The 144179-nt window shown below is 38.6% G+C and overlaps 1 protein-coding gene across 1 annotated transcript; it reads left to right on the top strand.

Annotated features, from left to right (window-relative positions):
- The first annotated feature begins 80111 nt into the window (after positions 1-80111).
- On the top strand, positions 80112-132923 carry lonrf2 (LON peptidase N-terminal domain and ring finger 2). The gene is made up of 12 exons (XM_079813012.1): positions 80112-81489; positions 93488-93606; positions 105376-105498; positions 107783-107944; positions 108299-108470; positions 108626-108728; positions 108801-108915; positions 119867-119988; positions 120213-120371; positions 129674-129836; positions 129972-130121; positions 131718-132923. The coding sequence occupies exons 1-12, from the start codon at positions 80754-80756 to the stop codon at positions 131874-131876; spliced, it is 2283 nt and encodes a 760-aa protein (XP_079669138.1). The 5' UTR covers positions 80112-80753; the 3' UTR covers positions 131877-132923.
- The last annotated feature ends 11256 nt before the right edge of the window (positions 132924-144179 follow it).

Genomic DNA, 144179 nt, shown 5'->3' with positions numbered 1-144179 from the left:
AATCTGTATTGAAGAGAAAATAATCACTTCATCTGATGTTTAAAGTGAATAAAATAGCCTTGACAGCTTACTGGTGTTTCACAACTGCTTTCTGACGAGCTTTGTTCTCTCCCCAAACTTGTGTGGTAGTTTTTTACGGTCTATTGAGAATGAGGAGATGTCGTCACGACACAGCGCCCCGCCCCCAAATATCACGGCATCCTCCCCCTTCCACCATTTTGGGGGTATGCCCGCCAGGTAATGGATTCGGACAGAAACTGGAGAAGAGATATGCTGATGATTATTGTGTACATAGTTTTCGAAACTCAACTGAACATGAAGTTTTAATCCATCCAAGCCAATCTGAGAAAGCAGCGGCTGGTAAACGTACGCCATTATTTTTTGGTCTTATTTAGTTTTGGTCTAAACTAATGATCGCGATGCTGAAGTTTGAGACACCTAATGAATACTAACCTTTATTTATTTGTATTAAACATGTTGATCACTATCCTGTCATTTTTCATTGTCAGTCATTTTACTGTATGTTATAAACATGTTTATGCCCAAAACGCTTAATTAATATTCAAGGTAGGCCTAGTTGACTGTCATTTTCCTCTACTATGTGCATCACTGTTTAAGATTAATTCAATATTTTACATTGTTAACATTACATTCATTTAATGCACGTACCGAGCATTCATTCTACTTAAGATTATTATTCACGTCGGCACTAATGATGTTCGACTTCGCCAGTCGGAGATCACCAAAATTAACATTAAAGAGGTGTGTGAACTCACTAGTACGATGTCTGAGGCTGTTTTTTGTTCTGGACCGCTCCCGGCAAAAAGGAGTGATGAGATAGTTAGCAGACTATCATCACTCAATGGCTGGTTGTCTAAGTGGTGTCTGCAAAATAACATAGGGTTCATAGACAATTGGAAAAGTTTTTGGGGCAGACCTGACCTGTTGAAGAAGGATGGCATCCATCCCTCTTGGGGTGGTGCCGCTCTTCTCTCTAGTAATCTGGCACATAGTCTTAGAGCTAAACCTTGACTCACTAGGGCCCAGGTCAGGAAGCAGACAAACTGGCTAAACCGACCGTCTGCTAGCTGTCTCACGTTACCGGAGTCAGATAAATCCCAGCACATAGAGACTCTTTCACCTAGATATTATCATATAGAGACTGTGTCTGTTCCCCGAATTAGTAAATACAAAAAAACATCAAAACCATTCAACAGTAAAAATTTAATTGACGTCCAACAAATAAACAAAAGATATAATACAGATGAACAATTGATAAAGATTGGGTTGCTGAATATTAGATCCCTTTCCCCAAAAGTGCTTATTGTTAATGATATTATTACAGATAATAATCTAGATGTGCTGTGTTTGACAGAAACCTGGCTAAAACCTGACGACTACATTACCTTAAATGAGTCCACCCCCCAAGATTATTGTTATAAACATGAGCCGCGTCTGAAAGGTAAAGGGGGAGGGGTTGCTGTAATTTATAATAATATCTTCAGTATTACTCAGAAGTCTAGTTTCAAATATAATTCCTTCGAAGTTTTGGTGCTTTATGTAACGCTATGTAGTGTACATGACAAAACCTGTTTAACATTTGTGTTAGCTACTGTATACAGGCCACCTGGGCATAATACAGACTTTATCAAAGAATTTGCTGATTTTCTATCAGAGTTAGTACTGGCCGTAGATAAAGTACTAATTGTTGGTGATTTTAATATCCATGTAGACAATGGAAACGACGTATTGGGATTAGCATTTAAAGACACACTAAACTCTATTGGAGTTAGGCAACACGTGTCAGGAGCCACTCATCGCCATAATCATACTTTAGGCCTAATATTGTCACATGGAATAAATGTTGATACCGTTGAAATTCTGCAGCAGAGCGATGACATCTCAGATCATTACTTAGTATCATGTATACTTAATTTAGCTAAGGTTGCAAAGCCGCCCCCTCGCTTTAAAAATGGCAGGACAATCACTGCCGCTACTAAAGATTGCTTTTTAAATAATCTCCCTCATCAGTATCATCTGCTCAGCATCCCAGATAGTATAGAAGAACTCGATGTTGCAACAGAAACTATTGACTCTCTCTTTTCCAGTACTTTAGACACAGTTGCTCCTCTGCGCTTAAAGAAGATTAAAGAAAATAGTCCAACGCCGTGGTACAACGAGCACACCCGGGCCCTTAAAACAGCAGCCAGAAAAATGGAGCGCAGCTGAAAGAAAACAAAATTAGAGGTATTTCGTAATTCGTGGAAAGAGCACATGATCACATACAGAAAGGCTGTAAAAACTGCTAGATCTGCTTATTTCTCAACTCTCTTGGAAGAAAACAAACACAACCCAAGGTATTTATTCGATACAGTGGCTAAATTAACCAAAAATAAAGCTTCAACTTCTGATGATTGTAAACAGCACAGCAGTAATGACTTTATGAACTTCTTCACATGTAAGATTGATAATATTAGGAAAAAAAATTTAACCATGCAGCCGTCTAATACAGCATCACATCAGACAGAGCATTGTAGTGTCACTGAGGAAAAATTACACTCATTCACTGCTATAGGAGAAGAAGAATTGGCTAAACTCGTTAAATCATCAAAATCGACAACATGTATGCTCGACCCTATACCAACTAGGCTATTAAAAGAGATGCTACCAGAGGTCATAGATCCTCTTCTTAATATCATTAATTCATCTTTGTCATTAGGATATGTACCGAAAACTTTTAAGTTGGCTATTATTAAACCACTTATTAAAAAAACCGCAACTTGATCCTACAGATTTAGTCAATTATAGATCAATCTCAAATCTACCCTTTCTGTCAAAAATACTTGAAAAGGCAGTGTCTTCACAATTATGTTCCTTTTTAGAAAGCAGTGCCGATCCTGACCTCCCTGGGGCCCTAAGCAAAATTCTGCTAAGGGGCCCTCTAACTGACCCGTGACGCCGTGAGCTATGTAAACCATTTGCCATTGCCACACAGTCACACCTGACACTTCAGTGATCCCAATACAATCCTCCCTCCTTTAAACAAAACAGTCGCAATACAGAATGAGGTTCAAACAAACAATATTTATTGAATAGAGTATTTCCTATAGAATATTAAGACAACAAGTGAATATTATTAAGTAAGTGAATATTAACGTAAACATAAATAAGAAGAAAATAATAAATTATAACTCTGAGCTTTGGCTTTTGGGATTAACTTAGGTTCTCTCTACAGCCTGGGCATTTTCGGCATCAGTATGGGCAACACCAGTCTATTTTATTTAATATTATTAGTATTAGCTATTATTGACTAACTATTAGTAAAAATAATCAAGAATTCACATTGCAAATAGTAAAAAAATGTAATGCTTGATATCAAAAATGCATAAACTGTGAATGAATAAAAGCTAAAATGGCTTGCCATAGCATGTTAAAGTTTTTTTTTTTTTTTTGTAATACATATGGTGAAGCAATTCTTGATTTATGGTTATTATTAACTGAGGGATGTGCATCCACACATTGACCAGTAGGCTATGTCCAGCTAATCAACATTTTAAATTCAATATAGCCTATAAATCAAGTCAATCACTGTCAAATTATCAATACATTGCTTTCCATCTTGCATAATTAGTGCAGTGCAGTTGTATAGAGTTTTTAACTACACACCCAGCAAACACAAAACGTTTTTACAACGTTGCTGTGTTTGCTGGGCATTGACTGAGACTAGATAATCAGTGTCTTGTTTTAAAAGTATGTATGTATAATGTGCACTTTTGATGAGGAGTGCCATCATTCACGCCCATATATTGTACAGTCTGTCTGGTCTCCACATATATTTCTGCTTGAAAAATGTGCATTTCATTTCGTGCATATGAATGAACGCATGATAACACACGTGACGCGGTTATCTTTTCCGAGCTGCAGTAAACAAACACCGTTGCACTTTGTCGTTTATCAAAAACAAACGTAATAAATAATTGTATTTTACTCTCACTTTTGTCAGGCACAAAGTGATGCAAGAGATGCACTGCCTGCCTGTTCAGCTAGGTTAGCAAGACCGAAAAAACACAACAGAAATGCACATAAACTTTACTTTGCTGACATCAAACTTAGAGAGAAGACAAGTTTACCTGATTGTTGTTCCCGCAGTTCACTTTCATGGGTTTTTTTTTTTTTTTCTCTTTTCATGACCAGAAGGATAGTTTCGCTTCATTTTGTCATGGATGTTGTAAACATTAATTGACGGTGACGTGACGCGCAATGACACGGGAGGAGGCGGGGCCTTGAGTAATTTGCGGGGCCCTACGCAGCTTGCGTAGTGAACGTATAGGGCTGATCGGCTCTGTTAGAAAGAAATGGTATCTGTGAGGATTTCCAGTCAGGATTTAGACCGTATCATAGCACTGAGACTGCTCTCGTCAGAGTTACAAATGATTTGCTCTTATCATCCGATCGTGGCTGTATCTCTCTATTAGTGTTACTCCATCTTAGCGCTGCATTTGATACTATCGACCACAACATTCTTTTGAAAAGACTCGAAAATTATGTAGGTATTAGTGGAATTGCATTATCATGGTTTAAATCATACCTATGCGACCGTTATCAGTTTGTAGTAGTAAATGAAGATATGTCACACCGATCGCAAGTTCAGTATGGAGTACCACAAGGCTCAGTGCTAGGACCGCTACTCTTCACCCTGTACATGCTACCACTGGGAGATATCATTAGGAAGCATGGCGTTAGTTTTCATTGTTATGCTGACGATACTCAGCTCTATATTTCTTCACGCCCTGAAGAAACTTACCAATTCACAAGATTAACGGAATGCATAGCTGATATAAAACATTGGATGACTGGTAATTTCCTGCAACTCAATTCAGAAAAAACTGAATTTTTAATTATTGGACAAAAAAGCTCCACAAGTAGTAACCTAGAATACTGTCTAACACTTGATGGCTGTTCTGTCAAGTCCTCGTCGTCAGTGAGGAACCTGGGTGTGCTCTTTGATACCAATCTTTCGTTTGAAAGCCACGTTTCTAGAACCAGGAAGTATGACCATATTAGCCCAGTTCTGTCAACACTGCACTGGCTGCCTATTAAACATCGCATAAATTTTAAAATCTTACTTATTACTTACAAAGCACTAAATGGTTTAGCTCCCCAATACTTGAGCGAGCTCTTAACATATTATACTCCATCACGTCTACTGCGGTCTCAAAATTCTGGCCAGTTGATCATACCGAGAATATCCACATCAACTGCAGGCGGTCGATCGTTTTCCTATTTAGCACCTAAACTCTGGAACAGTCTTCCTAACATTGTTCGGGAAGCAGACACACTCTGTCAGTTTAAATCTAGACTAAAAACACATCTCTTTACTGTGGCATACACATAAAACACTTTTTCAATGAAATGATTGTTAGGCTGCATTAACTAGGTCAGCCGGAATCGGGAACACTTCCCATAACACCTGATGTACTCGTTACATCATCAGAAGAATGGCATCTACGCTAATGATAGTCTCTCTGTTTTATCCCGAGGTTTACTGCAGTCAGCCGGATCCGGGCCGTATCCAGTTCAGATGGTGGACCTGCGCCCAGAGAAGACCAACACAGGACCCCGAAGTGTCTGGGAGACCGTGATTAGACTCCCCCTGCAACTGCCTCATCGACACGGCATCTCAATAAACCCGTCTCCGGCGTGTTGACTCAGATTGTTCGAATATTACAATTAAATAATACTTAAATCGATATGTCATCCTCAATAAACCCGTCTCCAGCGTGTTGCCTCCGATCATTCGAATATTGCACTTTAATAATTATTTAATCAACATCATCCTCAATAAACCCGTCTCCAGCATGTTGCCCCCGGTCCCTCGAATATTCTGATCTATTATGACCTCCGAGCTGTAAAACTGCCAGAATAATAATAATAATAATAATACGCTGTTTGTTAATTGGCCAGAGGAGAACTGGCACCCCGACTGAGCCTGGTTTCTCCCAAGGTTTATTTTTCTCCATTAGGTCACCTAATGGGGTTTTGGTTTCCTTGCCACTGTTGCCTCTGGCTTGGCGTGCTCAGTTGGGGACACTAAATTTTTCAACTAAACATCGAAATACATCTACATAATAAACTAAATTAACCATTTAAACTAAATTACTGATCAAATTATTGATCTAAAGCCCACACTGTCACTGTACGATACTTGAAATTTTTCCAGAATGGCTATACAGCTGAATAAAATTATGCTGCATTATTTTCCTGTTTAACACTGTAAAGCTGCTTTGAAACAATCTACATTGTTAAAAGCGCTATATAAATAAAGTTGACTTGACTTGACTTAAGAAGGCTGGAATAAAAGCACCAGCGCACACAAACGATCATTTTAATTTTTTGTCAAATTCATTTAAAAATGTAAACTCAACAGGTATAAAATATGATCACTAAGAGAAAAAAACTGCTAATGAGGACGAGCACTGGACTGCTGCAGGATAGTGGGGAGATATATTTATTTATTATTCAAATTGCACAGGAAATATATTTATAGAAACATTTCAGTGCAAGGTGGTAAAGAGTTCGGAGTTCCGCCGTGGCAGCTCGTAGGTCAAAGTTTTTGATATCAGCCAGCTTCTCTAAATACCTCAGCTTGGCGCTGGTAGTAAGTTTCTCCCTGTAAGAGACCTCTTCTTCTCCATTTCTTCAAAGTTTTCTCGTAATTTATCCGCTTAAACGCTGCGATGATAATTCCTCGAGCCGTCTTTCCTGCTCTGAACTCTGTATCGCTCTTACAATGTTGCCCCTGGCAACCGATAGCGTGGGATCCCAAAATGGTGGACGGGCTCAGACTCCGCCCAATTTGTCACGTGACAGCAAGCGACCATGACGTATCTCCTCATTCTAAATAGGTAACATTAGTTGAGGTGCGCGGTGGATCAAACCACTGTGGGGCAAGGGGTGGACTCAAAATGTTTCTAAACTTAAAACGCATTTTTTGTCCCTTTTGCGTTTGTATTGTTTTACTACTTACACTTTTATTTTAAGCATATATCATTATATAATTTACAATACTCAGCATGGTTTTTAGGGGGGACAGCCCTCAGATTGATAAACTGATTGATTGATACTCAATAAACCCGTCTCCGGCCTGATGGGTCCAATCTTTCGAATATTGCTATTTAATAATTGTTTAATAAATACGTCATCCTCAATAAACCCGTCTCTGGCATGATGACTCAGATCTTTCAAATATTGCAATTTAATAATTGTTTAATCAATACATCATCCTCAATAAACCTGTCTCCGGCGTGTTGCCTCTGGTCTTTTGAATATTCCGATCTAATATGACCCCTGACCTGTAAAGATGCCAGAATAATAATCATATGCTGTTTGTTAATTGGCCAGAGGAGAAATGGCAACCCGACTGAGCCTGGTTTCTCCCAAAGTTTATTTTTCTCCATTAGGCCACCTGATGGAGTTTTGGTTTCCTTGTCACTGTCGCCTTTGGCTTGGCTTGGCTTGCTCAGTTGGGGACACAAAATTTTCAACTAAATATACAAATAAATTGAATTAGTAAACTAAATTAACCATATAAACTATAAATTACTTATCTAATGCCCACATTGTCACTGTATGATAATTGAAATGAGTTAGATGACATCACCGTTTTTTCCGGCTGCCGAATAAAATTCTGTTGCATTATTTTCCTGTTTAACACTGTGAAGCTGCTTTGAAACAATCTGCATTGTAAAAAGCGCTATTTAAATAAAGTTGACTTGACTAAAACCAGTCTGTTTTGGATAACTGCGTCTCTGATTCGCTTAATTTCCTCATTTACCATTGTTAAAGCATACTCCGTGCTATTAGCTATAGCTAGTACAGTCCATGCTAACCCATTAATTTTGTTTATCGTCACTGCTGTTCCCACCACCAGGAAAATAGACCGACCCACATTTGCCACTGCATGAAAAGTTTTTTCAGCTGAGAGACCGGGCGGAGGTGTGATGCCTCTAATTAGCATATGAATAGCAGCGAAACCAGAGAGTCAACGGCCTGACTTGAATTTACTCACTCAGTATTGGCTGAGGCCACTACTTTTAAACAAGAAAAATCCCTCGTGATTGGTTGGCAGATCACTGCAAACCAATCATTATTGGTCCCCCTGGCTCATTATAAATGTAAACCCCAATAATAATAATAATAAATATATAATAAATATATAATTTATGTTGTAATAATTTATGTTTTATATTAATGTTATTGTGCTATGAAGTATTCATACCATCAAGGAATATATATATAATATTATTGTTAAACACACAACTATGCAGCATTACTGTGCAGCAGTAATGTCTCCTAATGTAATGTAAAGTTCGGCGAGCTCCAGGCTGCGAGAGGGCGGTGGCCGCACAATCCATCCAGACACCCGTCAACAATGCCGTCTTCCTCGTCAGACATGAGTTCAATGGTCACGGACTTCCAAATGTCCATCTCATCCTCAGCCAGCACACTCTCGCTTCCAGCAACTGTAATACAATCCATAAAGACAATAAGCAACCTGAAAAATACTCACATTGACAAAAAACGGATCTAATATAATAAATCTTACCCTTTTTCTTCTCCCTTTTTCTTCTTTGATCGACTCCGAGCTAAACTTCGCAGTTTCCGCCTGCGATGTAAGTTCAGGTTGTTTGTATCTGAAGCTCCGGCGTGTCGATTCATAATACGTCTTACAGGCAGCTGGAAAACAATTACATGAGTCTGGTATTAATAAAAACAGTCACGGTAAAATTAAACAAGGAATGAGAAAAACATTAGACGTTATACTTACACACAATGTCGTCGTGATCAGCGGTTAAATCTGGACTCGCGGTAATAGCTCTAAGCAGATAAGAGGTCACGGCTTCGTTATGAGGCGAGGATAGTCTGTGTAAACAAAATGTGCAGTTTTAAGCTCGGATCTATTAACGCATCCATTTCCTTATACAGTTAAATAAAAGCATATTCTTTAAATCGTAAGGTTACATTACCCATGCTGTGGTTCATAGCGCCTGCAGTTTGCCTCAGAGTTGTGAAGACGAAGACAGCCTCCTGAAAATGAGTCCAAAAAGTTGGTCGCGTCCATGCAGAGGAGTTGAAGACGGCGTCCTGTCATTGTTGATCACGAAAAAGGAAAGCAGCAAAAACATAGGAAATGTAAAAAAAAAAAAAAATTTAAAGCTCGGCCATGACCTCGCACGTGATTGGACTACTATGGAACGCGCCCGGGGCCAAATCTCTTTATACGAAACGCGTGACTTTTGACCGTGTCAACACGCACTGTTTGTCCGCGTCAACGCAGCAATTTTTTACGTGTTTCTTTTGTATGTGTAGACACGCACATTCTGGTCGTGTAACAGGCATACACTCACAGTCGACGCACAGTTTTAACATGTTAAGAAGACACATTTGAACGTGTTTCTTAAAGCAGCACTAGGTAGTTTTTGCTCTCGGGGTCCCCCTACAGTTGGGAAACAGTATTGTCCTCTACTACTGTCGTAAACTGTCATTCTACATCAGTGGATGCATTGCACGTGCATTTGTTGACATGACAACCATGATAGCCCTGAACACTGCAGGAGGAGTTCACCTGTCTATGGAGTTCACATGCAGGTGTTCTGCTTGAGCCGCGTGTGAAATGTCTTCATCCCAGGTACAGTGGCATATGTTCAGCATGTCATACGATTATAATTTCATGGGTTTTATTTTTTTCAAACGCCAAATGATCGCGATGCTCACGTTTACAAGCCAGCGTCATTATAGTAGCCTAGTCTATTGTTTCCCGTTTTACAGAATCTATATGATACTTCAATTCAATGTTTGAGTGGTAGGTAATCACCATATATCGTCAATATTATAATATCAAGCTACCATAGATGAATCTGCAAATGTGAAAAATCGATTTGCATTATAGCTTGAGGCAAGACAAATAAACCAATATCACAGACATGTTAGGTATCCTAAAATATGATTTTGTACGTCTTATCATATGTATTTACTTGCAAGAATGTAGCCCCTCCTCCTCCAGCTCACGCCCGCGAGCAAACGCCGGCCCAATGTTGATCCTCGTCCTGCCTTTAATCCGATCACTTTCTCGTTTCCTCTTTTTGCTTTCCTCCGACAAAACCTTTGCTTTCTTATTTTTCTGTGCTGCTTCGGCCATGACTATAACATTCGGCAAACAAATAATAGTTTGGCTCGCACGTCCGAATTTAAGGAAGTGGGGGTGGTGGTGGAAGTGATGTATATGCCTTCTTTTTTTCTCTGGTTACTACCCGAAACCCGAAGTTTAAAAGTACGATTAAAAATGATACAGACCCCGTCAGGCTATGGCAGACGTGTCATTCAACCTATTGTAAGTCGATGTATCATCACAAGAGGTTTCAAAATATATTATAAAGGTTGAAAAGTTACCTAGTGCTGCTTTAATGCGCACATTCTGTACATGTCGAAGTGTAATATTTTTTTTTTTAAAGCAGACTTACCTTTAGATGTAGCCTAGGCTACATACATATTAATATAAGATATTAATTAATTGCTTAACTGACCACTGTGCTAGAGTAAAGTAGCCTAATGTTACAATGTATATTAAGTAAATGCTTAATATTATACAATTATTATAATTTATCTATATGGGTTATTGTTTGTTTTTTAAAGTTAGGCTATATATAATTTCTAAAAGTATATATAGGCTAATTTTTTATAGGCTAATAGTTTGTTGTATAGTTTGTTTATACTGTTCTGTCTCTGTTTTGTTTCCAGGAACATCTGATGAGTGCTATAATAAAATGACTTCATTATTTTTAAAATATGTTTTGATATTCATTTTATTTATATTATTAATATTTTATTTACCCATAAACGTGTCTTTAGGAAGCCATAAGTTATAGAGACAAGAATAACTTTTGCCATTTAAATGCCACATTAATTTACTGAGGACCTATACAGCCAATGATCATGTGTGAAAACACTTATACATAAATTGATCACTTAGAAATCAAAACTCAGGTTTGAGAAAGAAAGAATATGCATACAACAAAATATTTTCAGATTTTCATAGCAGCTTCAGTAACAAGTTCAAAACAAATTCTGCTGTAAACCGGCTCAAGCCAATATAGTGTCAATATTCAGCTCAAGTGACTTCAGTGTTGATTCCGTTCAGTTGATTTCAGTTCAACTGTAAAATTCCTCAGTTGTGCATATTTGTGTGTAGTTAGATATATGCAAAAACAACATTTTTGGAAGAGTTAAAATAGTTTTGCACAAAGTGTTGCTTTTGCAAGCGATGTCTGATGTTTTGCATGTTGTGTGTTTTGTGTGTAGAGTTACAAGAAATGGAGCCATATTTTCAGAAATTGTGTGTAAGCAATTAGATAAAACTGTAAATGAATCCAGTTTATTTTAGTTCAGGACTCATAGTCCAGGTGTTAGTAATCTGTGCTTAATCTTTGTTCCAGGCAACAATTTTTTAACTCACGATTAACTAGATTAAGGCCTACTCTTTGCATAATTTAAACCCTGTCCAGGAAATCACCTCTTGAAAATCTGCATTGATAATTCATAAAATGTGGTGTGAGCTCAATTTAAATGACAATTACAGAAAAACACAATCTGACTTAACTATTAACACACAAACTTGTACTTTTCACATTTATGATTAATTGCCATTTAGAAATCATTCACAGTGCAGGGTGGAAAAATTAATTTTGGTATGTAAACTGTATGCTTTACTTGATTTATTTGTGTGCTTTGGTTCATTGCATCACATAACCTCTCTAAAGGTTGAAGACATGAACTGCTGTCCTGTATTTGTTTTTACATAACATTGGTTATTGCTAATGACATACAGAGTAATTAATCTACACTGTGAGCCCAGACAAGTTGTATCTACTTAAAAAATTGGAGCAAACTGGTTGCCCTAAAAATGTAGTAATGTGAACTAAAACGAGTACATTTAACTTAAAATGTTTTAGTTAAAAAAATTCAGAACCTAGATAAAACTCCCCCTGCTGCTACTCTGATTTGCATTTGTGTAGCTCACAGCATGTTCATTTACATGATAAAGCCTCCCCTAGAATTAAGGGGAGGGGGGGTCATGGGGGGACAACTGCCAAGCAAGGCCCACGTCAATTTCTGACAATTTACGGCAGTTTTCGGTGTTACCTGCAAATTGCCGTGCACAGTCGTAAACCTGAAGTTCCACGGCAATCTACAGTGCCACATACTGACGAAAATCCCACTTTTCATGCAGTGTGCTCCAGGTGCTGTCCATGGATCTGACAAAACATAACGATTATATCTATCTGGTAAAGTCCCCATTACAGAATTAACATCTCTTTTTTTTCTATTCTTTTTCTTACGTTCATCACCCGGTAAATACACAGATTGTCAAATTCAAGTTCTCTGCTGTTTGGTTCTCATCTTTTCAGAGAGACCGTTGCTTGTGATCTCACGATAGGTTCTAACTTAAAGATTGGTTACTTCAGCACCACTCTTGGCAGATGTTCCTGCTCCTGTGTTGATAATGACAGTTGATGTTTGATCTCTGCCAGCACAGACATGTGCTTCCTGCTGAGGAGCAGACAAGAGGTTGTCCTGGCTCCTCCTCCTCGATCACTGATGGAACCTTTCTGCAGTGGCTTGCATGAACGCACACCGCCCTCTCAGCCACTTTTATGGCGGTATGCGTTGTTAGGAGGATTTGGTAAGGCCCCAGCCACCTTTTCGCCTTCCAGCTCTTCCGCCCGTTGTCCCGTATCACCACGAAATCACCTGGTTTGATGTCATGTTAATGAGTCCCAGCTGGTTTCCCTAAATTTTACCTGCACACAGACCTTAGACAACAGAGAAGACATTTCTTTTGCAATTATTTACAATTCTATTGATGTAAGCTATTGTTTACCCCCTTCCATTCCCATGAATCTCAAATGGGCTCAGATTTACTTGAGGCCTTTTCTCGTTTTCATGTATATCAATACGCATCAAGATGCGAAAATTTTCAGCAAATATTGTAACCCCCCTTATAAACTTTCATTTGAGTACCATTTCCCCTTTGGCTGCAGGCTCGCCCACGCAGCCATTTATCATAATCATCGAAAGTTTTGTCGGGGTAAACAATGCTTGCCATCACTACTCGTCCAGATGCCATTTTGCACAGTGCAGTAGCACTGTTCCCATCGCTGCTTTTCTCTGGTCCTGAGTTGTTTATAAAGAAAACAAAACATTTGTGTTTACTTCAGATAATAAAAAACATTCTGGCTGCGCTTCCACGGACTTCACAGCTGCGTCTGTTCACACGGTTTCCAGCTGAAATAAAGTCTTTCTTGTCAGTTACGCTGCGCATTTACAGATAGCAACCTGGCCAGTCAAGAAAATTTTGTCTAGCAGATTAGACACAAAAGAAGCATTCTTAATTGTGCACCCATCAGACTTTAAAATGTTCTTGTGTTTCCACAGCGCCCCAAAATCGTGCTCAACCCCGAACTCATAACTCAAATCTTTTAAATCATTTCACTCTTACCCTCCATCAGCTTGCATTCATCTGTTAAGCTATGAACCCCAGTCTTAACTAGAAGGTTTCCCAAAACATACTAAAAATATCCTATAAAATTAAAGATAAATCCATATTTCATCTCTGGAAGCCAGGCTAAGTGAGTAAGCACTGTTACTGCACTCCTGGCATGTTAGGGGTGTGTGATACCTCTAAAATCCAAAAACACGACACCTTGTTGCTATTAAGTGTTTAGCGACACATCACATCCCTAGGCCAGACCCTGAGTCACTTCTCAGAGAGAGACTAAATACTTTAGAAAACATATATGAAGAAACAAACAATCAGTGGTTCTCTTGATTAATCAAAATCATAGCAGACCTTTTTGGGGTTCAAAACAATAGTGGTCCAACTCAAACTAAACGATAAACCATCCTTCAGTTTACATTTGTGCTTTGCCCACAGTTCAGAGGACACCTCTGCCCATGCAGGGCGTATGTTCAAAGCACAAATGTCTGTCATGCACTGATTCTCTTTTGTGTGTCTGCCAATGGGGTTCACTTTGCTCTCTACCTCAATTTCATGCTTACATTCAGATCTAAATGCCCACAGTTTCTCACTGTGCATCACATTCTTATCAACCTTCCTCCAGTTATTTGTTTCAACACCATTCTTCACAAACCACCCTGTTCTTTTTAAACTTACTATTTCCAACAGACCCATTCTCACTTATCATAGCCCACATCATATTTAACCATTAATGAACATAAATCTAAATTTGTTGATGTTAAATACACTTCATCAAAATGACAGTTATCAATTCGTATTACATTCAATCAGCTCGTTCACTCATCTTTATCTCGTGACATTATACTTAATCATACTCAATACCCAATTTTTTTTATCAAAATCTTTTCAGTTCCTGTTATCAGTAAACCATTCAAAATCAATTCATCAGGGCTTTCTTTTAAAGTACTATTTTCTCCATGCCCTGTCCATTAAAACTCTTTAGACGTACGCTCCAATTGGCCCAAAATCTTTAACCTCTTAATTCATGTCATTTGGCAGTGATACTTATCATCAAATCCTCACCTTGCCACTTACACCAAAATTGTTATAATTTTACCAAGAACTTACAAATTTATATGGCCTTCCATTTCCCTTTAAATTTGTGCTTTTAAGTCATCAGTTTCTTTAAAGCTGCCTTAAAACAATCTGTATTTTGAAAGGCATTCATAGTTCAATATATATATATTTATTAACTAATATAACTAATTTGTCTTCAGGTGTTCATAAATTGTTCATAAAATGTGTCCGACATTTTAATTTAAAAATATTAATCTCTGTGGCTATCTCTTTTTGTTTTAACTTGTAACATTATTCCTCTATCAAATAGGTAGTCTTCAGATTCAACAAAAATATGATTATTATTGTCTCAGTGCCACTTACCTGCTCTGCAGGAAACAAAATATTTCTATTACCCATATCTCAATCCCAGTCACACAGAAAGCCTTCTCTACCTGCTCCTTCTACAGTACATATAAAGGGTACATTTGCCATTCTTAATCAATTTACATTATTTAAACTCCGACCCTCTGTTGAATTTATACAAGGGTGTTAAACCCATGATGGACGGCAATCTTTAACTATTCCACTTTAACATATGCACTAATCCAAAGATTAATTCAAAACAACATCATAAATGACAAAGTAGTCATAATTACCATTAACAGACAGAGCTGGATACCAATCTATTTAAAGCTCCTCCATGTTCTGGATGATCTTTTCACCAGATTCGCACAGAATAATCAGCTTCTTTAGCGTTTGTTGTTTCACTTAACTAACCCATCTGTAATGATAAAAACACTAATTCCAGTGGTTAATGGCACCCTACACTCAATCAGGACACATAAATATGAACTGCTCATTCTCAAAATGTGCTTTTATATGGTCTCTTAACCAGTTTCAAATCGTGTCTGTTCATTAGTAATTTATTTTTAGAAAAGTTAGCTGGGTTGTTTTGTTCTAAATATCATTGTTTTTGTTTTGTCTCAGCTTTAACTCTCTCTCTCTCTCTCTCTCTCTCTATCTCATGTTAAAATCATTAACCCTTAATTCATTAATCCTTCACAAACTGTTTAACTTTAAAATTAAAACATCTCCAATAAGTTATAAGTTATCTTTAGTTTATATACCTTTTTTATCCAGACCTTCTCTTTAAACTTCAAAAGCCGTCCTCATCTTACAGTATTTCTCAATTGCTAAAACACATTTCTTGAAACCTTCACCCATATTCTAAAAACTTTAAACACAAAACACAGTCTTTAAACTACATTCACAAAACCCCTGACTCTTCTGGCAAAATCAAACACTTGCCTCAAAACCATTTGATCGCTGCTCAAAATCAAATAATGCTTTCAAAACATAAACACAGCCAGTCAATATATAAACACTCATCAGCATTCATTAGACACTACATCAAAAAATTGAGAACACAGCGTCCAGGGCATGTAGTTACATAGAAAAAATGTTTATTGCATATAGAAAGTAATTTTGCCATAAATAAAAGTAAATAATTCACAGCAAATATATTCCATGAACAAGAACATGGTCTATCACAGTTGCCCGAATTTGATCTGAAATTAATATTCTTGCTCGTCGTTGTCCTTGTTCTCTTCCTCCTCCTCCTCGTCCACCACCTCTTACATGAACTCTTCCTCCTCTTCCTCCTCTGCCTCTCATATTGTTTCCATCCATTGTGGTATCAACACTCAACGTACCTGGTCCACATGTGTACTCTGAACTGGCTTATATTCTAGACAACTGATTTGATCACATCAATAGAAACAAGTGTGAACTATTTTGAGTTGTTGTGTGTAAACGATGACAGCTGTGTTGTAGTTGTGTTTAACTTTTGCCACATGTATGTACCATTTTGCAACACAGTGCAAAATGTGTTTTAGTGAGTAAGAATGTGTTTAGAGTTTTGCAAAAAGAGTGTATGAGATTTGCAAACAGTGTCTTAACTACCTGAACTTGTTTAAGGTTTTGCCTACAAAGTGACTGATTTGACAAATGGGTCAATGCCACTGAGCATTGGGTTCAGAGAATGGGGTTTAGTGTTTTAGCAATTGTGAAATACTGTAAAGCCATCACCAGGATTAAGACTATGATAGAGACATATTAGTTCAATATCATACAGTTTTACTGATACAAATTAATACATTTTGTTCTGTTCTCCACAAAGTTAATGACAATCACAGCTTGGTCTCGGCTGGCTCTTGAATGCCCCCCACCATCATAACTCTTTCCGTCAGGGTGTTCCCTGGCATTCAATGTATGCGGTTCTTGGTGAGCGGTATAGAGGGGCCATTATTAGGGCAGGCTCTGCTGTGTCCCGTCTGAACTCGGCCCCTATGAAACACAGCTCAGCTTCCCCCCCAAACACCCAGTGATGCTGCTGGCCTCACAGACCAAGGTTATTATAGTTTTTGCATTTTTAAAATAGTTTTTATTTTATTATCGTTTTCAATTTTGCAACAAATTTCAGTTTAGTTTTAGTTAGTTTTATCAATTATTTTGCTAGTTTTAGTTTAGTTTTTATTTTGTAAACACATTTCTATTTAGTTTTTATATATTTCGTTTCAGTTGTAGTTTTAGTAATTATAGTTTAGCAGAGTTACCAGAACAAAGTGTAGAGACCAAATCAAGATTTTTAATTTCAGCAAAGTTTTAATGTTTGCACCGATTAGAGTTTACTCTTATGCAGACATCTTAATAATATAAATAAAATAACGGAATACAGATTGTTTTGTTTAATGCCATGACGGCAGCTAAGGCTATATTCATGGCAAAACGTAATTACAAAAATACAAATATCCTATAAATACAACCAAGCAAACAAACACAACATGTCATATACAAGATTTTTTTAAATCAACTTATGATTAAAAAAAAATCCAAAACCTTTTCATGCATAATCTTACTAAATAAGTCCTTAAAGTGAAATAACTTGATAAAAGAGCATTCTTGTTTTAACCCAGGAAAGTCCAACAAAAAATGTTTAACGGAGAGGGGAATCTTACAAAACATGCATAAAGTTGGGTCTTTACCTTTAAGCAAAAAAGCTTGAGTCAAACTATGACCTATACAACAAAAAATGGTCCGAGATTGAACAAAGAACCAAATAAATGCAACGTAAAAATATGAAAGTAAAACTGATAAATTCCAGACAAACTCATTCATATTAAAGATGAAATATTGTTACATTTACATTTATGCATTTGGCAGACGCTTTTATCCAAAGCGACTTACAGTGCCCTTCGTACAGGGACAATCCCCCTGGAGCAACATGGAGTAAAGTGCCTTGCTCAAGGACACACTGGTGGTGACCGCTGGGATCGAACCAGCAACCTTCTGTGTATCAGTTCCATGGTTTAACCCACTGGACCACCATCATTGTTAAACAATTAAAAGATTATTTATTTAAAGAGCATTTCTTCAGTAGTACAATGTAGGCTAGCAGTGTGACCACAGCTAAAGTCATCTGACTACAGCCAACACAAACTGTTGTGAAGACAAGTGTGATTAAATAATGAAGTGTATATGCTGTGTGTGTGTGTGTGTGTGTGTGTGTGTGTGTGTGTGTGTGTGTGTGTGTGTGTGTGTGTGTGTGTGTGTGTGTGTGTGTGTGTGTGTGTGTGTGTGTGTGTGTGTGTGTGTGTGTGTGTGTGTGTGTGTGTGTGTGTGTGTGTGTGTGTGTGTGTGTGTGTGTGTGTGTGTGTGTGTGTGTGTGTGTGTGTGTGTGTGTGTGTGTGTGTGTGTGTGTGTGTGTGTGTGTGTGTGTGTGTGTGTGTGTGTGTGTGTGTGTGTGTGTGTGTGTGTGTGTGTGTGTGTGTGTGTGTGTGGGCATGTTTTTGTGAAATATCAGGACACAAATGTGTATAATGACATGGGTATGACATAGGTATTACAAAAAGAGGGTGAAATATGAGGACGTTCCCCATGTCCTCACTTTTCAAAATGCTTATAAATCACACAGAACAAGGTTTTTTTCACAGAAAGCGAACTGCACAGTGGACAAACAGGGAAAAACTTACAGGGAAAAACTTACTACCAGCGCCAAGCTGAGGTATTTAGAGAAGCTGATATCAAAAACGTTGACCCATACAAGCTGCCACGGCAGAACTCCGAACTCTTTACCACCTTGCACTGAAATGTTTCTATAAATATATTTCCTGTGCATTCTGAATAATAAATATATCTCCCCACTATCCTGCAGCAGTCCAGTGCTCGTCATCATTAGCAGTGTTTTTCTCTTACTGATCATATTTTATAGCTACCTGTTGAGTTTATATTTTTTAATTAATTTGACAAAAAATTTAAATGATCGTTTGTGTGCGCTGGTGCTTTTATTCCAGCCTTCTTAAGTAGAATGAATGCTCGGTACGTGCCTTAAATGGATGTAATGTTAACAATGTTAAATATTGAATTAATCTTAAACAGTGATGCACACAGTAGAGGAAAATGACAGTCAACTAGGCCTACCTTGAATATTAATTAAGCGTTTTGGCCATAAACATGTTTATAACATACAGTAAAATGACTGACAATGAAAAATGACAGAATAGTGATCAACATGTTTAATACAAATAAATAAAGGTTCGTATTGATCAAGTGTCTCACACTTCAGCATCGCGATCATTAGTTAAGACCATGACTGACACCCTGTGGTGAAATAATGCCGTACGTTTACCAGCCGCTGCTTTCTCAGATCGGCTTGGGTGGATTAAAACTTCATGTTCAGTTGAGTTTGGAAAACTATGTACATAGTAATCATCAGAATATCTCTTCTCCAGTCTCTGTCCGAATCCATTACCTGGCGGGCAGACCCCCAAAATGGCGGAAGGGGGGCGGGGCGCTGTGTCGTGACGACATCTCCTCATTCTCAATTGCTACAGGTATTACAAAAAGAGGGTGAAATATGAGGACGTTACCCATGTCCTCACTTTTCAAAATGCTTATAAATCACACAGAACAAGGTTTTTTCACAGAAAGTGAACTGCACAGTCTCCTGTGATGGGTAGGTTTAGGGGCAGGGGCAGTGTAAGGGGATAGAAAATACGGTTTGTACGGTATAAAAACCATTACGCCTATGGAATGTCCCCACATTTCACAAAAACTCCTGTGTGTGTGTGTGTGTGTGTGTGTGTGTATCAGATGAGTAGGCTTTTGTATAGGGTAAATTTAGTATAGGGTTTGAAATTTAGCTCAATTTAGGTTTAGGTTTAGCTGTATATTTGTATTTTAGCTCAAAAATGGGTTGAATACCTGCGGTTCTGTGTAATTAAATAGCATTTTGTGGACAACTTATCTTATATAGAGAGGAATTAGATATAGTATGCTATTACTTTATCATAAATTTACATGAGCAGACAGATAGCATTTAAGTCATTGCTTATAGTAACTCATCAGGAGCAAAGTCTGGCCTAAGTAAATTCCCCCATACAGCTGTAATGTTAAAAGCTAACATTACAGTAATTTTTCTTTAACAGAGTAGAAATGGAAGAAGAGGATATGTCTGTTATATCTTGGTTTCTTGACTGGTTGTTGACATAAGTGTAGCTCTAGATGTGAGTGCAAAGATTTTGCAAACGCAAGTTACAAATACCCTGGGGGCTAAGCCCCCCCTGTCTTCCAATCCTAGTGACGTCCCTGCTCAGCACAAGCTTATCTTTTAAAACCAAAACATCAGCCTCTAGGGTTTTAAACCTATAGTGCTTGCAACAACCAAATATTCAGTCCAATAAGCATTATCAGAATTTTGCACAAGTGAGAAGAGCAAGAACATATTTATCATATATTTTTCATTTAAAACCCTCTCAATCAGGATTTATATATCTTGCAACATGTTTTATCGTATTTATCTTACATTTTAACATCATTATTTATATTAAAATTATCTCAGGTCCTTCCTTCAAAAATAATCACTAAAGACTTTATTAATCTATTATTATTGTTATCTCATTTTCTTAGACAGAGTGTAGATCTCGTCTCTGTTTCTTTCCCTTTACTGGGTTTCGTTTACAGAATTTAGTCTGGTCGCCAAATTTGCTACACTTTCTACACATTATGGGTGTTCGGACACAGTTACATGCAAAATGGCCCTGCTGACCACAATTGAAACACTCTCTGTTATTCAGTGACCTGCATGTTTCTGTCCAGTTCCCAGCCGGTAAGGCGGTGCCTAAAGCGGCAGTCAGTCTGAAAACAGAGCTTGCTCGGGGTCCAATAAAACAGACCATGGCTTGCAATTCATGGTGCTATCTGCTTTTCCACCAACATCATTTTTAGTTACTCAATTGTATATCTCAGTCACTTCTGGGATTTTCCCTTCGGGTGTAATGGCACCTCACCCATTTTGCAATTTAATGAATAAGCACAAACATCTAGAAAATGTACTTTTCTTGTTCTCTTTTTGTTTGTAGCCAGTCAAGTAGCTGTTCAACTTTCCAATTAAAATAAAAACACTTCTGCCCATTTCCTTCAGCAATCCAGCAAATTTCTTTGAAGTCAGGGCTTCAGAGCGGAGCTGCTTACAGCGTTTGCTCTCGTTCATCTCAAAATCTTTATCCCGACTAATCAAATTACTGATCATATCACTCAAATTGTTAGCCAAAATTTAGTCATACTCACCGGTGATCTTTAAACAGCTGTGACTTCTGCGTGATGACTCTGAGCGCACGTTCTATTGAAATTCAAATACTGATGATCCATGCGTCAATGCCCACACATCAACTCAAATAAACACATCAAGTGAAGCGCCACACTTCAGCTACATCGTTTTGACACACGTTGAGGAATAATTCTCCTCATGGAAAGCTGTTCATGTTCTGTTCAGAGCAATGGATTCAACAGCTGATTGTGGTATGCTAAGTTTATTCTGTCAGCATCTGTGAATATTAAACGCAAAAACTTGCGCGGGGATGCACTGAAGCTTTCTTTGTGTAATTTAGCTCAAAATTACTATCAGATGTAAGTAATTACCTTGACAAACTATACATCATTAAAAAGATATAAGACTCAAGCTTCCATTTTTTACCTCTGTTTTATTCTCAAAGTCTTATAGTGACTGTAATTTGTTAATATGTCAGGACATATATTTTGTCATTATATGTCAATATTGTCTAAATTCTGTAAACGAAACCCAGTAAAGGGAAAGAAACAGAGACGAGATCTACACTCTGTCTAAGAAAATGAGATAACAATAATAATAGATTAATAAAGTCTTTAGTGATTATTTTTGAAGGAAGGACCTGAGATAATTTTAAAATAAATAATGATGTTAAAATGTAAGATAAAGACGATAAAACATGTTGCAAGATATATAAATCCTGATTGAGAGGGTTTTAAATGAAAAATATATGATAAATATGTTCTTGCTCTTCTCACTTGTGCAAAATTCTGTTAATGCTTATTGGACTGAATATTGGGTTGTTGCAAGCACTATAGGTTTAAAACCCTAGAGGCTGATGTTTTGGTTTTAAAAGATAAGCTTGTGCTGAGCAGGGACGTCACTAGGAAGACAGGGGGGAAATATGAAAACCGCGTCGGTACCTTTTGATTGTAATATGAGCATCAGCTTCTCTCGTTCATAAAAAAGTCCTCTATTCTCCTCATGAAGACTCGCGACAAAACAACATCCCTTAGGGCTTTTAGTTCAAAAGTCTGCAGATGAGGAGAAATATTGATAGATTCTCATATGTCTGTGTCAAATTTCTATATAGAGAAGTATTATTTATTCAATCTTTATCCAAAATGCGCAGATGTAATCATTATGTGCGCTGGATACTCTGATGTGTTGTGTTTTCAGTTCATACTGGCAGCCGGAGGTCCATAGTCCATATATGATACAGACGAAGAAGATACAGTGACGAAAATAAGTATTTGAACACCCTGCTATTTTGCAAGTTCTTCCACTTAGAAATCATGGAGGGGGTCTGAAATTGTCATCGTATGTGCATGTCCACTGTGAGAGACATAATCTAAAAAAAAAAATCCAGAAATCACAATGTATGATTTTTTAACTATTTATTTGTATGATACAGCTGCAAATAAGTATTTGAATACCTGTCTATCAGCTAGAATTCTGACCCTCAAAGACCTGTTAGTCTGCCTTTAAAATGTCCACCTCCACTCCATTTATTATCCTAAATTAGATGCACCTGTTTGAGGTCGTTAGCTGCTTAAAGACACCTGTCCACCCCATACAATCAGTAAGAATCCAACTACTAACATGGCCAAGACCAAAGAGCTGTCCAAAGACACTAGAGACAAAATTGTACACCTCCACAAGGCTGGAAAGGGCTACGGGGAAATTGCCAAGCAGCTTGGTGAAAAAAGGTCCACTGTTGGAGCAATCATTAGAAAATGGAAGAAGCTAAACATGACTGTCAATCTCCCTCAGACTGGGGCTCCATGCAAGATCTAAAGGTGAGACATCAGCCCAGAAATACACGGGAGGAGCTAGTCAATGACCTGAAAAGAGCTGGGACCACCGTTTCCAAGGTTACTGTTAGTAATACACTAAGATTTTGGGGAACAACCTCCTTCCCTCAGTTAGAGCATTGAAGATGGGTCGAGGCTGGGTCTTCCAACATGACAATGACCCGAAAGCACACAGCCAGGATAACCAAGGAGTGGCTCTGTAAGAAGCATATCAAGGTTCTGGCGTGGCCTAGCCAGTCTCCAGACCTAAACCCAATAGAGAATCTTTGGAGGGAGCTCAAACTCCGTGTTTCTCAGCGACAGGCCAGAAACCTGACTGATCTAGAGAAGATCTGTGTGGAGGAGTGGGCCAAAATCCCTCCTGCAGTGTGTGCAAACCTGGTGAAAAACTACAGGAAACGTTTGACCTCTGTAATTGCAAACAAAGGCTACTGTACCAAATATTAACATTGATTTTCTCAGGTGTTCAAATACTTATTTGCAGCTGTATCATACAAACACATAGTGAAAAAATCATACATTGTGATTTCTGGATTTAAAAAAAAAAAAATTTAGATTATGTCTCTCACAGTGCACATGCACCTACGATGACAATTTCAGACCCCTCCATGATTTCTAAGTGGGATAACTTGCAAAATAGCATAGTGTACAAATACTTATTTTCCTCACTGTACACCATGTGACATTCCAGGAACTCTGAAATAAACAAAGCTTTCTGAGATCGCTGTAACATACAGATAGACACGTTTGAAGACAATAAACACACAATCGCGACGATGTGTGGTTTATCTGTGTTCTTTATACCATGTTGGGTGTATTCATAATAGATTATATTTATAATGCAATGCTATTCAACATAGCTTTTATCATTATGATTTTTTGATCCGAAGCCAAATGAGATCGCAGAAGGTTATTTAAAACATTTGACTTGTGATATAAAGTGAGTTTGGAATAAAAACATGGTTTTAATCTCAAACATTGTTGTGTTTTAATAAATTGGTTTAATAAATCATAAATTATGGTTTAATAAATCATAAATTGTTGTGGCAGATAATTTAGCTTGTTTTAAGCAAAATTTTTGATTTTTTTCACCCAGCAGACTTGAAGTTATCTAGTAAATGAATCTTGATTTAAGAATTTTAAATATTTGGACTGGAAACAAGAAAAAATATGAAATAAGAAGAGCATTGTTTTGGCGTGTAGTCAAATCTTTTGATCATTTAAAATATAATAGGCCTTTGTTTACTACATTCTAAATAAACTACAAAAATATATATTTCCTTTGTTCTGTTGCTCCCTCTAAATCACATACCTGAAGCTCATTCATTATGCTGCTCATTATGCGTTCTTTTGTTTTCTACGGTGTGATACCCATCATTATTCATGATCTTTCACGCCTCCTCTCATACTGGCTTTTGTTGTGAACTTCTGTTGTTTCTTGAAGTATAGAGACCAGGAGACGTCGGGATCAAAACAGAAGTGATTCTTTTAATGAGAACTCTCTGTGCTGCAGGTCGTCCGAAAACAGTCTGATTTAGCAGTACAAGATAATGCAATTTATCTACATTTCAGGGGGAGTGGTTATAAAGAAGAGGAGGAGACATTCAAACAAAGGAATGCATATGTTGTGTAGGTAAAGGACACACCCTACTATGAAATCCCTACCAGTCCCATTGAATCAGCATAGCTGATGCTGGCCAGGAACTCCAATTCCAAGAGCCATAGAGCCATTAAAGACAAAAGGGGCAACGTCTGGGCTCCGAAAAGGTGGGATCTCAGTGATCTGACTCATTTAAAACACAATAGAGAAAACAGGTCTGGCAGGAAAAGGAGACTCTTGTTAGAGCCTCAGAAATCAGTAAAACAGGTCTGGAAGATTTGCGTAGCAGACTAAGTCATCTGATATCATAATTTTTACCTAAAATGCTAAATGCAATGTACTTTCTAAAATTTGTAACCCCACAATCCCCCCTTTGGGAGTTCAAGTAACTCACAAAATACAAATTTAAACCTTCATCAGTCCATTCTGTAGCTTATGTTTTTTTAGCATAAGCCCCATCGTCTAGTCATGTAACTTGGAAAAAGTTACAGGCACATATCACTTTCTCTGTGTTGATTGTCTGTAGTGACGAATGACATGCTGCCACAGAAACAAACATGCCACTAGGATCCGTGAAGTTCTTTACAGATAATATTCTTTTGTGGTTGGAACAGTCCTTGTGAGTCCTTTGTTGACCTTACAGGTTTCCGAACCATGAAGAATTATCTTCAGTCATCTGATGTAATTTTGCTGAAAGATCAAGAATGTCTTGTTGGATTTTGTTCAAGAGTCCTTGACCACCATGTTTGTGCATAAGTGAGTCCTTGAATGCAGCCATCTTCTGTGTTGGTGGTAGGAGAGCAACCAGGGTGCACCTGCCATTGAATTGGCTGAGCAGGATGTTATATACAGCCGTTCCTCCCATCATGTGCCACCCATGGGATTCCTGCTCCTACTGAAGGCAGGTGTGGCATGCAAATGTTCTTTCCAGCAAACAAGGTGTTTCTTGACATATTCATCAGCTCTAAGAATATGTTGTTTCTGGAGTCTACACTTTGTGCGATATCCATGATGAGTAGAAGCAAGGCAATCTTGATCATGTTGATGGAAGACTGAAGTTCCCGTAGATTATTCTCTGCGTTGTGTATTTTTTTTTCTTTCGTGACAGTTGACTCCGTAGTGAGTCTAGCTGTCCTTCAGAGGTTGTGGCTTCATACGCAGGTGAGGATCGGTGCGTATGAATCTGGGGACAGCCTTCAAGTGGTATCTGCACAGATTAAGAACGAAAAAACAAAAGACAACAGAGCAGTATTTGTTCTAAAAGACAGCAAACATCAGGGTTGTCTCATCTATTCAATCGGAGTCTGCTATTGTTGTTCCTTCTTTCCCTATTTCTTAATTCCTGTGACACCTAAAGAAACAGTGAGGTAAGGATAGACTAGTGGATGGGGATGCCTACAAGGGAATCTTCGCTGCAGGTTTGGCCCCCAAATGCTTATTGCATTCAGTTCTTTCCTGGGCTCCTCACTGGTCCGTGTCCTACCCTATCCCTGTTGGTGGGGGAACAACTTTATAGTGTGACACATGACTCCAGGTTTTCCTTCCCTGACACAACACTGCAGCTGCTGTAATGTTACCTTCAATCACTTGAGCTGAACCATCAACAAACAACTCCAATTCTGCATTCTCAATGGGAGTTTCTGCTATTTCATTCGTAGTTGCGTATGTAAGCGTAACACAATCATGAGTCATTTCATCCTCTAACAAAACTTCAGTCATTGCAGACGTACATGAGGATGGGTTCGTGACTGGTGCACGCTGTAAAACAATGTTCGGGGCTGTGACGCTAAATTTCACTGAATCAACAGATACATCAGATACTGATTGAATGGCTACATCTGTTTCAAAGAAAGCTTGCAAGTCAGGATAAGCGCTATCAGTCTGACTAACTTCATTCACATCAGTTTTCTCTACAGCTTTGTTGAGGTTCAATTTCTTAGTCAAAGAAGCTACTCTAGCACAGAGTGCTTCGTTCTGTTTCTCTAGCTCTGAGATCTGCTGAGACTGTTGTCTAGCTAGCGCTAAACCAAATTCTCTGTGACAACAAATAATGCCTTTCACATTGTTCTTGCAAATACATGCTCCTAAAACTTTTTTACATTCAACAATCGACCAATTCTTGTCTGGATGGATCTCATATTTCTGAGTTAGTTTTTGTCTAACTTTCTCTGTGACAATTAAATTCATCTGCACTCCTAACTGTGATTTGAAATCACTGTCTGTCCACAAAGGAGCTGCGAGACCACCTTTTTCAGTTGTGGGGTCAGTCTAGGATTCTTTCTAAACATTTTTGAATTTCTTTGTTACCACACACTCACAAGCACTGACTTCTCTGATCATTTCTTTGTTACCACACACTCACAAACACTGACTTCTCTGATCCTTTCTTTGTTACCACACACTCACAAACACTGACTTCTCTGATCAACAAACTTGTTAACACAGCTCAACTATTGTTAACTTTCTTTGCCAAAAACAGAGGACAACACAAATATTAACTAAATGTTAATCTTCCCTGCTTGAAACAGAGGATGACTCATCTCTAAAAACAAACTTTTTTAGAGGGTAACACAAATATTAGCTAATCTTCCCTATTTAAAACAGAACAATTATTAGCCTGTGAGGCTAATATCTTCTGCCTGAAACAGAGGCTGAACATTTCTTCCCTGCCCGAAAAAACAGAGGATGACTCATCTCTAAAAACATTTTTTTAGAGGGTAACACAAATATTAGCTAAATGCTAATCTTCCCTATTTAAAAACAGAACAATTATTAGCTTGTGAGGCTAATCTCTTCTGCCTGAAAAACAGAGGATAACTTTCATCTCTAAACAAACTTTTTAGAGGGTAACACAAAACACAAATTTTAGCTAAATGCTAATCTTCCCTATTTCAAACAGAACAATTATTAGCTTGTGAGGCTAATCTCTTCTGCCTGAAAAACAGAGGATAACATTAATCTCTAAACAAACTTTTTAGAGGGTAACACAAAACACAAATATTAGCTAAATGCTAATCTTCCCTATTTCAAACAGAACAATTATTAGCTTGTGAGGCTAATCTCTTCTGCTTGACAACAGAGGATAACTTAGTTAACCAAACCCTACAGCCATCCGTTAACTCTTGCCTGGCAGCCAGAGGATAAACAAATTTGTACTGGTCTTTAAGGTTCTTTTGGATAGAGCAGCACTCACCGCAACCCTTGGTTGAAAGATTCAGTCTGGAAAATCTTTGTTCAGTTGGAAGTTTCGCTCTGGATTCCAGTCTGGAACGTAGGCAGATCTTTATCTTTGAGCTTGAAGTTTCAGGTGAGGAAGCTGGAACTCTATCCGGGTCACGGCACCATCTGTTGTGAACTTCTGTTGATTCTTGAAGTATAGAGACCGGGAGACGTCGGGATCAAAACAGAAGTGATTCTTATAATGCGAACTCTCTGTGCTGCAGGTCTCCCGAAAACAGTCTGATTTAACAGTACAAGATAATGCAATTTATCTACATTTCAGGGGGAGTGGTTATACAGAAGAGGAGGAGACATTCAAACAAAGGAATGCATATGTTGTGTAGGTAAAGGACATACCCTACTATGAAATCCCTACCAGTCCCATTGAATCAGCATAGCTATTCGCATGCTGATGCTGGCCAGGAACTCCAATTCCAAGAGCCATCCCAGAGCCATTAAAGACAAAAGGGGCAACGTCTGGGCTCCGAAAAGGTGGGATCTCAGTGATCTGACTAATTTAAAACACAATAGACAAAACAGGTCTGGCCGGAAAAGGAGACTCTTGTTAGAGCCTCAGAAATCAGTAAAACAGGTCTGGAAGATTTGCGTAGCAGACTAATTCATCTGATATCATCATTTTTACCTAAAATGCTAAATGCAATGTACTTTCTAAAATGTGTAACCCCACACTTTGTAAAGAAAAAGTGTCTTTCAAATTTTAAATCAGTGTATTGTTTTATGTGAATGAGTAGGCTCAATGATTCTCACATCAGTTTGAAGCAAAAACTCTAGGCAACAACACCCATTAGTCAAAAGTCTTGTGGACACATATTGTGTGTTTTGAGGCCTTACATTTTATTTATTTATTTATTTATTTTTATTTTAAACCATGCATAAACATTATTCTCTCAAAAATACAAACATGTGCATACATGTTGCTTAGATATTATGGAAGCCGAGTTTGTGCTGAATACAGTGTAATTACACTTTTGCCATTCATATGTTTATAAGCAACTGAAAAAAAGCACAAATGTCAGAGCATGTCAAAACTTCTAAAGGGCCCCAAAAGAGCTCAGACTCCTAGGGGTTAAAGTTGCTTTTCTGCTGGCTTTAGCGTCCATAAAGAGAGTAGGTGACCTGCATGCACTTTAGAGATTAGAGACTGGGCCTAACAAATCCAGAGTCGTCCTCAAGCCAAGGCACCATCTTTCCACTCCGTTCAAAGCACAAGTCATTACGCTTTCAGCGCTGCCTTCATCAGAAGGTGAAACAGACGCAAACTTGCTCTGCCCGGTCAGGGCACTGAGATTATATATAGAGCGTCCAGAAATGGCTCCAGCCACTGACCAGCGTCCAGAAATGGCTCCAGCCACAGACCAGCGTCCAGACATGGCTCCAGCCACAGACCAGCATCCAGAGGTGCTCCAGCCACTGACCAGAGTCCCGAGAGGACATTGTCTCCTGTCCTGAGTCCGGAGAGGGCTCTGTCTCCTGTCACGAGTCCGGAGAGGACTCCGCCTCCTGTCCCCAGTCCAGAGAGGATAAGTATTCTTTACCAGAAAGCGAATAAAGTTTGCCCTTAGGCGGAGACGTACCTGGCAGTAAATCTATAGCACAGTCATAGGGACAATGTGGAGGTAGAGAAGCAGCCCGGGACTTACTGAACACCTCCTTCAGGTCGAAGTACTCCTTCGGCACGTTTGACAAATTCACCTGCTCATCCTGCAACACAGAACTAGACACAGACGAACAGGCAGACACAAGACAAGAGGCATAACACTGATTGCTCCAAGCAGAAATCGAATTGTAGCCCCAGTCCACCCTGGGATTGTGCTCAGTCAGGGGTGGCCTAGGACAATGGGGACAACCAGTGGAGAGTCTGTGATCATGAATTCCGGTCTTTCCATGTGATTTCCTGAAGTGATGAGAGTGATCCGGTCAGTGGTGAATGAAATATCAGGGAGTTCTTGTCCATTAAGTGCACTGACAGAAATCTTGTGATGAAGTGGTGTGATCGGAATGTGAAGGTGAAGTGCAAAAGTCTTGTCCATAAAATTACCTTCCGCTCCAGAGTCCACCAAGGCCTGACAGCGATGAGACTTGTTTGCCCATTGCAGTCTTACCGGGAGGAGAGTAGTAGACGAGGATTTACCCAGCATGGACCCACCTTACAGTAACCTCCTTCCTACTGTCGGGCTTGATGTTTTGCTGGGCAGGTGTTCAAGAAGTGTCCCACCTCCCCGCAATAGAGGCAGAGTCCTCGCAAATGGCGGCGTTCTCTCTCCTCCCGGGAAAGCCAAGCTCTACCCACCTGACCGTGCTCCCACTGGAAGACTCAGGAAACTCCGAAAACAGTCTGGGACTTGGACACAAATCGCATCGCCAGCTCCATGAGATCATTGAGGCTCTTGGGTAGTTCCAGGGTGTAGATCTCCTTTTGAACACGGTCAGCCAGCCCATGCAGGAAAATGTCCCACTGCGCCTCCTCGTTCCACTTGCACTCAGCCTCTAGTGTCCGAAACTCGATGGTGTAGTCGGAGACGGGTCTGTCTCCTTGATGAAAATCTGCTAACCTGCAAGCCGCCTCGCGGCCCACTATAGCCCGGTCAAAGACCCGTCTCATTTCTTGCGTGAGTGCCAGGAACGAGGAACAGCAAGGATGTTTATTCTCCCACACCGCCGTTCCCCACTGAGCCACGCGTCCCGAGAGCAGTGTTAGCACCAGTGCCACTCTGGACTGTTCCGTGGAGAACGTCAACGGCTGTAACGAGAAGAACATCGAACACTTGGTTAGGAATGATCTGCATAATTCAGGCTCACCCGAATAATGAGTAAGAGAATGAGTAAGTGAATTCATGAACCGTGACAAACTGTCTGTGTTCATAAATTGTAAAAAGTAAATGTTATGTTTAATGCTCTTAAATGTGACTGTATGTATGTGCAGGTATGTATGAGAGTTTAATTGACTTGCTTTTAAGCGATATTATGCTTGCTTTTTCAGAGAACCCAAAAGAAAAGAAGCACAGTCTGACATACAATAAGCCAATTTTTTTAAACTTGAACTGTTGCACCACTTGTAGCAATAATGACTTCACGGTGGTCAAAGAGGCGTAAATTGAAATCAATGATTAAGTCCACAAAGTCAGAAAAACTACAACTTAATGAAACCAGTGCACAAAATTCTGTCACAAGAAAACCATGTTGAAGCGGTAAAAGATTATGTTGAGTACCCTAAAATTGTTATAGAGTCAGCTGATTCAGATTGTAGTGATTCAGTCACAGATGAGTTCCCTGGTGGGGTGTCTGATGAGGTTATGTTGCATCCAACCAATATGCATGATGTTAATAATGACATATACACTTACCTCAACTTACAAGGTGTCGAACAGGTTCATAGGACAACCATATTTTTAACCAGTATTTTGTTTCATCCAGAATTGCCCACAGATGCCAGGACAGTTCTTAAGACCCAAACCCATGTATCTACCATAAAGATGGAAGGTGGGGAGTATTATCATTTTGGCTTGGCAAAGGGGATAGTGTCACGTTTGAAAAGCTTAATCCTGCCTGAACAATTGCAAACAGTTCAATTTAGATGGGCTTCCACTTTTCAAAAGCTGTACACTTCATTTCTGGCCAATTCTTGCCATTGTCAATTGTGACTATACCAAACATCCCTTCCTCATTGGCATTTACTGTGGTATGAAAAAGCCCAAGTGCATATTTCTTAAAATTCAAAATTTTAAGAGTTTTTAAAGCCATTTATTGATGATTTAGATGATGTCCTTCTGCGTGGTATTGTTTACAATGGTCGAAATATATTGTACAAGTATGCTCTTTTGTGTGTGATGCCCCTACCAGAGCCTTTGTTAAAAATACAAAATCTCACAATGGCTACTCAGGCTGTGACAAATGTGTTCAAGTGGGTGAGTGGCAAAATAAAATGGCATAGCCAGAAACTGATGCAGAGTTGAGGACTGATTTTGATTTTAATGATACGATTGATGAAGACCACCACTTGAACCAAAAACTTTCTCCTTTAGCTGGCTTGGTAAAAATGGTTACCATGTTTCCATTAGATTATATGCACTTATGCTGTCTAGGCGTCACTAGGAAACTTTTGAACTTCAGGATCAGAGGTAAAGCACATATCACTAGGTTGTCCACTCAAACTGTAGCTGAAATTTCTGAAAAGTTAAAGCTCCTGAGTCCTTACACGCCTGTTGAGTTTAGCCGGAAACCAAGAGGGTTATCAGAAATGTGCTCATTTATGTTGTACACAGGCCCTGTTGTGCTTCAGAATTGCATTCAAATGCAGATGTATGAGAACTTTGTTGTTTTCTGTTGCTCTGCATTTGCTTTTATCTTCTGGAACCACAGAGGCGAAGATTGATTGTGCTCATGAATTGCTTGTCTCTTTTGTATGCCACTTTGGACAACTATATGGTAGACATGAAATAGTCTATAATATACACCAACTGACTCATCTGGCTGAAGAGTATCGTCTCTTTGGACCTTTGGATAATGTGTCTGCATTTATGAAAATTATTTAGGACAAATAAAACATCTTTTGCGCATCTTTTACCCTTACCGCAAGTTGTGAAAAGGTTATCTGAAATGTCAAATTCAGAGTCACCAAAGCCTCACTAGTGCAACTTAAGTCAACCACATTTTGATGGTCCAGTGCTCCATAGCCTAAGTCTTGGCAAACAGTTCAGAAAAGTGGTCACTGAAAGTACGCTCTGTCTGTAGTGCAAGGAGATAATTGATCGCAAATAGTTGGCCACATTGCTATTTTAAGAAATATTATTAAGGTAGATGGGGTAGAGATTTTTGTCCTATTTCAAAAGTTTAATCATCAAAAACCATTCTTCTCCTTCCCATTTGAGTCAACCAGCATAGGTTGTTATAAAGTGTGGGAGTTGCATGACAATCTTGATGTGGCTAGGCTCCAAGATATTAAGCTGAAATATTTACGCTGTCCTGACAAAAATGCAACCTCTGCTACCATTGCCTGTCTCAGTCCCTCTGCACAATATTGATGAGCTTGAGAGTGCAGAGAACATTTTACAATCCAGTGAAGCAAGGCAAATAATGGTTAGTGCTTCTATGTTGACCATTTTGTTATTCATCCATTTTTGGGACATTTGGCATGTTCTCTCTGCTTTGTGTACACATTTTTTATGGTAGGTGAGACACTTCAGCATAATTGGAGGAACCTCACTGGAAATGAGGGTCCGTTGCATGCTTTCCTGTGCACTGACCAATGAGCTGGCCTCATCAATAAATTGGGCTGGGAAGATGGTTAAAGAGCAGTTAAGGCAAAATAGGGCATTCAAGGATACTTTCTTGAATATGTGTATATTTGGTGAGTTATTACTATCAATGATTTGAATTGTCCTTCTGCCTTTTGTGTTCCCAGGAATCTACCTTACTCCATCCAGTATTTCCTTCTTCCAGTCCCTCCATTAATGTATTCAATTGCATACATTTTGTATCCTGTTGTTTTGTTTTAGATGCTTTGACTTTGCAGATGGGTGTGGGAAAAGTTTCCCAATATGAATATATTCAGGCAGTCCAGAAATGGCTCCAATATGCACCATACCGTGTGGGTGGAACAGCACATTAAACAACTGCAACTGTTCCTTCGGTGCCTCCAGAAACAAATTAATTTGTGTCACTTTATTTAAATTTTTTTGCTTCACTTTTGCGTCTGTATGAATTTTTTTTCATGACATGGAATGACGTGCTTTTTTTATTTTATAATGTTTCCTAAAGGTGTACTTATATTGTTAGTATGATTTTACATCACAAAATGTCATAATTTAGAAATAAAAGGCATTTTTTCTATCTTGATATTAGCCCTCTGGCTTAAATGCTCTGTTTCAAGGCTGCAGTGCAGTGATCAGCATTGAGTAGACAGGCAGTCTGTTGATCGCGTAAAAGCAGTGATCTCATTGTAACAGGTTTTCTCTCACAAAATGCTTTCACCACAACTAACAGCAAACACAACATCGATATGAATACAGTAAGAGCTTTGTTGTGCAGCATATCAGCGTCATTCGTTATAACGGCAGTTTGGACAAGTGTGCAGATATACTCGCGATGTGTGATTGACACCTCCCTTGCGTAAAGAAAGTGTTCTTTGATCGCTCTCTGTAGTTTAATCATTTAAATAACAGATTTGTTTCATGCTACTAAGAGAAACAATGTGAAGTTGATTTGGAACGGCAGTGGCTCGGTGGTCCATGTAGGTTGTCTACAAACCGGAAGGTTGGTGGTTCGATCCCCGGTTCCACCTGACCAAGTGTCGAGGTGTCCATGAGCAAGACACCTAACCCCAGTTGCTCCCGACGAGCTGGATGGCGCCTTGCATGGCTGACACCGCCGTCGGTGTATGAATGAGTGTGTGAATGGGTGAATGTGAGGCAAAATGTAAAGCGCTTTGGATGGCCGTAGGTCTGTTAAAAGCGCTATATAAATGCAGTCCATTTACCATTTGATTGTTTAGTCACTGGCTTGATTCAATGATGCATGAACAGTATTAAACGATTTAGAAAGAAAGTCTGTGTGAACTTAATAATTAGATACACATCAGAAATCACTGATCATAGATCAGGCATTAATGAACACTGTTACTCACTGTTTGTGGTGGTGCTGTCGAATCCATATCGTAAAAGTCTGTTTGTAAAGCCTGTGCTGACATTGCGATTAAAATAAACAATAGCCTAGATTTTCTCCAAATTCTCTGGGCGGGCAAAGCAGAGGAAGGGGAGGTAACCTTTCCCCGTATGATGACATACACGGAAGATTCCAGATCGGCTCGTCTGAGCTTTCATTTTCTCAAAGGCAGAGCAGGACACCCAGAACTCGGTTTACACCTATCGAAATTTCTAGCCACTTGGGGACCATATAAAGGCTAGGGGAACTCATAATGTTAAAAAAAACCTCATAAAATGAAAATTGCATGCCATAGGACCTTTAAAAGACAGCAAAAAAAAATAATAATAATAAGAATGTGATTGAACTAGTGGAAAAGTGTTTTTTCTTATTTATTTTTATTAATATAGTGGACTGTTTTTTGTCTTCAGTATTAATATTGTTCCAAAAATGAGGGTGCTAAAGTGATGCTGAAAAAACATAACTTTGTAATGTAAAATCAATAGTACCATTGAATTCCGAAAGAAATGTCAACGTAGAGTGTGCAAAAATTATGTTGAAAAAATATAGCTTTGTAATGTTGATTTAATAATAGTCATTGATTTATGGTTGAAAAATAAACATTTCAACAGGAAATGAGGGTGCAAAAGTGATGTTGATAAAATATCACTTTGTAATGTTGAATAAATGCTATTACAATTGATTTATAGTTGAAATCAACATTTCAATATTAACTGAGGGTGCAAAAGTGATGTTGAAAAAATATCACTATAATGTTGAATCAATGCTATTACCCTTGATTTGTGGTTGAAATCTCAACATTGTTTCAACAGTTCCAAAGAGGTGTTGAAAAAACCTCACTTTGTAATGTTGAATCAATATTATTACCATTGATTTGTGGTTAAAATTTGTGGTTAAAATCAGTATTGCTTCAACATTAACTGAGGGTGCAGGTGTCGGTTTTTGCCTTGTAATGTTTTATTTTGGCCACTAGAGGTCCCCATAGGACTCATGTCTAAACATGTGCCTTTTGGAATCTGTGCTATTGTTTTCGTTAGGGTCTCATTCTGTGCTGTGTATTTAAGCTGGTCAGTTTCTCTGCATCTTGGCTTGGCTATTCTATCAGAGCCGAGAATCGAACTCGGGTCTCTGGTGTGATAATCTTAGGTTCCACCACTGAGCCACAGGAGGGGTTTGAACTAGGGATGGCAGACGCGAAACAGACGTTTCGGGGCTTTGCCGAGATCCCGAAGCGCAGATGTTTCGAAACACTGCTCCGACCTGTGATTCGAAACACCCATGTCACGTGACTATGGCTAAATGAAGCTTCAAAGTGTTTCATCAGGTGGCGCCTGCCGAAACTGCGTTGATTAAAGGGGGCGGGAACAAGCCACACAGTCACACATCTGTATAAACCTAACTCACCACAGTTTAAAAGTGAAGTAAATCCATCTTCACCTTGTGGGTTTTTGTGAGAGGAGAGTGATTTTGTGATAGCAGTGAGATTTATAGTGCGCTTTGGTTAGTTATATTTAGGCTAGATTTAAGTAAGATATAGGCTATTGTATTGACTGATAGGTATAGACAGTGACATATAGTTAGGATAGATATAGTGACACATTCATATAGGCTAAGTTAGATAGTGACAGATAGATAGCACAGCATAAGTTAGATATATATAATTATATAGATATAGATTCATAGGTGATATATAGATAGATATATTAATAGAATATATAAAAATGGAGGCTGCACGCAAGAGATGCCGTACATCTGTGGTGTGGGAGCATTTCCATTTGGAAGCACCAAATAAAGTGAGATGTGTGTATTGTGATAGGCAGCTAGCCTTCTGCAACAATACATCATCCATGTATTTACATCATCCAAAAATATTTGTGCATGCCAGCAACAAGTGTCCCTTGTGAGAGGATTTTTTCAAAGGCTGGAGAAATTATATGTAAAAAAAGAAGTCAGCTGAGTCCTTCAACAGCAGAGCAATTCATATTTTTGAATAAAAATGTTTTGCGACAAATGTGACACATTGTGGCTTTATTTATTTTATTAATGTTCATTTTGTATAACAAACAAAATATATATAGTTCTTTACAATGACGAGGCTACAGGTTACAAAACCAAGATCATGTAGTTGTCAGACAGATGTTAAAAACAATTTTTTTTACATGGATCATTGTCAAGGTATTTCAGATCAACACATGGAAATGACCACTAGATGGCGCCGTAGAGACGGGTGTCAGATTGATTCGAAGCTTCGAAACAATATGACACATTTGCTTCAACTGCTTCAGTGCTTCACGAAGCCTCGGTCTGCCCATTACTAGTTTGAACCCAATAGTCAGACCCTCGCATACATTGAATTAAAAAAAGAGGTTATTAACAAAAAAGACAAGGGCACAAAAAGTCCTTTCTTCCAGGCAATCAAAAAAAACAGAAGAATATCCAGTCCCAAAAGGACATAAAAATCAAAAAGGAGAGTCAACAATCTCAAAAACAGAAACTCAGGAAAAAGGTTCCAATAACAGCAAAAACAATCAAAAAGGCACAAAAGAAAACTTCTTGGAACAAGCGCAAACTTTCGGCAGTCACAGATTTAGGAACCACAATAGATAAGAAAAAGACCAGCTTAAATACACAGTACAGAACGAGACACAGGTGAAAACAATAGCACAGATTACAAAAGGCACATGTTTAGACATGAGAGTCCTATGGGGACCTCTAGTGGCCAAAATAAAACATTACAAGGCAAAAACTCTGACAGCAAGAGTGATGCTAAAGCAACATCACTTTGTAACGTTAATTCAATGTACTTGGCTTTGACGCATCAACACTGACTCAACATCATGCTATCTGGGCTGCTACCGTCGCCTCTTTTGCCTTTGGCTTTTGGCTTGCTTATTTGGGGACACTAAATATTTAACTATATTACTGATCCGCCTGAATTGACACTATTTGATAATTGACAGGGTTCGTACGGTCATGAAAAACCTGGAAAAGTCATTGAATTTTAAAGTAGCAATTTCCAGGCCTGTAAAAGTTTTGGAAAAATAAATAAACCAGAAAGTTTTGGAAAAGTCATGGAAATTTGTTTCAAAAAATGTATGTAATAGAATATATGTTTAAGTGATAATATTGGTTAAACAAACTTTGAAACTTCGTAAACATACTTCTGCATACAGACCCGTCTGTCAGATTTCCTTTTGAAGCATTGAGCCTTATAACCAATAACACGCATTTCTGTCGAGCGTGATGGCCAATTAGAGGCGTTCAGATTAGTCATCGCTGAAACAGAGTTTTGTTCAGTGCGCGCGCTCTCTGACTGATTTCTTACTGAATCTCGTGAATTCTCCTGTCATAAACAACAAAGTGCTTCCGTGATTTTAACGGGAGTGTTTGTGAGAGTGCTTAAACTCGCGCTTTACCCAAGTTAAGGACAGCTTCACGATCGGTCACATTCTCTGCTCCCTTTCTGTATACCGGTAGTTTTTTTCCGGTTAATATAATGTATTCATCATGCTGGTAAGATCACACAAAGTCTTCATTTTCTAAAGCATAAAAAGCATTAAAATAATTCGTAAATGTTTGTAAGATTGTTGCAGTTTGTACGATTCTGTGTAGGCAGAATATGACGTGAAGTTTCCCCAAACACAAAAACATTTTATGTATATATTAATCGATTAATCATTATTAGCCTACAATATCAAGAGCATATCAATAACTGACAATGATTCTGTAAAGAGTTCCTGTTCATTTTATAATTTTAGTAACATTAAACAGTCTATGTAAATAAACATTTGAGCTATTTCAGACGCAGCTTCTGTTCCACCTTGGCAGTGTAGCCTAAAGATGGCTTTTGTTAATGATACATTTTTATTGGTAACAAATTGATTTAAGTAATTGGTTAAATTTGACAAACGACAACAAAATTATAAATAAATAAAATGCTCTTGGAAATCAATTGCAAGGAGCCCCTTAATGGAAAAGTTAATTTCTGACCCTGGCATGGGGGAACGTCTGGCATTTGCAGTTTGTATAGGTGTAAATTGCATAAATAAAAAAATTTCAAATAGGGACGTTATCTTGTTAATGATTGGTGCTGGTTTTCCAATGAGATGAATGGTAAATGCTAGGAGGCAAAGCTGTTTTAAAATGTTGTATTCCAAAAGTTTGTCTCTGGCACTGCCACCTTGTAAAGTTACTGTCAGTGTCACTGGACACTTTTATTTACTTATTTATCATTTTTGCTTCACATTGATGTGTGTAAATCCATTGCTAGGGTCAGACAGTATTTTATCTAACCCTTTTACTGGTGTGTCAGCATTTATTTTGTAACATATAGATTTTCGTTAATTATTTAAGACCAGCTGTGATCTGACATTTGAACATGGATTTTTCTTATTTTACATGTATACACAGACTTCCATGGAAGGTTAGGTCCTGAATATTTTCGGAAAAGTCATGGAAATTTATTGGTAGAACTGTGTATGAACCCTGAAATGAACGGAGCTGGACGATGACGTTACTGTTTTCTCCAGAGCGTCTATACAGCCGAATCAAATTCTGAAAAAAAAACTATTCTCGCTGCTTCATAAAGTTATTGTAGAACCACTGTAGTGAGATGGACTTTGTAACGATGTCTTTACCTTTTATGGGTCTTGAGAGTGTAAAGTGCATTGTACCAATGGAGGCCTTTCTGAGCCATAGGATTTCAACTAAAATCATTTGTGTTCCGAAGATGAACGGAGGTCTTACAGGTGTCGGACGACATGAGGGTAAGTAATTAATGACAGAATTTAAATGTTGGGGTTAACTAACCCTTTAACACTGTGAAGCTGCTTTGAAACAATCTGCATTGTAAAACGCGCTATATAAATAAAGGTGACTTGACAAAAAAATCTTTTAGAGGCAGCAGAATATCGATAACAACATCATAATAATCAGGTACATGATCTTGGTTTGAGCAAAGGGCAACTGATTTATCTAAAAGATTAATAAGATTCAAGATGTGTGGTCACCTGTAGTGATGGCCAAATGAGGCTTTCTGAACCACTGAGGCTTTCCAGCCCATTGGTTCACCAAAAGGTTCATTTAGCCGAAGCCTCATGAAACAGTGTGCTCCCTAGTGACACCTGCTGTGCAAAGCAATGTATCGCACACAAATCTATTCATCCTGAGCAACCAAATTGTCATAGTGTGGGCACACCCTTTTTCTATTGCCTGTGTATTAAATAAAGTATTTTACTCTGCTTGTATTAACCTATGCACACACAACTCACACAAACACAGAGCTTTGTGTTCAACTATTCAGTAGTTCTTTGGGTTAGTGATGACAGTGAATGGCCCAAATGATTGTAAAGAAATTATTGTGTGTGCAGTGCTGATTGGGAGTGCAATAGTGCATGGAACTGGGAGGCTATACATATAATTATATATATATATATATATTTCTATCTGTATTGTCTTTATTGTTTGATGAAACTTTTATCTTTTGTGTGAACTTTGTAAGGTGTCCTTGAGTGTCATGAAAGGCGCCTATAAATAAAATGAATAATAATAATTATATATATATATATATATATATATATATATATATATATATATATATATATATATATATATATATATATATATATATATATATATATATATATATATATATATATATATATATATATATATATATACGTATTATAGGTATTACAACTAGATATAGGCTAATTTACTCTAATAATCTACTGAACTAATTTACTCTAATAATCTACTAAACTAAGTATAATGTAATATAATATATAATACAAGCAATGATATATAATGATAACTATGCTACTACAAACACGCTACTACTCGCTACTACGTACAACCAACACCTCAACACCAATGCAAACGCCTACTGCAAACCCCACAAGAGGCGCGAGGTTTCGAACCACTTTTATCCGGAAGCGATACTCAGAATGAAGCAATGACGTATTCAACAGAAACCGAGGCCTCGTTTGTCATCGTCACGTGATTTTCACAGAAACGATACAAGCCTCGAATCGGGGCTTCATCTGGAACGCCCCTTTTTGCTCGACACAAGCTCCGGAGCCTCGCTTCAGATGTCCCATCACTAGTCACCTGTGCTGATCAAGTGGTTAATGTCCCAGACAAACCCGATGCCCCATATACAGTTAGACCAGCTGATGGCACTGGTAATGTAACACCGGGGACATAGGACTGAGATGAGGGCAGCTCGGCTTGAAAATCAGCCTTGAACCAATAATACCCCAGCCCTGTCTGCAATCTGGAGTCCAAGAAGGCAAACTTGATAGTGAAGAGGAGGATTGTTTGGCGTGGCCTGTTAAAGAAAAGTCTATTCTGTTTGTGATAGTTTTCCAGAGAGGGCATACCATGTGTAACACCTGGTAGAGGAATAAGTGTCCAGGGGCCCGTTTCAGAAAGGAGGTTAAGTGAAAACTCTGAGTATGTTAACCCTGAATTAAGGGAAACTCTGGCTTTTCTGTTTCAGAATGGGAGGTATGTCAAACCTGAGAAAGCAGGGTAAGTCGAGCCCGTTTCTAAAAGAGAGGTAACTTATACTCAGAGTAATTTACCAGGGTAACTTACTCTGTGAACCTAACCTGGTCTGGAGCAGGTTTTCTTTGGTAAACCCAGAGTTTCTTTCGGTCTCCTCCCCCTTTTTAAAGCACAAGCAGTGTTTAAATACTTTATTCATTCATTCAAACTTTACAAATGCTTTTTTTGTAGTATTTTGACGTATTTCAAGTATAAATATAAAAAAATTATAAATGAAATCTAAATCTAAAGTAAGCAAAGTTTACTTAAAACAAGTTAAATTATCTGCCACTTGACTAAAATACAAAGTAAGAAAGCATTCTTTGCAGTGCAGGTACATTCATTCATTGCTCATATTTCATCATGAGGACACTGTCAGGTGACAAAAATGGCATGTCCTTTTATACAGGGTCCTGATGTTCACTTGATAAACCTCTAGAAGTAACCTAATAATTAGAATTTCCTTTAGGATTTCCAGTGGTTGGACGCATTGATGACACTCATATTCCCATCATCACACTTTCTGAAAAAGGATTACTGTATGGGATGGAAGGATGCTGCCAGATGGTAGTATGAGATATATGCCATCACCACCACCACAGCTGTTAAATACATTTATTTCCTACTTTTTCCTGTTGGATTTTAATATTCTTCCTCCATCTCAGTGGTGCTGGTGTTTTGCTGGCCTGAGTGGAAATAAAATGTCATAACCCTAATTAATAAATGTAACAGGTGGGATCAGAGAACTTAAACCCCTTTCACATTTCCGGGTTTCTCAGCGCAGAAGTTGTCATAGTTGGGTAAACTTTTAAAGCGGTGAATGAGAGTATACATTAAATATATTTTTGTGTCCCATTTTGCTCAAATAGCAAAAGGAAAAACTCCACAATAGTGATTTCACAACTTTCAAAAAGAGGGAAAAAATCGTGAGATTGATAATGGAAATAAGAAAAGAGAAATATATTATTTTTTCAACATCACTCCCTGTACTGGCCTCACTAAACGTATGCGTATTTAGCTATCCAGTGCGTATAAACAGCCAGGTGAGGTGAACAAAGAAAAGAGATGATACTTTATCCCGAAGTCCTTTTTCTCCTCTCCTTTATTTTACACACAGCAGTGCAAAAAAAAGCTGTAAAACTGTAAACACAAATGAGTACCTATTAACTCAAATTGCCTTCTTCAATCATTTCCAAAACCAAATGCAACACATACATCGTTTTCTACTAAGCATGAGCTGCCATTACACGGGACACAGAGGAATCTACACTTTAATTTTCTTACTACACACCTTAAGAAACCGACTAATATAAAACGCCTTATATTACACACAGTGTTACTCACCGGCATTGCCCCCGAGGGGAAACACAACTGAATGTAGTTTGAAGAAACTTGACAACAGAATTTACACAGCACTGAGTACAACTCGCTATGGAAAAGACGTGAAAACTCACTGAACGCTAATCTCGTTCCAAACGAGAATACAACAGGAAATAGAAACTGTACACCAAACCTGTCGTTACCACAAGTGTCCGGTAGAGGGCGTTAACGTACTGCAAATAATTAAAGAAACACAAAATGCATGAATGGATGCTCATTAAGACCAACACACTCCCTGCCTGGTAGCTTAAGGATACCACATCTGTTCCCTTTTAAATGCACACACTTTACTTAAACACAAGTAACGTCCTGTTTAGGGGAGAAAAGTAAGACAAGTTCAGTTACAGGTCTTTTAAACACTTTAGGAGTGCCGTGACGAATCACTCTGATATCTACAGTCCTGACAACAATATCTCTGCTGGGAAAAGTTTTGATGACCACTGCCATTGGCCAGTGGTTCCTTGGCACTGCATTGTCTTTCATCAAGATGACGTCTCCTTCTCGCAAGTTAGGCTTTTTGTCCTGCCACTTGGCACGACTTTGCCAAGTGACAAGTTCATAATTGCACACACCTCTGCCATGAGTGTGACGAGGACCTCGTGTGTCAATGAAGAGAAGCGTTGCTGCAGGAACATGGAGTCTAGGATGCGACGAGCCACTCCGATAAGTCGCTCCCAGGCACCTCCCATATGGGAGGCGTACGGGGGGTTGAAAATCCATGTGCATTGTTGGTCTTGTAGGTAACGTTGCATGTCTGCGTCATCTTCCAGATTCAATTCTTTTGCAGCACCAGTAAAGTTAGTGCCTCTGTCAGACCTAATCTGTGTGGCAGGGCCTCTGATGGAGAAAAATCTCCGTAGAGCATTTATGAAACTAGATGCACTCAGTGTCTCTATCACTTCAATGTGTACAGCACGCACACACAGACAGGTGAACATTACCGCCCACCTTTTGCTGTTTGCTTGTCCTCCTCTCGTCCGACGGCTGATTACCTCCCATGGGCCAAACACGTCCACGCCGACGTACGTGAACGGTGGGGCAACTTGTAGCCTGTCTGCAAGAGCTGATGCTCTTTTTTTCCACGCAGTCTCCTGCAGGTGACACATTGGGACAGATTGCCTCTAATACATCTCTTTCCGCCCACCAACCACAGTCCAGCGTCCCTGATGGCCCCCTCCGTGAAGTGTCTGCCCTGGTGTTTTACTTGCTCGTGATAGTGGCGCACAAGGAGAGTCGTTAGGTGGTGCTGAACTGGGATGATGAGGGGATTGGTGCGGTTTATCTCAAGGCCAGACTGAGAGATGCGTCCTCCCACTCTGAGAAGTCCAAAGCTGTCAACTACTGGGCACAGCTTTGCAATGGTGCTCTGTTTTGAAATGCCTGACTTACTCTGAATATTACTGAATTCACTAGGATATCTTTCCAGCTGCATGTTCTTGATCAGTAGTTTCTTAGCTTTTTCCAGGTTCTCCGGTGTGATTGCTTTCTTACAGGTATGCCACCCTCTGCATGTGTTGTCTTTGTCCGTTTGTCTGAAACACTGGGCTATGTGAATCAGGACCGCAAGTGCTCTTAACACAGTAGTCCACTTTGAGAAGCGCTCGAAGCGTTCAGTTCCAAAGCTGGGCTGTGTGATTTCAGTGACTGGCGAGGTCTGATCTCAGAGTCTAATTCTGGGTCAACTAGATCAAACAGTGACTGATGATCAGCTGGAGGCTTACCAGACACGAAGGCGGGTCCGGTCAGCCAGTTCGTGTCTCTCAATGATGCAGCAGTAACGGATCTGGAGCCATGGTCGGCCGGGTTGAGCTCTGAGGGGACATACTTCCACTGTTGAGGTGACGTTGCTTGTCTGATGCGTTGGACCCTGTTACTTACATAAACATAAAATCTTCTCTGCTCATTATTAATATAACCTAACAACTTTGCTGTCAGAATAGAAAGTGACAGAGTTCATGTGCGAGTCCATGCTACTCACAACAGTCTCAGCTATCTCAACCGCAAGGACTGCAGCACAGAGTTCGAGTCTGGGGATTGTAGTCTCCTTCACTGGTGCCAGCTTTGCTTTGCCAAGCACAAATCCGACTTCGGAGCGTCCATTTTCATCGGTCACCTTCAAGTAGGGAAACGCTGCGATTGCTTTGGTTGAAGCATCCGCAAACACACACAACTCTCTCGTGCTTGCTGCAGAGGTGGAGAGAGATGTGTAGCAGCGGGGAATCTGTATGTCCTGAAGGCATTGAAGGGAGGACTTCCATCTCCCCCACTCCGCTTGGGGGTGTCCAGGTAACCGTTTTCTATGGTCAGCTTTCTCAGCAACGATCTCCCTTGTATAGTGACAGGTGAGAGAAAGCCGAGCGGATCAAAGATGCTGTTTATGGATGAGAGCACGCCTCTGCGTGTGAAAGGTTTGTCGTCTCGCTGTACTTGAAAGGTGAATGTGTCTGTGACTATGTTCCAGCTGATACCAAGGCTCCGCTGCACAGGGACGTTATCCGTGGCAAAGTCCAGGTCTTTAATGTTGTTTGCAAGGTCTTCAGGGGGGAATTCAGCCATGACAGCTGCACTGTTTGATGTAATCTTGTGCAACCGGAGGCTGTTGTGAAAGAGCATCTCTTGTGCCCTCTTCACCAAGTTGATGGCCTCGGTCTCTGTTGCAAATGACTTCAGAGCATCGTCGACATAAAAGTCTCTCTCGATGAACGCTCTGACATCAGAGCCGAATTCAGATTCTGCTTCTTTCGCTGCCCTCCTGAGGCAGTAGATTGCTACAGCAGGAGACGGTGTGTTGCCAAACACATGCACACGCATTCTGTAGTCTACAATTTCACTGTCCCATTTGTTGTCGCGGAACCATAGAAACCTCAGGTAGTCTCTGTGCTCCTCCTTGACTACAAAACAGTAAAACATGTGTTGAATATCTGCAGTCACCGCAATTTTCTCTTTTCTAAACCTGATGAGGACGCCTAACAGGTCATTGTTCTGATCTGGGCCTTTGAGCAAGACACTGTTCAGTGAAATTCCTTCATACTGAGCACTTGAATCGAACACTATTCGAATCTGTTCGGGTTTCTTGGGATGGTAGATGCCGAAGGATGGCAAATACCAACTTTCTTGTCCTTCTTGGAGGACGGGGACAGTCTCTGCATGTTCACTGTCAATCATCTTTTGCATGAACTGCATGTAATGTTCTTTCATGTCAGGTTTCTTCTCTAGTGTGCGGCAGACTGACTTGAGTCTTTTCATGGCATAGTCTCTGTTGTTTGGCAGACGTTCTCTCTGGGTCCGAAAAGGTAGGGGTGCGACCCAGTTTTGAGTGCTATCTTGATATACCTCAGTATCCATGATCCTCAGGAAGTTGAGATCATCGATGGACGGAGCAGGTTGGTGATCTTTGTCGGTGCAGTGGAAGACAGAAGACTTCAGGTGATCCCCGTGCAACAGAGCAGCAGTGTGAACAGCGGTTTGCTGAGAAGGAGGATCATGGAGGACTGAGTGGCTGTGTGGAGGGTCTTTCACACGCAGGTGGCTGGAGCAGGGTGTGAGGTAGCTGGGGCGGCCATCTCCCAAGATACATGTTTTGAGAGAAGTGACTGAGGAGGGGCGGTGTGCTGTGCCGAGGCACACATCGCCGATCACCACCCAGCCTAGGTCTAGCTTTTGAGCGAATGGGGCATTGTCGGGGCCGTTGATCTGTTTTCTGATCTTGTGTATACTCAAAATGTCTCTCCCTAGCAACAGCAGTATCTGGGCACTGGGGTCTAATTGAGGAAACTCACTGGCTAAGCATCTCAGGTGAGGGTGATGTAAAACTTCACTGGGAGTTGGGATTTCAGACCTGTTGTTCGGGAGTTCATTGCATTCAATGGGGAAGAGGGACGCAGGTCTTTTTGTCCAGTGACTCCAGCATGTAGCCACAAGCTCTCCTTCCAGAAGTCTCTATACTGCCCGCACACGTCTTGAGCGTGTACGAAGATGGAGTGCTATTGTCGCTGAATATCTCAAAGAATTCTGTACGTGCAAGAGATTTATTACTTTGCTCATCAATGATAGCATACACTCTAGTTGTTGCTTCTCTCTGGCCTTGTGGATAGACACTAACTAAGCATATTTTGGAGCAACCTCTAGCACTCATACCCTCTCCGCATACCTCAGTGCACTTGGAGGAGACAGTCTCTGGAGGCTGCTGGTTCTCACTGCCCTCCCTGCCGTTCTCTGACGTAGATAGGGGTGGCTTTGCTTTCCATGGTGATGGACCTGGATGGAGGGCTTCGACGTGTTTGATGCTCTGACATTCTGCACATGTTATGGTTTTGTCACAGTTCTTTGCAATATGGGTGGTTGAAGCACAACACCGGTAGCAGATGGAATTGTCTTTGAGATATTGTTTACGGTCAGCTAGCAGTTTGTCTCTAAAGCTCCTACATGCTCCTAATGAATGGGGCTTTTTGTTGATTGGGCACTGCTTGGTGAGATCTAGAGAGCCAGCTTCAGGCTCACCTAGAAAGGTGACTGGACTCGACGACTTGAGTCTTGTGGACCTCAACAGACTGGTTGACTCTACTGTGGATGTTTTTGGTTTTGTCTCTATTTGTGGCAGGCAGAAGTGGCATGGTGACTCTGAGTGATCTGCCAACCAATCATGAGGGATTTTTCTTTTTTAAATGTAGTGGCTTCAGCCAATAGTGAGTGAGTAAATTCAAGTCTGGCCGTTGGCTCTCTGGTTTCGCTGCTATTCATATGCTAATTAGAGGCGTCGCACCTCCGCGCGGTCTCAGCGTGGGGCTCTCCACCTACGTCATCGTTCGTTTACGACAATTTGTGGCACAGACGAACGCGACGTTCGCTGCCTCTAAATTGTCGAAAACTGCCGAAAATTAGGGAGATTTCCGGGAGTATACAGGCGTTTACGGGGTTGAAAATCCCACTTTTCATGCAGTGGCATGAGCTGCCATTACACGGGACACAGAGGAATCTACACTTTAATTTTCTTACTACACACCTTAAGAAAACGACTAATATAAAACGGCTTATATTACACACAGTGTTACTCACCGGCATTGCCCCCGAGGGGAAACACAACTGAATGTAGTTTGAAGAAACTTGACAACAGAATTTACACAGCACTGAGTACAACTCGCTATGGAAAAGACGTGAAAACTCACTGAACGCTAATCTCGTTCCAAACGAGAATACAACAGGAAATAGAAACTGTACACCAAACCTGCCGTTACCACAAGTGTCCGGTAGAGGGCGTTAACGTACTGCAAATAATTAAAGAAACACAAAATGCATGAATGGATGCTCATTAAGACCAACACACTCCCATAGACGCTGTATTAGAAACACCCTAACAGCAGCGGTAACTTGTTTTTTGTAATTTGATGCAAAAGTAATATAATACAAAGTATTACGGTTATAAATGTACATACATTTTTTTCAAAAAAAAATACAAAAAACGTTGCAGGAGTTACGTTAAAACGGTCAAAGTCTGTGAAAAGGGTTTATGTGGGGAAAGCGCCTGGACACTGAATGATATTTAATATGTCAAATGTTTGTAAAGTCATTAAACCTACACCCATGAACCTTTTATGCTTAAAGCGTTACCTGATTGAATTATGTTTTTGTTTTTCATTTTTTAGCTGCTGCCACAATCTTTTTTTGCCTTTAGGATACCATGAAAATTAAACTTAATTAAACTAACTACGAATTAAACTTGCATATTGACCTGGAAGTATGCAAACGTCTTTTTGTTGGGTGCTGTTGCCATGGTGAATCATAATTTCGGAGCTCCATTGATCGTGGCTTTTCATAGTTGGGGTGCATGTGCTTAAAGGCCTGTACACACCGGGACGAATATCACGTGCGCTTATCACCAGCGTTTTTCGTGACGTTTTTCGGCGCGTCTTGAGTGTTCACACCCAAGCGATTTCCACTGGCGTTGCGCAGAGTGAACGTGCACATTCAGTAGATAGCGCTCCCGGTACACAAGGTGGTGCTGCGGCACTTTACGCTTCTGACACTCGCTTGTCACACAGAAGAAGAAGAGAGACAGTATTTACGTGCTTGCCAAAACCATAGATATATTATGTCTATGGCCAAAACCATTCACACACTTTTTGCTAACTGGAAAGCAGCATTAGCAGTTCATCTTCTTCTTTGTCTACTTACTACTTCTTCATCGTATCAATGTGTGCTCGGCAAGATCGTTTTGTGCTTGAGCGCCACCAAGTCGTGTTTTACTGTCACTTCAGCAGCTCCAGGCACGTGAACAAAAGCGCTGATCTCATTGGTCGGCCAGTTTTTAACGCGCCGCGTCAAAATAAAAAAACTAACCCGAGGCGTTTTTTTTAAAAATGACCCTTTAACGCCTGGCATTTTGCACGTCGGTGTGCACACTCACATTGGCGCCCTTTGTTTAGTCACGAGGCGTTAAACATCGGCGATAAACGCGCGCGAAAATCGTCCCGGTGTGAACAGGCCTTAACTCAGAGTCAGTCTACTCAGAGTTGATTGAACTACTTCAATTCAGCTGTTCTGAAACCCAAAACTCTGAGTTTCCCATCTCAGGGTAAGTCAACTCAGAGTTCAAGTTTAAACTCAGAGTTGGTTGAACCTCTTTATTGAAACGGGCCCCAGGAAGCAGACTCTAATACTTTGGGACATGATATCAATCCAGTCAGTGATGGATTGGGGCAGGAGACGTCGCAACCTCATGCCCCTCTAGCCAGTGGTCAGCAGGAGAGGCCACAACCTCAAGGTGAGATGTACCATTCGACGTACTTCAAGGCCAACAGCTGGTCAACATTCAAATCCTCACCAACTGCCACTTTCGATGGACGTTTATGTTTGTTTATGCTGCTGCTTTCACAGGTCTAAACCAAGCTAACCATTTTAGACCCTGGCTATAATTTATTCCTTGTCCTCAGGGCGACAACATCTTTTTTGGGGGGTGAATGTGGGAGGAGACTAATCATACCAAGAAAGTATAAATAGTTGCAGCGACAGATGATGAGATTGTCATGTTTCTGAGATTGTGCTCGACGTGCAGCCTCTGTGCCCTTTCATATAGGTATGTTGAGTTATTAGCTCTGTGGTTTGTTTGCGTTGAATGGTTGCGTCGTGATAGCGCAATTAATCCTCATGTGATCCATTTAATCCATTTAGGCCGATCGGTTATGAGTTTGATGCAATTAATATACGATAGTTTCTTTGTTGATGTGGTTAATATTTGTGCCCTTTGTTTATAGTATCTTCTTTGTATCTATCATGTTTGGGGATTGAGCGCTGAGATTGGGTACTGCAGTTGTACTGTTGCAAAAGTATGTTTTGTTTGTTTTGTTTTTATTGCGTTTTTTATTGACATGTATTAACGTTTATATTTGTTTCATTTTTTTGTTAAAGGGGCCAGCCACTGTTTCTTGTGTATTTAAGTTTTCTTTTGTGGTTTATTTTGATTCAATATTGATGTCTAATTTGATCGCATTAAAGGTGGGGTAAGCTACAGTTTTTTTTAAAAATGCTTTAGAAAAGTGTCTTGGGCCGAGTACCAAAACAAACTTATAGCCAATCAGCAGTAAGGGGTGTGTCTACTAATGATGGGGAGAAGAGATCGCTCAGTGCACGTCATTATTTAAAAGACACGACACACAGGACGAACATTAGCCGAGCGATGAGAGATGGCAGATAAACAACAAAAGTGGAAAATGTCTGTGGATCAGCTTTCCAGCTCTGGAGAGAACTCAAGGAGCGCTAAGGCCTGCAATCGGACGCCGAGTTTGCTTTATTTCTTCTCGATAGGTGAGTAACATTTGTTTTGTTTAGTTTCACAGAACTAATATATGCTGGCTTTTGCTTGAATATGCTCATGTGCAATGTTGCTTGTTTGTCCATTTGCAATCGTATCGTCGTTCACTTCAGCCATGGTAAAGACCCATTCATTTCCACATCCTATAAACCACTGTCTGTTTCAAGAGTCAGCTCACAGTGTGTCCGAAAAGTTTATAAATTATATTATTATTAGATAATTAACTCCTAATATATGTAAAATAGTCAGTTTATGCGGTAGGCCAATGTTCCTTTAAGGGAATATACTGAATATACAAGGGACTATGCTGTTTCTTTCTTCTTCGTTTTACATATAGGCCTATGTGACCAAGTTTATATAATCGACTCTTACTGTTTGCTCCTATTATTCCCCATGGGCAACGCATTTTGTGGAAAAAAATGTTTTTGTTGTCTTTTGTTGGACCGCTAATTTTGTAATATAGCCTACATAACTACGGTTCGCTAATCGCTATACAGTGACACTTTTTCCCCTTTTGATTGCCTATAAATGTTTTGTGACGAGCAAGGCGGTGAAGTGAATTTTCTCGAATTTAACGTTTGTGAATTATCTTTGGTTATATATTGTTCCTATTTCAAAAATAGATTTTGTTAGTGTTTGTTCAGATATAAGAGGTACTAGATCTGTTTTCTGTGTTTAATGGACTTTAAGTTTAATTCCTTTTCTGTTGTATCCTTAAATGTTAGGGGTTTACGTGATGCAGTAAAGAGGAAAGCTGTTTTTTTATTTTGTAAAAGCAGCGAGTCGGATATAATTCTTCTTCAGGAAACACATTCGTGTGAAATGGATGTAAAATTTTGGAAAAATCAATGGTGAAATAAAATTTACTGTAGCCATGGCTCTAATCATTCTGCTGGAGTTTCGATTTTGTTGCACAAGTTTAAAGGGCACATACTAGGAGGGAAGTCTTCCGATGAATGAAGGCAGATGTATTAATTTATCGCTTCAGCAGGACAATTCAGTATTTACTATTTGTAATATTTATGGGTGTAATTCCCAATCTGCCAACAAGTTTCTTTTTTCTCAGATAACCTCTAAATTGAAAGTAGTACTTACTAAGTATCCAGACTCTTTTCTGATTTTAGGCGGGGATTTTAATGAATGCGTGGATGACACCTTTGACAGATTTCCTCCCAGAAGCAATGATAGCTTTCTGTCAAATATTAACATTTTATCATTATGCACAGAGTTTTCTCTTACAGATACATGCCGTTTTTTTCACCCTGATATGCAGGAATTTACTTGGTCTAATAGTAATATGCAACCCAGTCTCATAAAAAAACGTAACCTGACTACATTGGTCCAAAGTGCAAAACGTAGAGGGGTTACAATAATGGCCCTTGAATTGTATGACTGTTACATTTTTTTTTGCCTATTCTTTTCCTCTTGTTTTGCGTCCAAGTCACGTGACTTTCAAGATTCCGGCCGTGAGAACAAAAAACATGGCGGACATTTCTCTCATTTTTAGTGGAAAAAAAAAATCAGTATTTTGAGTTAGTTTCTGCATAAAAATAAGTTTTGATTACATTTCTAGCGAGAAATATATATTTTATTTTCATAATATTCACTCAGTGAATGTACATAATCACTCACTTGCTCGTTGTTGTGAGGATTTTTCAGATCTCTCCAGAAAAATGTGAAACTGTAACGCTTCGGTTACTTACGTAACCTCGGTTCCCTGAGAAGAGGGAACGAGTACTGCGTTTTACTAAACGCTGTGTTTTGCTAAACGTTATGGGGGAAATTTCTTTTCCTCGAGATTTTGAAGCAAATTTTTATCCTAAAAATACCATTTAAAACGCAGTGCAGCTGCACAGCTCTCAACAGGAAGCAGCTGCGTGCTGATTGGCTGTGCCGCTGCAACTGCAGGAACCTATGGCGAGACCGCTGGGCGGGACGGACCAATCAGGTCCCTCTAATATTCCCGCAAAAAACATCACACAATACAAACAATAATAATTCAAATCAATGACAAGTTTTACGTGTAAACCGATTCTGTATTTATTCATACACTCATGGTGCAAACAGTGGTAAAAATAGCAGAAACAGCAAAAGTAATTATCCCAAAAATGTCTTCAGATTACAAAAAAGTTACAAATAATGATTTAATGATAGAACTTCAGTAATTTGAGTTGATAAGAAAATAATACCACGAATTCTTCAACTAATAAAAATAAACTGCCCTAAGGATTAATGAGCTTCTGGGTTCATGAATATTAATCACGTTGTCAGCGCTCATTCAAACTGATTTGTTGAAATCAAAACACAGTGCAGCCAGCCAATGAGATTCCCGTTTGTGCATTCGTTTCTTCCTGTTCATGAAAGGCTGAATAATTCCAAATAAACGCCATTATTTTACAGGAAAATACAACAAAGGGTATTATTTACATGTAGCAAGTCAATTCTGTGTGGTATAAGACTCTCTCGCTCTCTCTTTGAGTGTGTGTGAAACACTCAGCGCTCTCAGTCGCGTGCCTCACACTAGTGTTTAATGTGCGTCAAATACACTGCGCATTCATTGAGTTGAACTGAAATAGTATGCTTTACCGATCGATTGAGACAGAGTGAATCTCTTAAGCGCTCAGTCCAAGTGCTCAGCGAGTGAAAATACATCTGTATGTACAGGTTCAGATTGCCCTCAGGTAGCCCCTCGTTTAGCTATGAACTCTTCCGCAGCTTTCGCTGTTTTCGCTCTGCACGTGAGATGCGGATTCAGTGCCGCCGCTCCCATTGCACGGCGCTTAGGGCACCAAATGCTGCGGGGGGCACCACAAGAAAATTCTCTCTCCAACCCCCGTTCAGCTATACAAAGTGATGAACGCAGCCACCGCGGCCATAATAAAGTAATAACGGCCAGCGGCGGCACTGTGTGGATGAGTCACAATTCAAGCAACCCGCCACCGAATTGGCGCCAATTCAAAACCGAAAGTAAAATGTGCACGGCCGCACAGAGCGCGCATTGTTTCCTTTCGTCTGTGACTCCGTCTCCGACACTCTGCGATGACGTCATTTTTGCCGCGCACACCCTCGCGCTCGTTCGTTCGGACCATGGTGCATGGAGTATAAACAAGGGTTCACGGACGAATTGTCATTCATTCATGGCGTGCGTCTCACACATAGACCGATCAATGCCTGATCAGTGCCCTGACTACTAGGGAACTGTTGAGACGCACCCATGGCCTCACAGAGCGCGCATACGGATGAACCTCATTCATGGCCTCACAGAGCGCGCATTTACAGACGAACTGTCATTCACGGTATGTGCGCGCACTGGTGCGTTTTCAGTTCAGTTTTCAGTTGCGGTCGTGTATGTTACTTTCGGTTAGATAGAATTAGTGATTTACAAGCCCCCGCCGGTGATACCGGTATTACCGGTGTTGTCACACGTCGATTAACTGGTGGGAAAATTTCCTCACCGTCACATCCCTAGTCCCCGCCAAAGGATTTAGTCCCTTTTAGCAACTTGTTAGCAACCACCATTTTTAAGACACAATAAAGTTTTTAAAAATCACGAGCAGGTTTTAACTAATGTGTTTTATGTCATAGATCAAAACGTGAAAATATTTAGAGGCTTTGTTAACCACAGACCTTTTTTTATTTCAGGCGATTTAGCAAAAACCCATTAAAAAAACCCATAGACTTTAGGGCGAGGGAACCGGAAGTGCTAAAATGCTAACTCACTTCCGCGTTTTGGCCTACAAAGTGACATCATAACTTCGGCACTCTATAGCGTTCGAGTATAAGATGTGACGGAGCATGTGATTTGTTGAATTCAGTGAACGAATACGCCTTTTACTGACCAAGATGCTTTTGAGTCCGACTCTGACTCTGAACCAAAGACTGATCTCCTTCTCGACTTGTTCGTGAACGAACTGTATTTCGTTTGTGAACGAAACGAACCTGCTATTGAACGAGACTGATAGCGAACATGTAGAGCTCGGCTTGTGTAGTTAGGCATATATGCAGCAAAGAAAGACATTTACAATTTACCATTTTAATGAAAACAGTGTAATAATGCAGGCTGAATGTTAAATGATTATGATACTGATACGTATTGTGTTTGTATTATTGATTTTCATTGTTGTTGTTTTATAAAATTAATACAAATTACTTCATTATGTTTGAGTCATGTCATGCAATTCTCCAAAAACTGTAAAACAAATAAAAAATGCGATATTATTGGAGGAAACGAAGACGTCCATCACTGAACGAGTTGCTTTTTTGAGTCTGAACGAGAGATCTCGTTCGTGAACGAATCGAACGAACTGGTACATCTGGTTCATGAACGAATTGAACCACCAACGATACTGAACGAGAGAGAGATCTCGTTCGTGAACGAATTGAACGAACTGCTACATCTCGTTCGTGAACGAACTGGTGGTACATCTCGTTCGTGGAAATGGATGTCGGTCATTTAGCATGTGAACCAGTCTCGTTCAGCAATAAGCAGAGAGCGGATGGCTGCAAAGTGCAGTTTTAGGCTACGCAATTGTTTATAACTCCACATTCATTTACCATAATCCCAGATAAATGAATGTGTAAATGTCTGACCAAACGTTAATCATGCAAGAAAACCTTTGTGCTTTGGTCATCTGAACCACTTATTTACCACTGATCTATCTAGAATGATAGATTATGCACACATTTTAATAAAGCAAAATAATTTTTTTTTGTAAGTAAATACGTTCGTTGACTTAAGAAATAATGCATAAGACACTCTTTTTGCCACCTGCTGGGATATTTATGGAATATTAAAAAAAAATGGTCACTGAACGAATCAGTGAACGAATCTGAACGAATCATTTTGATGAACGAACTGAAAATGAACGAATCTCTTGAAAGAATCAAAATTTCCATCACTAGAGTGTGCGTGTGTGAGAGAGAAAGAGAGAGAGAGAGAGAGAGAGAGTTGTCTCGCCCCTCCCTCGTGCAGTATAATTGGTTGACACCGCGTGATTGACAGGAACAGACAAACAAAGCTGATCACACAGTTGAAACGAATGTGGTCTAACAGCGCTCAATGTCAAAATGATTGAGATGGCCAATCAAATCAAAGTAGGCGGGGTTTACGTTCTCTTTTGGCTCGTGCACACTGCACAGTCTTCACACACAGACGAGCGCGTCAATCTATCGCTTAATGTCGTTGCTGAGAGACTCTATTCTTTCCGGTGAAATCACAAAACAAAATGCAAACATGTCCATGGTCTTATTATACAATCATTGATGAACATCTTTGAAAAACTATATGAGAGCGGATTAGAACCCGGAACCTATGACACGGTTGACAAAAACTCTACCACCAGACCACTGAGGAATTCGAAAGTCTTCCGCGGATCTTTGTATTTATTCACTCACTCATGCGAAGAATATCGGGACTGATAATATATTTGACGGAAATTAATGCAAATATTGTTTACAAATAGTCCCAAAAAGATTATTTCCCAACTAGAATTAGACCTAGAATTTCGCTCACTGTTCTGTTTGACCTGGTTACGGCCTTGCTGTGAATTAGTCTATTATTTAAAAAAAAAAATTAAATCATTCATTATTTCATATTATATGATTTAATTTCTATAGGCTATATTTAGTTCAAATTCAGAGGAACAGTTCATGTTGAAGAACTGTTAATAATAAAGATTGAGAAGATTGGATCAGTTGTACTACTTTTTTTTGCAATACTTGAAAGACTGTTTATGTGTAATACTTGATGCGGCCCAGCCTGACCCAGAGTCTACCTCCAGCTGCCCCCAGGTAAAATGAGTTTTAGACCCCTGCTCTAGTAGAATGGGCTTTGATGCCTATAGGGCAGCTGAGATCTTTAGACTCACAAGCCAGCGAGATAGCATCCACTATCCATCGTGACAAGGTCTGCTTTGTAACCGCGCACCCACGGGTGCGGCTGCCAAAGCACACAAAGAGCTGTTCAGTTTGCCTGAAAGTAGTAGTGGGAAGTTCGGATCATTTTACTGACCCTAGTACTTATGAAAATGTTGATTACATTTGTAAAACTAAATAAAAATAAACTATAGGGTAATTGCAACCAAAGCCAAATGATAAGAACTGAAACATTTAATTAATTGATTAGTTGTTGGGTCAGGCTATTGCAGTCTAACTCTGTTAGTTCACCTCACCTCCTGATCCGAGACATTCTTTCTTTTGCAACTTCATATTTATCACGTTTGTTCTCCGCCTCTCATGTCTTCGAACTCCTCGAGACGTTAGTTGTCGACTCGTCTGTGTCTGACTCTGATCTGGGGCCGGGCCATGTGACACAGGTCCGGGAACAGAATGATTAGTTCATCTTTCGAGTCTCGAGTTCGGGTTTGAGTCTTTCGTTCTTCCTGTCAGTCCCATAGAGTCTATGCTGTCAGTAGCGGAAACAAAAGATTCGTTCTTTCGAGTTCGGGTTTGAGTCTTTGTCAGTCCCATTGAGTCTATGCTGTCAGTAACAGAAACAGAAAAGATTAGTTCTTACGAGTCTTTCGGGTTTGACGTTTGAGTCAATTGTTCTTTTTCCACGTGACTTGTCACTGTATTGAACACTAGTTCACAACCTTTTTACTAACAAGCACGTAGTTATTTTTTTATTTTATTTTTATTTTTTTATATATAATTCTCAGTTAATATCAGACATAAACAAATATGGGAAATATATTGACTATTCAAGTCTAACATCACAAATTCAAGTCAATTAGACTAAAAATAACTACGTGCTTGTTAGTAAAAAGGTTGTGAACTAGTGTTCAATACAGTGACAAGTCACGTGGCAAAAGAACGAATGACTCAAACGTCAAACCCAAAAGACTGGTAAGAATGAATCTTTTCTGTTTCCGTTACTGACAGCATAGACTCTATGGGACTGACAGGAAGAACGAAAGACTCAAACCCGAACTCGAAAGAACGAATCTTTTGTTTCCGCTACTGACAGCATAGACTCTATGGGACTGACAGGAAGAACGAAAGACTCAAACCCGAACTCGAGACTCGAAAGATGAACTAATCATTTTTGTTCTTTCCAGTACAGATTCAGCGTAATGCGCATGCACGGTCAACACAAAATGAACGAATCACTCTCTGAGACAACTCGGTAGTCCCGAGTCATATTAAAGATTCGTTCAAAATGAACGAATCGTTCATGAACGACACATCACTACCTGAAAGCAGCGAAACGCTCTATGTATATTCTCAGCGCTCTGACAGGACAGAGCAAATTAGCATCTTCCTCATCTAACGACGATGAGAATGCTGAAAGTGAAATGACCTGTGCTCTGAATGGAGTCGAGAGCAACGTAGGTACATATCCATGTCTTGGTTTGAGGACGACATACGATACAGATCCACTTTTGCGGCACGACTGAAGCGTGGTGTTGTGACGCTTCCCCTCATGTGTATGTTGATGGGCGTTCCCCAAGTTTACCGCTATGGGTGTGCGTTTGAGCCAGCGGGAATGAAAAACAAAGGACCGGCGAGAGACTTCCCTCCGTCTCCATGTGCTCTACTTCTATTGGATAGCTGCGTCGCGTTCAATGGATTCATTTGCATAAAGTTGAGCTTCGGCCAGCTTTTTTGATGTGCGGCATTTGTTAAAATGCACCGCCGCCTTCCCGGAATGCTTTGCGGGCGCGTTAAAGTCACTTGACGTCACCCATAGGAATAAAGTGGAGTGCGGCGCTACAGAAGTGTTGCACGGACAAGTGGATCAGCACCCTTAGAGTCGTTTGGCCCAAATTCCAGACAAGAGGCGCTCACTGAGAGCGCGTGCAGATCACCCACTCGTTTAACTGATGCGATTGCTAGCAGAAAAGCAGTCTTGAGTGATAGGAGCTTTAAAAGAACACGCCGACTTTTTGGGACTTTATCTTATTCCCCATATCCCCCAGAGTTAAATAAGTCCATACATACCATTCTCATCTCCGTGCGTGCCGTAACGCCGCATTCACACGGGCCGTCGGCGTCAACGCTTAACGGAGGGCGTGGCTGAAGCTTGGTGCTGACGCGACCGTCATAGTGACAACAGCTAATCACATTACTTGCCGCTTGGACCACAATACAACACAAAAAAAGCGCCTTTTTTGACAGCTAGTCTGTGAGACTATTTTGTGTATTAAAACTGATCATTTTAATATTTTATTCCTCATTTGGCTAGGGGATAGCGCCTATTTGAACCACACATGATATGATATGCTGCCTGTCATTCAATGATAAACAGAGTACATGGACAGAATACAAGCATGATACATTCCAGATTCTCCAACCGTCTCTGCCACCTCCTTCCAGGCCTGGTCTCTCCAGTTTGTGTCCCGGTATGTAAATAATGATTGGTAGTAAAGATTACCCAACGCAATTATTAGCTTTTCCTCCATTTTAGATCGTTCTTCACTCTTCATTCACTCTTCATTCACCGGTGTTTTAAACGAACGCTATTGGCTAATGTCTGCTCTAGGATATTTGCATAGGGTGATCTGATTGGATGACGCCTGCGTTGGCGCTTGAAAAGTTGAGAAATCTTCAACTTTTGCCGCTTGCAACGCGAGTGAAGCGACGCAACGGAACCCACAATTCAGTTCGTCAACGCATGACGTCACCCATTCAAAGTAAACGAGAAGCGTTGACGCCGACACCCCGTGTGAATGCGGCGTCTCTGTCTGACGCACCCACCGCTAGCCTAGCTTAGCACAAAGACTGCAGGTAAATGGCTCCAGCTAGTCTACTGCTCAATAATTGTCAAAATAACACCAACATTTTCCTATTTACATGTTGTGATGTGTATAGTTACATTGTGTACGAAGACCGACGGAAAATTAAAAGCTGTGATTTTCTAGACCGATATGACTAGGAACTATACTATCATTCCTGCGTAAGGATCAAGGAATTTTACTGCCGTACCATGAGTGCAGCGGCGCAATAATATTATGCAGCACCTGAAAATAGTCCCCAGCGCTCTCTGTGCAAGCAGATTATCACGCTGTGTAGCGGACCCTGTCCAAATGATGGCCAGACTTTACTGATGTTTCATGGAGTTTATAGAAACCGTTTGATCTCCAAAAAATCACTGTTAGAGCTGAACAAATAAAGCAATGAAGTGCGCATTAACACCTCATACACAAACTCTCTGTCTCTTCATAGCATCATCATTAACACAGCGAAATACACAAAAATACTCATTACAGATACAGTAAACAAGAATATACACACCTTATGCCTTTTCGTGGGATGCTTAACAAACCTCAAACTTTAAATCTGCCTAACCACTCCGATGAACCGCGAGCTCAGCTCTCACTGTCTTTCCATAGACTACAACATCCGTCAAAATAAAAGTCCCTACTTATTAAGACAGAAAATGCAGACCTTAAACCTATATTTAAACACACAGATATGTCAAAAATGTAAACAAAAAACTAATTATAAGATAAATCACAAGTCTGTTACACGTTGGTTATGTTGACGTTACACCCCTGAAAAAGGGGAGAAATAATCACAAGAGTGATATGGGTGTTTCCTCACTGAAAACTTTAGTGTTATATTTTTGCAACAATAATACATTTCAAAGATCAACAGATCTATATCTTTTACAACAATACATTTTACAGATCAACAGATAATAGTAGCTTTGTTGGGAATAGAGCTTATTCAAGTCACAACAGCTATTCACTGGAACATACTCATTTTTTAATATAACTTTAGCTCAGTAAACCATGACTACATTTACCACGAATGTCAATAAAGTGCTTGAAACTCATTAAACAAATAACACCACAAAATAGATTATTAACCACATGTCTGTTAATTCACAATTGACATAAAATGGCGGCTGCTCTCGTTACGAAGCTATTTTTCTCCGTAACCGAGCGGGAGCTCCGCTCACACACGCACATTTTACACCCTGCAAACTTAACTCTCACTTACTCAAAATGTTACTAAAACACAGCTTCAACACTCTTAACACGTCATATTACATTTACTTAACTCAGTTTTATATCAATAACGTACCTGAAAAAGGGAAAACTGAAAACTTTAGTGTTATGAGGAAAAGACCGCGATTTCCCCGGAGAACATGGAAGACAAAAGCAATCGATCACGGGCCCATAGATTAAGATCACTTTGGCGACACAGATTAACACTTTTTACCCTTTGTATACTTCGGTTTTTAACTTTTTAACACAAATATGAATTGTATCAATCCTTATTACCTTTATCCTTATTTTTAACTTTAGATATTTTAAGATACTCACATCCTACTGATTTACTAGAACCTTTTAGCCCATAGTATTTCCTTTAACCTGTCACACTGACAGAAGTTAGCCTATTTTCAGGTGCTGCATAATATTATTGCGCCGCTGCACTCATAGTACGGCAGTAAAATTCCTTGATCCTTACGCAGGAATGAGAGTATAGTTCCTAGTCATATCGGTCTAGAAAATCACAACTTTTAATTTTCCGTTGGTCTTAGTACACAATGCAACTATACACATCACAACATGTAAATAGGAAAATGTTGGCGTTATTTTGACAATTTTTGAGCATTAGGCTAGCTGGAGCCATTTACCTGCAGTCTTTGTGCAAAGCTAGGCTAGTGGTGGGTGCGTCAGACAGAGTTATGGCACGCACAGAGATGAGAATGGTATGTATGGACTTATCTAACTCTGGGGGATATGGGGAATAAGATAAAGTCCCAAAAAGTCGGCATGTTCCTTTAAGCTCACCAAATGCAGAGGCTTGAATGTTGAGCCTGTCATAGCATTCAGGACTGTGGACAGGTCCCATATAGGGACTGAAGGGGGGCGAGGTGGGTGAAGCCTTCTAGCCCCTTTGAGGAAGCGCACAATAAGATCGTTCTTCCCCAGTGACAGTCCATTCACTTGAGTGTGGTAAGCTGCTATAGCAGCCACATAAACTTTGAGCGTGGAGGGGGAACGACCAGCGTCCAGTAGCTCTTGTAAAAAAAGTGAGCTCTTCTGACACTTGCTTTACACCAGTCCGAAAAGACTGACCATTGCCTGAATAGAGCCGCCTGGTCGCGGGGGCTCTAGCTTCAGAAATAGTGTTTAATAGGCCTGTCACGACAACAAATTTTGCTGGACGATAAATTGGCCAAGAAATTATTGCGATAAACGATAATATTGTCGTTCTGAGACCATTTTCATCTAAAATAATGATAATGGCATAATAATGCAGTTACACCTTTTCAAAGATCAATAAACTTTTATTTCTAAAGACTATTTAACACTGAAAACGGAAAGCACTTTAAATATCCACAATAAATGAACAAAACAACCAAAACAAAAAAAGCAATGGACTCTCAGTCTGTTAACAAAAATTGCACTTGAATAAACAGCAGGGAAACTGCAACGGATGATTGTGTTTTAGGTAATGCTGGGAATCGATAAAAAAAATTTACTAATGAATCATATTTTTTTTCTGTAATTATTCACGATTAATACGTTTTTAAGGTTTTGATATTGTAATAATTTCAGTTACTCTCCAAATTAATGTAGAAACACTTTATTGACAGCATATTTTAAATATAAAATTTCAGCTTGCCCTAATATATGTCATAAATGTTTACACAATGAACATATTTAGATATCCAGTTGTCCATTAAAGATGTCATTTACTTCACTTTTATCGTTTTATTATTAAACGTTTTAAACTACATTACCCATATATCTCTGTCATTGAACCAATGCAATGGGAAACATGGCGCTGTAGTTCATTGAAGTGTGCAGCAATTCTTAGGGTTAGGGTTGGGATCTCGGTAAAGGAGTAATTTCTCACAACATAGCACCGAGGTCCGGACCTCGGTAATTTTTTTTCATATTAAAACATTTAATTTCAGGGACGATTTCTCGTTTTGGAAACATTACTCAAAGCTTTTGTCCAGTTATTAGGCTAACGTGAAAAGCATGTGTAATAAGTTGAATGTAGGTAGGATAATTGCTGAACATGAAATCTTAGCAATTGCATTAAAGTAGGCTATGATAAAGAGGTGAGATCTTTAATTAATATGGTTAGTAGAGATGAAAATATCCAAAAAGTATAGGCTATTGTAGATAAATATACCCTTTAGTTCATATAGGCACTCCTTTATGGGGCGCCGTTTGTAAAGCGGCTCACGCTGAAAATAACAGCAACATTTTGACAAATTTAGCTTCAAACAATGTTTAAAAAACTGGTATGAATTTTTGGCGGTCACTTTTTTAGCACATTTACAACAATATTTGTCAACTTAGAGATATTTTAAATAGTTAAATCTAAATGTTAAATGTTAAATCTAAATGTTAATTGTTAAATCTAAATGTTAAATCTAAATCTAAATGTTATATCTAAATGTTAAATCTAAATCTAAATGTTAAATCTAAATCTAAATCTAAATGTTAAATCTAAATCTAAATGCTAAATCTAAATCTAAATGTTAAATCTAAATCTAAATGTTAAATCTAAATCTAAATGTTAAATCTAAATCTAAATGCTAAATCTAAATGTTAAATCTAAACGTTAAATCTAAATGTTACATCTAAATCTAAATGTTAAATCTAAATTTTAAAACCGGTTATCTGCATTCTGAATTTGCATATTAGTTAAATATTTAGTTTCACCCGAAACATTTAGATTCAACATTTATATTTAGATTTAACATTTAGATTTAACATTTAGATTTAGATTTTGTATTTAGATTTAACATTTAGATTTTACATTTAGATTTAGATGTAACATTTAGATTTAACGTTTAGATTTAACATTTAGATTTAGCATTTAGATTTAGATTCAACATTTATATTTAGATTTAACATTTAGATTTAGATTTAACATTTAGATTTAGATTTAGCATTTAGATTTAGATTTAACATTTAGATTTAACATTTAGATTTAGATTTAACATTTAGATTTAGATTTAACATTTAGATTTAGATTTAGCATTTAGATTTAGATTTAACATTTAGATTTAACATTTAGATTTAGATTTAACATTTAGATTTAGATATAACATTTAGATTTAACTATTTAAAATTTCCCTAAGTTGATAAATATTGTTGTAAATGTGCTAAAAAAGTGACCCCCAAAAATTCATACCAGTTTTTTAAACATTGTTTGAAGCTAAATGTGTCAAAATGTTGCTGTTATTTTCAGCGTGAGTCGCTTTACAAACGGCGCCCCATACTCCTTTGATTAAAATGATCCGTGCAGAATTTGTCTGGTCTTACTCAGTTCATCATTGATTGGGTGAGAACAGTTCAAACTTACTGGCTGTGGAAATCAGTGGGAGTGGTTCATTATACTATAAGCAAAACGCTTTAAATAACGCGCGCTCTGTGCAACCAAAACAGCGTTTTTTACGCCGTCATATGGCAAGCTGAACAGCGTAAGAAGATAATGATTGGCTGAACAGCCCCATTAAAAGGCGGTAAGACCAGTGTTGTAGAATGTCGATCCACCTCAAGAGTCCTGTCTTTTAACGCTATTGCGACTGATATTTGGACTTTCATCGTGTGATATTTGTATTTTTTCATTGGGCATATGTGTATGCGCCTTTTCCTTAATCATATATTCAAAAGTAGCCTACAACTATTTTATAATCTTTTGTGTAGGTTATTGTTTGTGAAAACCAAAGAGCTATCATTTGCGTAGAGGTTTGTTCACGAGGCAGTGACAGGAGTTCAAGTCTGAGGTCCGAACATATTACCCTCTCTCTCTCTCTCCTTTTCGGTTGTTTTGTATTATTCTTTTGGGTTTTTTACATATTTGCAACTGTATGTTGCTGACAACTGGTTAACTGACAGGAAATTTATTCATAATGCTTTTTAACAGGCGACCTGGCGTATGCTTTAATAGCCTACATGTAACAGCTAAACCTCTTATTGTTGTGCATGTATAATGGCTTTGGTCGGGTTTATTGTTGATTAAAAAAATATTTCCCACACAAACGAGTTTGTTTTCGCCTACTTGCAAACCTTGAGCATCTACCTATATGTTTCTGACGAACAAAACGTAGGCTAATGTATATTTACATTCCCCTGCTTTGTTCTTAACCTGATGAATTAATTTCTCTCTTACATCGAGCAATACTGCTGAATAAATGTACTAAACCATAATATATATTCAAGCGCACACATAGGAGGGGGCATTTTAACTGTTTATCGATAAACTGTTTTCTGAATCGGCGTTGGCTGACTCTCATCTCCGCAGTAGTCTTGTGCCAGCCTCATTTCAAGCTTTCTATAGGCCTATATTTCTCATGTTAGGCAAATATTTTCTGTTCATTTACGAGACACGCTCCAGTTAACATTTAATGCAAGTCATCCTGCCGGCGCCTTGTCTTCTTGCTTCTTATTTATTAATTCCAGGCAATTGGTTGATGAGAAATTTATCAATATTAAGATATATTTTTTCCAAAACGAAATTCATTTTAAAGAAAGGCTTTACACTAAACAAAATGGTCAAAATCATGTGACCCACTCCATGTCTCCCGACATATTGCACATACTCGTGCAGTTCACTTTCCATAATTAACATGGATTAGATAAAATAAAAAAACTTTATAATAGTCATATTTAAGCATAAATATGAAACTAAATACGTTTTCTTTAGGCCTAATGACTACAACACGTTGCTTGGCTAAATTATAAAAAAATGAGCTTTATTATTAAATTATTAAAAAAGAAGAAGATAATGCTATTGATTAAAAAAAAAAAAAAAGATATAGCGCCATGGTCTAGGAATTGTCTCTGGATGTTTGACAGTATTGATTATAATATATTCTTATGATTGAACTGAAAATGCGCGCCGCCCTGCTAGAAATTGTACACACTTTCACACAAAGAACAGCTATAATATCGGGAAATAGGCTACAGGACTGAGACAATCATTGTGTATTTGCTGTGACCAATAATGTGTTTTAAATATTTATTTATTCAGCAGTAATGCTCGATGAAAGTGATAAATTAATTCATCAGGTTAAGAACAAAGCAGGGGGAATGTAAATATAGAAACATATAGGTAGATGCTCAAGGTTTGCAAGTAGGCGAAAACAAACTCGTTTGTGTGGGAAATATTTTTTTAATCAACAATAAACTATTAAAGCATACGCTAGGTATCGATTATATCGATTTAAGTATTATTTAATTGTAATATTCGAACAATTGAGATGCCGTGTCGATGAGGCAGTTGCAGGGGGAGTCTAATCACGGTCTCTGCAGACACTTCGGGGTCCTGTGTTGGTCTTCTCTGGGCGCAGGTCCACCATCTGAACTGGATACGGCCCGGATCCGGCTGACTGCAGTAAACCTCGGGATAAAACAGAGAGACTATCATTAGCGTAGATGCCATTCTTCTGATGATGTAACGAGTACATCAGGTGTTATGGGAAGTGTTCCCGGTTCCGGCTGACCTAGTTAATGCAGCTTAACAATCATTTCATTGAAAAAGTGTTTTATGTGTATTCCACAGTAAAGAGATGTGTTTTTAGTCTAGATTTAAACTGACAGAGTGTGTCTGCTTGCCGAACAATGTTAGGAAGACTGTTCCAGAGATTCGGAGCTAAATAGGAAAAGGATCGACCGCCTGCAGTTGATGTGGATATTCTCGGTATTATCAACTGGCCAGAATTTTGAGATCGCAGTAGACGTGATGGAGTATAATATGTTAAGAGCTCGCTCAAGTATTGGGGAGCTAAACCATTTAGTGCTTTGTAAGTAATAAGTAAGATTTAAAAATGTATGCGATGTTTAATAGGCAGCCAGTGCAGTGTTGACAGAACTAATATGGTCATACTTCCTGGTTCTAGTAAGAACTCGAGCTGCTGCGTTTTGGACCAGCTGGAGTTTATTTATTAAGCGAGCAGGGCAACCACCCAGTAGAGCGTTACAATAATCTAGCCTTGAGGTCATGAACGCATGAACTAACTGTTCAGCATTTTGCATTGAGAGCATGTGCCGTAATTTATATATATTTTTAAGATGGTAGAATGCAGTTTTACAGATGCTAGAAACGTGGCTTTCAAACGAAAGATTGGTATCAAAGAGCACACCCAGGTTCCTCACTGACGACGAGGACTTGACAGAGCAGCCATCAAGTGTTAGACAGTATTCTAGGTTACTACTTGTGGAGCTTTTTTGTCCAATAATTAAAAATTCATTTTTTTCTGAATTGAGTTGCAGGAAATTACCGGTCATCCAATGTTTTATATCAGCTATGCATTCCGTTAATCTTGTGAATTGGTAAGTTTCTTTAGGGCGTGAAGAAATATAGAGCTGAGTATCGTCAGCATAACACAAATCACACTTTACTTCACACAAATCAAACGTTTGACCTCGAAACAGTAAAATGTGTACCTTGAATGCAATGTAAGTCGCTTTGGATAAAAGCGTCTGCCAAATGCACAAATGTAAATGTAATACTTGAACTTTTTCAATAAAGTGTGACCGTTGTCTGTAATATTCTGTGTTTAATATCATATAATGCGCGGCAGGTTTGGGGGCGGGGTTGGGCTACTGTTTGTGTCTGAATAGCGTAAATAGAAAATAAATAAATGTAAATAAAACTAGATGCTGGCTGATTAAATTGAGAATCATACTCCAACATGTCATAATGGAAAAATGATAACCCAATAAATAATTTAAAAACGTATTTTTATGCAGGAACTAACTGAAAATACTGATTTTTTTCCACTAAAAATGAGAGAAATGTCCGCCATGTTTTTTGTTCTCATGGCCGGAATCTTGAAAGTCACGTGACTTGGACGCAAAACAAGAGGAAAAGAATAGGCAAAAAAAAAAATTAACAGTCATACAATTCAAGGGCCATTATTGTAACCCCTCTACGTTTTGCACTTTGGATCAAAGTAGTCAGGTTACGTTTTTATATGAGACTGGGTTGCAACCGAACACAAAAACAATTGATTTCATTTAAATGCAGTGACATAGGAATATTCACGTTACACTAATTTGTACCCTTTCCTTCTTTCCAGGAATTTGATGGTTGCTTCACTCTATGGGAATCGCAAATCAACCTTCAGTCAAAGTTCAATTAGGGCAAATGTAATTTGCTTGTGTATTAATTGAGACAATAAAAAATAAAACAAACTTTGGCTATCCTTTCTGTCTGAATTACTCGTTCATGAATTAAACCCTATTTAGTTTTCACTCTCTAGACCAGGGGTCGGGAACCTATGGCTCGCGAGCCATATATGGCTCTTTTCCGGATTTTATATGGCTCTCCAGTTTTCAAATGTTGACTGAAAAATACACCCTCGATGATGATAATTATTTTTAAACTATTAGCATACTTGATTAATGTAGAATTTAACATTATGAATATGTAAAATTAAATTAAATATTAGGGATGCCACAATTCTCAATATAATATTGTACCGTTCGACGGCCTTCATGGTTCAATACGCGCCTGTGAATTGCGGTTTTTCGGTTTTGCATTTAATTAAGTATTTTTCTACAAATTCAATCATTTGCCTCCATCCCAATACTGAACAACGCGTCATACATTCACATCACACATTAGTGGTAGAGTTATACTCACGGGACACTATAGTTATTCACAATCACGAAAGTTCATTATTTGCATGCGTTTTAAAGCCTTGCCGGCGTGTGCGCGGTTTTAACATGCGCTTTTCCGAACGCGCGCACTAAACGCTTGTCAAACACGTGATTACTGGACTAAGTAGTCTTACTGCGCTAATGCTGTCAAATACACACCATGTTTACATAAACACAGTCGGTTATGTCTACAGTGAAAGTAAAATCGGCGCGTGTCTGTATATTAGATGCACGCAGACTGAAAACAGGTCTTTAAAGCAAATTGAAAGCAGCGCAGCCTAGTGAACACGCGGTCCTTAAAGGGACAGTTCACCTCTAAAATTATGTCATTATTTACTCACTCTAATATTGTTCCAAACCTGTATTCATTTCTCATTTTTGAGTGAACTGTCCATTTAATGTTAACACAACAACAAAATACAAAGAGAAAATCACTCACTGCTCTTGACTGAAAAACTTTAATACAGTAGCTTTAATAAGAATCAATGTATATTTTATAGTGAAGTCTATGTAGTGTTTTATTTTTACATTTATTCATTCAATTTCATACTTAAATGCTGCTGTACATCTCTGAGCTGCCAGTGTAAATCTTTACATATATATATTTTATATTATACATACACTAGGAATGTGTACAAGGGTTTTTTTAAGGAAAGTTTTAAGTTTAAGTAAGGTTTTTCAATTATTTTAAGTAAAATAAAGAAAGAGAATTGCAATTAAAAAATAGTCTTTTTTCTCCTTAACCTCTTGCTGTTCCTGTCGCTTAAGAATAGAATAGCAAAAAACTGATGTGACAAGCCATCAGAACCGAACCGAAAACCGTGGTTAAAAACCGAGGTATGTATTGAACCGTGGACTAACTGTATTGTTGCATCCCTATTAAATATGTTCAAAAATATTTAGGTAAGACACTTACAGCTTAATATGATTGACAGCGGTGTTTGGCCTGTATAGCCTACCTTTCAGAGAGCTGAATTTTAATTGGTTAGGCCTGCATCATGTCTAGATCAAGTTAAGCAGCTATCTAAATTAAAAATCATCAACGAGAGCAAGATGGCAAAAACAAAAAAAAGACGACGATTACCATTCATTCCGACCCCAACTTCAAAGCACTCAGCAAAATGATGCAGCAACAAAAATCTCATTAATGCAAGTATAAGGTACAATACTTCTTGTTAATCGCGTGTTTATGCTGCCCGTTTCTCTTTTTTTGTGTTAAAAATCAGCACTATATCAGTGAACAAAATATAGTGCTTTGTATATATTGTGTAATCGTTAGTTTGCATTTTTGCCACCAACTGGTGTTCTATACAACTACCAGAACTACTAACATTGCAAGTGGTATGTTAATGCTGTTGTTATTACATTAAAATGCATAAAAATGTGCAAATATTTCTAATAAACAGGTGTAAATTTTGCTGTGGCTCTTTTGAAAAATTTCTCTAAAATTTTTTTTTTTTTGGCTCTTCTTGGTAAAAAGGTTCCCGACCCCTGCTCTAGACATTAACATCCAATCAGTTTAACATGAACAAATAAATGTTCAGTTGTTAAACCGAATAACCAGTAACCACAGGGTTCATTCACCATAAAATGGAAGACCTCAACAGTGTTGGGCACATTACTTTAAAAAAGTAATTAGTTATAGTTACTAGTTACTTCTTACAAATAGTAACTGAGTTAGTAACTGAGTTACATCATTATAAAAGTAACTAATTACCAGGGAAAGTAACTACTGTGTAACTTTTTTTTTTCAAATGTTCAAATATGTCAAATAACTTGGATGCCCCCAATATTAAATATGTTAAATTAATGAATTGGACTCTAAATAGAATAAATTATTATTATAAAACATTGTACTTTAATGTACACTATTGTAATGTTGCTGTGGGACAATGTGAGAGAAACCTATCCAATTCAATACATTGTAAATATTATCAGTAGACCTACTATAGTGTAATGTGTAAATATTATCAGTAGGCCTACTACTTCTTTGGTAGTGGTGCTCGCGTTATCACCTGGGTTTTTAGCCACTAATTTTGTGGCGGCATGTGATGATGTGAGGTGCTTCATTAGATTAGAATTACTTGCCACCGACGTGGAGAGACTCTTTCTTCCTGGGGATAAGTTGCACGTTACATATGACCAGCACCTGTATACCACATCACATTAGCTTAAGCTAATGCTAAAACACGTCATTAATATTAATTTCGAATGGCACGGACATACGAGTAAACATCGCACTTCTGCTTGTTTCACACTAATCGCTACATAATATATAAATAGGCTTGTTTGAGATGCGCCTCGCCTCGCCTGCAGTTCAGCCGAGACTAGGCGGCTGCAGTGAGGGGAGGAGTGAAAAAAGTGCAGGCAAGCCGGACAGTTCTCTCTTCTCGTAGTGGATCCGACACCTGCGAGATCAAAGGCGGATATCGCGGGATTCACACTCGTGCGCTTTGTTGTGATCGGTTCCGCGCAGATTTTTCTCATCTCAAACAAGCCTTATGTCTCGAACGTGCAGGATAGAATAATCCCGCGACGGCTGAGATTTTAGTGATATATATATAGTATATAATTTTATGTAATTAGTAAAATTAATTACATCATAATTTATGGTTTCAGCCTCTTTATACTTAGTTTAATACGGTATATTGTTTGTTTAATTTAAAGTTTGTTTGTTTTTTTTTCTGTCACTAACCACTAGTAACCTGGGTTACACAAGGGTAGGATGTACAGGGTGAAAAGCAACGGTCCAAGTACTGAGCCTTGCGGTACTCCATACTGATCTTGTGATCGATATGACACCTCTTTATTTACTGCTACAAACTGATAACGGTCAGTATGATTTGAACCATGCCAATGCAATTCCACTAATGCGAACATAATTTGAGAGTCTATTCAAAAGAATGTTGTGGTCGATAGTATCAAATGCAGCACTAAGATCGACTAACACTAACAGAGAAATACAACCACAGTCGGATGATAAGACCAAATCATTTGTAACTCTAATGAGAGCAGTCTCCGTACTATGATACAGTCTAAATCCTGACTGGCAATCCTCACAGATACCATTTCTTTCTAAAAAAAGGAACATAGTTGTGAGGATACTACCTTTTCTAGTATCGTTTACATAAAAGTTAGATTCACCTGTAATTGACTAATTCTGTAGGATCATGTTGCATTTTTTTAACAAACGGTTTATAATGGCCAGCTTAAAAGTTTTCGGTATGTACCCTAATGACAAAGATGAATTAATGATATTAAGAAGAGGACCTTTCAAAACTAGAGGTTTTTCACATTTCGTGGAAAGACAGCACAGTTGCTTACAGAAAGGGCTTAAAAACTGCTAGATCTGCTTATTTTTCGACACTCATAGAAGAAAACAAACCCTAGGTATTTATTTGATACAGTGGCTAAATTAAAACCGCCTACTACAGTATCGCATCAGACAGTGCATTGTAGTGTCCCTAAGGAAAAATTCCACTCATTCACTGCTATAGGAGAGGAAGAACTGTCAAAATTCTTTAAATCAGACCTGGGGCCTCATTTATAAACGTTGCGTACGCACAAAAGAAGGCGTACGCCGCTCTCTACGCAATAATTGGTATTTATAAAAAGCAAACTTGACGGGAAAATGTGCGGTCCTTCACGCAAGCTCTGACCCAGGCGTACGCACAAAAACGGGTGAAATGAGAAATGGCGACACCGTCGGCAGATGGAAGAAACACGTGAAACTGTAGAACGTTGTGTAAAAGAAATGGTTATACTGCCTCTCATAAATAACATGAAGACTTCACAAAGCAAGTCTTACAATTAACAGCCTAAATGAACACCCGTTTGATCGATCTGCAGTGTAAAACAAACGAAAATTACAACAGAAATGCAAATTAACACATATTTGCAAAAAGAAAATTGAAATATGTTCTGCAATAATATTGGCATGTTATGCAATTCATCCTCATAAATAATATGGTAAACAGAACGAAATAATGTACAAAACTGATATTCTCGTCAACGTGTCCGTCTGGCGGAGCAGATAGATGCAATTAGATAGACAGATAGATAATTAGGGAGATATAAAGTTGTTTTCATAGTAAAAATGTATTCATCAGCTACGGAATCATGGTATTCATGCATATGCTTTTAGTTTGTTTTATTTTTGATAAAATAACGTATGACGTATGTCTCTCAACCATTCAGAAAACTGCAAGAAATTACATTTGCACTGAACTATTTCCCATTTCCACGTAGATAATAGGGATAGGGATTAATAGGGATTCCCCAATAATTGCCGGCAGTCTCTCATCAAGAGGGGTCCGCTCCGGTGTCCCCTCTCCCCCACCCGTGGCAGACTCTGGCGATGGAGAGCTAGACGCTTTTTTGCCTCGACTTTGATGTCCGACCATTTCTTTTTTATTTCGGCCATGGTCTGAGGTTGTGAGGCTACAGCATTTACGGCGTCTGCAACCTTTTGCCACTCAAGTGCCTTTTTGGCATTAGTAATGCCCACACTGTGCCCTCCAAACAAAATTTTTCTCCTCTTTTCCACCTCGCCAATGATAACTTCTACTTCACATTGAGTGAAGTTACGTTTTTTTGATTTCCTCTCTGTGTTTGCCATGATTTCGCAAATTATGAATATTAACTTGTGGGCGTTTCACGGACTATTTATGGGCAACTATGGGCGTGACATGAAGCCGCAAAAGCTTCGCTACATTTAGAATTGAATGTGATTTATTAAGGGAAAACAGCGTAGGATGTGTGTGCGCACGGTTTTATAAATATGAATATTTCTGTGCGTAGGCCTACGCACGTCCTATGTTTCATCCGCACGCCACTTCTGACGCAAATCCTACGCAAAGTTTTATAAATGAGGCCCCAGGGCACTGAACGGCCCGCGGGCCACATCCGGCCCTCTGGTTATTCTTGATCGGCCCGCGTGAGGTAATTCAGGGTTTGACAATAAGGACAGTATGGCCCCTGGCCAGCGTGAACGATGCTCGGAACGGAGCTGCCCGATTGGACCAGTGCTGCATTGTAGGTGTGTGATATATATACACTGTCTGACATTATCGAGTATGTCCCTCACTTTACAAAAGCCAAACAGAAACACACCTATAGAGAGCACGCACACGCTCTGCAATGTACTCAAGGATGTTAGACTTGTGCGTGTGCATATTTATTAGTGTGCATGCTTTCACTGCGTGATTTCGTCTATTAAAATGCATTTAGAATACCCCCAAAATTCAAAATAAGGGGCAAAAATGGCTGTATATTTTTTATATTTATATAATTTTTATATAGTTAACCAATATCACACAAATAGTGCCGTTTTTCTCCAAATATCAAATGATATTTGATTAATGATTAATTACAAATGATATAAATGTTATACAACAGTTCAATAAACAAGAAAATAATATTAAAGGTCCCATGGCATGAAAATTTAATTTTATGAGGTTTTTTAACCTTAATATGAGTTCCCCTAGCTTGTATATGGTCCAAAAGTGGCTAGAAATGTTGATAGGTGTAAACCAAGTTCTGGCTGTCTTTCTCAGTCTTTGAGAAAATGACAGCTAAGACGAGCTGATCTTGAATTTTCCTGTTATGACGTCATTCCAGGAAAGGTTACCTCCCCTTCCTCTGTTTTGCCCGCCCAGAGCATTTGGAGCAGTTTATGTCAGCACAGGCTTTACAAACAGACTTTATGATATGTATTCGACAGCACCGCGACAAACAATGAGTAACAGTGTTCATTAATGCCTGATCTGAGATCAGTGATTTCTGATGTGTAGCTAATTATTCAAGTTCAGACTTTCTTTCTAGATTGTTTAATGATCGCCGTCTTGATGCCCTAAGCATAATGCATCAGTGAATCAAGCCAGTGACTAAAATGATCGTTTCTGTTAGTAGCATGAAACAAATCTGTTTTTTAAAGGGTAACTTCAGTGATTTAGCATTAGGCTTTGTATCAGTAGAAACTCTGTAGTATATTCAAATTATGGTACTTTCCCCCCTCATATCACCCTGAGACGAGAGAATTATGCAATTTATTTCTGAAAAAATTCCTAAGATGACGCAAATATCGTCATTTTGCGTCATCGGAGGATTTTTTGGCCAGAGGCAAAGACTACAGCCACTAGATGGAGCTGTTCCGCTTGTTATCAACCTGCCCACAGGAGAGAGATCTCACGCACAGAATGTAATCACACAGACGGCAACACGGACAATCATAATAACGGAGCGCGGTGCAGAGTAAAGTGAGTGTTTCAACTTTTCAATGAATTCCTGTGATAGTTTAGCTTCCATATGCGATCTGAAAATTGTGCCAGACTGCCGCTTAACGTTACCTCAGCTCTGCTCAGCTCGAATGAAATCTAACACTGCTGGGTCTGTGCCGTCACTTTCGTTCGGCTCACTCACACTTTATTGAAAAGACATGTTCAGTTTTTAATTGTAGTGTTTATTCTCTAACTGAACGAAATGATTGTATTACTATGAAGATCAAAACGACGGTGTATGGAGTGGCCTCGTGTATGGAGCAGCCTTTCATGTGATAGGAAAAGATCATAAAATAATGCTATAATCCACAGTGACGATTCGTTCATCTCGACGGCTGTAATGGTACATTACATGAGTTACAAAGTTCGTAGAATAAGGTGGAAGAAGACAGAGTCGACGTGACTGGGACTGTTTATTCAGAACTCTCAGCTACAAATATAAGCTACAAATACAAATAAGCTCGCACTAACAGCACAGCGCTCTCAACAACTCAGTACAATAAAACTTCCTCCAGCTCTCCGTGGTTCACAGTCTCTCTCTCTCATGCATGCAGTGCGTGCGTGCAGTGCCTCACTAAACGAAGCCCCCTCCGCAACAAAATCTAACACTCATTTCAAATGCAAAGATGTCAGCCAATCACAACAGTGGGCGTTTTCACTGAAGTCTCACAGCAGACACGCCCCTTGAAACAGGGCATTCAGCCAGAGGGGTAATAACAGTATAGAAAAAATGCCTTTTATTTCTAAATTAAGACATTTTTTGATGTAAAAATCATACTAACAATATAAGTACACCTCAGGAAACATTATAAAATAATAGAAAAATGCCTTGCCATGGGACCTTTAAGATACTTACTTTTTAGACACTATATTGCCTGTTTTTGCTCTATTTCGCCAACGAAAGTAGTTCCAAACAAAGATCACAGCACTGTTTTGCGTCTTTGAGAAACACGCGATGGTGAAAGACGGCAATCTCAATAGGCTTGTTCGACTTGATACAGCGATTGGCAGCTGATTTGAAGCAGTGCATGCCGGTTAGAAATTTTGTCAGACTTAAGAAAGCACCGATGCCACGTGACAGTGACGAATGGCATCAAAGTACAACGAGAGTGAGCTCGAGAGCAGTGGGATAATATAGCCGGTGCAGCTTCTCTAGAGCGACTGCACCAGACAGCACGGACTCTGATGACGACACAGCTGTTCCACGATTGGCCAGATTCACCGCATGACAGCAATCACGTGTGTTTCATGTTTATTCTAAAACCTTCAGCTCCACTAATGTTCACAAATCTGTTTTTTATAACAGTAAAACCTCCTTTCATGTAGTTGCGATGTTATATTGTCATGTTTATCAAAATAAAACTGATAAAACCATAGACCCCACTTCATTGATAGTGTAGGCTTATATGTTCAACTTTATTGTTGTACAAACACACGCTGTATTAAAGGGTTAGTTCACCCAAAAATGAAAATTCTGTCATTAATTACTTACCCTCATGTCGTTCGACACCCGTAAGACCTCCGTTGATCTTGGGAACACAAATTAAGATATTTTAGTTGAAATCTGATGGCTCTGAAAGGCCTCCATTGGCACAATGCACGGTTCACTCTCAAGACCCTTAAAAGGTACTAAAGACGTCCTTCATAACGCTTTCATAATTCATAACGCTTCGAAGCTTCCTGACGCCGTGTTTTGAAATCGTCATCACTATATAAGTCGTTATTTAGGGGTTTTTTGCGCACAAAAACTATTCTCGCCGAATCATAAAGTTATTGTAGAACCACTGTAGTGAGATGGTCTTTATAACGACGTCTTTAGTACCTTTTAAGGGTCTTGAGAGTTTACCGTGCATTGTGCCAATGGAGGCCTTTCAGAGCCATCAGATTTCAACTAAAATATCTTCATTTGTGTTCCGAAGATCAACGGAGGTCTTACGGGTGTCAAACGACCTGAGGGTAAGTAATTAATGACAGAATTTTAATTTTTGGGTGAACTAACCCTTTAAGCAGTGCATACATGACGGAGGCAGTGGCTCATTGGTTCATGTAGGTTGTCTACAAACTGTGGAAAACTGGTGGTTCAATCCCCAGTTCCACCTGACCAAGTGTCGAGGTGTCCAAGAGCAAGACACCTAACCCCAGCTGCTCTCGACGAGCTGGAAGGCGCCTTGCATGGCTGACACTGCCGTCGGTGTATGAATGGGTGAATGTGAGGCAAGATGTAAAGCACTTTGGATGGCCATGAGTCTGTTGAAAGCGCTATATAAATGTAGCCTGACGTCGTCATACTCAATTCTAGTCAGAATATGAGTCTGATACTGCTCCGTTGGGCTGTGATTATGGGGCGTGTTTCAACCGAACCAGGAAAGACCTCAATTGGATAGACCTGCAACGGAGCGATGCATAACGTTAGTTGTCAAATGTCAACAGAACTCAACTGCACTGTGTTGCCAAGAGTGTGGGTTGAAGCGACCCCAATTATGTGATATTCAGACCCAGGAATGTGAATTTTAACAGGCAGCCCAGTCAAAATAACACACTTTTTACCCCCAAATGCCATTTTTTTTCCGGAGAACCCCCCCCGGAAAGCTATTGGGCTTGTTTTTGGCTAGTTTTGAGTAGCAATAGGGCGGGTTTTGTTGTAAAAACTTGGCAAAACTGTCTCAACATGATCATCATTTCTGAGAGAAATAGTAAAGGTGAATGCATATACGAACAAGTTCACCGTTTAGGATTAGAACAAATTCAACCCAAGCGCCTTTGATGACGTGGATGATTACGTTACTGTTTATCATCTGTCCATCATCAGTCTAAAGCCTGCCCTGACAATTTCATTGGTCCGAACAGTTTCTGTTCGGGCATAATTACTTCTCTACGGATCAAGTCCAGACCGAACTGCCTGAGTTAAAATGTTGTGGGCGGGGCTAAGTTCGGCTGGCATCCAGGCTAATATAAATGCAGTCCATTTACCATTTACATGACAAGAATGTCTCTGAAGCATCTGTGTATTGACAAATATTTCATTTATTTCACTTCAGCTGTGATAAAGTATGCAAACACAGCGCAAGCTTAACTACGGGAAGCAGAAAGTATCCGACTTCACGTCTCCGTTTGCAGCTCCTCCCCGCCTGCAGCTACTCTCGGTGATCGGTTGCATCCAGCGCAGCCGATGTCGAACACACCTAAAGACTTTTACTCAATGACGCAGTCAAATGCTTCGTTCTTTAATTAATCAGCCGTTTGAATGAATCGGTTGAATCTCACTTACTCACTCATTAACAGTGACATGCTGCCACCTACTGGCGGTTTTAATTTCACATTTAAAGTATCTTTTCATTTTAAATAACTTCAAACATTTTATGTTTCAAACATCAAAACACAGAGCCAATAGAAAAAATCCTCAGCGTTGAGCCCTGTAATTGGTCAATTAAAAGTCAAACGCAAATAGGTGTAATGGTGCATGCAATACAACCGCACTGCTTTTATTTATTTTTTACAGAAACTGTATGCACCTTCACTCAAATGGGTTCACGATCATGTAGGACAGCTTTCAAGAAAGCTTTGCCATTAGCCCTTAAATATGTTAGCTAACATTAAAAAAATATATTCAGAATGTAGAGTTTTTAACAAGGCATGAACTTCTAAGTATTTATTTACTGAATTCAATTGGTCCGGCCCTTTACAACTTCCCCAGTTTCTCATGTGGCCCCTTGGGGAAATTAATTTACCTGCCCTGCGTTAAATCATCTAAATCAACAACATGTATGCTAGACCCTATACCGACTAAGTTCAGTATGGAGTAACGCAAGGCTCAGTACTAGGACCGTTGCTTTTCACCCTGTACATGCTACCCTTAAGAGATATCATTATGAAGCACGGCCCCCATAACAGTTTTCACTGTTATGCTGATGATATTCAGCTCTATATTTGTTTGTGCCCTGACGAAACTTACCAATTCACAAAATTAATGTAATGCATAGCTGATATAAAAATAAATTATGACTAGTAATTTCCCAGTGGGGGTGGCAATCATATTTCAGGGTGGCCATGACACCCTTTACACACACCCCTGATAAAATGTATTGCCAGATTTGCTCTCATTGGCGCCCCCTCCAGCTGATGGCGCCCTAGGCAACCACCTAGTTTGCCTATGCCTAAAAACAGCCTCAACAAATTAATAAAACAATATTGTAATCAATAAAAAAGTAATTGTAGTATTTTAAAACGTAATATAATATAATTAAAATTACGTAATTTTTGAAATCTGATTACATAACCCAAATTATATGTTAGTTACTACCCAGCATAGATAGATAGATTTAATTTATATTTTTCCAGGGCGTCTTTACTTAACATCTGCCATGTTTGTAGTTCTGAAATGAATCCTTCAACAAAGCAAAATGGGTTGTGGGCAATAAGTCATGTCATGTCACCTTTATTTTTATTGTTCTTTATATAAAAATAAGAATATTTCAAAGCAGCTTTACATTGACCAACAGGAAAATAATTATTCAATGATGAGTTCAATTCAGCTGTAAAGCAGCTCTAAATAGAAAATAGTGTCATTGTTCAGCTGAAGTCAGTTCAGTGTTTATTCAGTTCCGTTTAAAAGATTATCAATTATTTATTAATTTTTAGTTAAAAAAAAAATGTCATCAGCCTTTAGAGTGTGCACAGATCCATACTATGAAAATTACTATAATAATAGACCATTTGAAGAGTTTTGGTGTACTCTTTTCAACACACTATGCTTTGGGACACAATTATTGTAATTGCACATCATTTTAGATATATGCAAATTGGGACGTAGGGCATCTCTTGCCTTCTGCTGTAGCTATATATTATAGTGTCTTGTTATGTATCATGTCAGGTTGAACATGGATGACATCATCTTAAACTGATATTAATTGATGGCAGTGATATACATCACATAATAGTAATTCTTTCTGAAATAAGTTTGTCACTATGCCAAAATGTATTGAAACCTAAACATTACAGTTTCCATAATCCTTAATTTCATGTGAGAGACAGGTTGCTGGAATGGAATGACTGAAACTTGTCTGGCTACTGGACAAACGTATTGCCCAGCCCTCACACCAGTGTCATCAGAGAAGAGATGTTGTTAGGGGGCAGGCACATTAATTTACATTAAAGATTACGAAGGAACAAGTTTTTTTAGTTGTTGTTTTTTAATAAAAACAAAATCACAAATCACTTAAAATTGCTGGTATTTAAAAATAATCATATTTCCACAGATACATCCTTACCCTCACAATAAACACTGCAACATTCCATAAACAATAACAATTGTCCATTTTGATTTTGTGGTAACTTTAAAGTGGTGGGTTTTGTTTGCTTCTTCAAACAGGTGTTTCATCACGATTTCTTTTAACTATGATCTCAGGTTAGCGTAGGCTTACTACAGATTAAGTGATTAAGAAGAAAATCCAAGAAATTAATTCTTGACACTTGTCACTGACATGTTTTAAAGATTTCTTTAAAATATGGTCAATTAAGTGTGGTTTTTTTTTGTTGTTGTTTTTTTGTACAGTTTTAGTGTGTAAATTAACTGATTTGTTTAGTAGCCTGTGTTTAACAAATAAGTAAAATATTAGATAAAGGTTGGATATGTTCATAAAAGGTACAACTAATGCATCAAGCTGCATAAATCCGCAAATTTGGTAAACAAGGTTGAGTCATTGTTGTTACACTGAATGTAGGCTATTAAATTGCATCTTACATAAAGTAAACAAATACATAACATTTTGGAATTATGTTAGGTCTCCGTGTTCAAGCCAGTCACAAGTGCCATGTATGAATGTGGTCGTCTCAAACCTTTCACTGTTTTTGAATGTCTTTCACATGCCATAGAATCAAAATATCATAACATAACATACCTGTCCCTTTTAGGTTACACAACCGTTTGAATCATTATATAAGTGAGCTATATAACACACCAATGGGGCCTCATCCCTGACATCACGTGCTTCTTACGTGAATGAGAGCGAGACAGACGGTCGGTATTTTTCCCGTATTAGTGCGAACCAAATGTAACATCGCAGCTCCGTCTCCGTTTTGTTAAAACAAGTAATTAATATTTATACTTTCCATTCGCTCGTATAAGACATGGACATTCTGTAGAACGATGACCCGGGGAAGGACCGTTTCAAAAGGTATTCTGATCGAAAGAGTTCGCGAGGATTACACAGAGTGCCGCTGCCTGAGATATGGGGTCTTATATAAAACGAATGGGTCATCTAAACGTCGGCCATGATTATGCTTCATTCAGCAGAGGTCTCGAAAGTCAACAACAGCACTGAAGTCGATCTGCGAATCAGATTTCACCCTTTTCTTTTGTCAGTTGCTAATTATCTGCGCCTTTTTTTACTTTTCAACTTTAGATGTGTTATGTATCGTTTTGGTAGAAGTTAAACAACTTAATTTTTCTTTACTGGGAAATGAACCACCAGTCATTTAAAGGTTGTGATGGGCCTAGCAGTGAATGGGAAATGAATTGTTTTCCGGAGAAGTGTATATAATAGCCGTATCTCTTTACTATTGGATTTCGCCCATATTCCGAGATCGTGTTGTATTATAAGTGTTTTCTGTGTTAAGTACCTGAAACATGGAGTCTGGGATTCAAAATCACACCGAACATTATGTGCACGACCTCTCTAACCCGACCGCACCGGGTTTGTGTGCGGAAATGCTCGGGGTGGCGGACGAGGCGTGTCGGGCTGGAGACTTCGATTTGGCCGCGGAGATCTATTCCTCTCAGCTAGCCGAGCTCGAGCACACCGACCGTGGCCTCTGTCTGCGGAAAGCTGATGCCCTGTCCCGTGGGGGACGCATAGCGGATGCTTTGGACTCGTACTGCATCGCTGCAAACCTTCAGGCACTGAGACCCAATGAACTGCAGATTTTAGTTGAAGTTATAGCGCATACGATACGCACGAAAGAGCAGTGTGACAGTAAGACAATGAGCGTGGGTTCTAACTCGGAAAACAGATGTTTTGAGAATGACGAGTTAGAAGAAGAGCAGAACATGGATATGTTTTCATGTCGACTTTGCAAGTGCTTGTTGACGGAACCGACGTCTTTAGTGTGTGGACACACTTTCTGTAAGCACTGTCTGGATGATGACTTGACAAAAGAGTGCAGAAGCTGTTTAAAAACGAACAAAACATCAAGAGAATTAAATGTGGACGGACTCAGAGTAAATGTTATTGTCAGTGGCTTGATTGACAAATGGTTCAATTCGGAAAGCAAAGCGAGAAGATACTGTTTGGAAGGGGAACGTCTTTGGAAAAAACAAGACTTGTCCAACGCCATACTGAAGTTCAACAAGGCGATTGCACTTGGTAAGAGACTGTTTTATTCTATAAGCGGCCTTTCACCCAATTTATTGCAGCGAATGTTTTATAACGAACTGACCTACTTTCCGAGAGACTGATGAAAAAGCCACAGGGGGCGACATTGTGCATCTCACGCTCAAAGATGTTTTGTAACAACGTGACCAATACAATTTACATAAACCAGTTGAGGTTTTGAATTGGCGTTTATTGAGCTGTCAGGCTGGTAAAAGGTAGTTACATTGATGTCTTGATCACAATTATCAAACAACAACCATTATCATATGGTTTTGTTGTATATTATCAGCCCAGCCCCAAGTCTTCTAAACAGTACTCTCTGTCTACACAATTAATTCTGCACAATAATGATTATTACTGAGTTAATGCAGAAATTTGGTGTGTCTGTAAATTAAGTTTGTTTAAATTTAGTTTAGTTTGCTGTTAGGCTTATGTTTTAGCTCAAGTCTGGGTTTCTCAAAAGTAGGTCAGTGCATTAGACCTGCTCATTATTAGAAGTGTGAGAATTGCATGCTGTCTCATTTTGCAGGCTCTGCCCTCCGGGGCCTCATTTGTCAGCCGCATACATCACAGTCTCATTTTAGAAAAGCGACTATTACATTCCAAAGTAAGAAATTACATTTGTGCCTCAAGAGGAATAATAATCTTGGTCGCCTTTCTAAAATGAGACGGTGATATATACAGAATGATGAGACCCAATGTGACGTCTACCAAATCGTGAAACCACTGAAAAGCAAAGACACTGTTAAAGGTTAGATGCTTTGTTCAACCGGTTAGCCAGACATTGATTAAACTAATTTGTATAACAGAAAACCTTACCATCTAAAAACATATATGATATCCAATAGAAATTGTCATTATTAGAATGTTATTTCCTACCCCAGTAGGTTACATGATGTTGTGAAAAAAAAGAAATGAAAATAAAGTGGGTCAGTTCAGTATCCTAACACACTTTGATTTTACAAGTTAGACAGAGCCAAAACGTTTGCATTTGATGAGGATGTGTTAATTCCACAGATCCTGCTTAACCTAATATCCTGTCTAGAGCCTGTATTTCAAGCTCTATGCTGGGTAATGCAGGTCACTCACAGAGACAAAGCGTAAAAGCAGAAAGCTGAGTTTTTCTCATAGTGAGCATCTCTTCTGTTTGTGAATTAGAGTTTTGGCAGAATTTCTTGTGGTCTCTCACATGGTGGCAGTGTAGGCGGTTTGTGTGCTGCATGTTTTCATACCTCACAATATGCTGCTCAGGCAGTTTGAAAGTAAACACGCATGTTGCCTGCTTACCCAGTGCTGACTCAGTTTGTGATATGAGAAATGTAGTTTCACCAGATGATTACACCTTGTTAAAGGGTTAGTTCACCCAAAAATGAAAATTCTGTCATTAATTACTTACCCTCATGTCGTTCGACACCCGTCAGACCTCCGTTCATCTTCGGAACAGAAATTAAAATATTTTAGTTGAAATCTGATGGCTCTGAAAGGCCTCCATTGGCACAATGGTACTCTACACTCTCAAGACCCTTAAAAGGTACTAAAGACGTCGTTACAAAGTCCATCTCACTACAGTGGTTCTAAAATAACTTTATGAATCGGCGACAATAGTTTTTGTGCGCAAAAAAACCCAAATAACGTCTTACATAGTGATGACAATTTCAAAACAAAGCATCATGAAGCTTCGAAGCGTTATGAATCACTGAGCCGAATGATGATTCGGATCGCGTGTCAAACCGCCAAACTGCTGAAATTTGGTGATTCAAACCGCTGAATCGACTCAGTGATTCATAACGCTTCGAAGCTTCATGATGCTTTGTTTTGAAATCGTCATCACTATGTAAGACGTTATTTAGGGTTTTTTTGAGCACAAAAACTATTGTCGCCGATTCATAAAGTTATTTTAGAACCACTGTAGTGAGATGGACTTTGTAACGACGTCTTTAGTACCTTTTAAGGGTCTTGAGAGTGTAGAGTACCATTGTGCCAATGGAGGCCTTTCTGAGCCATCAGATTTCAACTAAAATATCTTAATTTCTGTTCCGAAGATGAACGGAGGTCTGACGGGTGTCGAACGACATGAGGGTAAGTAATTAATGACAGAATTTTCATTTTTGGGTGAACTAACCCTTTAATGCTGAGAAACAAATTTGTCAGAAAAATGTTCTATGTAACTATGTTTTAAGTGGTGTAAAGACCTTGCGTAATGAACCGTTATGTTTTTATTACCTATATTTCTATTTACATACACCGCGGGTCCCCTTACAGTAAAGTCACCATTTTGCACGTCATGTTTCTACAGTAGCCCTAAACGAACAAACTTCTCTACAGAGCGCTAGCTACTCTCTGCTGTCTCAGACGACGACATCTTTGTCGTTAGTGATGATTAGTCTGGTTCGTGAACAAATCGTACTTTTCAACCGGTTCTTTTTAGTGAACCGGTCGAACCAGTTCACCTAATCAGACAGTTTGCGTCTCGAGTCAGCGCTAATCCACAAGTTACTAAAGTTACTAACTTTCTGACATGAGTGACAGTTCCTCCGACTAGAAATAAACCAATAACCCTAAAAATATGTTACTCTAGTAACTCCAACAGTTTACTGAACTGAGACATGTTGTGCTGAGAGAACCGATGAGAACTCACGAGCAGCTGATACTGAGCATGCTGTACGGCCGAACATAAAGTACGGCCCTATGAAATCCGTTTTATTTTTTCCCAAATTCCGTTTTATTTTTTCCCAAATTCCGTTTTTTCCGTTTTAATTTTTGCGAATTCCTTTTTTTTACCCTTAACTGTTATTTTAGTCGTAAAAAGAGTGTTTTTAATGTTAATATAATAGAACATAAAATAGGAATGACCTTAAATTTATTGAGGTAACAAACATTACATTTACTTTTCAGAACAAATACTGCAACATAACACTGCACTCTAAGCACTTCAAGTCACAACTAGATATTAGTGCTGTGAATTGATAATAAAAAAAAACGAATTAATCGCATTTTTTCTGTAATTAATCATGATTAATTGCAATTAAAAACATTGGAGTTTTTAATATTTTGATATTGTAATAATTTCAGTTACTCTCTAAATTTATTTAGAAACAATTTAAAGACAGCATATATTAAATGTGTGTTGTAATGGCATCTTTTTATGAATGAAGGCCGGTATCACTGATATTAATGTCATATGATACATTGATGACGTTACATTACAGTATTAGCCTGACGTCGTCATACTCAATTCTAGTCAGAATATGAGTCTGATTCTGCTCCGTTGGGCTGTGATTATGGGGCGTGTTTCAACCGAACCAGGAAAGACCTCAATTGGATAGACCTACAACTAGGGCTGTAATCAACCAAAGAAAATCTTGGTCGACTGAAGTCCTGAAATTTTCGACTAAAAATCGACTAAAATGACGTTAGGAAAAAAAAACGTTAAATGAATAAGCTGCGCACTGTGCGCAGTACTTGGTAGCCTTGTTGTCTGCCTAAATTAATTATAAATAAACATAAAAAACTAGTAGGCTATTTGCAGAATATTAAATAGTTTTTGACCTGATTATTTTGCACTGAAATGAGTCTGACACACGAGTCTGTCTCTGACAGCGTTGCATCACGTGCACCTGTGCAATATCATAGTACTATATTTTCGGAAGTCATAGGCTATGTGTTGTCAACTAGATATCATCACAAGAACTTTTGAGGAATATGCAACATAATTTAGACAATTGTTTTTGTCATATGTATTATAATAATTGACAGACATCATTTCAGCCGCTCTGTGCAGCTCGAACAGGAGCTCAGCTCAGCTTCGCGGCTGAGACACGAATAGACTATTAACTTAAAGCTTTTACTCTTAAACACAAAAGGCACGTCCACTTTAATAAAAAAGGAATATTTATTAAACAAGCCAGATCAAGAGCAGAAAAAACGCTCTCACAATTAAATAAATAATATACAAGAAAACTAGCCTTCTTCAATCTGTCTCTCTTCTCCAGTGGGTTGGGCTAATCCAAAAGAAGTGGAAACAATGGGGGTGTTCTGAAGACAGACTGTTACCTGTGAAACAGGGTTGCTCTGAAAACACCCCCATTAGCAATTAGTGCTTTCCACCTGATGAAAATGAACGCGGCGCAGCAAAACTGATGAAATGCACGCAGCAAAACTAATTAAATTAACGTGGCTCGGCAAAACTGATGAAATGAACGCGGCAAAACTGACAGTACAGATCCACTTAGCGCGGTGTTGTGACGCTTCCCCTCATGTGTATGTTGATGGGCGTTCCTCAAGTTTACCGCTATGGGTGTGCGTTTGAGCCAGCGGGAATGAAAAACAAAGGACCCGCGAGAGACTTCTCTTCGCCAGCTGGCTGGGCTAATCCAAAAGAAGTGAAAACAATGGGGGTGTTCTGAAGGCAGACTGTTACCTGTGAAACGGGTGCTCTCAAAACACCCCCATTAGCAATTAGTGCTTTCCACATGATGAAATGAACGCGGCGCGGCAAAACTGATTAAATGAACGCAGCAAAACTAATGAAATGTACGCGGCAAAAAATCGACCAATCAGAATTTTGGTCGAGCCAGAACGTATCGACTAATAATCGACTAATCGACTGGGAGATTACAGCCCTACCTACAACCAATCAGAGCAACGGAGCAACGCATAACGTTAGTTGTCAAATGTCAACAGAACTCAACTGCACTGTGTTGCCATGTCCGCGGGTTGAAGCGACCCCAATTATGTGATATACAAACCCAGGAATGCGATTTTTAGCTGCCAGCCCTGCCAAAATAACACATATTTTACCCCCCAAATGCCCTTTTTTCCCGGAGAACCCCCCTGGAAAGCTATTGGGCTTGTTTTTGGCTAGTTTTGAGGAACGTTAGCAATTGGGCGGGTTTTGTTGTAAAAACTTGGCAACCCTGTCTGCACGCACGCTGGTGAGTAGCCTAACGTTAGAAGAAGAAGATGAGTGTAAACGATCTTTGCCGGTGTTGTAAAAAAAGAATTTAAGGATACACAGAGTACTTACCAACACGATCATAATTTCTGAGAGAAATAATAACGGTGAATGCATATACGAACAAGTTCTCCGTTTAGGATTAGAACAAATTCAACCCAAGCGGCTTTTGATGACGTGGATGATTACGTTACTGTTTATCATCTGTCCATCATCGTCTAAAGCCCGCCCTGACAATTTCATTGGTCCGAACAGTTTCTGTTCGGGCATAATTACTTCTCTACCGATCAATAGAGACAGAGCGACACGCATCATAATCTGAAGACCACGCCCACCTGGGGGGAAAACAATCAAACCGTCTCCATTGACTTTGCATTGCGTTAGGCTGCCTCCTTGTCATTTCGGACTTCTAACAAAAAACTGAACAATGTATAAAAGCTGATATATGACAAAGTGTACTGCAAACAAGCTTAACAAAACCCAGAAGCAAAAACCCAGACGTTTTTATAAGCTGTTGACCCAAAAAACGAGCGTTTAAGGACAAAAAGTGGATTCAGGCCATTGAGACAGCGCGCGACGGGTCATATTACACTGAGAACTACGGGGACTAGAGGGGAACGTAATCAGCGACAGTAAATATAATATATAAAACAGACATTTGGATATTTGACTTAACAGTGACAACATATTTACTGCACACATAGACATACTGAGACATACTGAGTGTCAGGATCCCAAAATTGACCCATTCTTCCTGCTGAAGCTTCACTTCGTATTGCCTGTATCCACTTTTATCTTCTTAAATGCTCGTTTTTTTGGGTCGACAGCTTATAAAAACTTATTTCTGTGTTTTTTAGCTTGTTTGCTGTACACCTTGTCACATATCAGCTTTTAGACATTGTTCTGTTTTTTGTTATAAGTCCGAAATGACAATGAGGCAGCCTCCCGCAATGCAAAGTCAATGGAGAGCGTTGGATTGTCCCCCCCCCCCCCCCCCCGGTGTGGGCGTGGCCTAAATACGCTCTGTCTCTAATCCAGACCGAACTGCCCGAGTAAAAATGTTGTGGGCGGGGCTAAATTCGGCTGGCATCCAGGCTATTACAGTATAACTGAAAGCTACCAATTTCTACATTTATTAGGCTTTAAAAAATAACTTTTAATTTAATTGAACTTAAAACAATCTTTACATAAACCCATTATAATAAATGTTATATTTACCTGTGGCCTTCCCTGTCGGACATAGTCTACACAGAAATTGAATAAAGTTATCAACACCTTTCTTAACTGCATAAATAATAAGTGAAATATAGATGAATCTTCATTAAAGCTACAATCTTCTGTTCCCGTTGTTCTTTGAACATTAATGATAGACATTATCAGTGCTACTTTCACTTTAAGATCTACCTCTGCCGAACATGATAAGGATCAGACGCGCTGTCCCGCGCATCTCATTTTCTCTCAAGTTCATTTAAGACATTATTTTCCATACAGTACATTAAAGTGCATTAAAAACAAGGCAAAATACAGCAAGCACTCCCCGTGAGGGAACTGCTCGGCTCGGTACTGAGGGCTTAGCGTTGAGTTTCTTAACTTTTTCGCCGACGAAAGCAGAGCCGTGGTGAGCCGCGGTGAGCCGCTTCGCCATACTTTCATTGTTTTGAAGGGGGAGCTGAAATGACGGGAGGGGTTGTGTTGCCCAGATTTGCTTCCCCCGGTCTGCATTTTCCCCAGACATACGTTTTCCTCCCACACAAAACCGCATTTCATTCCAAATATGTCAAATTCCGGGAAATTCCGCGATAACAATAGAGTCCGCGTTAATATGCCAATTCCGTCTGCGATTCCGTCCGCGATTTGGTGATCGCGGTAATCATAGGGCCCTAAAGCGGTTCTCGAGTTAACAGTTCTTGAATCTGAACTAAGAACTGTTTCTTTCGGACACGTTCTACATGCTGAGAACCGATGAGCTGATGATCTGAGCATGCGTGTCATTTGTTCGGAGTAGGGATGCACGGTATACCGGTACTGGGAAAATACAGATATATATTTTATTTCAAACGGTACAATATCATGATTTTGCTCATTTTGTTTTATGCTGCTGTTCCGAAGTTCACCGCTAGGTGGCAGTGCGCTACCCAAACTGACCTGAAACCGGCAAATGTGGCAACATAGAACAAAACGAATACAGCAGTTGAATCTCTCTCTACACGCCCAAAACTAATTAATCCTTGTGCACTGTTCGATTTCTGGTTACACTCGTTATGGTCCGGGTCAAATTGACCCTAATTGGATTCAATACAATTCCCCAAAAATCACACTATGAAAAAACACATACAACCAGGTACAAACAATTAACTTTTAATATCAATACTTTTCACACATTACAAAGAATAAATATCTGAATTTACGATTTATAAAAATACTTGTAACCATTTTTATTTTTAAGATTGGCCCTTAGGACACTTGTCTTTATACATTTAGAACAATAATATCTTAGTCTAAACCTAAAGTAATCTTGACCAACTATATAGCATTTTAAAGCTTTCAGACTCTAATTTTCATGTTTGGTGACTGATTTTCAAAAGAGATGACTAGCGATAAATAGCGATAGATTCGTCATTTGTGATGCGGTACCAAACTATAACGCACGTTTTGACTCATTTTCCATGTTTTTGTATATGCATTTTAGAGATTGAAATAAAATCAAATATTAACATTACTGCCCAAACTACTTCTGAATAGAATGTCTACTACATAGATATTTTGAAAAGTATGAAAATATAACTTTAATATTAATTTATGCAATTGCAATGCCTTGATTTTAGTAAAGTTAGTACACAGTCATAGCCATAAATGCAATGGTACTAATAATTGGCCTAATTTCTTTCGGTGTTTTTGGTTTTCGGCCTTGGTTTCCTCTTTTTCGGTTTCTTTATAATGAAGTTGTCTGCATTTAGTAGATTGTGTTTAACACAAAAAAGAGTGATTATCAGTTCAACACACTGAGGTAGAGAAATTCTACATTGAATTTTTAAACAAAACCGTGCTGATATCGGATTGGTATCGGCCGATACTCAGAATTTTTGGTATCGTATCGGTTCTGAAAAAATGGTATCAGTGCTTCCCTAGTTTTAACTCCTCTACTTTACAGTTGATTCTTATGAAGAGATTTTTTAAACTGCTCCTATTATGGTTTTTCGAATATTCCTTTTCATCCAGTGTGTAATATAGCGGTTTGTGAATGTAAACATTCTGCAAAGTTGTAAAGTTGGAAGTGCACGATAAATAAGTAGTTTTGTGTTTTATATTGTGTAGGTCTCTAGCTAACACACGTTTAGGGATGAAACGGTATGGAAATTTCACATCACGATTATAGTGAACCAAATTATCAGGGTTATCAATATTATCACGGTTTTGTTCAAATTAGATGAAAGTGTTCAAAAAGAACAGATGCACACACTTAAAACATTTCAACAAGTTTTATATTTGAAAATCAACAAACAACAAATAACTAAAGCAGCTCTATGCACTTTTTTAAGCAAAATTCTATTCTGTGGGATTTCCCTTCTTATAATGGCCATCGTCAATAGCAACGCATAACGCATACATTTATCGTAAATATAATCTCTAATATTATCTCTGTAAATATATTCTCAAGCAATATTCTCATCAGTGTTCAGCAATGATGCTTTTAAATCTAGCATATTTTGTGTAAGGGCCCAAACAGTATCCTGGTTAAATAATGCATATCCATATTTCCATATGATTTGACAGTTTATTTGATTAAATATCAAAATGTGTGCATCATACCTGACACCTAGATGATCACTTTACAGTCAGCTTTATGACTGTCATTCTCTTCAAATGCTATTGAAGTTTTAAACGTGTATAACGTTACCAATGTTGTATGTAACTTTAGAGACGGTCCCTAAATTCGTCAGCGTTATGCCAGTCATATCAGATGTGCTAAGGTTCTGTTGTGTTTTTTTTTTTAACTATTTTCGCTGCTGAAATAGAACAAAAACAGTCAACCACTGTATGATGAATGAATCTCCTGCATACATCCCACGTTTATCTCTGCTTTGAGTGTAGATTTCAGTGAGTGAGAGCGGCGCGTGCCCTGAACAAAACTCCGGCTAATCTGAACGCCTCTGATTATGAGACATTGCATTCATAAACTCAATAGAAACACGTGTGAGTGGTTATAATGCGCAACGCGATTATAACAGAGATGGCTTTTGAGAAGACTAAGTTCAACCGCCAGAGTGGCTATAGTGTGCAGCCGAAATAACGTTACACCCGCAAATGGCGGTTGTTAATGTCAAGCCCTGATTATTATCCCTTAAATGTCACCCTAGTCTTGTCTGAATTTGTTCGTTCGCTTTACGTTATTATTTCCCAGACGTAGTTTTGGTATTGAGGTCAAAGTCCACTTGCCTTGCGTTCGTAGATTTGAAGTGTTCCCCCTATTACAGCAACTTTCTTCTGGCATGTTCTGCAGACAGGGTGTCCATCTTCGATTAAGTTTCCCTCAGGACTTTTGTAAAAGCCAAAATATGACCACGCCTCAGATTTGGTCCTTTTAGAAGTCTGAAAAATCTCCCTGTCACTGCCTTCTGCCATTTCTTCTCATTTAAAAAAACAGCGGTGCGCTGCGCCTGCGTAAGACTGATGCTGACTGGACAAGATTTACCGCGAGTTTTCACAATCATGATAATCACACGCGGTTTTAATGATAATTAAATTTTATATAATATTACTAACCGTCACTAAATTTCATCGTGGTTTATCGCGAAACCGGAAATCGTTTCATCCCTACACACGTTATTACTGTCTTACTGAAATACTACTGCAAATCAGCTGTGTGCCCACTATTACCTAAAACTGTGTCTATTAATGCAGATTGTCAGTCGTTCTTACTAGCCAGTCAGTCAGTCATATTTGTATGAGAAAATGAAAGTGTTTTTTTTTTTTTTCAAAACAAAAATGAGGAAATTTTAAAATAGCACAATAGGGGCACTTTAATGAAATTAGATCAGATTTAGAATTTTTTTTAAATCAAAGATACATTTAAAAACACCATTTATTTATTTATTTATTTATTTATTTATTTATTTATTTATTTATTTATTTATTTATTTATTTATTTATTTATTATAATTTTTAAATTACTGGTCGTAATTGCTGTGTCTGACAAAGTTTGCTCGTAAAGGTATGAAGTGTCACCCTCAGCATGTCATCACATAAGAATGAAAATATAGGTTGAGTATCATTTGAATTTTAACGATTCATATTTTTATTGATTCCTAATTCAATAAAAGTTTTTTTAAAAATGGCAAAACATTTAATTGTAGCTGAAAACAATGAATAAAAATCAACAGGCTAAAGAACACTTATAAAAGATGTAAAAATACCTTCGCAAAAACAACTAGCCTAACTAATATACATTTCAAGCATTATTAAATATAAGTATTACACTCAGTATTTAAAAAAAGAACAAATAAACAAATTGGCAACCACACAAATAAATACAACTGGACAAAGATACGATTGAAGTAAACAGTGTTTTAAGTAGGGCAGCATGAAAGTTGTCTGTATAACACTTTGTGCTTGTATATTAATATGACTAATAATAATTAGTATGATTATTATTGCTAATAAAACAAAATAAGAAATATTACTATTACAATAACATTTTCATTATTAAAAATTAAAAATATAATCTATTATATAATAATATTTTTCCTTTTATTTATTACTACCGGTTAAAGACGTCCGTCTAGCGCTGGTTTACATTGAAAAATAATGGTAACTTAGTGCAGTGGAATAGAAAAATGTGTTCTGTGTGAATGTCCTCTAAGCGTTCAAAACTTACAGTCTCTCACTTCCACCGATATGGATCAACAATTTTGATGACTCTGTACTTCGGCTACTCTGTTTAGATTTTCTGTCCAAAATCAAATGCTAAAGCTGTGGCTGAGCAAGACCGATATTTTACTGAACGCAGAACAAACCTCGCAAAAGACATGCAAAAATGCTGCGTGGACTCAACCAATCAGCATGTTAAGCGCCCAAGTCCCACCCCCGAAAGTTCCTGAACTTTGAAAAAGTACTACCTCGCGACCAGGGACTTTCGGAGGGGAAATATTTACCCGGAACTTCATTTAGACCCTGGTTCCTGCAGTGGACACACACCGAGTACCACCCCAAAGTTCCTAGTTCCTGGGGAAAGTTCCTGCGGTGGAAACGCGGCTCATGACTCCACAGCGAACCAAACCGTGGCTCCAAAACCGTGACATGAACCGAACCGTGGAATAGGTGTATCGTTACACCCCTAGCGCGCAATCTTCACGTGATGTGCGAGCCACTGTCTGTATTAGTGTTTGGTGTCACAATATATCAGGCATTAGTTGAAGATAATACACACCTGATGGTTTAAAATTGCTTCAATGTTCAAACGGGTAGGCCTTAAAACACATACAATTGACAACATTTTGTGAGGAAGCAAGTGAAAGTGATCTGGCTTCAGGGCGCGCGTTGTCAGAAACACTAAACAACTCCTCTCTCTGTCACAGAAAAAAGCTCACGAGCACTGAACAGAGATGTTTTCCATATTGTTGTTCTTGAATATTACACAATCGCTTGAAGTTTCAAACTGGCAAGCCTTTAAACGAATGTTCAGCTTCACATTACCCACAGCCAGAACTAATTTATGGAAATGACACACACACAGGCAATGGCTTATGTATTCAATCTTTCCCGGCAGCTCTAAAGATTTCTTATGCTCTTTCATAACATTTTATTTTGACAACACTTTAAAATGGGGTGACGTTGTAGTCTTTTTTGTTTTTTTGCTGCTGTTTGAAATTTATTTTCGAATGAAGTTCTTGAAGTGGTCCATAATCCATTTTATTATATAATATAATACAATACATTTCAGCCACTGTAATCAAGCTGAAGTCAATCCTAAAATTACCTTCTTTAATTCCTGTTATATCAATATATTTTTAGTAAAACCCGTTCTTCTCTCCACAGAGCCCTCTATATGTAGGCTCCTTGCTCGGCGGGCAGAGCTACTTTTGGAAATGAAGAATTTCAGCCAAGCAATCAAGGATGCAAACACCATGTGTCAACTCCGTCCCCTGTGGCCAAAGGTAGGAATCCAGTGTTTCCCACGGATTAGAAACCAATTTGTGGTGGCGGGAGGGGCGGGGGTTGGGGGGGGGGTGTATTTGGGGTTGGTGATTGGCACAAATATTGATTTCGATCTTGATTCAGTATCAATTCCTATGTATATAGCCTGCTGTACAAATAAGGAAAAATAAGTTTGCCTTAGCACTATTTTAAACTTTTCTTGGGTTAAATTATATTTGCTTGCATTCATTAATATTCACTTGTGTGTGCTTTATATAAGTATCATTAAAAATATTAGTATGTAACTTATTAACGTTTTAAAATTTCACATTTAAAGAAATCTAGTGTTTGATCATATCTAAATATGTATTCAAATGCAAAACCTAAAAATAAGCAGTTATGATCTGCAATACTTTTTTGAGCAACTAGACAAGATACATGTATATTTATTAAAGAGCCATATAGGCACTGTAAGCCCGCTGAATTCGCTCCAAGGATCGGTAGCGATAGCGACTCGAAGGCCGTTGCGTTCGTGTCTCCAGCTGGGTAGAATGGATTTAAAACAAATATATCTTTAATCTGACTCCATTTATCATATTGTCGAATTTAGGATAGAATGCCAATGGGTTGTTTGGTCATTTATATCTAATAGTTAATCATACATTTAATCATTCTGTTTTAACCTTTTGTTGCCATTATATCATTCCGTAGCCTACGTGAGATTATAATTACAGAGTAATTCAGAAAGGATCAAAATGTAACAATTTTATTAACAGTCAGGTAAATGTATAATGCCAATTACATAATCAATTCAAAGATAATACTTGGTACGGGCCAACTCTATTACAGTATGGGCCCCGAACTCATTGCTGCATCGCTTTAAATAACTCAGACCAGACCAAAAACTGTTTCAAATGGAAATACATGAAAACAAAGGGAATTTAAATTGAGTCGAATTCCCATTTGGCTTGATTGAAAGGAAACCAAATGGCTCCAACCATCATAAGTAAATCCCTCTAAGCTCTAAAAACTCTTATTAACTTCTTATACATTTCTGTGCTTATGAGATTTTTGTACCATTTGCACTGACATTTCAAACGATACCAAACACATATAATATTGTATAGTGAGAATTGACATTGAAATATACCCAAAATGTATTGGATTTAGTGATTTCCCAGGAGAGGGGATCAGGAGTTCGGGGGAAGTTTGTGACTAGGTAAATACATGCAAATTAAGCCATTCTTAGTTGATTCACTCAGTGGGACGTTGTCTCGGATGAGAGTAATGATTGTATAAGTGGATTCAGAGGTCAATCTCTTTCTTTATGAAAATTCCTCATCCAGACAATTTGGCCTGGTTCTTTACATTCTTACAGGCACCTATAGTGGGTAAACCATGGCCTTACAAATGAAAATTATTATTTTTCCAGCCACAAAATTACTCTAATTTGCCTCTTTGCATTGGATTTCTCTATTTTAGCCTTAATTACTACACAAATTGTAATTATAAAATATTTTAATTAATTAAGTGGTCATTAATGGACCATAATTATTGCACAAATAGTAGGCCTATTTAGTACCAAAAGATCTCCTGAAAATATTCAATAAATATTATTAAACTAAAATATAGAACATTTATTTAATTGAAAAATAGTTAAGGTGTATAGTTACATTTGACCACCAATGAGTAAGAGTGTGAGCAATTAGAAAAAAAAAAAAAAATGATTGAACGTTTTATCGATTATGTGTCTATCGCTATACATATCGTTATCGTTTTATCGCCCAGCCCTAATATACTTATCAAAATGCTCCACTCTGGAGTTGATTTTTCTAACTGACTAACAAGTTTATGGACACTGGATATAGTTTTCTGAGGGAATTGTGACGTTACATGACATTGTTTACAAGCTGTTTTACTGACGTCTTTCTGTGGTTAAAAACACTGATTGAGCGATTCCATATGACATGATACAGATTTTGGTAAGTTGTACTCTTATCTTTTAACACTTTCATATGCTCATTCATGTTTTTCACACTGTAACTGGTATTAAAGCGGATGAGTTCACGTGAGCTCCGCGCAGCCGCTTCTCTTGAGCTGAGCTGCGCCAGAGCGATCTCACGCCACAGCGCCAAAGTGGTATTTATGTTTTTGAATTTCTTCATAAAACGTACATAATTTGAAATCTGAGACTTTGTTTCATATCAATAGCAAAGATTATTGCGATTTATTGGATTGGAGGCACGCTACAATGTACCGTTCATTCTTCAACTTGAAACAGGATGACTAATCGATTCTTGGGATTTAAGAATCGATATCGGTTCGTAAAAATTAGAATCGATTCAAATCGAGAAATCGACTTCTTTTTTTTTTTTACCCTGCCCTAATATCACTGGAGCGGCAGTGGCTCAGTGGTTCATGTAGGTTGTCTGCTAACCGGAAGGTTGGTGGTTCAATCCCCGGTTCCACCTGACCAAGTGTCGAGGTGTCCATGAGCAAGACACCTAACCCCAGCTGCTCCCGACGAGCTGGATGGCTGTCTGTGTATGAATGAATGGGTGAATGTGAGGCAATATGTAAAGCGCTTTGGTTGCCATGAAAACACTATTTAGGCATAACATTATGACGGGTGAAGTAAGGATTTGAGCCAGTTTGACAAGGCCCAAATTGTGATGGCTAGATGATTGGGTCAGAGCATCTCCAAAACTGCACCTCTTGTGGGGTGTTCCCGGTCTGCGGTGGTCAGTATCTATCAAAAGTGGGGCTGCATAGCCACAGACCAGTCAGGGTGCCCATGCTGACCCCTGTCCACCGCCAAAAGCACCAACAGTGGTGGCACGTGAGCATCAGAACTGGACTACTGAACAATGGAAGAAGGTGGCCTGGTCTGATGAATCACGTTTTCTTTAACATTATGTGGATGGCCGGGTGCGTGTGCGTCACTTACCTGGGGAACACATGGCACCAGGATGCACTATGGGAACAAGGCAAGCTGGCGGTGGCAGTGTGATGCTTTGAGCAATGTTCTGCTGGGAAACCGGTCCTGCCATCCATATGGATGTTACATTTACATTGACATGTACCACCTACCTAAGCATTGATGCAGACCATGTACACCCTTTCATGGAAACGGTATTCCCTGGTGGCTGTGGCCTCTTTCAGCAGGATAATGCGCTCTGCCACAAAGCAAAAATGGTTCAGGAATGGTTTAAGGAGCACTACAACGATTTTGAGGTGTTGACTTGGCCTCCAAATTCCCCAGATCAGCATCTGTGGGATGTGCTGAAAAAACAAGTCCGATCCATGGAGCCCCCACCTTGCAACTTGCAGGACTTAAAGGATCTGCTGCCAAGTGTACAAAAATGAGTCTGTGAAGTGTGGGTTGCACATGTTATTTAGAGACAAATGTTGTGAATAGTTTTTGGGCGTCTGAGGTAGTGTTGTAGTCAAGACCACCAAAACCAAGATTAGAGTGTGTTGAGACCAAGACGAGACCCAGTCAAGACCAGACCAGCACTCCTCAAATTCTGTTGAGATTAATGTCTTAAAAATAAGCTTTTTAATATGGAAATATAATGAAAAAATAAAATGATATTTTTAAATATGAAATCAAAACCACCAATAGATGACAAATAATTTAACTTATTTGTTCAAAGCAGCTGATTCATTCAGTAACAAAACATCTCTGTCTGTTGTAGTGTTGTCACTGGGACTGCAATGATGCGTCAACGTAATCGATTACGTACATTTTGTAAATTAGTTGTTTGCGTGGAATGCGTTGATTCGTTGCACTTTTTATATTCCCCAAAGATGGCGGCTTCCGGGCATGCTGAAAATCAGCCATTATTACAAAAATAGAACCTGATCTGAAGTGTGGGAATTTTTTTTATCTGAGGCTGAATGAAATGGTGCTCTGCACACTCTGAAATGGCATAGGCCTACCACAGCAGCACAACTTCTATGCTGGAGCATCGAAAGAAAACATCCCGCGGCTCTTAACTCAAACGACGAGACAGCAGTGTAAGTATTTGGATTATTAATTGATGAACTCATGCCTCGATTGGACTAATTTATTTAATAAGAAATAAGTAAATATGTTTTTAGACACCGCCATGCTTGACACTGTCGCTATGTTTACCGCCTTGGTTAGTTAGAATGCGGTTGTGACTTCAGCTGTTTGATCATATTCAAGCAGCTACTTTACTCTGAATGAACAAAACCCTCAGGATTCACACCTTGTAAGCCATTGCTGCTGTAGATCCCAAAAAGTGACTAAACTAGCAATAGTAAGTAATGTTTATTTCGTCAGCTATTTTTTTTTTTTTTGTATGCAAGTTATTTTGCTAAATTATAATCACAAAGATTGTTGTCATTTGAGAAATGTATTTTTACATTTCATCAGAATTGTTGCACTTTACAAATCAAGAGAATGTCAACCCATACACAGTTTATTTTACTTCATCTAGTTTAATGATTTATTATAGGCTATTTATCACCTTTTCATCACAAATTATGTAGGATAGCAAAACATATGCAACATTTTGTTGATTTTGTTGTATTCAGCAGTCACGGAATCGGGAAAAACTGCAGGGACTGTTAAGTCACTTGCTGCCACCTATTTGGTTTAGTTTCATATTTAAAAAAAATAGCCCCAGCATTTCATAATAATAATAATAATAATAAATATAGCTGCAAGCAGCAATACCGGGGCCAAGCGCAAAGAAGAAGACAAGACATGCCAAAATGGCTGGCAGTGTCAGATCAACTGGAGCAATGAGCAATTAATCACATTTTAAGATGATTTTAGGCAAAAGGCTGAAAAACGCATTGTAGTCTGAGAGTGTCAGACCAACTGCAACAATTAACAATTATACAGTTTAAGAAGATTAGGCAAAATGGCTGAAATATCATATATTGAGTCACTGATAATATAAGTTAATGGTTTATCACTTTTGACCAATAGGGGGCACAGATACGAAATTGATGTGGTGTGGTCAGAATAAGGGAACAATGACACATGCAAAGTTTGATGCCAATATGTCAAAGCATTGCAGAGATACAGCCTCAAGAGTAATTTTGGCATAATGGCTCAACTTCGTCGCTGCGGTTTACAAAAACGGTTTCATCTATTGATGCAAAATCCCTAACTTTTTGTTGACACAGTCTGAAGATGATACGATTCGATTTTGGTGGAAATTGGACAAACGGTCTAGGATGAGTTTGAAAAAGTAGGTTTTGATCAAATAAGAACATTGAGGACAGGATGTTTGACCAAATATGGAAAAATTAGTATCTCTGTTCTCGGCATGAGCCAATGACTGTATTATGACCAGTTTCATTAAACTAGGCTAATTTAATCAAAAGTTATTAGCATGTTTGTAAATTTTGTTATAACCTCTGACCACAAGGTGGCACTGCCCCAAAACGTTTTGAGTACCTTCAAAGCATGGTGCGGAAGACATGATTTTTGGACAAACAGTTCAAAAGTTATAAGCAAAAATAGCCATTTTTTGTATCTCCGGACCAGTAGGTGGCGCTGCGCCGAAACGCTGCATGTTGCTTCAGGTCATGCTTGTGATGACATATACCAAGATTGGTTTGAATACGATAAAGCGTTGTGGAGATATAGGCTTATGAGTGTTTTTGCAACCGCTACGCAAAATTTGTGTGCGCGTTTATCGAAAACGATTTGACAAATCAACTTGATTTGCAAGATTTTTTGTCAGCATGGTCTGAAGATGATCTGGTTCAATTTTCGTGCAAATCGGACAAACCGTCTAGGACGAGTTCGTAAAAGTAGGTTTTTTGGAAAATTAAAAATGGCGGGGAAATTATCATGACCGAAAATGACATCATAGGTTGCAATTGAATCGGCATGAGCCAATGACTCTATTATGACCAGTTTCAATATACTAGGCTAATTTAATTAAAAGTTATTAGCATTTTTGTCAAGTTTGTTATATCTTTTGACCACAAGGTGGCACTGCCCTAAAACTTTTTGAGTACCTTCAGGGCATAGCAAGGAAGTCACATACCGAGTTTAGTAACAATATACTAATGCATTTGTAAAATATCGCATTTTTTGACAAAATTCAAAATGGCCGACAGCCAAAATGGCCGATATGGTAAAATTGAATATCAGACGACTCGGCATGCCGTCCTGAATGTAACGAGACCACTTTTATGATTTTTGGACAAACAGTTCAGAAGTTATAAGCAAAAATAGCAATTTTTCGTATCTCCGGACCAGTAGGTGGCGCTGCGCCGAAACGCTGTATGTTGCCTCAAGTCATGCTTGTGATGACATGTACCAAGTTTGGTTTAAATACGATAAAGCGTTGCGGAGATATTGCCTTAAGAGTGTTTTTGCAACCGCTACGTAAAATTTGTTTGCGCGTTTATCGCAAATGATTTGACGAATCAACTTGATTTGCAAGATTTTTTGTCAGCATGGTCTGAAGATGATCTGGATCAATTTTCGTGCAAATCGGATGAACCGTCTAGGACGAGTTCGTAAAAGTAGGTTTTTCGGAAAATTAAAAATGGCGGGAAAATTTTTATGACGGAAAATGACGTCATAGGGTGCAATCGAATCGTCTTGAGCCAAGGAATCAGAGGAAAAAAGAATTTTGTTTCTAGCCCTTATGGTTCAAAAGTTATTAGCATAAACATGAGTCAAAATTTGGACTGATGGTGGCGCTAGAGGGATTGAGTTTGAGACTCCAAATTTGCTACGGTGACATTTCAGACTGTCCTCTATTAGTGTGCCAAATTTCACAACTTTTTACCATACGGTTCTATGGGCTGCCATAGACTTCGTGGCGGAAGAAGAAGAAGAAGATGAATAATAATAAATATAGCTGCAAGCAGCAATACCGGGGCCAAGCGCAAAGAAGAAGACAAGACATGCCAAAATGGCTGGCAGTGTCAGATCAACTGGAGCAATGAGCAATTAATCACATTTTAAGATGATTTTAGGCAAAAGGCTGAAAAATGCATTGTAGTCTGAGAGTGTCAGACCAACTGCAACAATTAACAATTATACAGTTTAAGAAGATTAGGCAAAATGGCTGAAATATCATATATTGAGTCACTGATAATGTAAGTTAATGGTTTATCACTTTTGACCAATAGGTGGCACAGATACGAAATTGATGTGGTGTGGTCAGAATAAGGGAACAATGACACATGCAAAGTTTGATGCCAATATGTCAAAGCATTGCAGAGATACAGCCTCAAGAGTAATTTTGGCATAATGGCTCAACTTCGTCGCTGCGGTTTACAAAAACGGTTTCATCTATTGATGCAAAATCCCTAACTTTTTGTTGACACAGTCTGAAGATGATACGATTCGATTTTGGTGGAAATTGGACAAACGGTCTAGGATGAGTTTGAAAAAGTAGGTTTTGATCAAATAAGAACATTGAGGACAGGATGTTTGACCAAATATGGAAAAATTTGTATCTCTGTTCTCGGCATGAGCCAATGACTGTATTATGACCAGTTTCATTAAACTAGGCTAATTTAATCAAAAGTTATTAGCATGTTTGTAAATTTTGTTATAACCTCTGACCACAAGGTGGCACTGCCCCAAAACGTTTTGAGTACCTTCAAAGCATGGTGCGGAAGACATGATTTTTGGACAAACAGTTCAAAAGTTATAAGCAAAAATAGCCATTTTTTGTATCTCCGGACTAGTAGGTGGCGCTGCGCCGAAACGCTGCATGTTGCTTCAGGTCATGCTTGTGATGACATATACCAAGATTGGTTTGAATACGATAAAGCGTTGTGGAGATATAGGCTTATGAGTGTTTTTGCAACCGCTACGCAAAATTTGTGTGCGCGTTTATCGAAAACGATTTGACAAATCAACTTGATTTGCAAGATTTTTTGTCAGCATGGTCTGAAGATGATCTGGTTCAATTTTCGTGCAAATCGGACAAACCGTCTAGGACGAGTTCGTAAAAGTAGGTTTTTTGGAAAATTAAAAATGGCGGGGAAATTATCATGACCGAAAATGACATCATAGGTTGCAATTGAATCGGCATGAGCCAATGACTCTATTATGACCAGTTTCAATATACTAGGCTAATTTATTCAAAAGTTATTAGCATTTTTGTCAAGTTAGTTATATCTTTGACCACAAGGTGGCACTGCCCTAAAACTTTTTGAGTACCTTCAGGGCATAGCAAGGAAGTCACATACCGAGTTTAGTAACAATATACTAATGCATTTGTAAAATATCGCATTTTTTGACAAAATTCAAAATGGCCGACAGCCAAAATGGCCGATATGGTAAAATTGAATATCAGACGACTCGGCATGCCGTCCTGAATGTAACGAGACCACTTTTATGATTTTTGGACAAACAGTTCAGAAGTTATAAGCAAAAATAGAAATTTTTCGTATCTCCGGACCAGTAGGTGGCGCTGCGCCGAAACGCTGTATGTTGCCTCAAGTCATGCTTGTGATGACATGTACCAAGTTTGGTTTAAATACGATAAAGCGTTGCGGAGATATTGCCTTAAGAGTGTTTTTGCAACCGCTACGTAAAATTTGTTTGCGCGTTTATCGCAAATGATTTGACGAATCAACTTGATTTGCAAGATTTTTTGTCAGCATGGTCTGAAGATGATCTGGATCAATTTTCGTGCAAATCGGATGAACCGTCTAGGACGAGTTCGTAAAAGTAGGTTTTTCGGAAAATTAAAAATGGCGGGAAAATTTTTATGACGGAAAATGACGTCATAGGGTGCAATCGAATCGCCTTGAGCCAAGGAATCAGAGGAAAAAAGAATTTTGTTTCTAGCCCTTATGGTTCAAAAGTTATTAGCATAAACATGAGTCAAATTTTGGACTGATGGTGGCGCTAGAGGGATTGAGTTTGAGACTCCAAATTTGCTACGGTGACATTTCAGACTGTCCTCTATTAGTGTGCCAAATTTCACAACTTTTTACCATACGGTTCTATGGGCTGCCATAGACTTCGTGGCGGAAGAAGAAGAAGAAGATGAATAATAATAATAAGAACGGGAACGGTTTCAATAGGTGCCTTCGCACCTTCGGTGCTTGGCCCCTAAATATAGCTGCAAGCAGCAATACCGGGGCCAAGCGCAAAGAAGAAGACAAGACATGCCAAAATGGCTGGCAGTGTCAGATCAACTGGAGCAATGAGCAATTAATCACGTTTTAAGATGATTTTAAGCAAAAGGCTGAAAATGCATTGTAGTCTGAGAGTGTCAGACCAACTGCAACAATTAACAATTATACAGTTTAAGAAGATTAGGCAAAATGGCTGAAATATCATATATAGAGTCACTGATAATATAAGTTAATGGTTTATCACTTTTGACCAATAGGTGGCACAGATACGAAATTGATGTGGTGTGGTCAGAATAACGGAACAATGACACATGCAAAGTTTGATGCCAATATGTCAAAGCATTGCAGAGATACAGCCTCAAGAGTAATTTTGGCATAATGGCTCAACTTCGTCGCTGCGGTTTACAAAAACGGTTTCATCTATTGATGCAAAATCCCTAACTTTTTGTTGACACAGTCTGAAGATGATACGATTCGATTTTGGTGGAAATTGTGGTCTAGGATGAGTTTGAAAAAGTAGGTTTTGATCAAATAAGAACATTGAGGACAGGATGTTTGACCAAATATGGAAAAATTAGTATCTCTGTTCTCGGCATGAGCCAATGACTGTATTATGACCAGTTTCATTAAACTAGGCTAATTTAATCAAAAGTTATTAGCATGTTTGTAAATTTTGTTATAACCTCTGACCACAAGGTGGCACTGCCCCAAAACGTTTTGAGTACCTTCAAAGCATGGTGCGGAAGACATGATTTTTGGACAAACAGTTCAAAAGTTATAAGCAAAAATAGCCATTTTTTGTATCTCCGGACCAGTAGGTGGCGCTGCGCCGAAACGCTGCATGTTGCTTCAGGTCATGCTTGTGATGACATATACCAAGATTGGTTTGAATACGATAAAGCGTTGTGGAGATATAGGCTTATGAGTGTTTTTGCAACCGCTACGCAAAATTTGTGTGCGCGTTTATCGAAAACGATTTGACAAATCAACTTGATTTGCAAGATTTTTTGTCAGCATGGTCTGAAGATGATCTGGTTCAATTTTCGTGCAAATCGGACAAACCGTCTAGGACGAGTTCGTAAAAGTAGGTTTTTTGGAAAATTAAAAATGGCGGGGAAATTATCATGACCGAAAATGACATCATAGGTTGCAATTGAATCGGCATGAGCCAATGACTCTATTATGACCAGTTTCAATATACTAGGCTAATTTAATCAAAAGTTATTAGCATTTTTGTCAAGTTTGTTATATCTTTTGACCACAAGGTGGCACTGCCCTAAAACTTTTTGAGTACCTTCAGGGCATAGCAAGGAAGTCACATACCGAGTTTAGTAACAATATACTAATGCATTTGTAAAATATAGCATTTTTTGACAAAATTCAAAATGGCCGACAGCCAAAATGGCCGATATGGTAAAATTTAATATCAGACGACTCGGCATGCCGTCCTGAATGTAACGAGACCACTTTTATGATTTTTGGACAAACAGTTCAGAAGTTATAAGTAAAAATTGCAATTTTTCGTATCTCCGGACCAGTAGGTGGCACTGCGCCGAAACGCTGTATGTTGCCTCAAGTCATGCTTGTGATGACATGTACCAAGTTTGGTTTGAATACGATAAAGCGTTGCGGAGATATTGCCTTAAGAGTGTTTTTGCAACCGCTACGTAAAATTTGTTTGCGCGTTTATCGCAAATGATTTGACGAATCAACTTGATTTGCAAGATTTTTTGTCAGCATGGTCTGAAGATGATCTGGTTCAATTTTCGTGCAAATCGGATGAACCGTCTAGGACGAGTTCGTAAAAGTAGGTTTTTCGGAAAATTCAAAATGGCGGGAAAATTTTTATGACGGAAAATGACGTCATAGGGTGCAATGGAATCGTCTTGAGCCAAGGAATCAGAGGAAAAAATAATTTTGTTTCTAGCCCTTATGGTTCAAAAGTTCTTAGCATAAACATGAGTCAAATTTTGGACTGATGGTGGCGCTAGAGGGATTGAGTTTGAGACTCCAAATTTGCTACGGTGACATGTCAGACTGTCCTCTATTAGTGTGCCAAATTTCACAACTTTTTACCATACGGTTCTATGGGCTGCCATAGACTTCGTGGCGGAAGAAGAAGAAGAAGAAGAAGAAGAAGAAGAAGATGAATAATAATAATAAGAACGGGAACGGTTTCAATAGGTGCCTTCGCACCTTCGGTGCTTGGCCCCTAATAAGAACGGGAACGGTTTCAATAGGTGCCTTCGCACCTTCGGTGCTTGGCCCCTAATAAAGCATTCATTTCATAACATTATTTATGCAGTGTAAATGCATTAATTCCACCTCTGAGCTTAATTTAACTGTCCCATTAAATAAATCTGAATGCCACTTAAGATGCAGCTGTTTATTCTAATTTCACATCCATATGGATGGCAGGACCGGTTTCCCAGCAGAACATTGCTCAAAGCATCACACTGCCACCACCAGCTTACCTTCCTCCCATAGTGCATCCTGGTCACTAACAACCAAAGACTGCCAGAGGGTTAAAAATGTGCCCACTGTGTATTGTTTTCTTAAAGCCAGCGGGTGGCGGTAGCACCATAGTTCTTGTGCCCACCACCGCTGCTTGCAGCTATATTTTAAATATTGCTGTTTTGTGTTGTTGGCCTTTAGGTACTTTTATTTACCATGTTTTCTCTTTACAGGCTCACTACATTAAGGCTGTAGCCTTCAGGGGTGCCGGCCGCTGTGAAGAGGCTTTACAGGAGTATTTCTACTGTGTGGTTTTGAAATCTGACTGGATCGCTGTAAAACTGGAGGCTCAGAAGGTACATTTATCTTTGTGTGGATAAATTGATAAAAGTCACCCTTTGTGTGGTAGATCTCCTTGCATGATAGTTTCTCCTCTGATTTGGGTGTTAATTTTAAAGCGGACACCTAGGGATGCAGAATTTAGGTAAAAAAAATAAATGTCAGAATGTCATTGTAAAATGTCAGATTAATCGTTTTTTACAATGTGGTCAATTCGATATCGATTCTCTAAAAAGCCATGAATCGATATTATTTTCGTATTTATTTCTGCAAACATTGAACATTTAATATCGGGTTGACGTCAATATTAATACTAGTCTTCTCCACTAGATGTCATCCTCTTAATTTACCTAGTGCAATGTTACAGCCGGGACCATGTTATTCGTTCAGTGCTTATTGCTTAAAGCCGGGTGCACACTGTGCGATTTCTAATAGTCCTTCACGATTGCTCCTTGTCAGACTGTACGAACATGATCCCCGCTGTAAGCCATGTCACACTGTAAGATCTAAGTTGTCATTAATGTCAGACTGTACGATAGTCAAGGTGCGCTAAAAACGGACGCACGCTAGAAAACTCGTCCAGAGTTTTATATCATCAATCAATGACTCGTTCGGTGACAGTGAGCTGCATTACATGCTGGATTGAAATGGTGACAGCGGTCATTAATAGGCCGACGGTGAACATGTCAAAATAACGATCAAAGACTTCAGATTTAAGCCTAGGATCAGAGGAATCTTTTAGGATTTGCAAAATTTGTCTCAGACGGCCAAATTGTGGCCAAAATCGCACCGTGCGCACCCAGCTTAACATGGCGGATGCACGTGCGCCTTTCAGCGTGAAATCTTTAGCCATGTAACATAAGACATCTGTTATTTCACAGTACCTTCGTGAAGTTTTGTCATATGGTGTGACATTTTCAAATGCTTGAGCAATTGAAGTTTACTTTGTAACGGTGGTACACCTGCTGCCAAAATTATTTGTCTTTTTTTTGTTTTGTTTTTAATTGGTTCGGGCGCCAGACAGTAAAAAAAACTGTCAAATTTAAATTGTTCCCAGATAGCTCTAAAAGCCACCAGTTACATATGAGCAGAGAAAACAAAAATATCTACACAGGTAGGAAACCAGATAACTGCTCAAATTAATTTAATGAATGAAACAAAATGAAATGAAAAACAGAACAAGTTTGCATAGATAAAAGAAACAACAAAAACAACTTTAAATAAAAAAGCTCAATTTCAAGTTGAAAAAGTTTGTTTTTCACATTTCACAAGGTTACACGACTGTAGGGCTATTCCCATAGGAATAGAAAGCTCCAGTGTCATCAGCGGAAACTGTGGACGTCTTTCCTTAGACCCGGTACAAACAGCACCTTTTTTTTAACAAGAAAACAAAACAATAAAATTAATAAATCAAAACGTCATATCGATACACATAACTTCAAAACTGATGTATATAAAAAGAAAAACGTTTTTCAAACGTGAGAATGGATGCGTATGTTAATGTTTGTGCGCGTGTATGAATGGCATAAATTTGTGTGCGTGAGAATGTGTGTGCGTATGCGATATCTAAAGGGTGTGAGAATGGAGAGCACAGGTGTGAAAGAGTGTGGATGGCAAACGGGAAAATCACTGACCAGTTTGGTGCATATCACGGGTGCAACATTGAGTGATTTAAAACGAGAATGAGGAAGCGTTTTTGACGGGAACTCTCTCTCAATCTGCCGTTGTGCCAACACGCCTCGTCTCAGAACTGGAGCGCAAACGAAGGCAACAGGCAGGATCCGCCATTCATTCAACTTCCTCACGTCATCACACCAAATCTGCCTCAGGAACAGCTTGCCCGATACTCAAGATCCTCCCTTTTTATATGCGGCTTCACCTCAATTACCGCATCTCCTTATGACGTTTGCATAATAATAAATAAAAATAAATAAATAAATAAACAGTTTTCCAGCTGCTCTGCTACAACTTGGCTGTCAGTTGCGGCTGTTGCAACAGAACAGTTTGTTTATCCGTGGACCTTTTAGCCATGCATTCATCATAGAATTGTCTGTGATGCTTCTGCAGTTGTTGATACAGGTTGGTTGTGTTGCCTCGCAAGGTTGACACAGATATTCGACAGGTTTTACTACTAAGCAAATCGTCTATATTAACAATCGCAGCTTTTGCAAATCGAAATTTGAAAATCACAATTTTGGTTTAAAAACTATTAATTATGCAGTCCTACTTAGGCCTTTTATTGCATGTTTTGCATGTCCATGCCAACATTACTGTTGTAAAACTTTATCTGTGCATCTACAGATCCTGAGTCACATGTTCTCTTCAGTCTTTGTGAATGAGGGTCTGGCTACGTTCCTGCAACCCCTTCCAGCTGGCCCCTCCCCTCGTATCAAACCCTCATCCCTCCTCAGTTCTCTTCACTCCTCTCTTCCTAGAGATGGAACCAAAGCAGGCTGCTCTAAGGTTACTACATATGTGTTCACAGATACAAATTATTTCAACAATTTGCTACAATGAAGATATCACACTGACCCCTGGTTTCACAGACAAGGCTTAAGTTAGTCCTAGACTGAAATGCATGTTTGAGTGGCATTGTTTAGTTTGAAGATGCACACCAGTAATGTTTTTTTTTCTAGGGCATGTTTATAAAAGCCACGTAAATGTCCTAATTGAACTAAGGCCTAATCCTAGCTTAGTCTTAGCCATGTGTGAAACCGGGCCTGAATGTTATAAAAGTAATTTTGCTAATTTTCACAGTATAGGATCACTGCACCGTCAATGCTAAAACCATTCTTTTTTTCTTCTTCTTTGTGTTAGGAACAAACACTCAGTTCCAGTAATTTCAAAGATGGGAAATATTCTATTTTACAAAGATCTGAAAACATAAACACTGTTGGCGCCTCTTCACTTTTTGTTCCACCTGTCCTAAAAAGGAAATGGACAGAAGATGCTAAGGACTTTGAGCCACCCAGCAAACAGCCCAAAGAAGGTATGGGGTTTAAAGCCATAAACTATTCAGTTGAAAAATATAGATAATTACAAACTAATATTGCAAAGGAAAGAATTTTGTACATGGCTAAGATCTCTGTGGCTAGTGGTACAAACCTTTTTTTCCTTATTTTTCTCCATTTGCTTCGTTCCCAGACAAGGTGAATTCATCCAAAACTCTCCCTACTTTTTTTTGGGAAAGGCAGATTCCATCACAGCTTTTGGACAGTGCAGACTTTGAATGTTCTCTCTGCATGAGGTAATAATAAATTCTCTCTTTGAAAATAATGCTTAACTTTGTATACATCTAAAACCTCCTCAATCATTGCAGACTGTTTTATCAGCCTGTCACCACACCTTGCGGACATACTTTCTGCCTCAAGTGTTTGGAGCGCTGCTTGGACCACAACCCTAACTGTCCCCTGTGCAAGGAGAACCTCTCTGAGGTAAATGAGGCCTTAATTACACTTGTCACTTATTGTGTTTTTACTGATCAGATAGCTATCCGATTTGTTAAAACGGTTTAATTTACACTTGACTACATAATGTGTCTCCATAAAGTGTCACCAAAAGCAACAGAAAAGTGCTGCAAGTTGCAAGTCTGAGAAGCCGGTATAACATGCCCTCACACGTTTTATTTACATTTTAAATATAGTTTTTTTTTACATTTTGAAAGGAGTAAATTTTACTCTTATGGCTTCAAGAACCATATGCATTTACACTTGCTCAGTTTAGTCTGACATCTCAAACAACCTCCTGAAGTGGTTTGAGCGATTAGATTTAAATCTATTTTAATCTAGTCTCATGTTTGAGGTCATTTACACCTGGTCTTTTTATGATCAGAGAAAATGCATGAAGTGACCAGGTGTAAATAGGCCCATGAATAGTGCTTATGAATAGTGCCATGGATAGTGCTTCATTCATGAGTTGAATGCTTAGTTGAAACTGAAAATCCTTTAAGTTTAAAAATTGGTATTCGTCATCTTTAGTGGACGTCCTAACATATCCTCTTATATGACTTTAATACATAAAAAAACAGCAGCAAATCAGATTTTATCAGCTAATTGCATAAAATCTTGAATGGCCCACCATTAAAAAAATATATATATATTCTTCCGTTACATTTAAAGCTGGAACGTAGTAAATGTGTAAATCGGATGGTTCATCACGATTCGATACAATATCGATTCTCATAGCCAGTGATACAATATTTTCAGATACCTCAAAAAGTTCTGCGATACGATTCATATTTCAATTTTATGATTTTATGTGCCTATTTTACACAACCAGTTACAAACAAAATATATAACAAACATTTATTTTAAAAATTTCACATCCTGCACCCTGATTGGGACATACACAAATAAAACATTCATACTGTAATCTTATGACATGACAACAGTCAAGAAAGTATTTTAGGCTTCTGTGCTAACATGTGTAATGTCAAAAAACTAAGATATGCTATTAATATTCTTTCATTGTGCAAAAGTATTATAATATGAAAGGCTCGAATACAGAGCAGCACAAATCACTTATGCGCATTCCATGTGCGGAATGATGCACTTGAAGGAACACAGGGTCACAGTGCGCAGCGCTCCTAGGCAGCAGTTTGAGCATTTTCTTTTAACAGTTTTCAATTTCAGTGTGAAGAACGATTCATAGCGCTCTTCTCCTTATATGCAAAACTATAGACCTTTATCTACTGAAGAACAAAAAATAATGACTATGAAAATAAAATACTTAATTCAGTGGCTTATTTGTGCTCTGTTTGAGATGAGTGTGCGCTGCTTTTTGAAAGACTTTAAACTAGTGCTGTCAGTTAAACGCGTTATTAACGACGTTAACGCAAACCTATTTTAACGGCGTCAATTTTTTTATCGCGAGATTAACGTTCTTTTTGGTCTAACAAACTTTGTAGTTTTTTCACATGCTGTTGCAGCAACTAGTAACGTTAGAAAAACTACAACACCACTCCGGATGTAGCTAGACCGGAAACAAAACATCAGGCACGCTGCGGCTGCCCACACTTGTTTGGGCCATTAAAAGAGTAGACGTGGATGGCAAGCGTGAGACGCCGAAATGAGAAACGTATTATGCCATGGTTTAACTCAGGGGTCTTCAACTAAAAGTGCTTGTCTTGAGCGCTGCTTTCTGCTCTGATGGTGCATTCACACCGGACGCGAATGAAGCGTTTTGCGCGAGTGATTTAAGTCAATGCAAAGACGCAAATAGACATTCTGCGGCGTGAATTAAGCGGCGTGCATGTCGCGTCCGGTGTGATTCACCTGCATGCTTGACCGCGCGTCTGGGTCTGAATGTAACAGTGAGCATTGCAACGTTAACTGTTTCATTAGCCTACGTCAAAAGGCTTCGCGGTCCGGATTTGGACCGGAGTCCGCTAGTTGGCGACCCCTGGTTTAACTGCACTATAGGCGGAGTCCTAGTTTACCTTGCATGTGCACTTTGTAATTTTATTTTGTATCACCCTGTTTTGATCCCTTAGAAAGGGCTGTTGAAGGGGCTGTTTGTGCAACAAAGTATTTTTTTTACCCTTTTATTGATGGACAGTGTTACATTGTGTGAGCGATTATTTGCTCCAAGTGTGAATGACTGCTTCAAGTGAGAATGTTGGTGTGAAATCGAACACTACAGTATGCCAATGTTGTTTTCAATAAAACAAACATTTGAACAAAGCAAGCCGATCCACTTTTCTATGTTGATAAGAGCATTAAAATAAGAAAAAATAATGGGACAAAAAGAAATCAAGGGACATTTAGAATAAATAAAAATGTGCGATTAATTGTGATTAATTGTGAGTTAACTATGGCATTAATGCGATTAATCGCGATTAAATATTTTAATCGTTTGACAGCACTACTTTAAACACAAGCAAATACTAAATTTTTGTGAAGATTCAGCACTGTCCCGAACATCTTTCACAAGCTCAGAAAGGTAATTTGAACGAGAATGCATGCGTTGGTGATAATACATAGACTGACATTGTGTGAAAATGTGGAGAGGGTTAAAACAAAATGTGCCTCTTAGTGTGTGTGTGTGTGTGTGTGTGTGTGTGTGTGTGTGTGTGTGTGTGTGTGTGTGTGTGTGTGTGTGTGTGTGTGTGTGTGTGTGTGTGTGTGTGTGTGTGTGTGTGTGTGTGTGTGTGTGTGTGTGTGTGTGTGTGTGTGTGTGTGTGTGTGTGTGTGTGTGTGTGTGTGTGTGTGTGTGTGTGTGTGTGTATCTCATTTTATAATGTTTTTTTTTTTTTTTTAATAATTTTTTTTTTTATTATAATAGGCTATATCATTTATCACAACTGTTTTGTGCATGTGCTACTGCTTTGCGCGCTATTTCGGTCACAACACAGCAGGCGGCAGAAAGCAAACATTGTTAACATTTTGCGTTATCACATGAGAGTCGGTTCGGGTTAAAGAATCTCGGGTACGGGCCGGGTTCGGGCTTCAGTTTAACCCTCTGGAGTCTGAGCTCTTTTTTGGGGCCCTTTAGAAGTTTTGACATGCTCTGACATTTGTGTTTTTTTTTTCAGTTGCTTATAAACACATTAATGGCAAAAGTGTAATTATGCACGTTTTTGAAAAAACTAAATTTGTTTAAAAATTAAGGCCTCAAAACACACAGTTAATGTGTTCACAAGACTTTTGACACCTGTGTGTATTTGCATGGTTTTTTTCTTTAAACTGATGTGAGAATCATTGAGCCTACTCATTTACATAAAACAATATATTACAGTTTTTCTCAGTCGCTTTGGTACATTTTTCGAATCATCCTCGACATTTGCAAAACAGTAAGTGCATTTCTCAAAACAATTCGTACAAAGAGCAAAACACCATGGATTACCTGCAAAAGCCAGTCTCTTGCTCAAAATCCTTAGTTCATCTCTCAAAAGTAAATATCTGTGTCAATGAACATGTCAGTGCCATCAGAATGACAAGTCCGTGTGTCATTGTGTACGGATAAGACCGTCAAATTGCTTAGTCATGTTGTCAATATAACAGTGTACTCTGGAGGGATGTTCTGATGTAAATATGGCTAAAATTTTGATGACAATTATTGTAAATTGTAGGTTACAGGTTAGTGTATGTGGGAGTTTGAATGCAAGAGACTGGACAAGATTCACATTTATGCTTTTACTGTTTGTACTGTAATTTGTTGACAGACCATGTCATTGCGATACAGAAAGGAAAAGACAGCACTGCATAGCACAAAGAGAAAAAAAAAACAGAAAAACAAAAGTAGAAATGTGAACGTCTAATGGAAATGTATAGAAATATGCTTGACATTTTATGACAACTTGTTCAACCATTTTGCATGTAAAGACTTATGCTATGAACTGATGGCTAAATGTTGTGGGGGGTGAGACTATTCAACAGAGACCCATTATAATACATTTTGATCAACATGACATAAGCAACTGATAATGTAGGAAACAGCAGAGAATTGTACATAATCATTTGCATGGATGTACACAAGCATTTGCAACTTGTTCAAAGAAATGAGAAACTGCTTTTTTGATGTGCACAAGTGACACAATGATGTGAAGATTGAACAGGTAGCTTTGAGAATTTCAATTCTGATCTGAGAAATGTACCAAAGCGACTGAGAAAAACTGTAATTTACAATTTGTAAGACAGTTTCTCTTCACAAAGCTAATATGCGAGGAGGCGTGATAGCTAATGAATAATGATGAGATGACACCTGAGATAACAAAAGAACATAATAGTTTGCATAATGAATGAGCTTCAGATAGGCTTATGTGACAGAGAACAACAGAGCAAAGGAAATATATTTTTTTGTAGTTTATTTTATTTGGAATGTAGTCAACAGAGGCCTAATATATTTTAAATGATCAAAAGATTTGACTACACTGCAAAAAATGCTCTTCTTATTTGGTATTTTTTCTTGTTTCCAGTCCAAATATTTAAAATTCTTAAATCAAGATTAATTTACTAGATAAGTAAAAATTTCTGGGGGGGAAATCAAAATGAAGTGAGTTTTTGCTTAGTTAGTTAGTTAACTTTATTGTCCCCAAGGGGAAATTCTGCTTGGGCACAGTGCAGAGTTGCTTCATAAAGGTAGACCAGATAACTTAAATTGTTGTGGCAGATAATATAGATTGTTTTATGATTTATTAAACCATAATTTATTATTTATTACACAAATTTATTAAAACACAACAATTCATGAGATAAAGTAAGTTTGGAGTAAAAACATGGTTTTAATATCACAAGTCAAATGTTTTAAATAACCTTGTGTGATCTCATTTGGCTTTGGATAAAAAAATCAGACAGAAAATTTCATTTTACAATATTCTACAGAATTATAAAAGCTTGAATAGCATTGCATTATAAATATAATCTATTATGAAAACGCCCATCATGGTATAAATAAAATAGATAAGCCATATATTGTCATGATTGTGTGTTTATTATCTTCAAACGTGTCTATCTGCATGTTATAATGAAATCTGGAAGCTGTTTATGTCAATGTCACATGGTATCTTCTTCATGCGTGCTATATATGGATTATATATGTGCACGGAGCGCCCTCCGGCTGCCTGTATGAACTGAAAACACAACACATCAGAGTATCGAGTGCTCATAATGATTACATCTGCAATTTAATAAATAACACTTCTCTGTATAGAAATTTGACACAGACATATGAGAATCTATCAATATTTCTCCTCATCTGCACACTTTTGAACTAAATGTTGTTTTGTAGTGTGTCTTCATGACGAGAATAGAGGAGTTTTTTATGAATGAGATCAGCTGACGCTCATATTATACAATCTTTAGAAGGTACCGAGGCGGTTTTCATATTCATAACTCCTGACACATATTTACAAATTACGGTCACTATATGACTTTGAGAATAAAAAAGAGGTAAAAAATGGAAGCTTGAGTCTTAGAACTTTTTAAATGATGTATAGTTTGTCAAGGTAATTACTTACATCTGACAGTAATTTTGAGCTAATTTAAACAAAGAAAGCTTGAGGTCATTTTCTGAAGACTATCTGAATGAACGTCTTTGACAGAGAGGCTGCAGATCGCGCATCATGTTTGATTTCTTTATTTTGCAAAAAGCACAACAATTTGTTTTTATTGTGACTGTACTCAAAAAATAATAGAAACTTAACAGATTATAATGATGTATAACACTTGCCTGAATGATAAAAAACGACAGAGTTATTTGAGTCTCTTTGGCACTGATAAGAAAAAAAGTGAGCCGATCGCGCTAAATGTGATTTAAATGATGTTTGCGCTTTCACTTTGAGGAGTGCCGTGGAAGCATGTGCACTTCAGATGATAAATGCAATCAATCTCCATTCTAATCGCAAGAAAGCGTGTCAAAATGTCTATTCCCAAATTGTAAATGTTTAGCTCATCCAAAAAAATGTAATTCCGCATTTACTCACGCAAGCATTTGAATGTCCGTGTTTGCTACAGTATACGTTTCGTTGTAAATCTGTTCATCGTATAAAGCCATCGTGTCTCTTCAGAGGACTTGGGTTAGGATAAGACCGTTTGATTATTATTATTTTTACGATGCCTTCATGACATTTTTTGGATCTTTTACGTTTTAGAGGAATGGACATTAAATGGAGGGACCAAAATCTCTCAGGTTTCATAAAAAATATCTTCATTTGTGTTTGGAAGTTAAACTAAACGACTTGAGGGTGAGTACATAATGACAGAATTTATTTTTTTGCGTAAATTATACCTTATAAATACAGTAAGCTGAGCCTCAGATAAAACAACTCTACATCGCAAATCATATCGTTACATCAACGATACATATTGTTGCATTTTTATATCCCGATATAACGATGTATCGCTACACCCCTATATATATTTATAATGCAATGCTAATCGACATAGCATTAATTACAGTATAAAACATTTTACAATTATAGATTGTTTGGTCAGTTACCTGTGTCGGAAGTGTGCAGTAGACACACCCACATCAACGTTTTCAATATATGACTTGTCCTCTCCGAAAAGACCATCCAATGGTGGCTCATTGGAAATGGAAAATACAAATTCACTCTCTGACAAAAGATGGCGCTTATGGAACAGCAGAAATGCAGATGTTACCCTGATAAAACCATGAAACATTTAAATACTAATTTTAGAAATTAGCAGCTGATTTGTTTTAAACACTCATTCAGATTTTTCTATTTGCTATAAGTATTAAGTTTGATGCTGTAATGAACGCTAAAGACTTAATAGGCTATGTATTTCGAAACTTAAACATTTTTACATTTAAATCTGACCTAAAACATGCCTTAGATATTGATTGAAAATTTTCTGATTTTTTATTATTGTTCATTAACACTTTACAATAAGGTTCTATTAGTTTGCATTATGTAATGCATTGGTTAACATTAACTAAGATTAATACATGCTAATACATTTAGAAGTATTTTTCATTTTTAGTTTGTTAATATCAAAATGTACTAATACATTATTAAATCTAAGTTGTATCTATTAATATTGTTTAATTGACCTGAGCTAACATGAACTAACAATCAAGTCAAGTCACCTTTATTTATATAGCGCTTTTTACAATGCATATTGTTTCAAAGCAGCTTCACAGTGTTAAACGGGAAAATAATGCAACAGAACTTGATTCGGCTGTACAGCCTCTCTGGAGAAAACGGTGATGTCATCCAGCTCATTTCAATTATCATATAGTGTCAATGCGGGCGGATCAGTGATATAGTTGAATATTTAGTGTCCCCACTGAGCAAGCCAAAAGCCAAAGGCGACGGTGGCAAGGAACCAAAACTCCATCAGGTGACATAATGGAGAAAAAAAAACCTTGGGAGAAACCAGGCTCAGTGCCAGTTCTCCTCTGGCCAACGAACAAACAGTGTATGATTATGATTCTGGCAACATTACAAATCAGAAGTCATATTAGATCGGAATATTCATAAGATCGGAGTCTAATTGACACTGTCTCTGCAGACATTTCAGGGATGCATTGGTCATGTCTAGGCGCAGGTCTGCCATCTGATCTGGATCCGGCCCGGATCCAGCTGACTGCAGTCAACCTCAGGATAAACAGAGAGACTAATATTAGCGTAGATGCCATTCTTCTTATGATGTAACTAGTACATCAGGTGTTATGGAAAGTGTTTCCGGCTCCGGTTGACCTAGGTAATGCAGCCTAAAAACAATAATTTAACTGATTTGAATTATACAAATTGATAATGTTAGTAAAGAGTAAAGAGATGTGTTTTTAGTCTAGATTTAAACTGACAGAGTGTGTCTGCTTCCAGAACAGTGCTAGGAAGACTGTTTCCTAGTTTAGGTGCTAAATAGGAAAAGGATCGACTGCCTGCAGTTGATTTTAATATTCTAGGTATTATCAACTGGCCAGAATTTTGAGACCGCAATAGACGTGATGGAGTATAATGTATTTAGGAGCTCGCTCAAGTACTGGGGAGCTAAACCATTTAGTGCTTTGTAAGTAATTAGCAAGATTTTAAAATGTATACAATGTTTAATAGGGAGCCATTGCAGTGTTGACAGAAACGGGCTTATATGGTCATACTTCCTGGTTCTAGTAAGAATTCAAGCTGCTGCGTTTTGGACCAGCTGCAATTTATTTATTTATAAACCGTTGCATTTTTAAAACCTAACAAAAATAATATCTAATGTAACAAATGTCACTGTCTAATTGTTAGATAATGTTAGGTAATGCATTAACTAATGTTAACTTAATGGGACCTTTATTGTAAAGTGTTACCTATTGTTATGTGTATCCCTATTAGTTCTTTTGCACGTTAATCTGTTTGAAACATTTGTTTATACATTGTTTTGTGAATTCTTATATTTAAATGGTCCTAGTTTTTGTTAAAAGAAAAAAGTTATTAAATTCATTAACTTGTTTTGTAAATTAACTCAATACCATTATATTACAATATATAAAATTTGATACTGTCACGTGTAAGGATTATGAATCAGATCAAATAATAACTCAAAGGGGAATTGAATAAGCAGCTGACCTGATTAACATGAAAAATATCAAATTTCACAACGAAATCATGTAGTGAAGTGCTCCGTGTGTTTCACAATCACCATACGACATCCAGCGCTGTGAAAAAAATTATGAAATACACAAAAACACAACACTGCCAGAAGTTTTTGCCCAAACTTCAAAGGCCTGTTTAAATTATTAAAACTAGAAGCATATCTTAACTTTAATGTTACATTTATCATGTGAACTACTTATATTCAACATGTTATATGCATGTGTGTTTGAGACAGAGGGGAACACGGTCGCATTTGCAGCAGATATATGCTACCCATCATAAATCAAAGCACGAGACAGACAGTGGTCGGAGGAGAAGACCGGAAAATGTGACATAATGGACAATATTCGTCTGTATTTGCAATACACGAGCCGCGGTTCAGCTGCGCGAGACAAACGCTGCCGGTGTGACTGCACAACAGACACGCGTGGCTCCCGCTCTCCATACGCACTGCTTACGCGTGCGTTGTGAAGCCGGCGTTACTCAGCTCCACAACACTCAGTCATGCTCTGCTTCATACTACAGTAATGTTAATGATCGCATCCATGAACATGATTTCTGCCCGAGTCCTATCCTGACTATTTTCCACCGGCTGTGAGGTGAAGACCACATGTCCCAAGATTCTGTGCTCAAACACGGCGTCATCAAACTACGCTTTTGTTTTGAACAGGCGACCTCTAGTGGACGGAAAAGTTACATAGTGTAGCTTTAAAGGGGTGGTAAAACACATTCTTTTGAAGGCTTGATTGTGTTTGTGGGGTGCACTGTAACATGTGTTCATGCTTCGTTTTTAAAAAAATCGCATTATTTTTCATATATTTGACCTTTATTCTACACTGCTCTGTCCCTCCTTGTAAAAACGGTCTGATGGTTTCCGGGTTGTATGAAGCCGGTCCCTCAAAAATACGCAATGGGCTCAGATTGGTTAGCTGGCCCAGTGTGTTGTGATTCGCTAACCGCCTAGTGCACGTTTGTCGGAAACGCCACGCCCCTTACCTTTACCGGTAGACTGTGCTTTGGGTAGTATTAGAAACAATGGCGTCAATAAAACCATACCAATCTGAGCCCGAATCAGACCCAGAACATTTTAGTGAAGATGATCGAGCAGAACCTGTTCAGTCCTCAAGAGTAAAGACTGCGGATCTATAGTGATCGCTACTGAATGGCACCGTAACTTTTGTATTTTTAGAACGATTATAGCCAAATATCTGTCGCAAGAACTATTAACCCAAAACGAACACTAAACATTGGCTTTACTAGTTAGCCAAATAACACACCATGTTTAGCATGCCTGTAGATAAACAATACATAAAAGCTCTAATCAAAGAATAATTTACACAAATGCCAAGTTCGCTGTTGAGATTTTAACGTTAGGTGTTTGTAACGTTAGGTGTTCGTCGGAAAACGTTAAGTATGAATGAGCATTTAACAGACTGGTTTGCAGAATAGCGTTGTCATCTGTTTACTTCCTTGCTACAACGTACAATTAACCTATTACAGGAGAACACATAGATGAAAAATAAATCCGACTTACAGCTTGTGGCCGTTTTTCGAATCCTGCATTGAACTTGCGAAGATTGTGGAAGCTTTCCTCCATGAAATGTGCAGCGGGAGCCCCGCGTGCGTCGTTCATGATTCACACATGCAGTGTTTGTCTCGCGCAGCTGACGTTGTGCAAATCCTGCATTGAACTCGCGAAGATTGTGGAAGTTTTCCTCCGTGAGATGTGCAGCGCGCGCGTCGTGCATCCACACACTGGCAGTGTTTGTCTCGCGCAGCTGATCCGCTAGTAAATATCTCCCTTTGCTTTAAACTTTGTAACTTTGCAGATGTTGTTTATGCTCAAGCAGCAACATTACACGCTAGCTAAAGTTAGAATAGTGAAATCGTGGTTTACCACCCCTTTAATATAGTAATTATGTAAGTATATTATTTGAATTCATATAAATTTATTAAATAATTGACACCAAAAGATGGGAAATTGTCATCAGTTTTTAAATAAATCGGTGCCACCTACAGGCTCATTGTGTTAGAAAAAACATATGGCAGTTTTATCACTATATGGTCTGCATGGGCCTAGATAATTGTGGTTAACACACACTTGTGAATAAGGAAATTGTTTTAACTTCATTATTTTACTATACAGCCCTGACCTGTATGAACATTTTCTCCTCTCCTTAAGGAACTGTACCCATGTTCTGCATAAATCTATTATGGTTTTGCTTTAATTTTCTTATGTCTTATGTTTAATTTTCTTATGTTGTTTCAGAAACTCAGTTTAGTAAGATTAGTCATTGAGGAGATGCTGTCTTATCCAGTGCACATATCTTTCTTTTGTGCAGTATCTGGCCACTGGAGCGTACAACATAACCCTTCTAATGGAAGAAGTATTGCAGCGCTACTTGTGTGACGAGTTAGCAGAAAGGCAAAAAGTACATGAAGAAGAGATGAAAGAACTGTCAAAGTAAGTTGGCTTTGGATATAGTGATTTTCCTAACTTTTCTGGCCTTTGCTGTACCATGTCTGTCTACACACACACCTAGGTTTTGACCACATCTCAAAGGCTGTTACCCAGAACAATTAATGATTCATCACATATCTATATTGTAATTGTTCTCCATTGCTTGCCAGGACATTGGTATTGTCTCTTGTTCATGTGATGCATATTGTACTCTCTTCTTGTTTCAGCTTGAACCAGGAAGTGCCCATCTTTGTTTGCACCATGGCATTTCCTACCATTCCCTGCCCACTGCATGTTTTTGAGCCTCGATACAGGCTTATGATACGCAGATCTATGGAAACGGGAACCAAACAGTTTGGCATGTGCATTGCTGATGAACTGAAAGGGTAAGTGGCCTTTTTAAGTGTGGGTCTACATTGATTTACTGATAATAAAGGGAGATCTTTTTGGTATGGTATTGCAATTCAAAAGGTGAATACATAAAGTAACTGGTAAGGGTTTTTTTTTAAGTTTTGTTTTTAAGGTTTTTTTTTAACCTAATTTTAAATTAGTGGTCGACCAATTAAAGGTTCATGAAATGCCCTATTTCAGTGCTGGTTAGTTCTCATCAGTTTTAAAAAACGGCTTGGTAAGATGTGGAGTGGAAGGGGAAAAAGGAGAGACTACACTCGTAGTGAGTTAAAAACATCAAAGATTCCCACAAATATACACTGCAATTCATGGGTAACCATCAGGGCCCTCAGAGATGGCCTAAACTATTGTAAAAAATATTTATGAACTTTTAAACAATAGTTTAAGTAAAAACTTTTTTAATAAAAAGTAATCAGTTCTAATGTTATTTTAGTAATTTATAATTTGACAATAAACATCTAAACCTTTTTGAGGAAATAACCCCTTCAAATCTGCTGATTCAGTTTGTGTTGTATAGACGTCCTTTTAATCCATATTAGGATTTTTCCTAACGCTTTCAGCTCTATGATTGGTGGTCCAGCTGGCCAAGCCATAAGTCAATGACAGGCGAATTTCAAGTGACAGGAAAATTGACCAATCACATTGTTCCTTTTAATGGGTGGGACTTGTTATCGCTATGATTATGACGCGTTCCACCCACAGTGAGGAACACAATCGGAGAAAAAATACCCTGATAAAATAGCTAGGGTATTGTGGCCAGTTGTCACCATATTCCGTTTTAAAATAACACACTGATTGTGTGATGCAATTTTTTCTTCTTTTTTTTGTGATAAATCTCACGCTCACTGATGTTTGCTTGTGGCATTTCTTGTCAAAGGTAACATGCAGTATTATAAAAGAGAACACTGTAAGCTGACTTTAAGGCTGACTTTAGGCTTAGTTTAGAGGGACTTGGAGGGGGCCAAGGTCCAAGAGTCACGGTTCGCTACTGCTGCAATTTACTATTGCAAGCAACAAAATGAACAAACGTCTAGGGCTGTCAATTTTTTTTAACAATTAACGCAGTATTGTTTCTTTCCTGGTACCTGTTTGCAAGCGTTGCAGTATATTATCATGCTCTCATTCATTCAAGTGCTTTTAAACCATTCAAGCACAATATAATGCAAAGGAAAACTCGATTTGGTGCGCTGTGAAGTGGCTCTCTCTGAACGCACCTGACGTTTCTCACTCACTACTCTTGATTAACTTTTTGTAGCTTTAAAAATGAATTATCTATAGTTAATTTATACAGTGAGGAAGAGTGTGCAGTGATTTTACATTTTGATTACTATATTCATTTTCTGTATATTTACTACCTAACAACAGAAGTAGTAGCTGCAGATTAAATATCCAAAGTTTCCTTGACTGTAGATATTCATTCTTCCGCATAGACATAGCTAGTGAAGATGAAGATTGTTTTAAGTTCAATTAAATCAAAGGTTATATTTTTCAAACCTATTAAATGTTTAAAATTATGGCTTTCAATTATATACTGTAGTGTTGAATTGCTATAATTAATAGATAAAACTGAGAAAAATCTATTTAAAAGAGACATCAGTAGCAATATTGGTATCAGTAATACTGGCCTCTATTCATAGTTCTTAGTAAAAATATGCAATTAAACGCATTTAAAAAGAAACAATATGAAATTGCAATATAAAATTAAAGCTGCGAGCAGCGATGACGAGCCCAACCCGGTGGCATCAGCTTAACTGTGCAAGGCAGGCAATATGCATCTAAACAGGAGAGTATTTTAAAAGCGAAATTTTAGTTTAATTACAAAATTTTGTAAGTCAAGAAGGCCAGTATTTGATTCATGGTGTTTGTTTCAGGTTTTTTTTTACTTATTTATTACACTAAAGTGATAGTTATTTGTGATAGCCTATGATATAAAAGGGTTGAATTGTCACCATGAAGAGAAAGTGACACACACACACACACACACATACAGAGAGTGAGAGTGAGGGGGAGGGGAATGACAGGCAGAAAGAGGCAGAGTAAGATTCAGATGAAATATCTTAAAGAAATAAATATATTGATCTGAAAAATAGTACATTCATTTTAAATTCATCCAGGTTAAATTACAGAACATACAATCTTAAGCAGTAAAAGAACAATCATAAGTAGGGTTGGGTATCGTTTGGGTTTTTTTCGATTCCGGTGCCAAACCGATACTTTTAAAACGGTTCCGGTGCCTAAACGGTGCCTGAACCGATACTTTTTTTTTTTAAAAAGGCCACAAAACGAGGTGGATGACATTAAATGGCTTTTTATTTATTTATTTTTTATTTAAATTGAACCATTTATTAAAAGTTTAATGTATACTTAAATGTATGAATATAAATAAATACAAAACACAATTTACTTATTTACAAATTATAATTGACTTATTTACAAATTCACAGTAAAACCTAAGCCACCTAACCCAACTACAACAAGCCTAATATAACTCTTAATTACAATAATAACAGCAGTCGTCTGTATTCTTGGTATGCTACAAACCAGCTTCGAGCTTCAGCTCTTTTTTGAAATATGATCATATTCTCTGGCTAAATATTTTAGAACGCATCGTCTTAATGTTTCCATGGCGACGCGTCATGTTTCTCACATGATGACACAGCAGACGCAATAGCGCTGACAGCTCAGCTGTATCGGGTTTATTTCGTTTTTTCTTTTTATTCAAAATATTCACAAACTTCTTAACTGTGTCACGAACTATCTGATGTTCAAATGTGTGAGTGAATGTGTGTTAGTTGATCTATAAAGCGCAATGGGCGGCGCCATGTTAGTTTGCGCCTCAGAATCGGATCTGTCGGATTTACAACACTTGAGAGCATTCTCGTCTCACGAAATACATGAAAGTAAGTGACCAGTGAACTGGAAGAAGAACAGAGTAAACGCTATAGTTACTATATAATGTGCATGTATCTGATGTGAATAAAACATGTAACGTTAGTCAAATTATAATCGTCTGAAAGGATTGTCATAGCCGCTTTCATAGACATCAGGGTGTGTTTTTTGCTAGTAGCCTACTTATGAGCATTTAAATGTCTGAAACCTGGAATAAACATGATGTGGTTGAAAACACTGAATAGTTGTCATGAGTTGTGATGTGACCAGCGCTGAGCGTCTGTCTCTGGCTCAGCCAAAGTGCGAAAGCACGTTTGAATTTTGGCACCGAAATGAGGAACCGAAATCTGCGTTCTGATTCGGTCCGGTACATACCGGTTATATAAGTACCGGTGCCATATTGGAACCGGATTTCGGTACCCAACCCTAATCATAAGATCTCAATCTAGATTTAAACTGGCAGTTTGTGTCTACCTTCCAAACAACACTAGGAAGATTTTTCTAAATGCTAAATAGGAAAAGGATCTACTGCCTGCAGTTGATTTTTGATATTCTAGTTATCAACTGGCCATAATAGAGACCGCAGTGGGCGGGAAGGACTATAACGCTATAGGGGCTTGCTAAAAGTAAGGAGGAGCTACAACATTCAGAGCTTTGTAAGTATTGGCAAGATTTTAAAGTGTATACAGGACACTTTTTTTTAAAAATAATAATAATTATGCCTGTGCTAATCCCAACTGCGTACATTTTAGCAGAAGTGTTTTTATTGGAGTTTTAATAAATGTAATTTCCTTTTTATAAATATTTTTCACTAGGTACATAAAATAGTTACACGTAGGATCTTAAAGGGTTAGTTCACCCAAAAATGAAAATTCTGTCATTAATTACTCACCCTCATGTCATTCAACACCCGTAAGACCTCCGTTCATATTCGGAAGACAAATGAAGATATTTTTGTTGAAAGCTGATGGCTGAGAAAGGCTTCAGATAGGCCTCCATTGGCATTCAGTACATTTACACTCCCAAGACGCATAAAAGGCACTTAAAACGTTGTTACAAAGTCCATCTCACCACAGTGACTCTACAATAATTTTACGATGCAACGACAATAGTTTTTGTGCGCAAAAAAAAATCAAAATAACACCTTTATCCAACTTGTTATTGTCTTCCGTGTGTGCCTCCACGACGCATGCGCGAGAATATGACGCAGATCTGGCGTTCGGACACATGACCCAGAAGCGATTTGTTTACAAGCAGAGGAAGACGCGCGTGTCTAAGCTGTTGAATTCTACATTGATCGTGCTTTAGGTCTCGGCGTAGTTCTCTAAATTGGGCTTAAGTTTGCATTTCATGGATTCCCGAACGCTGGCGCTACGTCATATTCTCGCGCATGCGTCGTGGAGGCACACACGGAAGACAATAACAAGTTGGATAAAGGTGTTATTTTGATTTTTGATTTTCACCCTCATATAACGACATGAGGGTGAGTAATTAATGACAGAATTTTCATTTTTGGGTGAACTAACCCTTTAAGGACAGAAATGTCCCCACTGAAACAATTTTTAATCTCAGTGCCATTTAACTAGTGTTTTTTTTGGGGGGGGTTTTTAAATAGGCTTTCATTCTGTTGGCAAAGCTTCAAAATTTAAAATGTTACTATTTTTCACGGATTGGCACCATTTTTTCGGGTTTGGCCTATAAAGCAAATACTTGCTTTTTCCTGTTTTCTGCTTCTGATGTATTATAAAGCCAGTTCAATAAATTATGCAGCAGTAATTGTGTAGGTGTGTTGGTATGAAATGTCGTTGTAACAATAAAAAATGTATTGTTTACAATACAAAGTAGTTAATGCAACAAACAAAAACAAAAATTTTATTGCCACGCCCACTGCCAAACCATTCTAGTAGGGCTGTGAATCTTTGGGTAGGAAGCGAATCGATTCGATTCACGATTCATAGGTTTTTAATTCGATTCAAGAACGATTTTTGGCAATTCAGAACGATTCGATTCGAGACGATTCACATTAAATTTCGATGCGATTCGATTATGCATTTTTTATTTATTTTTTATGCATTCATAGGATTATTAAAATGCTTCCCCTAATGTGTCTTAGTCAGGGTGTGAATAACACAGCGGCCTTCAGAGGTCAGAGAGTGGGCAAAAAAAACGGCAACACTTCACAATAAGGTTCATTAGTTAACATTCGTTAATTACATTAGTTAACATGAACTAATAATGAACTGCACTTTTATTTTACCTTTGTTAATGTTAATTTCAACATTTACTAATGTATTATTAAAATCTTGTTAACATTAGTTAATGCACTGTGAACTAACATGAACAAACCATGAACAGCTGGATTTTTATTAAAGGGGTGGTAAAACGCATTCTTTTGAAGGCTTGACTGTGTTTGTGGGGTGCACTGTAACATGTGTTCATGCTTCGTTTAAAAAAAAATTGCCTTATTTTTCATATATTTGACCTTTATTCTACACAGCTCTGTCCCTCCTTGTAAAACAGTCTGATGGTTTCCGGGTTGTATGAAGCCGGTCCCTCAAAAATACGCGATGGGCTCAGATTGGTTAGCTGGCCCAGTGTGTTGTGATTCGCTAACCGCCTAGTGCACGTCGGAAACGTCACGCCCCTTACCGGAGGCTGTGCTTTGGTCAGTGTTATAGAAACAACGGCGTCAATAAAACCATACCAATCTGAGCCCGAATCAGACCCAGAACATTTGAGTGAAGATGATCGAGCAGAACCTGTTCAGTCCTCGAGAGTAAAGACTGCGGATCTATAGTGATCGCTACTGAATGGCACTTTAACTTTTGTATTTTTAGAACGTTTATAGCCAAATATCTGTCGCAAGAACTAACCCAAAACAAACACTAAGCACCTGGCTTTAACTAGTAAGTTAGCCAAATCACACACAGAACCATGTTTAGCAAGCCTGTAGATAAACAATACATAAAAGCTCTAATCAAAGAATCATTTACACTAATGCCAGGTTCGCTGTTGAGATTTTAACGTTAGTGTTTGTAACGTTAGGTGTTCGTCGGATAACGTTAAGTATGAATGAGCATTTAACAGACTGGTTTGCAGAACAGCGTTGTCATCTGTTTACTTCCTTGCTACAACCTATTACAGGAAAACACATCGATGAAAAATAAATCAGACTTACAGGTTGTGGCCCGTGAACAGCTTCTGTTTGTAAATCCAGCTTTCAGGACAAGCCGTTGTGCATATCCTGTATTGAACTCGCGAAGTTTGTGGAAGTTTGTGTTGTCCTCCGTGAAATGTGCAGCGCGCGCGTCGTGCATCCACGCACCGGCAGTGTTTTTTTCACGCAGCCGACGTTGTGCAAATCTGGCATTGAAATCGCGAAGACGGTGGATGTTTTCCTCTGTTAGATGTGCTGCAGGGAGCCCTGCGCGCGCCTGATTCCCCGCTGACTCAAACACACGTGCATATAACATGCTGTATGTTAAACGCTCTGCAACGCACCCCCGTCCCAAGGAAGGCTGAAGAGAGCAAGTACCCCAGACCTGCAATCCGGATGAAAATAACAGCGTTTCCTCGGCATTGCGGCAACAACACTCCAGCCTACTATACCACAACAGCGCCGCGATACAAAATGGCCTCACCCCCCCCTATTTAATATTCTCGGAGGAGGGGTTTATGTAAATATTGAGCCTGTTGATGTCACCAACCCGGGAGGAATGTGTGTAGTCGCCTACTGGCCGTTTGCTGTAGTTCTAAAGGCCCATTTATACTTCTGCGTCGAGTGTACGCAGAGGGTACGGCGTACCCTACGCATAGACGCGTTGGATACGCGTACCCTACGCCGTAGCCTGACGCGCACCTCTCCAAAAATGTAACAACGCGTCAATTCTACGCGGACCGCAAGCGCTGTGATTGGTCTGCCAGAACCCTTCCCTCAGGTCAATAAATAAATAAAAAATCTGCGATAGGAGTGTGTGTGTGTGTCCAGAAATTGGATGATAGTTCCTTACGTCTGCTAATATTTTGCAGTCCAGCGATTCTTTATGGTAGTAAATAAATACATAGATCCGCTGAGTATAGTTTATTTATCTCATTCTCATTAAAACCAAAGATGTTAATCAGTAATTGGATATCAAGAACAGGGACACATTAGGGTATATTTCGTGAATGAAGTCTCCACAACAGCAATCGATTGCTCGAGCCACCGCTGCTGAAAACAGCGGCCACGAGCACCGCATGATTTCACAAACACATTCCAGCGCCAGATCGCCTTATTTAACTTTATTAATCAACGAGAGATGCTTAATTTGTATTAGATACAACAACTCAAGCTGCAAGAAAAGCCGCTCTCTCACTGCTGCTGATATTCCGACATGAATGTACAGATTCTACACAACAAGCTGCTTCTTCTTCGGCTGTTCTCTTGATTACACCAACATGCCCGAGGACACTGCCTCCTCGCGTCTGCATGTGTAATTGCACATTGACGCAGACAACAGCGCAGAAGTATAAATGCTCACGACGGCGTCGGCTACGCGCGTAGCCTACGGCGTACACTCGACGCAGAAGTATAAATTGGCCTTTAGAAACTGATTTCTTTAAAAGCAAATATCTCCCTTTGCTTTAAACTTTAAACTTTGAACGTTGTAACTTTGCAGATGTTGTTTATGCTCAAGCAGCAACATTACACGTTAGCTAAAGTTAGAATAGTGAAATCGTGGTTTACCACCCCTTTAACTAACATTAACAAATATTAACTAATGCTGAACAGAGGTGTTGTTCATGGTTAGTTCATGTTAACTAATGCTGAACAGAGGTGTTGTTCATGGTTAGTTCATGTTAACTAATGCTGAACAGAGGTGTTGCAAAATAAAACATAATACCAGGTTAGTTGGTTAGGTCAAGTTAACTAATGCAATAAGTTACAATACATCCTTATTGTAAAGTGTAACAATGGACTAAAGTGTTTTTTTTTTGGGTTTTTTTTAATGTTAGTTCATATTACTTTATTGTTTTATTTTTATAACACACTTCCTATATAAAATGGCATTTATAGAAATGTACACAAGCCAGAATTTTAAAAGGCTTTAAAAGTATTGTTAGTTAATGCTAACTATTGCGTAGGATAATGTTAATGGCTACACAACCTATTAAAGTCTTCCTGGCATTAAACACACAATGCTGCATGGAGAGACTCTTAAATCATGCACTATTCCAACTAATCCTAAACAAAATTTTCTTCACAGAATAGAAAGAAAAACTCTCTTTGGTCTCTTTATACGGATAATTTTCCTTATTATGATTATGAAAGAAAACATCGGTGTCTACTGCTGCTATAGTAACGGATGCAACTTTAATGCGCATCTGATTGATATATAAACCGCACGCTCTTATCTCAGTGTTGGTAATGTTGTAGTTACTTTAGCAGTTTCCTTCGTATATTCAATTAAACGACATTAAGTAAAATTTCATGTATCATTCATCAGAACTGTGCGTATGCATTTTAGACACTTACACAAATGTGTTCGCTCCATCCATGCAATAAATGTTCATCCTTGAATAAGCGGGGTTTTACTTCAACTGCTCGGGTAGGCCTACTGTATTTAAAACTTAAGTATTTTATTTTATATAAAATAACGGTGATGTTCCCACGCAATGAAAGCATTTTACTTATTTCAACAGTAGTGACCGCGGTGACTTGGCAGTTGACAATGGCTTGCGGTTTGACTCGGGACAATTCCTTTCTCGATAGAGAGCGGTCATCTGCTCATGTGGTCGCAGTGGCCATCCTGAGGAGAGCTCAAACATGTGTCAGTGAGCGACAGTGCGAGAGCACTCCAGTGAAGGCGGTAAACCGCATCTGTGAAGGCGAGCTGTGAGGGCGCGGATGACGCAGCACAACGTCTCTATTAATTTACGCATTTAGTAGATATAATCTAATGTTAATTTTAAAGCACTGAATCGCTATTGAATCACGATTCATTCGATTCTTAGCATTTTAAATCGATTATCGGCTGAAATAAACTGTTCACGATTCAAAATGCACGTTTCAAGATCAATGCATATGCATCGTCAGGATTTGTAATCGATGCATCGAGAAAACGAGTGAATCGTTACACCCCTACATTCTAATATCAAAAATCTTTTTGCAAATTATAATGTTGACAATCCCCTTGAAGGAGTATTTAAGAGTTCACTGCATGCACTTTTCACTAAATGCAAAATGGCCGAATCTCTTTTGGGCGGAGCATGTGGCTAAACACAAAAGAATTATGTGTTCATAGTATGTTTGGGCCCTAATCAGAAAGTAGTGTTAATGTGTTAATAATGAATTGCATAACATTTTAAGGTTGCATTGAGTTAAATGGGTGAGGTCTATGATTTACAGGTTTGCAGACTACGGCTGTATGCTGGAGGTAAAAGATGTCAAGTTTTTTCCTGATGGACGCTCCGTGGTGGACACCATAGGCATTGCTCGTTTCAAAGTGCTCAGTCATGGGCAGAGAGATGGATACTACACAGCCAAGATTGAATATTTGGAGGACCAAAAGGTATAAACATATTTTTGCATTCTATGAGTGCAAGAAAGTCCAAATCCAAAAGTTGTATTGTGTGTATGAAAGAAAGAGAGAAAAAAAATCACCAGTCTTCAATACTGACCTAATTTTATGCACGTTTATGTTCAGGTTGAAGGAGAGGAGTTGACCGAGCTCCTGAAATTGCATGACTCTGTGTATGATCAGGCAATGGCCTGGTTCACTTCACTTAAAGATGATATGAAGAGTCAAATCATCAGCCACTTTGGGCAGCTGCCTGTCAAAGACTCTGACCCACAGGTGAATGTTTGCACCAAATCAGTCCCACATTTGTTCTAAATGCTCGTTCATCGTAATCTTACCTCCCTGTCTGTTGTGTAATATACCAGTGTATAATTCACATTTTTTAAAGGTCCCATGGCATGGCATTTTTCTATTATTTTACAATGTTTCCTGAGGTGTACTTATATTGTTAGTATGATTTTTACATCAAAAAATGTCATAATTTAGAAATAAAAGGCATTTTTTCTATATTGTTATTACCCCTCTGGCTGAATGCCCTGTTTCAAGGGGCGTGTCTGCTGTGAGACTTCAGTGAAAACGCCCACTGTTGTGATTGGCTGACATCTTTGCATTTGAAATGAGTGTTAGATTATGTTGCGGAGGGGGCGTGGTTTAGCGAGGCACTGCACGCATGAGAGAGAGAGAGACTGACTGGGCACTAGTGAACCACGGAGAGCTGGAGGAAGTTTTATTATACTGAGTTGTTGAGAGCGCTGTGCTGTTAACGCGAGCTTATTTGTATCTGAGAGTTCTGAATAAACAGTCCCAGTCACGTCGACTCTGTCTTCTTCCACCTTATTCTACGAACTTTGAAACACATGTAATGTACCATTACAGCCGTAGAGATGAACGAATCCTCAAAGTGTGGATTATAGCATTATTTTATGATCTATTCCTATCACATGAAAGGCTGCAGTGATGAGCATTGAGTACACAGACAGTCTGTTGATCGCGTGAATGCAGTGATCTCGTCATTGCAACGCGTTTTCTCTCACAAAATGCTTTCACCACAACAGCAAAGACGACATTGACAGGAATACAGTAAGAGCTTTCTGCAGCATAACAGCGTCATTCATTATAACGGCAGTTTGGGCAAGTGTGCAAATACACTCGCGACGTGTGACTGACAGCTCCGGACATTATAAAGAGTGTCCTTTGATCGCTCTCTGTAGTTTAATCACTTAAATAACTGATTTGTTTCATGCTACTAACGGAAACAATCGTTTTAGTCACTGGCTTGATACACTGATGCATTACGCTTAGGGCATCAAGACTGCGATCATTAAACAATCTAGAAAGAAAGTCTGAGTGAAATTGAATGATTAGCTACACATCAGAAATCACTGAGTTACAGTGTTCATTAATGCCTGATCTGTGATCACTGTTTGTCGCGGTGCTGTCGAATCCATATCGTAAAGTCTGTTTGTAAAGCCTGTGCTGACATTGCGACTGATAAACTGAATCCATTTTCTCCACATTCTCTGGGCGGGCAAAGCAGAGGAAGGGGAGGTAACCTTTCCTGGTATGATGTCATAACAGGAAAATTCAAGATCAGCTCATCTGAGCTTTCATTTTCTCAAAGGCAGAGAAAGACAGCCAGAACTCGGTTTTCACCCATCAAAATTTCTAGCCACTTGGGGACCATATACAGGCTAGGGGGAATCATATTAATGTTAAAAAAAAACTCATAAAATGAAATTTTCATGCCATGGGACCTTTAATGCCTGTAGTTTGCATTTATAAGCAGGTTAATGTGGTTATTATAATTTTTTTATGGCAGGCTAATTTAATGCATTTAATACTTATGTTTGATTCTGGTCCTGTTTTTCTCAGGGGAACCCCAGTGGTCCTGCGTGGTGTTGGTGGCTGTTGGCTGTGCTGCCGCTGGAAAACAAAGCCCAGCTGACTATCCTTGCCATGAACACTCTTAAGGACCGGCTGATTGCCATCCGTAGGGTCCTCATTTTTGTAACTCGCAAGCGCCCTCGATGATAAATGAGGTCTTAGTCTAAATATCATCATCAAAATTAACCCATAGCTTGGGAATGCTGCATCAGGCTGGGGTCACTGAGGTGTCTTCCAGCAGCCAACTTGGTCAGTTATTGCATAATGCAACCCTCACCAGTTAGTGAAATTGTGCACTAAAAAAAGTCTTAAAATGGTACTTTAGGCTCATCAATTAGCAGTGGTGAGTTATATTAGTGTGGTCATTGTATGAAAGAGCTTGTCACTGATGGTCACTGATGGCCTACATTCGGAAGCTCTTGTTTAGTTCAGATGCAGTCAGACCGTATACCAGTTTTACAGTAGCAACAAACATTATGAAAACAGTGGGAACATAGTTTTTTTCTTAAGCACTTTCTGTTCTTTGAAAAGATCACCTGTTTTGTGCCTAGATGGTGTGTGAGGCTGACCAAATGCTTCCCATGCAAGTATCAATACTGGCCTTATTGTGTGTTAGTTAGAAAAAAGAAAAAAAAGGAATCTATGCTTAATTTTTTTTTAAATGTGCAGCCACCTTATTTCCATATTGTAAAATATGATAAAGTAAAACTTATTTTGACTCTATATAAAATGACATATTGTAACCATGCTTTCTCTCTATCTTTATTTCTTATATGCATTTTGATTGTGGGATGGGTGGCCTATGTCTATATAATAATATTTATAGACTAGAGGAGGGCTTTGAACGTCCACACTCGTGTTCTAGTCTCTTTGTGATGTGCATGTCTTGTGTATGTCCATTATCTACCCCTTCCTGTGCAAGTTACTATTTTAGATGCTGCCTTTTTTCATGTAAATTTGTACATCAATATGAAATAAAACACATTTTATATTTTAAACCAAAAGATGTTATGTTGCCTTTTCTAAGCCATGAATTTAATTAGTCTGAGAATTCGGTACTGAGTTTTGTTAAAGGTCCCATGGCATGGCATTTTTCTATTATTTTATAATGTTTCCTGAGGTGTACTTATATTGTTAGTATGATTTTTACATCATAAAATGTCATCATTTAGAAATAAAAGGCATTTTTTCTATACTGCTGTTTGCCCTGTGGCTGAATGCCCTGCTTCAAGAGGCGTGTCTGCTGTGAGACTTCAGTAAAAACGCCCACTGTTGTGATTGGCTGACATCTTTGCATTTTAAATGAGCGGAGGGGGCGTGGTTTAACGAGGTCTACGAGGCACGAGCTGCTGCCAGAGAGATGGATGGACCGGAGTTCACTTCACATCGGTTCTGTCAGTCTCAGTTCAGTGAACTGTTTTAGTTACAGCATATACTTCAGGTTATTAGTCTATTTCTAGTCGGAGGGGCTGTCACTCATGTCAGAAAGTTAGTAACTTTAGTAAATTATGGATCAGCGCTGACTGGAGACGCAAACCGTTTAGAACGATTCAGTCCGATTTGGTGAACTGATTCGGTTCACTAAAAAGAACCGGTTCAAAAGAAAGATCGTTCGCGAACCGGACGTCACTAATGTACCAGAGACGGAGATCAGCAATTGCTAACAAAGTTATTTATAGTAACTACTGAGCAGACATGGGGACTTGTGACTTGGTGACTTGGACTCGAGTCGCTATTTTTATGACTTGTGACTTGACTTGACAAAAAATTAAATACTTGAGACTTGACTCGGACTTGGAAGTTAAAGACTCGGGACTTGACTTGACTTGAGACACGATGACTTGAATGACTTGAATGTTAATCACATCATGTTTTCAGTTTGAATATAAAATATATAAATTATTTTTAAAAATAAAGTTGCCCCAGCTGGAGCGCAGGCTGAGAATAGCGTTGTCATGACTGGATCACGACACTATCATCAGTCATGCCCTCTCGTACGCACACCACGCCCACTTAGATCAGATATCACATCAACATGTCAGCCGGAGGGGTACCGAGGGTCATCGCTTTCGGCTTCAACAATTATTAGAAAGATGGCAAACGACGAACATGCAACATTAAAATCACAGACAGCCTATTATAAATGTAATAATAGCTAAAGTAGCCACTAGCCCAGGGGTCACCAACATGGTGCCCGCTGGCACCAGGTCGCCCGCAAGGACCACATGAGTTGACCGCGGGTCTGTTCTAAAAATAGCTCACTGTAGCAGATGCGTTCAGACGCTTCCGTGTTTATTTAAACGCAGGGCTCCAGAATGAAGCAGAGTATATACTAGTGTCTGTAAATATTAAACTACAAAATACTCCTGCATGTTCTGCGTCTGTGTGGATGACGGGCGCCGCGCGCGCGCGCACTCGCTCTCGTAGTCTCTGCTGTGTGTAGTCTCTGCCGATACGAACGCATAAACCGTCACTTCATGAGAATTTACTGTTTCATTTGAGAAAACTGGGTGCGTCTCATTCAGCTCCTGGTTCAGTAGTCAGGGCACTGATCAGGACACAAGTCAATGGGACTGAACTAGGGAGCTGATTGAGACGCGCACCCACTGTCATATCATGAACACAGACCTATGGGATCAGTTTCCCGCCAAATTTATTGCAGTCACGCATAAAAAAATAATAAGCATGAATCAAAATTTTAAAAGCACATGTGAAAATATAACGCACAAAACTGAAAAATCAATGCAAAATTAACCAGAATCACAAACAACGCAGTCAAGGAAATAAAAATAATAAGCGCAAATCAAATATTTAAACAAGTTTAAAATTATATTGCTCAAAACTGAATCATGAATACAAAATTATCCAAATCGCTCACAAAATCATGTTTTCTGCTCTTATTTTAATTTTTTGCATGTCCGTGCTCTTTTCTCCTTTGCTCTTGTTTCCACATTCTGTGCTTGCGGTTTCAAATGTTGCAGTTCAAGTTTCATGTAAATTAGGGGCGGGTCTTAGCATCACCATTGGTCCACTAGTTTTAGATTGACAGCTCATCCTCAAGCCAATCAATTGAAGAGAGAAGTTGACGTCACTCCAATGCGACTCATGCCGCAGTTCAGCCAGCCGCTGTTGAGCTATATACGAGTATAACGTGTTCTATATCTGCAAGGAAATACATTATTGTATTGTTATAAATATAATCTTAGGACTCTCTCCTTTTGTATGATAGACGTTTTAGGGGGGTTTCCTCACAATTAAAGCAGTAAAATGAACATGATCACGACTGGGTGCTTAAAGCTTGGCTGTGAGCGAAACGCTTTCACTATCCGTGCGTCACTATGCACGGATGGGCTTTTATTTTATCCGCAACCTTATCACAAAATCCGTCGGCCCCAACGTTTTTTGACCAATGTTCAAAGCTGCACCCGCCCGCCATCCGCTGATTGTAGCTAAAGCCTTGTTGGGCGATGCAAGGCGATGCTGACGCCAGCAATCGTAATGCAAGGGACTGGCCTACATTAAACCTTTAACTAAAATAGTTATTGAGCTGTTTACACTGTCATATACAATAAAAGAGCCTGCACAGCGACAGGAAAGGAAAATAACGCAAAAAACCTGCCTACCATAGCCTATAGAGCATTTGACTGAAGGAGCTCATGCACCGTTCACTGGTAAAACGACGTGCGCTCAAATCCCGCTCCAACATGACATTTCTCTGTACTGTAGCCTACTTTACTTGTTTTAATTTAATATGTTTAAATATTATAATGTTATTTTTTTCATTTCATTTAGCCTACGTTGATTATGAAATATTATTATGATATATGTGAGAAAACATGGGGGACAGAAATGATTTCGTTTTGTATAAATTGTTTCTTCATTTTAATCAACGTTTTGTCAACCAATTTCGAGGATTTAATAAATAATAAGCAAATATAGCAGACAATGGCATGGAGGCACCAGCGCAGCACGAACGGCTTAAATTAACAACTAGGAAAAAAAACTTTAGCTGGGGGCAGCCCTATAGCAAAAGTACATTTCTTACTTAAGTTTAGTTTTCATCTCTGTTTTTTTGTGTTTATTTAAAATAAGACAAATCCGATATTATTTTAATCTTATCTGTTATTTAACAGTTGCTATTGTTCTTTAATGCTGATCTAACCAGCAGAAGACACGAGCCAAGATTTAAATCCAGTTGCAGATGGGGTGTGTGTTAACACTGCGTTACAATGAGCCCCTATTAGAAGTATGCCATATATTATATACTTTTATGAATTCTTTTGAGAATGAGAAAAGGGTGAATAATGTCTGAGAGTTAATGTTCAGAAATTATTCATTATTATTGTTTTGAATTATGCTGTATAGCTGTATTTAGCGATGTGTTTATAGTCAAACTCAAAAATGCATATATTTTTAATGATTAAAAAATGCCATTATTTTATTTTAAAAAGTTAATAATTGTATTTTGTTGACAAAATATTTTAGTTTGTCTTGTATATTTTTTTGATCATGTAACATTTTAAGAAGTTATTTGGTCATGTTACATTGTGCCCCACCTATGGGGCATGTTGTCACATTTCACTTCCATTCTTTCGGGGTAAATCAAGAAAAAAGTAAACACTGTATTAATGAAACAAAACCACATAATTGTACTAGACATGTGTGCAATTAATGTGGGGAAAAAATAAATAGCCTACTCTGAACCCCAAGTGGATTTACACAAACTGGGAAAGTCAAAAAGCGTTAGGTTGTGCCCCGCTCTCCCCAACAAATAAATTACTAAATGCTAAAAATAAATACATGTAAATTAACTCAAATTTGCAGCACCTCCACTTCCCGTGCTGCTAGCCTATATTGGCTATGAATAGCCTATATTGTACCCCAGAATATCAGCAGGGAACCGATCGGCGCACAGGGACAAAAATAAATAGACACCATAAATAAAACGCACATCGGCAAACCTGACGTTACCTGAATGTTACTGTACAATTTTATCATTGTAATAAACGCAATTTGGCACATCATTTCAACATCCTGCTATTTATCCTACTACCAATTAATGCCTATTCCAAAAAGAATAAAATAACAAGTCATTCACATTATAGGCTAATTAACTCTACGCACTGTCATGTCAGGGTGACTACTAGGACGAGCCTGAAGAAATTAAACCGTTATTTTGACTGCATGGGAAGAGAGCGCGTCTTCGCCTAACAATCAATAAACCATGGAGCCTTGATATTAAAGAAAAAACAGACTCTATTCGTTCACTGAAATTCGCTGAAAGTCCACCGCACAACTGTGCAACGCATGTTCACATTTTTAATTGTCCATAACAACTCCAAAACTTGCCTGCTTGCCTTGCACGTCTAATTAATGGGCAAAGTTTTCCGACTATATTTTCGTTTTCTGCTGTGGATGTTATTGAATTTGTATAAGTTTAGCTCTTGCGTTCTCTCTTTTAAATGCCTATTCCCTGAGTGACTACAATGACTGGCTGTTTTAAGATATAACTAATATCGAAACAAAACCCAGGCAGTGTACGGGCTCCCTTGCAGGTTTGCTTAGTGGCCTACCAGGCGCTGCAACAATATTTAACAATGTAGGCCTATGTTTTTTTTTTTTATAATCAATTTGAATGGTTGAACCACCCGCCCGAATTTAAAATATTAAAATATCATTTTTCGTCACATCATCCGCCCGATCCGCGGAGTCCGCGGCTGTAGCTAACCACCCACCGCGCATCTCTAAGGCCCACTGTTTGTTCAAGGAAATATATTTGTTTACAATCATGAATATATTAAATATATCAATTTACACAATCAACATTTTAGAGGGGTTAATCATGACCCCAAATAGTTGGTTAGTGCCACTCTCATTCCAAAGAAATATTTTTCACAGCCAGTGGTGGAATGTAACCACATATGAATAATAAACATTATTGCATCTATAAAACACATCAAAACTCGATGAAGCACAACGAGAACACGTATGTTCAAATATTATAATTTTTTTTATTTATTTAATCTATGTTGATTATGAAAGTGAACAGGATAAGATGTGCAATGTGTCAGAAGACATGGGGGACAGAACTGATTTTGACACAACTTTTTTTTGACAAAACAAGTTTTGTTTTGTTGAAAGCCTTTCTTTTCAGTGAATTTCGTTTTAAATAAATTGTATCTTAATTTTAATCAATGTTTTATCAACCATTTGCCTGGATTTAATAAACAATAAGCAAATATAGCAGAGTAAGCCGACAATGACAGGCGCCAGCGCTGTGTGAACAACGACTTAAATGAATGAATAGGCTACTAGAATTTTTATTTTATTTTTATTTTTTAGTTGGGGGCAGTCCTAGCTATTTCAGATAGCCTATATTCGAACCAGCGCATGTCACAAAGGGCTTTCTGGGTTGAGGGTGCTGCGAGCGGAATGAGCTTCAGAAATTAAATAAATCTTCAGAAAGTCGCTCTGGAGGAAAATTACCGCTCTTTCTACGCAAACTGGGCCACAGATGGTAAGCACAATTACATTAACCCAAAACTAAATTAATTAAACTTTTTAAAATTATTAGAATAGACATTAATAGAATAAATTGTCATGCAAGTAGGCTACTTTTCAAATCAGGTACTCTTTTACTTAAGTAGGGTTGTCATTGTGGTACTTCTACTTTTACTAAAGTCAATAAGTCTCTGGTTATTTGTAGCCCATTACTTCCACCACTGGTGATAGCGAACGCATTATAGCTCAACAGGCTGCAGTAAGTGTAAGTCAAGCGTCAGTAAGTGATAATGTTAATTTTACTGCTTTAATTTTTCCTAGTTGTTAATTTAAGCCGTTCGTGCTGCGCTGGTGCCTCCATGCCATTGTCTGCTATATTTGCTTATTATTTATTAAATCCTCGAAATTGGTTGACAAAACGTTGATTAAAATGAAGAAACAATTTATACAAAACGAAATCATTTCTGTCCCCCATGTTTTCTCACATATATCATAATAATATTTCATAATCAACGTAGGCTAAATGAAATGAAAAAAATAACATTATAATATTTAAACATATTAAATTAAAACAAGTAAAGTAGGCTACAGTACAGAGAAATGTCATGTTGGAGCGGGATTTGAGCGCACGTCGTTTTACCAGTGAACGGTGCATGAGCTCCTTCAGTCAAATGCTCTATAGGCTATGGTAGGCAGGTTTTTTGCGTTATTTTCCTTTCCTGTCGCTGTGCAGGCTCTTTTATTGTATATGACAGTGTAAACAGCTCAATAACTATTTTAGTTAAAGGTTTAATGTAGGCCAGTCCCTTGCATTACGATTGCTGGCGTCAGCATCGCCTTGCATCGCCCAACAAGGCTTTAGCTACAATCAGCGGATGGCGGGCGGGTGCAGCTTTGAACATTGGTCAAAAAACGTTGGGGCCGACGGATTTTGTGATAAGGTTGCGGATAAAATAAAAGCCCATCCGTGCATAGTGACGCACGGATAGTGAAAGCGTTTCGCTCACAGCCAAGCTTTAAGCACCCAGTCGTGATCATGTTCATTTTACTGCTTTAATTGTGAGGAAACCCCCCTAAAACGTCTATCATACAAAAGGAGAGAGTCCTAAGATTATATTTATAACAATACAATAATGTATTTCCTTGCAGATATAGAACACGTTATACTCGTATATAGCTCAACAGCGGCTGGCTGAACTGCGGCATGAGTCGCATTGGAGTGATGTCAACTTCTCTCTTCAATTGATTGGCTTGAGGATGAGCTGTCAATCTAAAACTAGTGGACCAATGGTGATGCTAAGACCCGCCCCTAATTTACATGAAACTTGAACTGCAACATTTGAAACCGCAAGCACAGAATGTGGAAACAAGAGCAAAGGAGAAAAGAGCACGGACATGCAAAAAATTAAAATAAGAGCAGAAAACATGATTTTGTGAGCGATTTGGATAATTTTGAATTCATGATTCAGTTTTGAGCAATATAATTTTAAACTTGTTTAAATATTTGATTTGCGCTTATTATTTTTATTTCCATGACTGCGTTGTTTGTGATTCTGGTTAATTTTGCATTGATTTTTCATTTTTGTGCGTTATATTTTCACATGTGCTTTTAAATTTTTGATTCATGCTTATTATTTTTTTATGCGTGACTGCAATAAATTTGGCGGGAAACTGATCCCATACTGTTACCGGTTAAACATTTCATGCCCGCGTTCATGCACTGTTTTAACATGCGCTGAGCTCGCGCACTAAAAGCCTGTCAAACACGTGATTACTGGACTAAGTAGTCTTATTGCGCTAATATTGTCAAATACACACATGGTTAACATAAACACAGTCAGTTATGTCTATAGTGAAAGTAAAATCGCGTGTCTGTGTATTAGATGTGTAGAGGTGTTACATTGACAGAAGCGCAGCCTTTAGTGAACATGCTGCCGTTAGTCCTTAAGGGGACAGTTCACCTCTAAAACAATGTCATTATTTACTCATCTAATGTTGTTCAAACCTGTATTAATTTCTTCTGTTGAACACAGACAGCTGATGGTAGCCATTGACATTCATATTATTTCCTACATTGGGGACCAGCAACTGTTGGTTTCCAACATTCTTTAAAATATATTTCATGTCCAACAGAAGAAAGAACTTTATTCAGGTTTAAAACAACTTGAGCGCCAGTAATTGATGACAGAATTTTCATTTTTGAGTGAACTCTCTCTTTAATTTTACATTTATTCATACACTTTCATGCTGTACTGCTCTGAGCTGCCACTGTAAATCTTTATATTTATTTATTTTATATTATACTTTACAATAGGAATGTGTACAAGGTTTTTTTTTTAAGTAAGGTTTTTCCAAGTCTTTTAAGTAAAATTCAAAAAGAGTATTGCAATAAAAACAAAAAATTATAATAAAAATAATAACTCTTTCTGTTCCTGTCGGCTAAGAATAGAATGGAAAAAAACTGATGTGACAAGCCATCAGAACCGAACCAAAAACGTGGTTAAAAACCGAGGTATGTATTGAACCGTGGACTAACTGTATTGTTGCATCCCTACTGTACAACCAGATATGATTATTATTTATTTATTCATGTTGAACCAGTCCAATATGACTCTCAGTTGAAAACCTTTAAACCTTGTGTTGTAAGAATTTGTTTTATTTGTTATGAATCTATTTTGATGCGTTTTCTGTAACTTTTGTAATTTTACATAGGCTTAAAAATATCGAAATTAATATCGATATCGCAATATTCATTATCGATATCACAATATCACATTTTTGTGAATATCGTGCACCCCTATGTCACACTTGGTTCGATTGCCTGGACCAAACCCGAGTTCGATTGCTCCCCCCTGCCCCCGCTATAATATATTAATATTATATTATTTGGGTCTGAACCATACAGTCTATGGTCCGAACCGGGGTGCGTTTGCGTCATCAAAGCAGCAGCTGTTTACCCCGTTACTTGGTAACGACGTCGAGCGAGAAGGTGGCAAAATGAATAGCGTTGTTCACCTAACTTTTATATTTTTGTTTTTTAACGGTTGATTTTGTTACCAAAGCTTCAGAAGGTTATGGCACTTGCGTCCATCTGCCGCGAATGTACTTCAAATGCTCTAAAGAACGCTGACGACGAGCAGAAATGAGATCTACAGCTCTCTGCTTACAGTATGTCAGTCACGCTCGTCAGGACTCGAATACGGTTCGCGGGTGCGCACCCGAGTTCGGAAGACAGCGTTCACGCTTGATGTGGTAATTTCACAGCATAGGCTACACGCAGGTTTGAAGAGTCGTTCTCGCTCCCTACAGTGCAATTCGGCTAGGTATACATCTGCACTAAAATATCACGGAGAAAGTCATCATAGCTTGCGTAGTATAGACCCAGCTCCCAACCCAACTTTGAGAATAGATTAACGGCGATATTTTATTTTTATTTTTATCGCCCGATAAGTGTCACATTAACGCAGCACGTTAACGCCATTAATGGCCCACCACTAAATCGAATATAAAATAACACTAGTTTTTCTGAACAAATTGATAGATTATTGTTTTTTAAAGCTGCGAGTATCTTTCTCTTCGCTTTGTTGTTTGATTCACATTAATGGCACAATCGGTTTTATTAGACGGGTTTATTAGACGCTGCCCCTTTAAGGCCGAATGCAGATCTAATAATATACATAATATTTTCTCCCGACTATTAACGCCCATTTAAGACACAAACTGTGTTTAAGTGAATACTCTCCAAGCGGTCATTTTGACATAGGCTATTTGTTGTGTGTATTTGATGGTTTAGACACGAAACGAAGCCTTGTACTATAAAGTGCAAGTTGCGGTCGGTTTCAAAGCGCACACACTTAAGCCGCCTTGAAGTTGGAAACTCTTGTGTGGATCATTGTGCTTTTAATAGCTCTATCTATTTATTAACAAACACGTCCTGCAATTTAGCAACAGTAGAGACTGCATTTTACAATAATCCGATTGTGCTGATTCTGATGTTAAGTTTAGGGTTTAGGAGGAACCAATGCTCACAGCTGTAGGATAGGAAGTTACGCAATATGGAACGTGGCAACTTTTTAATAGTTTTACCTCTTCTATTCATAATTCTTGGCAACCAAAATCGAAAATACAATAAATATATCACAAGTGTAACCAGACTAAACTTAAGCAGGGACTGTCATGTCGTGCGTGCTGTAGCTTTCTGTGAGACATCGCTCTCTCTCTCTTTTGGTTTTCCACTAGCAAAAATGTAACACATGGTTTAATATTATTTCTTATAGAAATGGCTGGTAATATAGAATTCGCCATACAACGTCTATGTAGCAATAATAAATAGTAAGTGTATTTTATTCATTGCTTCAGTACCGACAGCAGAACCGATAGCATCAGAGTTTATCGATACTGTGGTCTTTCATAATTTAGCACCGGGGCTCATTTAATACCTAGTTACCACTGTAAACTAAGCGGCGCTGCACGCTTATAAACACTATGCATTGTACGGAAGTTGAAAAGAAAATACCATCTAAACTTTTCTGAACACAGTCAGTTCCCCTCATCTATACATTCATATAAACCCCACCCCAAATGTATCGCGATTAATTTAGCATCTCAACCAACTTTAATCGTCACATATTTAATCTATTTTCAACTGGTTCCGGGTGCGTTGTTACATCCCTAATTACAAAAGGAATAAAAATAAAATGTAACTAATAGAAAATTCAGACATATTCCATCTTTGGACTAGGGTTGTTGTAAGTTTTAAGTGTCAAAAATTGTGTTCATGATGGGTGAAACTGCAGCCTTTACAAATCCCTAAACATGTCTTTACACATGTATATGTTCATAGATTGACCAATCAACTGTAAAAACAATGGATGACAACACACTGGAGAGATTCCTGCCAGCCCTTGGTGATAGGGTTGCGTTAAGGCGTTACTGTGACAATGACAACCACGTTAAACAATCTAGAAAACTAAGGAAGAAAATGAAACTTAGACATGCCTCAATCTTCCAAGAGGATGCTGATGAAAAGGAGGAATGTGGGACCACAAGAAAGACAATGATTGGAAACAAAAATGCTTGCAAAGACACAAGACGGGTTGAACTTGGATGGATACACAATGGAAAACAAGTTCGAACCAAATGTGGTGGGGGGACAAGAAAGCTGAATGTTCCGAAAACTGCTGTTTACGATGACCTCATCAAGCTGGGAAAGGAGCTTTTTTTTCCTCGGGGTCAGTCAAAGAAAGGTCCAGAAGTCAATTTTTCTTTCAAAATATATGATTTTCAAGAGTGTGAAATGTCACATGATCTCACTGTTGGAGGGCTGTATGAATCGGTTAAACTGGGAGCACTGAGATTCTACTTGGTAACACTTGATCTTGAAGAATCTGAAGCTTCTTCAGATGATCTTCAAACTTCAGACACACCATCAGAACAAAATGATGACTGCTACATAACAGCCGAGACCTATTTGTCATCTGATGATGAAATACAGTTTGGTCCAGTGGAGGATCCTTACTACAACTCTGACGATACTCTTTCCATAGATGTACCTCAAGAAGAGATACTATCCCAGTCAAGAGAGGTAGCACAATTGGTAAAACCTCATGAAGAGATACCATCCCAGATCGAGGCTCGGAAGCTTCAGTTTCTCACAGGAGCGCTGCAGGCTTGGCTGCCACCAGCCACTGATAGGTCATGTGACCTGCCAGAATCAGACTAGGCTGACTTAAAGGGGTACTTCAGCGCAGAGCCGGCCCAGCCACTAAGCGAACCTTGCAATTGCAAAGGGCCCCATGGCCAGCAGAGGGCCCCCTAGAGTCATTGCTGAAAAAAAATCATACATCAAAAGTAACATAAAATAAATAAATAAAAAGAAAGAAAGAAATGGGCCTACAGTGCTCTTTATCAGGCATCATGATAAGCACAGTTGTTATTTATTTAGTTCTT

Source organism: Gobio gobio, assembly GCF_949357685.1.
Source record: "Gobio gobio genome assembly, chromosome: 3".
NCBI classification, from domain to species: Eukaryota; Metazoa; Chordata; class Actinopteri; order Cypriniformes; family Gobionidae; genus Gobio; species Gobio gobio.
Note: the sequence above shows the minus strand (reverse complement) of the source record. Positions and strands in the feature narration are given on the sequence as shown.

What these genes read in the sequence shown, in the direction of transcription:
- lonrf2 (XM_079813012.1), top strand. Translation starts at nt 80,754, where the DNA reads ATGGAGTCTGGGATTCAAAATCACACCGAACATTATGTGCACGACCTC. An exon ending in GCAAGGAGAACCTCTCTGAG is followed by an intron (nt 108,916 to 119,866) that starts GTAAATGAGGCC and finishes TCTTTTGTGCAG; the next exon opens with TATCTGGCCACTGGAGCGTA. An exon ending in ATTGCTGATGAACTGAAAGG is followed by an intron (nt 120,372 to 129,673) that starts GTAAGTGGCCTT and finishes TATGATTTACAG; the next exon opens with GTTTGCAGACTACGGCTGTA.